Genomic DNA, 144,179 nt, shown 5'->3' with positions numbered 1-144,179 from the left:
GGGCATTGTGTGTGTTTTGGGTGAGGTGGTGGTCGACCGTGTGGGCCCAGAGCGGGGCCTGTGTGGTGCTGATGTAGCCCATTTGGTGGGTGATTTTGTGGAGGGAGAATTTTTTTGTTGTTGTTTCTGTTCTCCCTGGTATCTGGTACTAGCCTCATGTTGGGTAATAGGTAATAATGTTTTGCTAACCCTGCAGGTTCGCTCTTATGGGGGGAGGTGTGACGTACATGGGTACGTGGGTTGGTCATTACCATTATTACTGTATTTATGACACCAGCTGAACATCAGGTTAGTATATGTAAATATGTTATGTTTTGGATGTGATGTGTGTGTGTGCGTGCATGATAGCTAATGCTGTCTCTTTTTCTCTGTCAGGTGCCCGCCCGTCCCTACACTGAAGAGTGATGATTGCCTAATGGATGACAGCTGATGGCAATCACCTCAAGAGGGACGGGTGGACAAATACCTGACAGCACACACACGTCCGGGCGCCTCATGGAGTCATTTGCCAGTGACCATAGAGTTGGAGGTTGCCATTGTTTACCACTGTTTGTGTGGAATGGTTATTATAACACTGTCCACTGTTGTTTGTGTGGAACCGTTATTATAACACTGTCCACTGTTGTGTGGGACTGATTTATTGTGTGTTCATGTTGTTCACACCACTTACCTGGTAGGCATTGTATTTGTGTTGGTGCAGCTACCAGGTGAGTATATATATATATATTGTGGCCTCTTGCCTTTTTTTTGCCACTGTTCGTGTGGAGTTAATATATATATATTAGTGCTGTCAGGCGATTAAAAAAATGTATCTAATTAATTACAGGATTTGTAATTAATTAATCTAATTAATCGCATTTTAATCGCATAACCATTTTATGCCTGATATTCTATATTCTATAATCATATTTCAAATTGCATGTGTCCAGATGGCAGAATTCAGTACTGTATCTACAAAACCTTCTGTTTAATCATCTTCCATCTATTAATTTGCTTAGATTTTTCAGGTCTGGTCAATTTGAGCATGGTGTTATTCACAGTCAAAGATAAAAAAATGTATTGATATTCTCATTTGGTTCATTACAATTGACTCAAAATAAAATTTTCATTCAATCAATCACCGCGCAGATTGATTGATTGAATGAAAATGTTATTAACAGATTGCAGAATGGGTACAATACAGTACGGCTCAATACACACAATTGTTAAGGGGATGCAGACCAGAGAAAGACTTTCATCTTGTTTACTTCAGGGTAGGGGTGGACGGTATGGTCTAAAATTTATATCACGGTATAATTTGAAGCATAGACGGTAACGGTATATATCACGGTATCAGTGTTTCCGTTAGAATAATTTTTTTTGCCTGATAGGCAGGCTATATAAAGAATGACATCCTCAAGGCATGTAGATTTATAATATTTTAACTTAAAACTAGGCTACTTTTGCGTATAAAGTCATTATATTCCAAATAAAATAAGTCCTGAGTCGAGACTCCGTGCTGCTCCCATTGCAAACAGCGAGGCTGGATGCTGGATTTTGCTAGAAGCATATGTAGCTGCAGAGCCGCAGAACCATGGGCGCTTTCAGGAGCCATTGGCAATTCAGCCGTTGGGTGGGGGGGGGGGCGCTGTTGAGCGGGCCTGTGACCAGACCTAAAAGCGCCCATGGTTCTGCGGCTCTGCAGCTACATGCTATTCGCAACTCCACTGCTGCAGCCGTCCTCCCACTGCAGCCGTCGTTATCATAACACTACACACATATCATAATGTTTACAGCAAACTGTAGTTGATCACCAGGTATGTTTTATTAACGTAGAATAATTCATATAAGAAAAACGATAGGTAAGATCTCTTACCTTTCTCCACTGGTTAAAAATGCCAGGAACTGAAATTGAAACTTGCTGTTGCGCCGCGGTGATATTATGTTTATTATGAAATGACAATTGCGTGTTGACACGCCCAGTGCGCCCACTGCGCGAAGCCTCCTAAATAACTTTTTCCAGTTTGCACATATCTATTATCTATGACTAATTCTATCTATTTTTAGGGGCAAATGCGATTGAAATAGTCGCACTGTGGTTACATGACGTCATTGCTCTTTTAGAGCTGCTCAAACGGTTACACGGTATAGTCAAAATCCATACCGTAGAGCAAATTCATACCGTTTATACCGTATACCGTTTATACCGTCCACCCCTACTTCAGGGTCCCCCATTTTCAATTCATAATGAATTGTAAGTAAGGGTGCAACTTGCACCGTGCAATCCATTCTTTGTGGATCTAGCCCACAGTATTTCTGACACTGGGAATACATTCCCTGAGATTCATAGATGTCCCTAGAATCAGATACCAAGAACATGCAAATGGACCATATTAAAAAAAAGTCTGTAAATGTGTATTCTACATTCTTATGGAATGAATGAGATACAAAAAAAATTATAAAAAAAAAAAAAAAAAAAAAAACGTTTTTTTGTAATTAATTTTGAGTTAATTTTCATAACGCGATAATTTGCTGTGTAACTAATTAATCTAATTAATGCGATAAACTGACAGCCCTAATATATATATATATATATATATATATATATATATATATATATATATATATATATATATATATATATATATATATATATATATATATATATATGTATTGGGCCTTCTGCCTATTTTTGCCACACCTAAGTAAGAATATATACTATTTTTGTGGGCCTCAGAGCCACTTGCCACTTCTTAAGTGGAAGTATATATATCTGTATTGTTTGATGGCTGGGTGGTTCCCAGTGCCAACCTAGTTGGCTGGTGTCCTGCAACACTGTTAGTGCTTTGGTGCTCAACTTAATTATAATTATCTTGTGTGTTCTCCCCTTACCCTTCTCCCTGTTTGTTAATTGTTTGTGGGTTGTTTTTTCCCTTTGTTATATATTCATATTACAGGTGGAGGTTTGAATTCCTGCCACAGCTAATAAATATAATTTACCTTTTGAACGCGTGTTTGTGTTGTTTTCCTATCTGCCGGGACCGTGCTTTAAAAGCATCTACTGAGGGGGTTGTTTTTGTTCATGTGCAGCCTGCTTCAGTTTCTATTCTATGTGGTCATTAGACCTTGGTACATGACACAGGTGAATAAACTGAATATAAAATATATAAATTAGTACTCCTGAGTAATACATTAGATGTATGTACAGAGTTTTAATATATATATAGGTATAAATACATGTATAAAGACAAGTATTCAGCTTTCAGAAGAACAATACTAAACTGTTTATTTGAAATATATTCAGCTTGTAGAAGAACAACAACAAAACTCAATTTACTTGGGTGGAATGGAAATGGAAATACACAAAACCTTTAACCCATGGGATATTACTTGAATTCGGTTAGTATAATAAAAAAGACAATGTATTGTCCCATTGTTTCATCCTCATGCTGGCCCTCGAGTGTACACTCCAATCTGAACAGAATAATTCATTCTTTGCAAACGTCTGTCATTTATTTAAATTTTTCAATTTGAGTTTGATAATTACCCACGAGGTAATTCTCACATCTTGTTAGAATGTGTGCTTGTTTTGAAGCTGTCCCCTTTGCCCATCGCAGATGTACAGAATCACAAAATAAATATAGAAACGTGTTGACTTAATGTATAATGCCTACAAATAAATAGCTCTGCCACCGTGATATTCGTTCAATCAGTACATTCTTCTCACAAGGACACAGCTTGGTAAATTAACCCCTACTGTACTTCCATCAGTGTGACAAAGGAGGACACAGACGAGTAATCGCCCGGCGAGAGGAGCTCCACTCGTACATCAGAGACGGAGCAGGCATCTCTCTTCAAACTCGTATGCAAATCAGCTTGCATGACTCCTATAAACGACTGGGAGTGTGCTTCTGTCACGTCTGTTGCCGGAGTGTTTTGGTGAACGTGCCTTTCATTCCAGAGCTTAGAGGCGGAAGGAAGTGTCGTAGTTAAAATGTCTCTAAAGATCGTCTCCTCGTTGCTTGAATCTGTGATTCAACGGGGGGAGAGACGGTGGTTCAGAAGGTTGAGCGGTCATCTGGTAATCGGAAAGTTCCCGGTTAGATTCCGGCTCCTGCCGGCGGCGTGTCCAAGTGTCCTTGAGCGAGTCTCTTAACCCCCTAACTGCTCCCGATGAGCATGTTGGTACCTTGCATGGTTAGCTCCGCCATTGGTGTGTGAATGTGAGTGAATGGGTGAATGTGAGGCATATGTTGTAAAGCTATATCCATTTATATAGATTTAGTCCATTTATCATTTGATGACAATGGCTTCATGAAGAGTCCGGTTGTTACAATCTTGCCTTTAAGACCGATATTGATCCAAAACCCTAATGAGCTCATTATCAATTGTTAATTGAGTTTAAAAAAAGTATACAATAAAATTAAATAAAAAGTGTTAAATCAAATACATAAATATAAATATGTATGTATAGCATTATCTATATATTCCCATTATACTGTATATAAATATATATATATATACATACAATACATAATACATTTCACACAAGTTAAACTTACAGTATCTAAAGGATAGAGAAAAAATACCCACAGAAGCTCAAACCAGTGAAGACCGGGACGTTACAGCGAACAACCTATTCTGCAGGCTGAATGAGAAACGAAGGCAAAGATGGACAGAGACAGTGGAATCTATCGACTTCACACACTCCAGCCTAAAGGCGTGGCAGACCATTGTTAGATTCTGATCAATCGGCCAGTATCACGTCTTCTTGTGTTATCATCTCTCCATCCAATCCCTCTGTGTTGTGTAATTTTAATGATCCTGACGTCTCATATACTGGCTGTACAATCCTTATCTCTCCCCGTTAGTGCAAACCGCCACCATAATGTTTCACCACCTTCGTAAGAATTCGACACCTTGACAACATACCTTTCTTGAAAGAGCGTTGTTTATTGATATAAACAGAAGCCTCAGCCCAGATGTCATCAGATTGTATTTTCATTGCTATCGTCTCTGCTGTTATTCAGTCCAGCTCAGGCCTTGTCTAGCCAGAACCCTTCTCCCGTTAGCCGAAGCTAATGATGATGTGTCATTCACCCCCCCCCCCCCCCCCCCCCCCCCCCACCGGCGAGGGTGAGAGGGATGAGAGTCTCTGATGGTTTCTTCCCTCCTGTGGGATTTGTTTCTTTTGTTCTGCCCTTACCCAGAACCACTGTTCGATTTATATGATCTCCGTCATAGCAACGACGGCCCGCCCCTCTTCTGGTTGTCATGCGACGCGCTGTCATGACAACTGCTAATAACCTTTCACACATTTTAAACGCCGTTTCTACTGTCAAACCCTCTCCCTCGCTCTTCCTGCTGCTGTTATCTCTGATGTGCTAGATCGGAATGTAAACACCCCTGCTCGCTGGCAGTGTGCTGCCTCCGAACCACCGTCTCCTGCTTCCACCACCGTCAGCCTGCACATTTCGACCTCTATGCCCGGCCCCATTTAGATGCTACCATCTCCCCCCAATCTATACATCACATACATTTAAAAACACGCCAAAACACCAGTTTTCTCTCACCATGAACAAGTTGACAGGCAGGTCGACAACCACAGCACAGTGTCCCATCACGGCAAACTCCATCGCATCGCTACTGCTGAGCAACGGCCGCTTCCCCAATGCAGACAAGGACTTCGCCAGAACAACATCGGCAAGAGTCCATGAGCTGCACAGGGCGATGGGATGCGACTCCAACCTATTCCACGATTTCACAGCACAAGAAATCGAGCAGGCCATCAGACGGCTGAAAACCGGTAAGGCACCAGGCTTCGACAACATCCACCCGGAATACATTAAACACCAAGGCAAGAAGGCAACCGACTGGCTGTGCTCCTTCCTCTCCATGTGTTTCCGCTGCATGAGGCTGCCAAAGATCTGGCGCCGAACCAAGGTGATCGCCCTGCCAAAGCAGAATAAGCCTAGCGATGACCCCAAGGGATACCGGCGCATCTCACTACTATGTGTGCCTTTCAAGCTCCTGGAACGCCTCCTCCACTCACGTCTCAACCCAGTGATCGACCCCCAGCTGCCCAAAGAACAAGCTGGCTTTCGAAGTGGTAGGTCTACGGCAGACCAGGTGACCCTCTTGTGCCAAGACATAGAGGACAGCTTCCAGGCAGGTGAGAATACAGGTGCTGTATTCCTGGATCTCACAGCTGCATACGACTGTTACGATTCTGGTTCTTGACTACGGTCGGGAACCACCCACCTTCTCTGTCGTCTGTCACTTGATTGCTGTCACTTGTTTTTCCCTGTCATTTAGTGCTGTCACTTAGGGGTTGGCTTCTGATTGGCTGTCACAGTGGTGTGTGTGGAATGTTGGTATTTGGTGGCTATGTAACATTCCTTTCCTCTGCTTGTCATTCATCAGGTCTTCACTATAGGCGTTCGGAGATAACGCGGCCGGTTCCAGTTCTGGACCACCACTAAGCTCCATTATCTATTCTCTCTTTCCCTTGCCTTGGCATAGTATCCTAGTATTACTCTTTGTGTTCTTTACTATTAAAGTCGAACCTGTTCAAGAGTATACCTTCTCCGTCTCTGTGATTGCCTACAACAATTGGAACTCACCTACCTCCATCCTGACAGAAGACCTGACCATCAGAGTTCCATGGAGGCAATCATGGAGATGCTCCGGGCACAGAAGAGTGCACAGGAGCGCATGGAGGAACACCAACATCTGGTCAGCGCCGATTTGGTTCGGCTGGGCGGGATCGTAAGCGCGTCGCAGGAGACGGCGCAGTCGGCGCTCCTCACAGCCCAGCAGGCACAAGTCGAGGTGGCGGGGCTAAGGACGACGGTGGGAGAGACGGCGGCAGGAGAGGCGGCGTTCAACACCGCGTTCAACACCGAGGAGAGTTGGGGAGCTCTTGGGCACCAGGATCGGAACCAGGAGCCACGGCTACCCGCACCAGGCCGCTACGCGGGAGCACCGGAGGGATGCAGGGAGTTCATCACCCAGTGCTCACTCATGTTCCAGCTACAGCCACGCTCATTTCCCTCTTCCAGAGCACAAGTCACATATATTATCACCCTCCTCACCGGTCAAGCACTCTCCTGGGCTACGGCCGAATTAGAGAGCGGTTCGTCTATCTGCGACTGTGTGGACGACTTCACTGGGGAGTTGAGAAGGGTATTCGACACTTCCCGAGTACTCTTGATCTTCGAGGCCGGTGGGCGGCTTCTCGCCTGCTGGCAGGGCCTCCGCACGGTCTCAGAATACGCCATTGAATTTCGGATTGTGGCTCGGGAGGCAGCTTGGCCGGAAATTCCTTGTGTGGTCCTGTTCCTCAAGGGACTCTCCGCACGGATGAGGGACGAGTTCTCCGTGCGTGAGATCCCTGAGCAGCTGGAAACGCTCATCAACACCGCCATACGGATGGACAACCCACATCGGGAGAGAGAGAGGGAGCGTGAAGATACTACCCAGGTACGTGTCCTTTCTCCTCCCGTTGTTGATATCTTCCCGCATTACACGAGTGGGCCACTGGGTGATGAATCCATGCAGCTTGGGGCACTGTCGCTCTCAGACGACGAGCGGCGGCGCTTCATCGAGGAGCGACGCTGCTTCCGGTGCAGCCGCACCGGTCATCTTTCCGGCAGCTGTCGGGAACAGGCTGGCTCAACTCGGCACCAGTCGGAAAGAGGAGGTGCTCCGCCGGGCCTCGAGAGGGCGCCAGCAGGTGGGCTCACCCCAGCACTACCATCTGACTCACGTACATTTCTGGAGGTGGCGGTTAACTGTGGGGGTAACGTTAGGGTAACGAAGGCTCTCATTGACTCAGGGGCGGCGGGCAATTTCATTCACTTGGTGTTGGTGAGAGAATGGGGAATCCCGGTAGAAGAGTTGGGGGTTCCCATTCCGGTCTACGCCTTGGACGGTCAGCCCCTGGGCAGTGGGAGCGTCACTCAACGCACTGTTCCTATGCACATCTGGGTGGCGGGTGGGGGGTGGGAGTGGGTTAAATGATTTGTTATTGTCTCCCCCTATTCTGTAATGGTGTTGGGTCATCCCTGGTTGTCTTCATGTGTACGGAATATTAATTGGAGCACGGGCAAGCTCTCAACGGAGGTCGACTTGAAGTCGGTCGTCGGCGAGAGTTTGTCCACTCCCTTGTCTCCCTTCCCCTCTTCTCTTTTTTCTCCTTCTTCTCTCTCCAGGGTGGTGGGGAGCGTCGCAGATTCTGTTCCACCCTCTAATCCCGATTTGATAGGGGTTCCTGAGATCTATTGGGACCTGGCGGACGTTTTTAGCAAGACGCGTGCTAAAGCACTACCGCCTCATAGATCATACGACTATCCCATTAATCTCCTACCCGGTACCTCCCCGCCTCGCGGGCGAATGTTCTCTCTCTCACGCCCCGAGACCTTGGCCATGAACACCTACATTGAAGAGGCATTGCTTGCGGGGCACATACGTCCTTCCACATCCCGGCCGGTGCTGGTTTCTTCTTTGTTGATAAAAAAGATGGGGATCAGCGTCCGTGCATTGATTATAGGGGATTGAATGACGTTTCCATCAAGAACCGATATCCTTTACCTCTCATGGACACGGCCTTTGAGTGCTTACAGGGGGCACAGGTCTTTTCTAAACTTGATGTAGAGGCAGAAACCGACTTGGTGGATTTATATATTATTATATTATTATTATAATATATATATTATATTATATATTAGAACTGTTACAAAGGATCAGATTAAACCGCATATATATATTTATTTATTGATATATATTGCATAGTATTTGTATATCGTTTGATATCCCTTGTATATTCCTTGTACATATACACGGAATATCCCTTTAGCATAGACCATAATATTTCATTCTCCTATTGGACAGCGGTCCACAGGCGCCAGAGCCGTGCCTCCAGAGTCAGGTTCAAAGTCACCGTCAAGACATGTCTGTGCATGCCCGGCCTTGCCCAGGGATACGAGACAGAAATGATGTTGGCACTAGTTTGTTCGCCATGCATATAAATATGGCGCAGGTGAATACAGAAGCACTTAGTCAGAAGTCTTAGAGTTACCCAATAAGTTGAAGCCTCACCCACGATACTCCGTGCGGTGAAGTATGGCCTGTTTGGCCCCAAATAGAGCATTGAGACCGCGTGCGAATTAATAACTGAATTGTCAGAGTTTGGCGCTATACCGTCGAGTGCGACATATTTCTATTAAGTCAGTAATAGTCTATTTGTATATAGTGTATCGTGCGGCTAAAGTTCTACAGTGACCAGCATCACCAACGCTTCCTCGTACCAGCTAGAGTGCTTATCCAGGCTGGGCTGCTTTCATGGCGCTTTCACCCGAGGAGACCTAGACGAGAACCGTGTGGACATGTACACTGGATTAATCTACCCGACGACTACATAGCCCTTTGCGGCTGGATTATATTTGTTTTTGGTCCTGTGATTTATGGAGCGGAGAATCGCCGACGCCTACCCGTGTGGGATTTACCCTGAGGAGCCACGTCGAGTCGGCGCCTCAGAGAGCCTGAGGCCGGCTAGCTTTCTTCACTGTGGAGCTACAGTCTACGGAGAACAGCTGTATTCGTCTGTGGATCAAGAGACTATTGCACCGTCTCCTGTACTTGGAGTCTCCTTAGTCATCGTTGACCAGACTCTCTACTACCGACAGATCCTCTACCCCTGCTGGCTTACAACCGGGGGGACCCTTCCAGTATCTCCCGCTATATATTACTAGTGTACCATAGATATAATTCCCTAAGATTCAGGTTGTATAATTACCTCCTGCGTAACCAGAGAATGGACATTCATTATTGATTTGCCTACGCACATTCATTTGCCTTATAAGCGCATCCAAAGTATAATAGAGAAGTATATTATGTACCTTTTGCTGCAATAAATACTTGATTATACCTTTGTGTGGAACCGATTCAATGTGGGAAGTGTTCATCATATTTATATATCATGTACTGTATGGCCAGTAATTAAAGTACATAAAGCGGTAGTGGTTTAATGATACCATACTTATCAATACAGTCAGGGAATTGTACCCCTCAGTTACAAGAACCATGCACTGTTTAGACTGTCTTAACCTTTAGACTGTCTTATTTATGTTTGGACACTAGAGGGCTCACCACCCATTACAGCCCACTCCTATAAATAGCCAAGGTGATCACTGGAATCTTGTGCACCTGCCGAGGTTTTACCTTCAAACGCTGGAACTGACCACGTAGCAATTGACGACTGTTTTGTTTAACCCTTCATTTACTATCATTTACCTTTGGACAACAATAAACCCTGTAAACCGAACCTTTGGACATTCAATTCATTCAACATCACAACTTTGGTACAGCGTGAAAAGGCACATTAGCGGGTGCATCGTGGACGACTGTCAGCACACCCAGGAATGACAGTCGGCCACTACAAAGTTTGAAGGAACCCTCCTGGAGGAAGTACGTGGGGCTACAAAGTTTGAAGTTACCCTCGTGAAAGAAGGACGTTAGTACAAAGTTTGAAGGTCTCCTCCTGAAAGAAGGACGTGAGTACAAAGTTTGAAGTTCTCCTACTGAAAGAAGGACGTGAGTGCAAAGTTTGAAGTTACCCTCACTATAGAAGGACATGTGAGTATAAGGTTGGACAACCTCCCTCACAAAAGGAAACCAGAGGTAAGAAGATTTATGAAATACACCTCTGTTGATGAAGACCTGGATAAAGGAACTGATAGTAGCATGAAGAGCTGAACCAGCCTTCTGTGAAAATAAAATTGTTTGGAAGCCTCTGTTAATGAAGATCTGGATAAAGGATTTCAAAGACAGTGAAGAGCTGTAATGGCCTGCCGTGAAGTGGAATTGTTTGGATGCTGCTGTATTTATGAATGAAACGTGACTCGGGACTTTGCTACATTGTTGCGCTTCCGTGTGAACGCTGTTGAGTATAATAACATCAGACTGACAAATTGATTAATTGTGATGCTGTGGATTATGAAACGTATTGGACGTTGTAATATTTGGAACCATTGCAATTAATGTTGTCAGTCGCACTCGACGTGTGGAAAAACTAGACGGCGTCAGACTAATTGAATTGCGATACTGTGGAATGGATTAGAACGGACTATGTGCCGTATTAGAATTAAGTAGAACCATCGCAATTAATAATGTCTGGACATGTGGAAACTAAATGGTGCAATGGACTGATTTAATTCCGATACAGCAGTGGAATATGCAACGTAGAATAAGTGGAACCATTGCAATTAATGTTACTCTGGACGTGTGGAAACGGGATAACGTTGGCACATAAACCCACTTTGAAGGTTCTGACGTCACACCACGTCGCCATGTGATTGTAACGTTTAAAGCTACAAACGATATTTGTAAAAAGTAAAAAGCAGTCATAGAAGTAGTGTGAGCTCAACAGCCTCATCTATACTTAAAATGACCTTGAAAAACAACAAAGGGATTTGAAGCATGAATTGGAAGCCAGACAAGCAGCAATAAATCATGAATTGGAAAACAGACAAGCAGCATTAAATACCTTACAAGAGGAGCTCGAGATGAAAACTGTCATTGACGCTGCAGATGCAACATTAAGAACACTATCAAGTTGTGAGGAAAAGAAGAAGATGTCTGTTGAAGACAAAAGATTTGTGGAAATTATGTCGAACTCTGCTGTGAAAAGTGATGGACATTACCAACTTGCACATACCAGTTATGCCCTATTAAAGTCTGCAGAGGACAACACAGATGCATTCTCAGCTGAAGCAGTTGACACTGTTCGAAGCAATTTCAATTTCAATGATTGTTTAAAGTCTGTTTCCACAGAAGAAGAAGCAGTGACAGAGGAAGTCGCTGTGTCAGACAGTGATGAAGGAGATGAGGACAGCGATGAAGAAGAGGGCAGCGAGGATGAAGATGAGGATGACTATTCGATCGCGCCTCATATTCCCTCCAAGGAGTGGATTGTTCCTCAGACACTTCCTCAGAATGAACCAGATGACAATGGTGATGATGGTGGTGAGGAGGACGGCGTCGATGACGTCGATGATGAAGAAGAGGACGTCAAAGCGATCGTGCCTCATGTTCCCTCCAAGGAGTGGATTGTTCCTCAGACAGTTCCTCAGAATGAACTAGACGATGATGATGATGATGATGGGGACGGTGAGGAGTACGGCGTCGATGACGTCGATGATGAAGACGAGGAGGAGGACAGTGATAAAGAAGAGGAAGAAGAGGTAGATGAGGTGGACCAGTGGCCAAGCCATACTGCTACAAGCCATAAGACAAGATGTGCTGCCCCTGCTGGTCGAAGCCGGCATGTGCTGCCAACAACCTCTCATACTCAAGCCCCTCAGTCTCACACTGATCTACACCAAACAAGCGGAAGCAGCAACCTAGCATCAGACGATGGAGAAGACAAGGAAGCTGATGATGGGGCAGAGGCAGAGGATGAAGACGGAGGAGAGGAAGGAGAGGAGGGGAACCAAAACGCTGGATGGGCGGAAGCCATGGCTAAGATCCTGGGAAAGAAGACCCCAGAGAGTAAACCCTCCATCCTACTGAAGAACAAACAGCTGGACAAGCTGAAGGAGAAGGAGAAACAGGAGCAGCTGGAGAGAAAGAAACAGGTTGACAAGAAGCGGACCTGGGAGATGATGTGTAGAGACAAACCTGACCTGGTCAGAGACAGAGAGATGGAACGAAATCTACAGAGAATTGCTACCAGGGGGGTGGTGTAGCTGTGAAGACACAAGCTTATCAAGTGAAGCCCATGGAAGCCCATGGTGTTACCGGGGCCGGTGATGGCCAAACACTTTTGAATATGCCAGTTTCCAAGAGGAGAAACTACAAAAGACGACGACGTAAAGGAAACCTGGGGAAGAATGGCTGAGACCTACCGACCGACTTACCGCAGAGAGTTCTGATTTCCCTGATTGAGAGTCACAACCAGTAGACATAGGCTGTATGCCTATCAGAGCTATAGGGCTCTGTTGAACTTTGAATAGACATTGGCTATAAGCCTATCAGAGCTATATGGCTCTGTTTGTTAAAACAAAACAAAAAAACACTTTGAATATTATCATTGAGTTACCTTGACTGTTATTTGAATTACTAATTAATTTGTTCTTACCATGCACAGGGACAACAAGCGAAAACCAGGACCCAGTCAAGCTTCTTCGTGTTTAGAACTATGATTTGAAATAGATTATTATTGAGGACATTGACATTGATTATAGGTTATGTCGGCTTCTTTGCCTCTTTGCTATATATATATTTTTGTAATTGTGATTTGGTGCACAATTAAGGGGCCGGTGTGTAGAGGCAGAAACCGACTTGGTGGATTTATATATTATTATTATTATTATTATTATTATTATTATTATTATTATTATTATTATTATTATTATTATTATTATTATTATTATTATTATTATTATTATTATTATTATTATTATTATTATTATTATATATATATATTATATTATATATTAGAACCAGACTGTCTTAACCTTAAGACTGTCTTATTTATGTTTGGACACTAGAGGGCTCACCACCCATTACAGCCCACTCCTATAAATAGCCAAGGTGATCACTGGAATCTTGTGCACCTGCCGAGGTTTTACCTTCAAACGCTACTGTTTCACTGTTGGAACTGACCACGGAGCAATTGACGACTGTTCTGTTTAACCCTTCATTTACTATCATTTACCTTTGGACAACAATAAACCCTGTAAACCGAACCGGCGGCAACTTTGGACATTCAATTCATTCAACATCACAACTTTGGTACAGCGTGAAAAGGCACATTAGCGGGTGCATCGTGGACGACTGTCAGCACACCCAGGAATGACAGTCGGCCACTACACTTGACTTACGTAATGCATGCAATCTGGTCAGGATTAGAGAAGGAGACGAGTGGAAGACTGCATTTAATACGCCCAATGGTCACTGTTACGACCCCTGTGAGTCTAAGGGTAAAGGGCTGTAACATAACAGTTGGTTGACAGAAAAGATGGACCAGGTTTGTAAACAACAATGATATTTATTGAATAGAGGCAAAGGAAGCACATGTAGCTCAGGGGTGAGCCCAGGCCAAAACAACAAACAAACACCACTATACTCCAAATAAACACAATCTAATCTATGGTAAAAGAGATTACATTACCTAAACTACTCTTACCTAACCAAAACAGGAGAAAACAATGTCCAAAGGAAATGGCAGCTCACCCCATCTGTGCTTCCTGAGAAAGAGAGAAAAACACATTAATTATACAGAAACAAAAGCAGAATATATACAAAAACAAACTATAACTTAACAATGCTCTCTCTGTGGCCATACACACACAAGGAAATTACTACTAAGCACCAAAGGCCAATAAACGAAATGCAATGCTGTCAAAGTTACAGGTTTACCAAAATCACAACAAGCCTAGCCTCATGCCAGAGAGAGAGAGAGACTGAGGTGAGAAGCCATGTTTTAACAGGTGTGGGGTGATCCATGATTGGGTGGTGTGGATTGAGTGTTGGAGTCTGAAGCCATCCACCAATCGGTGCTGTATTGCAATAATGGAAGAATTGACCAATGGTGAAGGGAACAATGGCTGGAGGGAGGAAACAAACAAAATGGAGAACACACACACATGGAGACACACACTGGGGAATATATACATTGGGATGTAACACCCCCATACATAAGACAAAAAACATGCCTACATAAACTACCAACTACATAACAACTACAACAACATGTTTTTTTTTTTTCTTTAACAACGAGATAACATCCCCGAGATAACATGCACTCCAAAACAAAGAGCTATGAAAAAACTAGCAGCAACATAAAACGAGTCCACAGCAACATAGACCGAGTAGACAGAAAAAATAGATCAAGTCGACAGCAATATACAGTAGAACGAGTCGACAGCAAAATAGAACAAGTCGACAGCACGAGAGATCTAACTCCGAGATAGAGCATCCGCCAACACATTCTCAGACCCCTTCTTATGCTTTATGCTGAGGTTATAATGTTGCACTATGAGCGCCCAACGCATGAGGCGCTGATTGTGGTTGTACATCCGCGACAGAAAAACCAATGGGTTGTGGTCGGTGTATACTACCACTGGTAATACGCTCGAACCGACATACACCTCAAAATGTTGCAACGCATACAACATAGCCAAAGTCTCCTTTTCAATAGTGGAATAGTTTAGTTGATGTTTGTTACATTTCCGGGAGAAATAACAAACCGGGTGACTGACACCATCATGATCTTCCTGTAATAACACCCCTCCAGCTCCCACCCCGCTGGCATCCACCTCCAGCTGGAACGGCAGGGAGAAATCTGGAGCAGAGAGAACAGGGGAACTGCATAAGAGAGCTTTAACACTATCAAATGCATTTTGACAATCTGCTGTCCAAATGAATGGTTTGGACGGGCTACACAGGCTAGTGAGAGAAGTGACGACAGAAGAAAAGATAGGTAACAGGACTAGAACCTTATCACCTGGCTGGAAGGATCGAGAAACAGCTTTCTCGTCATAGTGCCGTTTCATAGTTCTCTGAGAAGAAGAGAACGCTTCTTTTGCGAGAGAGCACGCCTGATGCAGTCGCTCTCGAAACTGGCTAACAAAATCTAGCACATTAGTGGGTGTGCTGGCACCCTTTGACATGAACCGTTCTTTAAGAACTTTCAGAGGCCCTCTAACAGTGTGCCCAAAAACGAGCTCAGCAGGACTGAAACCAAGAGACTCCTGTATGGTCTCTCGCGCAGCAAATAGAACAAGGGGGACACCCTCATCCCAATCTTTCTCTGTGTCTAAGCAATATTTACGCAGCATGGACTTTAAGGTCTGATGCCAACGTTCTAGAGCCCCCTGAGTTTCAGGGTGGTAGGCACTGGACACTATATGTCGGATACCCAGGGACTGTAACACTTAAAATAAATAAAATACAGCTTACTCAAAATAGAGCTGCAAGACTTGCATTGCATAGCTCAATTAGAAACAGTGTTGAGAAAATGCACAAGGAACTGTCATGGATGAGAGTCAATGAGAGACTAGTGTGTAGTCTTATTTTGTTTATGAGAAATATTTATACTTTGCATAAACCTGTGTGCCTCTTTTTGCAGCTGGTGCTTATTAGTGATGGTCATGGCTATGGCACTAGACAAGCCTTGAAGGGTCGGTTCGCCCTGCCGAGACCCAGAACTGAAGCCTTAAAGAAAACTGTAATGTACAGGGCAATGTCCTACTGGAATAGACTTCCACAATATTTGGTTTCAATTACCAGTAAGGTGGGATTCAAGAGGAGACTACGAGTGGCTGTAATGCAGAAAGAGGTTGATTTTGGTTGGGTCTAATCTGTGTCTAATGAATGGGTTCTTGTGTTGGGTTATGTGTTGTTTTGGAATGTGTTTGTCTAGTGGTTATGAGTATTAGAGTATGAGTGTATGGAATGTTGTGCTGTTTTTGAGCACATTTTAGTTTGCTCTGAGATGTCTTTGTTGTTTTATTGATATTTGTTGTTTTATTGATATTTGTTATTGTTGTCTTTGTTGTCTTTGTTGTTTTATTGATATTTGTTGTTTTATTGATATTTGTTTTTGTTCTATATTAGAAAATTTGGCATACATATTTGGTTGTATGTCTGATTTTAATTGGTTTAATGTTCTATAATAGTTTGTATATTTTATTGGTGTTTTATTGATATTTGTTTTGTTTTTATGTTGTTTATTGATTATTCTTGTTTAATTTTATATGTTTGGATCCAGACCCCAGGAAGAATAGTCGCTGCTGAGGCAGTGACTAATGGGGATCTGAAATAAAGAAATAAAGAAATAAACACTTGCTCAAATAACCTAGACAGGAAGTTGGTGCCTTGGTCCGTTTGTACTACCTTAGGCAGTCCAAACGTGGAGAAGAACTTCGTCAAAGCCTTAATTATTACAGGCGCTGTAATTCTGCGAAGAGGGATAGCCTCAGGGAAACGGGTGGCGGTACACATTATTGTCAACAAAAACTGATTGCCGGCTTTGGTCCTTGGCAACGGACCAACACAGTCAACTATGACATGTTCAAATGGTTCACCGACCGCTGGTATAGGACAGAGGGGAGCAGGTGGAATTACCTGGTTTGGCTTTCCGGTGATCTGACAAGTACTACAGGTACGACAGTACTGTGCTACATCGGACTTCAAACCGGGCCAAAAGAAATGTTGAAGTATTCTGTTGTATGTTTTAGTGACTCCCAAGTGTCCAGACCAAGGGTGGTCATGGGCCAAGAACAGTACATGCTGACGATAAACTGCAGGGACAACAATCTGATAAACAGTGCTCCAGTCTGGTACCTGATCTGGTAGCCCTATCTCCGATTGTGCATGCTCTGCCAGTCTAGTACCATGGGACCTCCAGGTACGCATCAAAACTCCTTCATCCACAAAATAAGAATGCAACTCTCTCCTCTGTTCTGTTTCAAGAGAAGAGAAACATTTTGCAAGAGAAGGGTCAGCCTTCTGGGCAGTAATTAGCATTTCACGAGTAACGGGTAACTTCAAAGCGTCGGAACTAGTTACAGTTGTCTGTGGGGGTACCTTACTATGAGTCGGTGGTTTGTCAGCGGTATCAGAAGTTGGAGCCAGCAACTCCTCCCTGACAAAGGCTGAAGCAAAAACAGAGTCAGACAAATTAATTTCATCACCTCTCTTTTTCAATTGAGCCCGAGTGACAACACTTGCAGAAAAAACTTCAGGGAAGTTCTGTGACAAGTCATCAGGCAGAGAATCTGTGTCTGGGTGATCCAACACTTCCAGCACAGCGTTCACCTGTCCTCCAGCTAAATCATTTCCCATGATAAAGGAAATGCCTTTAACTGGCAAGGAAGGTCTCACCCCTATTTTAAAGAAACCAGTGACCAAATCAGATTGTACATGAATACAGTGTAACGGGGCTGGCACGAAACCCATCTCAATACCTTGAACTAGGACACTAGAACCACAGGAAGATTTCTCAGACAGAGGTAGTACATCAGAGAGGATAAAGGATTGTGAGGCTCCAGTATCTCGTAAGATCTGAACTGTACACTGATCTTTTGGATCCCCTGTCAAGGAAACTAAACCCTTGGAAGTAAATGGCCTGAAACAAGGATCGAGAACATCCTGATCATTGTGCATCTGTTGATCGGAATCAGGTGCCATTTTAATCAGACCAACCCCTTTGGGTTGTCTAAAGTTCTGAGAGGACGGTTGCTGCTTACGTTTCAACGTTAAACAGTCAGAAATAACATGACCAGATTTATGACAGTAGTAACATGTCCGCTCCTCTTTTGAGCGTGGAGGTGACATTTTTGGTCGGGGGTGTGTGAATTCTGAATGGTTGGGGACAGAAGGTCTCTGAGAGAAATCATGGGGGAGAAACGAGTCACGCCTATCTACAAACACAGTTTTATGGGTTAGCGCAAACTCATCAGCTAATACAGCAGCTTGCTGCAGAGTGGACACTTTCTGCTCACTCAGGTAAATTACAATACGCTCTGGCAAACGATTCTTAAACTCTTCTAATAGAATGAGTTCTCTGAGAGAGTTAAGATCTGAGGCCTTGCTTGCTGCACACCATTTATCAAAGAGAGTTCCCTTCTCTCTAGCAAACTCTACAAAGGTCTGGTTGACAGCTCTCTTGTGACTGCGAAACCTCTGCCTATAAGCTTCGGGCACAAGCTCATATGCACGAAGGATGGCAGCCTTCACAGTATCATACAATAGACTATCTTCTAGGGAAAGTGTTGAACAAACCTCTTGGGCTTTACCAGTCAATTTGCATTGAAGCAACAAAGGCCAGACCTCTCTTGGCCAGCGCAATGAAGCAGCAATACGCTCAAACACATTAAAATAAGTATCAACTTCGGTCTCTCGGAACGGAGGCACCAAAGCAATGTGTTTACTTATATCAAAAGTGTGTGATGAATAAGCTGTGGAGGAGGACATACCCGGGCCTTGTGGAGGAGTCGGTGTAGCAGAGTTGGATGCACTCCTTTGGTCTCCCAGCTCCAACTCCCGCAGTCTGAGCTCTTTTTCCACCTCAAGCTCCAACCTACGGATGTTAATAGCCCTTTCATTTTCCGCCTCAAGCTCCATTTTACGAAGCCGATACTCCGCCTCACGTGCTTGTGCCTTCTCCTGAGCCTCCATCTGGAGACGGGCTATTCTAACCTTGACCTGGGCCCCTTCTCGAGACCCAGTTGACACAGGAGAGGTCAAGTGAAAATGTGGCAATGTGACGTTCACACCTGCCTTTTCAGCACCATGGGCTTGCTCCTCAGAAGGCGGTGCTTCTGTAAGTTCACCAGGAGGACTTGCATGTTCATCAGAGACCGCAGGTAAAACAAGCGTCCCCTGCTCCAACAGCTTATCTACCACAAGACACCTGATATCCTGCTTAAGATGCTTTTGTTGAACCGAGAGTTGAAAATGTGTGGCAATCTCCACTAAGTCTGCCTTGCGGCAGCTATCTAGCGCTTCCCAAGTAGGATTGCTCAAGAATTTCCCCAGATCAAAAGTACTAACTGCCATTATCTTTTTCTTACACAAATGCCATTTTTACACAAATTAATTAATAACTATACAAGTGTAAACAAACACAGTTCACCAAATCCATCAACCAACAATTGAACACGGGTTACAAAATCCAGGCAGAGCCCCCATTTATGTTACGACCCCTGTGAGTCTAAGGGTAAAGGGCTGTAACATAACAGTTGGTTGACAGAAAAGATGGACCAGGTTTGTAAACAACAATGATATTTATTGAATAGAGGCAAAGGAAGCACATGTAGCTCAGGGGTGAGCCCAGGCCAAAACAACAAACAAACACCACTATACTCCAAATAAACACAATCGAATCTATGGTAAAAGAGATTACATTACCTAAACTACTCTTACCTAACCAAAACAGGAGAAAACAATGTCCAAAGGAATTGGCAGCTCACCCCATCTGTGCTTCCTGAGAAAGAGAGAAAAACACATTAATTATACAGAAACAAAAGCAGAATATATACAAAAACAAACTATAACTTAACAATGCTCTCTCTGTGGCCATACACACACAAGGAAATTACTACTAAGCACCAAAGGCCAATAAACGAAATGCAATGCTGTCAAAGTTACAGGTTTACCAAAATCACAACAAGCCTAGCCTCATGCCAGAGAGAGAGAGAGAGACTGAAGTGAGAAGCCATGTTTTAACAGGTGTGGGGTGATCCATGATTGGGTGGTGTGGATTGAGTGTTGGAGTCTGAAGCCATCCACCAATCGGTGCTGTATTGCAATAATGGAAGAATTGACCAATGGTGAAGGGAACAATGGCTGGAGGGAGGAAACAAACAAAATGGAGAACACACACACATGGAGACACACACTGGGGAATATATACATTGGGATGTAACAGTCACTATGAGTATTTGGTCATGCCCTTTAGTTTGGCTAATGCTCTGGCAGTCTTCCATGCCCTGGTTAACGATGTGCTGCGAGACTTGATTGGGGTGATGGTGTATGTTTACCTAGATGATATCCAAATTTTTTCTCGCGATATGGTGCAACACCAACTGCATGTTCGGGAGGTGCTAGACCGTCTCCTCAAGCATCAACTATTCGTTAAGGCCGAGAAGTGTGTGTTTCAGACTTATACCGTTTCCTTCCTGGGCTTTGTGTTGACGAAGGGTGATCTACGCATGGATTCGGCCAAGGTGAGTGCAGTCTTGGACTGGCCACGGCCGTCGTCGCTCAAGTGGTTACAAAATGTTTTGGGCTTTGCACATTTTTATTTATTTATTTATTCGCAACTTTAGCGCCTTAGCCAATCCGTTAACAGCTCTCACTAAGGCATCTCTCCCTGGCTTTGAATGGTCGCCTAGGGCAGAGTCGGCCTTCTGCAATCTCAAACGTCGGTTTACATCCGCTCCTGTATTGATCCGCCACCATGCGCAGGTTCCGTTCATTGTGGAGGTGGATGCCTCTGACATCGCGGTGGGGGGGGGGGTGCTCTCTCAGAGGTGCTTAAAGGATGGGAAAGTGCACCCGTGTGCTTTTTTTTCTTTTCTCGCCGTCTGTCACCAGCCGAGCGCAACTACGACGTGGGTAATCGGGAGTTGTTGGCTATCAAATTGGCACTGGAGGAATGGAGACATTGGTTGGAGGGTGCGGCACATCCTTTCATTGTTTGGACAGATCATAAGAACTTGGCTTACATCCAAGGGGCTAAACGCCTTAACGCTCGCCAGGCCAGGTGGGCGTTATTCTTCACACGATTTCGATTTACCATCTCCTATAGGCCCGGGTCCAAGAATATCAAACCCGACGCGTTATCGCGCCAGTTTGATCTTCCTGGCCGGGAGGAGCAGCCCCATCCCATTATTCCACCGGCCTTGATTTTGGCACCCGTGTCTTGGGGCATAGATAAGGTGGTAAGGTCGGCGCTGACACGGGAGCCCGACCCTGGCGGGGGCCCTCCGGGGCGGTCGTATGTGCCCAAGGCGGCATGCTCATGTTTGCTGCAGTGGGCACATGCCTCATCCCTCACCAGCCACCCTGGGGCCACCAGGACCCTGGAATTTATCCGTAGGAGGTTCTGGTGGCCGACAGTGGAGGGGGATACGCGTTCCTTTGTGGCGGCCTGCCCGATGTGCGCGCGCAGTAAGACCTCTCGTCATGCACCGGCAGGTCTCCTCCGGCCACTTCCTATTCCTAAACGGCCCTAGTCGCACATATCCCTGGACTTTATTTCTGGCCTTCCCCTTTTGGACGGGTTCACCGCCATTTTGGTGGTGGTGGACCGGTTCTCGAAGGCGGCTCACTTTGTTCCTCTCCCCAAGCTTCCATCGGCCCGAGAGACTGCTGATCTGGTGATACAGCATGTCTTTCGGGTCCACGGGCTTCCGGTGGATATCGTGTCGGACCGGGGTCCTCAGTTCGCTTCCAGGTTCTGGAAGGTGTTTGCCGCCGGTCTTGGCGCCTCCGTCAGCCTTTCGTCTGGGTTTCATCCGCAGTCGAACGGGCAGACGGAGCACGTCAACCAGGACCTGGAGGGGGTCTTGAGATGTTACGTTGCCGGTTGCCCGGCAACGTGGAGTAGGAGGTTGGCATGGGCTGAGTACGCGCATAATACCCTCCTCTCCTCCTCTACCGGTATGTCTCCCTTTCAGTGTCAGTATGGTTTTCAACCTCCTTTGTTTCCCGAGAAGGAGCAGGAGGCGGAGGTGCCCTCGGCCCAGGCACATGTGGCTCGCTGCCACAGGACGTGGAAGCGGGTCCGGGCGGCGCTGCAGAAGGTTTCGGTTAGTACCCAGTGGCAGGCTAACCGCAAGCGTCGTCCGGCTCCGGTTTACCGTCCTGGGAAGCTGGTTTGTCTTTCCACCCGGGATCTCGCTCTCCGGGTGGAATCCAGGAAGCTGGCTCCTCGCTTTATAGGGCCCTTTAAAGTGGTACGTCGGGTGAATCCTGTGGCTTACAGGCTACGGCTTTCAAGCTCTATGTGGGTTCATCCGACGTTTCATGTGTCCCTGTTGAAGCCGTTCCTCTCATCGCCATTGGCCCCGCCACTGCCTACGGTTCCTCCGCCTTGGTTTATGGGTAGTCAGCCCATTTACACGGTGCAGAGGATACTGGGTTGTAGGCGGAGGGGTAGGGGGTTTCAGTTATTGGTGGATTGGAAGGGGTACGGGATAGAAGAGCGTTCTTGGGTGCCTCAAAGGGATATTTTAGATCCCAGCCTGATCGTTGATTTCCAGCGGCTGAATCCCGAGGCCCCCAGGTGAACGTCTGGTGCCGTTCGTCGGGGGAGGGTACTGTTACGATTCTGGTTCTTGACTACGGTCGGGAACCACCCACCTTCTCTGTCGCCTGTCACTTGATTGCTGTCACTTGTTTTTCCCTGTCATTTAGTGCTGTCATTTAGGGGTTGGCTTCTGATTGGCTGTCACAGGGGTGTGTGTGGAATGTTGGTATTTGGTGGCTATCTAACATTCCTTTCCTCTGCTTGTCATTCGTCAGGTCTTCACTATAGGCGTTCGGAGATAACGCGGCCGGTTCCATTTCTGGACCACCACTAAGCTCCATTATCTATTCTCTCTTTCCCTTGCCTTGGCATAGTATTCTAGTATTACTCTTTGTGTTCTTTACTATTAAAGTCGAACCTGTTCAAGAGTATACCTTCTCCGTCTCTGTGATTGCCTACAACAATTGGAACACACCTACATCCATCCTGACATACGACACTGTATGGCTGTGTGGTCTCCACATGAAGCTTCTGAAAACCATCCCAGACAAGCAACTCAATCAAAGCAGTATGGCTATGCAGACGATCTGGCCATCCTACTCAGCAAGCCAACTTGGGAAGCAGCCGAAGAGGGCCTCACTGAAGATATGAACATCCTGTCTTCATATCTGAGGAACTGGCGTCTCAAGCTCAGCATGGGAAAGACAATGTCTACAATGTTCCACCTCAACAACAGGGAAGCGACCCGTGAGATGAGCGTCATGGTGGATAATGTCCGGCTACAATACCAACATACCCCCACATACCTCGGTGTGAAGCTTGACAGAACACTGTCATTCAAACAACACCTGGAAGGTGCCAGGGGAAAAAACAACCGCCCGTGCCGCGCTGATATGACGACTAGCCGGCACCACATGGGGAGCCTCAACAAAGACACTGCGCATCTCCTCACTGACCCTGGTGTTCTCTGCCGTCGAGTACTGCGCCCCGGGCTGGTGCCGTAGCACCCACGTGAAGAAGCTGGATGTTGTTCTCAACAGCGTCCTGCGGACAGTCTCTGGTTGCCTACAAGCCACACCGGTAAACCAACTGCCCGTACTCGCTGGTATTGCCCCGGCTACCATCAGACGAGAAGCAGCCACACTGGCCCTTTCCCGCAAGTCACAGATCAGTGCATCCCACCTCCTTCACAATACCACCACAGAGACACCACAACATGTGCGCCTAAAGTCACGGCGCCCCTTTTCCATGCAAGCCTACAGGCTACACCATCTGACACTTCCAAGGCCTCCTGGGTCAGGACGAGATGGAGGGACCAGTGGAGGTCAGCAGAACCATCCAGGCTGCACCTCTACATCAATGACCCTCTGGACGTCCCTGGTCAGGACTTGCCCCGGAAGCAGTGGACAACCCTCAACCACCTAAGGACCGGCGTCGGACGCTACGGCGTCTCAATGAAGAGGTGGGGCCTCAAGGACAGTGCCTCATGCGAGTGTGGAGCCCCTGCACAGACTGTGGAACATATAATCACCAGTTGCCCCAAACACCGGCCACCGTATGGAGAACGCGGTCTGATGGAACTGGACGATGAAACGTTGGCCTGGCTTGCCTCAACGGAGCTGCAGGTCTAAAGACACATGCCAGAAGAAGAAGAAGAAGAAGAAGAAGAAGAAGAAGAAGAAGAAGAAGAAGAAGAAGAAGAAGAAGAAGAGGAAGAAGAAGAAGAAGAAGAAGAAGAAGAAGAAGAAGAAGAAGAAGAAGAAGAAGAAGAAGAAGAAGAAGAAGAAGAAGAAGAAGAAGAAGAAATATAAATACTGTATATGCACAGGTTTTAGTGGTGGTTGTAGTAGCTACTGCCACCGCTGGAAACCATGGGAGTCACTCACCTTGTTATAACTATATAAATATTATAGCTATGGATGCAATACTATGGCCCATTTGACATCGAGTATCTATCGTTCAAGATGTGAAAAAGGAAAAAAAATTCCATCCATACATTCCCGTTTTATACCGTGGTGAATATAAGTATGGTTTTAGAGTGGTTTAGGGTAATTCCTGGGAGGCTAGTAATAGGCTGCGACGCATATTATACTTAATCCATTGGAATTCCGTCCCTATACACGCTACAATAAAAAATGTAAATGCATATGATCAGTATCTTATGTCCCATCATGAATGCATGAAAGGGGGGGGGGTCGTTTCTGATGAATTGATTGTCAATAACGGCATTCGTTAGTACAACAGCATACGCTGATCAGGGCAATGGCTATGAAAACAAAGTACAATCACGCTGAAATTGACACTAGATTGCTCTTACCTGTGGCCAAAAATAATATTCCAATTATTTGATTGCCACCTGCTAGATCATATGTCCATTTGGGCCAGGACATAACCCACCACAGGATAATGAATAGGGGGTCCCGAAAACTATTCAATGCGATCGGGTAAAGCCATCGGTCCAGGCTACTCGAAAAGTCCACCCGGATGACATTCATCGACACACAGCCACATTAGGGGTGGGGGAAACATCTATACGTAGTATGATCGCGATACTTTACGTGACGATACTGTATCGATACAGGGACGCCAAGTATCGATATTTAATTATTCATAAAAAAAGTAATTTTTTTTGTATACTTTTTTTTGTATAAGGAAGTTGCATTGTTAATTTCAATACCTGTAATAGTACAGTAGTCCACACACACACACACACATGTGCATTCAGTTAAGTTGGAATATGTAATATGTAATATGTAATATGTAATACAAACAGTTCAGTTTGTCAGGTACATGCAACACAGATTCAATCAATCAATCAGATTTATTTATATAGCACATTTCAATTGACGCGTGTCAACCAAAGTGCTGTACAGAGGGTAGGTACACATAGATACATAAAGACAAGAATCACACTCCGTTTTATGGGAGGGCACACAGGCAAACACATAGGAAAACAGGGCATGAGTCAGTGAACGGGAAAGGCTAGTAGGTAGAAGTGGGTTTTGAGCCTCGATTTGAAGGCATCTATCGAGGGGGCGAGCCTAATGGAGGTGGGGATGCTGTTCCACAGTTCAGGGGCTGCGATAGCAAAGGCACGGCCCCCCCTGAGCTTGAGGTTAGACCTCCGGACTGTCAGGAGCCTCTGATCGGCTGACCTGAGGGACCTGGTGTTGGAATAGGGGGATAGGAGGTCTGAGATGTAGGAGGGGGGGTGACCATTAAGGGCTTTAAAAACAAATAGGAGAACCTTAAAATCTATCCTGTAGCGTACTGGGAGCCAATGAAGGGAGGCAAGGACAGGGGTGATGTGGTCTCTCTTGAGGGTTCCGGTCAACAGTCTGGCAGCAGCGTTTTGTACCAGTTGTAAGCAGGACAGGGAAGACTGGTTAATGCCTATATAGAGGGAGTTGCAGTAGTCTAATCTTGATGAAACGAAGGCGTGGATGACTCTCTGCAGGTCTGCAGGGGAGAGAAGGGCTTTGAGTTTGGCAATGGTGCGTAGTTGGAAAAAACATGCCTTTACCACTGAGTTCACTTGTCTGTCAAATTTAAATTGTGGATAAAAAATGACACCTAGGTTCTTGACATAGGGCTTGACCAGGGAGGACAGGTTGCCAAGGCTGTTGGTAAGGGTGGTGACAGCGTCTGGGGGACCGAAGAGGATTATTTCGCATTTGTTTTGATTTAGTTGTAGAATGTTTTGTGTCATCCAACATTTAACATCATCCAGGCAGGATATGAGACTGTTAAGTAGAGACTGGTTGTTAGGTTTCAGGGAAACGTAAAGCTGTGTGTCGTCAGCATAACAGTGAAAATAGATGTTGTGCTTCTGAATGATTGGACCAAGGGGTAGCATGTAAAGGAAGAACAGGATCGGGCCAAGGATGGACCCTTGCGGGACCCCACATGAGAGGGAGGTTGAGGGGGAGGAGCAGTTGGCGATGTTGACAGCAAAGCTTCTATTTGTGAGATAGGAGGAGAACCATGCTAGTGTAGTGTCACTGACACCAACCCCATGTTGGAGACGATCTAATAAAATGGTGTGATCAACAGTGTCGAAAGCTGCACTGAGGTCAAGCAGCATTAAAACAGAGCAGTCACGGTTGTCAGCAGCGAGGAGTAGGTCATTTGACACTTTAAGGAGGGCTGATTCTGTGCTATGGCCAGTCCTGAACCCTGACTGAAATGTCTCCAGGATGCTGTTCTGGTGCAGGTAGGGAGACAATTGGCACAGAACAACCTTTTTGAGTATTTTTGACAGAAAAGGAAGCTTGGAAATGGGCCTGTAATTACTGTGCAGGGTGGGGTCAAGGTTTGTTTTTTTCAATAGGGGCTGGACTACTGTGATTACAGTGTTTACATCTGTCTGCTTGAGAAAATACCATGTTCTGCAATCAAAATGATTGAAGTGAGATGAACAGACTGAACTTTATTTTATTAGATAAAACATGTTGACAAAGTTTTACTTTGCAGTTAAAAAAAGGTAATAAATTGCAATATATTGCAATATTAATATCGCAATACTCAGCATATCGCAATATATTTATTATCGCAATACTATCGTATCGTGACTCAAGTATCGTGATAGTATCGTATCGTGAGGCCTCTGGTGATTCCCACCCCTAAGCCACATACACAGAGTCTCAAAGGGAGTGCAACATCGGCCGCATACCACCAGGCAACGGTAATGGACTTTTGCGATCTCAGACTCATTCCCTATGGTAACACAGCCTTCCTGGATGATTTATGAATGGAAATAGTGAATAAAAGAAATAACGATCAAATAACGAGTATACTCGTTGTTGGCGTCCAACGTTTGGCGGCCAATAACAAGTATACTCGTCGTTGGCGGGGAATGAGTTAAGAGTCATAATACACACTGCGCTAGAGTTTGGCAGGGTTTAGTAGGCATTTCTAACAGTTCTCAAGTTCTGCTGCCCGTTATCATCCAATAGTGCCCAAAAGTCTTACCCTGAACGTTGTACACATAAATAAATAAAGAGAATAATCATGATTGTACGAAAGTACAAGCCTCTCTCGTATCCAATCATCCTTTTTCAGGTTTTCTCAAGGCTCCACTGTTCAGCCTCTATGTATTCTCCCCTTATCACCCTGCCAGAGAGATACAGTATACTGTAGGTCCTTTACAGTGTGATGGAGTTCATTGTCTCAGCTAAAAGCAACACAGAGAGACAGCGACTGAGAGTGCAGTTTGAACGAGTTTCCGTGTTTTACAGTGCAGCCGTGCCTTGTGTCCCGGGGCAGAAGTAGACTGTGCGTTCGAGATAATGAAGTGTTGGAAGCTGGATTCCTCGTGTCATTCGCAGATTTCCTGTGGGAAATCTCAAAGTGAAGGTGGTAAGCCTTAAATCTGACTTAAAATACCGTCTCTGTGTCTCACATAAATCCATGGATGTTGGGAAAAGGGGTTCATGGGAATTTCATACATCTACCCACAGGCGAACCTCAACAGGAGGTACATATTTTAAACTGTACACTGTGCAACTATACTCGATGATCGGTTTGTATGGTGTCCGTGTAATTATACAGACAAAAGCAAGAGCAGAAAATGAATGAATCAGTTATCGCCAGTTATGATTCATATTCCTCTTGTACTGGAGACACATTCTTTTTCTGACCATAAAGATCAGGGCCCTCATTTATCAATGGTGCGTACGCACAGATATGTGCCTAACCCGTGCGTACAATCATTTCTAAGCAAAGTGTGGGACTTATCAATTTGAACATGTGCTTGACTTTGTGCGTATATCTACGCACAGCTCAGACCATGCGTACCTGGCGCCCAGCAGTAGAATATGAATACTGCACGCACCATGAGATGAACTTTTATGCATTAGTTTACTTTCAACACTGACGTGTTCATATGATCCGTAATTCATTATACAGTAGTTCATTGTAAAATAGCGACAGTAGTGTAATTATTGTCAAACCCTATAAATAGCATTTGGAATAGGTGGTTCTTTCCGAATTAATGCAGCATGGTTTATATATAGCGTTATCGGAATATGGGGTGCACTGACTGCGCTCCGCATAACTCAACTCGTTATTATTTTCCGCATAGATTGCAGAAATACGGGAACGTTTTGATTATATTTAAAAGGCTTTGACATTGTAAAACGGAATAAGTGGAATTTCGAAGCTGTAAGCAGAATACAAGTCATATGAACACCCACGATATAGTGTTCTTCCCCCTTCCTACTGTATAAGAAATTTAGCCATTGAGAATAGGCTATTATGGCCAAACAAGGGCCTATAGCCTATAAATAATAAAATGTTTTCATAAGCGTAAAGATACAAGGACAACAGTTATATTAACGGTCAAGTTAGTTTACTGTATGCAGGCTTCGCAGGGCTCCGTGTGACGTGTCTGTGCCATGCTGCGTTATGCGCAAATTACTGTTGCATAATGTAGTATATGCTGTTATATATAATTTATATAGGCTACCTACCGACATCAAAATAGATTGTATGCCTCTACAAATCATATTAAACCATGCAGGTAGAAAATTGACAAAAAGAACTTTAATCCCTGGGTATTAATAGAACGAAACGAAAAAAGGCAGTCATATTCCAGCATGGTTATTAATGACACCAATGGCAAACAGTGGTTCTGTATCGTATACGCTCTCGCTCGGCATCGCTCTCTGCACTATCTCGCATATGTGCACGCGCACTGAATAAAGACCACAAATGTACCTTTAATCCCAATATTCGTCTGACCACACCCCTATCAGCTTACCCATATAAGCAGGGGTGGGGCCACCCACTCGCCTCCTTCTCGCTTTCACCACAAGGAAGAAGTGCCTCGGTAGATCCCCACACTTGACACCATGATGGAAAGGATTAGGAGCAGCTTTGGGAAACAAGGATACGTTGACATCATATCTTTATTTTCTCTCTCACTATTTTCGAGAAAATACGGCGATATTGTCTTCGTACTGGAGTGTCTGGAAGATGATGATCATTCTAAAAACCCTCCACCGGTTTTCGTATTGGGAGCACGCCGCTGCATGCTTCTCAACTGCAGTTCCTTGCTGTGTTTGTTGGGGTGAAACCTGTCAGGCCACAGCTGAACTGTCGGACACGCCGCTGTTGTGAGAAGCGGTGGGTTTCAGGTTGGGTGAGTACTGTTGCTGGCGGGCTTCACTTGTCTGTTAGTGCTATGGGGGCTACTTGACAATGTTTATGGAAACCGGCCCCAGGCTAGGGTCCTTTGTTCAGCCACCTAGGCGACAGAAGGCCTTGGTCTGAAGACCATTGTAGTTTTAACTAGTGGGCCGCGACCATTAACACTGGTGATCCCTGTGTGTTCTGGACGAGTGGATTCTCTCTGTCCCGTGTTAAGCCCCTTCTTTCATATCCAAATGAGAGTATTCCTTCACGAGGAGATATGTGCATGGATGTGCGATAGCGGCAGATCCATGTTCAAGTCAGCTACACAGGCCAGTTTGGTATTGTGCTGTTTCCGTCGGGTGTTGGTAAAATCACCGTTGTAAAGCAGTGTTGACATCTTGTTTCTTTTTTCTCTTAAAAAGTGAGGAGAGGTTCAGAACGGCGGCCTGTCTGGGTGAGTGTTATGTCATTGTATACATGTTCAGGTGATAGCTGCTTAGCTTACGGTTAGCCAGTCAGCTGTTAGCTGCTGCGTTAGCCTGCTGGGATCGCTGCATGGCCTACTTAGGTGGGCCTACTGTTAGACAGTCAGCTGTTAGCTGCGGCGCTAGCATGTCGTGATCACTAGGTAACGTTAGCTTGCTGCTGTAGGCCAAGGCCTGGCGCGGGGTAGCTTTAGCTCCTCGCGCGCCGCCGGGAGCGCTTCTGGTCGCGTGCGCCGTTAGCTCGGCGTCTCGCGAGCAGGGGCAGTAGCGCCCGAACGGTTGGAGTGGCCGTTAGCTTAATGCTACTCTGTTGAACGTGCTTTGATTTTAACATGTTTTACACTCTTGACTACGACGTCATCCTTGACAGGGGATGTTCGTCGACCCTGCCCTGAGCCTGGACGGGGATTGCGTCAACAAAGAGGACTGTAGCGACTGGTTGGAGCGACGACGCTGCCCAGTTCGAGCAACACAGGATCGGCTGTGTTGTCTACGGGGTCTCGAGTCTGCACTTCGCTGATCTACGTTCCGGGTAGGACAAGGTTTGACCAGACCTTATAACACGTCTTCTGGTTTTACTTTTCTAAATGTTTTGTGAATAACGATGTTTTTCCCAAAACGTGTGTTGCTGCAATGCATTTAGGATACGACGCGAGTTATGTGTGAGCTGTTTTTGTCACTGGCAGTTAGCTTCTCCATGCAAATCGGGTTGTTGTTACAGATGTGAAAATGATCTGGTTGTTGTGTGAGAAACATCATGGTGTTTATATGTACCGTGTACTCACAACTAAGGTAACTAACCTATGAAGCTATGCTTAGTGACAAGTGAGTAAAAGAATGTTCTTTTCTCAGCCTGTGATGACAATGAACAGTGTGTTCACACATTAACAGGTTTCCTGTTTTAACTGGCCGTATTGAGGGTAAAATAAGAGGATTGTGTTTCCCCCCGGTTCCCTGGGGACTTCTTCATCCTCCTATCAGACATGTTGTGCACTAATTGTGTCTTTTGTGTGGTAGGGATGCGATGTAACCCTTAGCTTGATTGCTGAGGTTGTGCTAAAACTGCTGGAGAAACTTTATTTTCCTAAACGAAAAGATTGTTTGGTCGCTGTCGTGTGTGCTTAGCAAGGCCTGTGGCCGATACTAATCGAGAATTATATATTCTCTCATTATGAAAAACGGCGTTCCTCTGTAGTGTGTTTTTGCCATTTTTTGTAGGTGATGATGGGTTGTGTGTGTCATGTGACCTACAACTGGGTTGGACTGGCCACAGAAGCACATGTGTATGTTGGACCGGGGCTCTTAGAGCCCTCTCTATTCTGTGTTTTTTCCTTAGTAAAAATCAGATAGCAGGTTAGCTCATGCGCTGTGTGGAGCTGTCAAACGCTTCATGGAGCTGACTATGACTGTGTCATATTCTCTTTTTGTCATTACATCGTATCATGGGTGTGGGGTCGTAAAGGGGTGAACTGGTAACCTTTCCTCTCCTCCTTGTTTCTGTCGGTCAGGGGTACACCCCCTGTCCTTCAAGGTTCCCGTCACGTGGCGGTTCGGCACATTACGGGGGGGGGGGGGGGGGGGGGAGTTTCCTGGTCCCACGGCCTGGTATATTGGGCGTGTGCACCGCAGGAATTCCCCCGCCATAGAGTACGTCACCGTGCGCGTCTCTGTTGGTAGGACTTCCGTGTGCTGTTCAGGTCCATGTGATGGATCTGTTTCAGGGGGGTGGTCAGGGCTCCTCCTCACCAGGCGCCTATTCGGGCCTTCTGTGAGTTCGGACTCCTTCTTCCATGTGAGGGAGCCTCCATCAGAGTACAGAGCCTTCCTCCTCAGATTGTCAAAGTGAGTGGACCCTCTGGAAGGTGTCCTATTCTATTGTATATGTATTCGATTCAATTCGATTATTGAGTGTGTATGGGTTCAGTGCCTCTTCCCCGGAGAGCCCTAAAACCAATTTTTTACATGGCACAAGGTGCAATATATTCTTTTCAATCTGTACAGCTCGCGTGGGAAGTCTCTCTGGGGATCCCCGTCTCCTTCCTATGGGAGGGTGGTGGGATGTAAAAATGTGAAAAAATTTTACCCCCGGCTGTGTAGACTGGGATACATACTGTTGGTGCTTCCTTCTTTTCTATTCAAAAAGTGTTGGAGTTAGGAAGTGTCACACCCCTCTTGTCGTTCCCCTGGGCGCCTTGGGGATTCGATGACAGGTCTAAATAGCCTGTTCATTGATGGGGGTGTGTCCCGACGCACGTATAGTGCTAGCTCGCTGTAAACAGGCGACTGACTGGCGCGCCTTGGTTGCTTGTGGTTAAAACAGCGTTTTTATGAAGCAACTGAGATGGGGGTTTTTCCTCTTCCGACGACCGAATCCCACGACCTGGGATGGTTTTCGACGGATTCTCGTTCATGTCTGGGGGATGATGACGGAATGGATCTGAACATATGTAGAGGGGTCTCACGCCCTTGGGGTGGGCCACCAGGCGCGGTTCGCCCGAACGTCTGGGTGGCGCCTTCTTTTCATGTTAAGATCGACACGCATATCTGCCCTTTCTCCTGGAGTAGGCATGTCGGCGTGGTTAGGGCACGGGACTGGTTCTGGTCACGCTGGTCCGGATCAGTTGAACCCGTTGTCCGCCGGGGATGCAGATCTGCTGTTCTGGTACCCTGAGGGACTTGGGCTTTTTTCAGGGGGAAAAATGCCAGGTCGGTCCGGGTGTCACAGGGTTAAGCGCTATGGAGACCCTGGTTGGGTACGTTTTTACTCAGCACTGTCGTAATGGCTTACGGCCATGCCATTCTGTACACGCTCGATCTCGTCGGATCTCGGCCGCTACACAGGTTGGTCCTGGTTAGTACTTGGTTGGGAGACTGCCTGGGAATACCAAGTACGGTGTGCTTAGGGGCTGGTTCTCCATTCTTTTTCGAAGTAATGTTTTGTCGACCCGTAGGCCTGGGTTAACCCTTTTTTGGAAACTGAAACACTTGTACTGCGGTATAGCCGGTGTATACCCGCAGGTGTGTTTGAGTTTTTTCTTGAGGGGTTATAGGAACAACCACCGCATTGGGTAACACCAAGGTGGTTGATTCCCTGGTGTGTTGGTGCAGTGTCAACTCCCGGGTTCACCGGTTGAGGGTGCCCCTGCACGTTCATGACGTCTGCCAATCGTGTCAGCCTTCTCTGCCTCGACCCCTCTGGGTGGGGGTTTTTAAATGGAGGCTTGGTCGTGCAACACCGCCAGCTTACGCTCCTTCCGCCGGGGCGGCTGTGTTCAGCTGTCCCCTCTGGCGCCTGTCTCGTCCGCAGTCTCCAGGCTAGGGTTAATAGCCTGTTTCCTGGTTTTTCCCCGGTGCGCTGCCTGCTTCCGTTGGTTAACCTTTTTTGTGTGCTTACGGCCATGCTGACTGCCTGTTGCAGGGTCAGTGTGCCAGGCGGTGTACTATTGGGGGGACGGGGCCCGCTCGGCTGAGGGGCCTTTGTCCGAATACGCTGGCGATGTGGGGGGCGGGGCACTACGTGCCCACCTGGTGGGGTCTTGATGCTGGCATCATGGACTTCTCCGGGCCCCCATTCCAGGGAGTCCAGTCCTTTTGGTGGGTCTGGGTCTTCCTTCGCGCTCCGCTGCTACGGCCTTGCCACGGGGTTGGGTTTGCCCTTGACCCCGTGATTCTGGGGGCAGTAACGAGGTTGTTCCTCCGTTCGTTCCCGGGTGGCATGCGGGTTGTGCGTGTGTGTAGTCGTGGGGTCAAGCCACGGTCTGCTCACCCTGTGCGTTGAGTTGCTTGAGTGCCTCTTCGCACGGTCGGGTCCGTCGCCCTCCCGTGAAGCCCCTAATAGGGGGGGTGCCCTCCATTAGGGTGGGTCGGGGGGGCTCGGCCCTCCCTGTTCTGATGGTTGTGGGGGGCTGTCAGCGGGGTGTATTTGTCGGCCGTTGGCTCTCGCTCGGCCTCCCTTGTGCAGAGAGCGATGCCGAGCGAGAGCGTATACGATACAGAACGTTAGGTTATGACTATAACCAAGTTCTGTTAGTATAGCGACGCTCGGCATCCGACGCCGCTGCAGCCTTTGACCTCGCCTTGTGGCGAAAGCTTGGGAAGGAGGCGAGTGGGTGGCCCCACCCCTGCTTATATGGGTAAGCTGATAGGGGTGTGGTCAGACGAATATTGGGATTAAAGGTACATTTGTGGTCTTTATTCAGTGCGCGTGCACATATGCGAGATAGTGCAGAGAGCGATGCCGAGCGTCGCTATACTAACAGAACTTGGTTATAGTCATAACCTAACGTTAACGGTCTTTATTAGTGTTTGCGCTGCCCAGGCAGCAATGGTCTTTAGGAAGTTAATAGATATCATATCCGACATCACCGTGTACATGTCTGTCAGCCTGTCACGTATTTCTCCCATAACATGCATTCGCTCCGCTTAGTCCATTTTTCCACATTTCATGGGGGTGTTTCATTACCGTATATGGATAATTACGGGCGGTTCTATATGCAAATACTTAAAATCGTGCACGAGTGCGGAGCATAGAACAAGTGGCATTTATCAACACGGAGTACTTGCAGGTGTGCGTAGGACCTGTGTACGCACGTGTGATAAATCCAGATTTGTCTGTGCGTACACACATTCTAAATGCTTTCTACGCATTGTTGATAAATGAGGGCCCAGAAATGTAGAAGAAGATTACTTTATTGTCAATGTACGCAAGACAATTTTAATGTGTCGTTTTGCATATCCCCTCCTAGTTACACATACACAAAGTCCTCATATCCCTCCTAGTTAGTGTTACATATACACACAGTCCTCAAATCCCTCCTAGTTACGCATACACACAGTCCTCATATCCCTCCTAGTTACATATATAGTATTAGGGGTGGATGGTTCTGTCTCTAAAAACCTGATGTATATAATACCCTGCGTTGTGATTTGTCCGTCTGTTAAACCCCTAATACTTATAAAGACCGACACAGTCTTGTAGGAACGGCGGCAAGACTGGAAGCACCCAATGAAGAGAAGAGAATGGATTTAATGTAAAAATCCGCTTTTATTGTCAAAGTCCAAAAGTGAACAACAGCTGAATCTGGTTCAAAATGAAAAATAGGAGTATGTGCAATGATATTTGATGGACGCAAACTCTATGCCGTTTGTTGCCAAACATCATACTAATCGAACACAGTTAGAAAAGGAATGGTCTTCTGGTCCTTCGATGGCTGTGGTTTCTTCCTGAGGAACAAAGAAATTCTCAAGCAGCTGCGCCGTCCGTTTTCCGGTGGTGGGTTCAAAAAAGCGTCTATTCGAAAAGCGTGTGTGTGTGTAAAGCGTGTGTCCTCCTGCTGTTGTTGCCGGCTATTTTAAACCTTAAATCCCGCCCCTGTGTGAACGACGACCCGATTCGTCAGGGGGCGGAGCTCTACTTCCTGATTGGCTAAGGCGCATAGCGGCCATTTTGAGTGGTCACACCAGCACCAAATATGGAGTTTTATCTGAATCTAGAGGTAGGCCTGTGTATTTTTAAGCACAAACGTACTGTTCTGTTTTCACGTGTTTAAAGTATACAGTATTTCATTTTACTGACTAATAGATTAAAGATTAATTATGACAAGACTTAAACAATGACTGTAAGTCTTTTCCTGGTATCTTTAGGTGTTTAGAAACTGTATTTAGCCCTATTTGTTGTTTTTAACAAGAACAAAGGAATCTATCTTTCTATATTTCAAGTAAAAGGTTATTTTACTATTCTCCAAGTATTTTAAGTCTACTTGCCACGTTTTTCTTTAATCCAAACTAGGTTTTGTTATCTAACTTATCCTTTAATGGGTCTAAAAACGGCCTATGTTGTCTTAAACTGACTGGAATTAAAAGGCCTATATTTTACCGTTATTTTCCTGTATAGTTCAAATGTCTAATACCATTATAACTACGTTTTAAACCAAAACTAGTTTCCTGGCTTTTGGCCAGGCTGGGAGGGGCCATTTCAGCCACCAGTCGCTTTTTGAAGCAACGGAGCAGATGGTCCCCTTGGAATGTGTCAACTATAGTTGGGGGAAGTAATCACGCTAATGCTTAAGAGTCCGTGACAGCCCCATTGTTCAGCCAGCCAAAGGTCTCCTGTAAATTTCTATAGCTTGACTGTAACAGAGAGCGTGGGAAGATAGTTACTCAATAGCCTACTGTTTTTTATTGTTTACCTGGCAAGTCAAGCCAGCCTGAATGCGGTAATCCTTTTGTCTCAGGAAAGCCAGACTGACTGACTATATTTAAATACAGTGCCTTATGGTGACCTGTTATTTTCAGAGGACCCGAGGCCCACAGCAGTATTTCACTAACAAATGTAACTACTATTTGGGGGAAATACAGAACACTATATTTTAAGAACAACATGAGTCTATCTAAGGTGTTGTGCACTGGCCTTACAGTTATCAGCTTCGTCCAGTAGCTTGTTGACCTGTCTGGGGAAATGCAGATTTCCCTACCCATTTCTTACAGTAGTTTTACAGTTTGAGCCGGGAAATATACTACAGATTCCCCGGTTGGGGATTTATACATCCCCATATACCTGTTATTAATTTCTCAATCAAACTGGTCGTACACCGTACAGATACCATAACTTTCTAACCTTTAGCAAAACTACCTAAAAAACCAAAAAACTTAAAGAATTTCTAAAACACAGTTAATTTCTGTACAGTACCAGATCCATTCATCACCCTCGTTATTCACTTTCACACACAGTTATCAGTTATTAAAAGTTGACATCCAGTCTAGGTCCGTTTCTCTATACAAAGAGAACATTGTCCCATTTATCAGCTTTTTTGTTTATTTTACTATAATTGTGTAATATCCAAATGTCTATTTTGTGTGTCTGACTCTGAAATAAAAAGATTATTGCACCGCACAAAAAGATTAAACATTTCTAAGAAAAGAGGGAGCGTAAAAATCTAAAAATATATACAATTCTGCTCCCTCCGTGGATCGCCGAAATCCCAATTAGCATTAGCTTTCATCCTGCCAGTTATCCCTCATCAACCTCCTGAGGTTTCTTGATAACTCTTTGTGGTCGAGGACATCCTTCTGGACTTGTGTTAATCACTGCTCCTTCCGGTTGTGGGCAGTCTTGGTACTGCTCCAGTCTTCACAGAAGGAAAATATGTTTCCCTCTGTCCTGTTATTGCTATTTGGATTTGTTATGTACAACAGACAACTTGATTGGAATATCACATTTTCGCTCAGATACATGTCTACTGTTCTGTATTGACAATACATTTTTCTCCAAATTAGTTATCTATATATTTCATGGCTCCTTATCGTTAATATTCAAAAAATTCACATGGCTCTCCTTACTTTGTGCTGTACTCTATTACTAGACCAATGTCTCAAGTTCAACACAGTAGTATACCCCACCACCTTATGAGTGTGGAATATCATTTTCACAATCATACCTCCGTTTCTGGACAGCTTCCTCGGGGCTCGGACAGCCAGTACTGACGAGACCCCTCCTCCAGCAGACCCTACACGCACGGCAACAAACCACAGTCGCCTTTAAACACACATCCCTCACACGCTCCGTCAGCCTCTAACAAGCCGTCAGAGTCCCCCACAAGCCAATTATCAATTACACATGTCCACACCTTACACAAAAGCTATTTGGCCAATGTCGACCAAAATCTACAGAGCTTATCTATGTACAGAGAATCATGCTTTTCCAACACGTACCACCAATCGCGACACAACCTCCCAGATCCTAAATCTGGATTCTCAATGGGCGGAGAACAAAATCATGAACCAGCTCTAGTCCATTCACCCCGTTCTCAGTCCATTATTTAGACATATCCTACCAGTCCCGCTGTGTCGCCACCCTCCTCCTATCCTGACCGGTGAGAGATCACTCCCAGCCCGTCAGGTTCCTAAGAAAAAAATAGAGAAAAGAAACAAAAACCAAAGAAAAACATGCCAAAACAAACAAATGAAAACAATAACCAAAAATTGTGCGTGTCGTTTTTCAACCACCGCTTTGAAACAAAATCAAAATTTCCAGCCTGAGGCAGAAATTGCTGGTAAAAAACTAGGAAAGAAAATTAAAAAGTAATATACTCCTATACCTATTATTCATGATTGTTAATGTCCGTCTATCAATATCCTCTTCTTAATTTCTTAATCATGCAGTCCACCCTTTGACCAATCTGATTATTGCTCAAGCATGGATAATTACTACTGATCACTATCTGAAGTAGTGTCACATCATTTCTCTGTCTAATATTAAATGTCTAATATTAACTGTTTAACCACCAGTTTTTGTTAGTACGATTAGCTCATGCAACTGTCAGTTACGCCATCTTCCACTTCTCCAAGTTAGTCACACATCCATTTTAGTAACTTGCACACCTAATCTAATCCTCTAACCTATCTATATATCTTCTGTTCTATTTTTATTCTAATCAGTAGTATTTTTTATTCAATTTATTTTTATTTTTAATACCTATCCATATTTGTCTATTCTGTCGATGGCCTCTGCAGACATGACCTTTGAAAATGACCTTTCAGTCCACAGGTGCAGCAAACCTGTCCTGGTTCCCTCGGGTGTGGGGCCCTGTGGGCCCCCCGCCTGTAATCGGATGGCCCTGGGTTCGTCGGCCCCAGAGTCTGTCCTTGCTCTCTGCCATTACCTCCATGGCTCTTTCCTCAGTCCATCTGTTGGCCCGCCCCCCTTGAGCCTGTTCCGGGGAGAAAGCCACATACCTGTTCCTTTCAGCCGCCGTCCTTTGAGCCTGGAGTGGGGAGGGGCCTGGAAACTCACCCCGCCCGCGGCTTTCATCACCCTGTTGTGGCCCAGTTCCCTGTCCGGGCAACGGAGCACAGGGCATTCCTTGATCACGGCGGCCTAGTTCTGACGCCCGAAGCATGATATCACAAACTGTACCACTCAGCAGTTCATTCTTTCTAGCCAGTTCTTGCTCCAGTCTCTGCGTCTCGTGTGCGGCTTAACCAATCGCCCGCTGTGTCTTCATCAGGTCTCGATGAACCGCCTCATGTCTTCCGAACGCTTCTATAAACGCTCTCTGTCGTTCTTGAGAGAGGCAGGTCTGCGTCTCTTCCTCCATCCTGGCGCTGGCGGTTTGACTTCCCGTCTCTGGGCCCCGCCTCTCATCTTGGCTCTGGTGTTGGGGGGGTTCTGGACAGGGGGAGCTTATGGGCTGTGGACACTGTTCTTGATACCGACCCTGGTTTTGCCCGTAGCCGCCTCTTCATCTGTTATTCCATCGAGGACCACTTCCTATGGCTTGAGGACGATACCCTTCTCCTCGGGGTTGATATTCCTGGTCACAGTGCCTAGACATATGTCCGGAATTCCCGCACGTCCCACTCTGGTGCCAGGGAAGATCTGGGCATGGGGAACTTGAGGGCTGAGACAATTTCTCATGTTTATGTCCATACCTGTTGTCGGTCCCACGTATTGGCCACTCCTTCTGTGGCCCCAACCCCCGTCCAGCCTCGGTTCCGGCCGCAAGGCCAGGGTGGCCCACCTGGGACTGCCGTAATGATGCAGCCTTCCTCTGTCTTTTTCTCTGTCCTTTCGTCAAATAGTAATTATCTGAAATGGTTAGTCCAGTGTGGATCGGCCCTGTCGACTCTTGCTCGACGGACACTGGTTGGAGTAAAACAGTCTCTGTTTGTCCCCCCTCAATGACCCCCTGTGTTGGAGTCAAAGCCATTATTTCAAGTCCCTCTATCATACTGGTCACATGAGAGAAGTCCATCCCATCCCAATCAATCAGATTATCATCACTGGTAAAGTCTATCTGGGAAATGTCTGCAGAGGTTCCCGGCTTTCTCCCACCATCGGCCTGACTATTGTTGGCCATTTCTATATTGCTTCTATTTTTTATACTACAGGTTATTGAAATAGACTGATTGTCAACTCTCGTTTTTGTTTTTACTTCTATTTTCTTCTATCAAAGTTGGTGAATTTGCTTCTATATTTAACATTCACACACTCCCGCACTCATATTATTACCGTTTGGAAAAACAAGTTTATCTGTGTTTTAAACTATTTTTACAAACTTGAGTTAAAATTCACTCACACTTTCAGATTTTACTGGTGCAGACAGGAATTGATAAGATGCTTATTATACTTATACCCAGACTTTAACAGTAAATTTTTCCCCAGTTGGAGTTTGGAATCGTCAGAACTGCCTCTGTCTGCCCCCGAGCAACTGTGGAGAAAGAAAGAAAAAACACTTAAATTCCAGTGATATTCGCTTTTCATTTAATTATTTATCTTAAAGGACGACTCTACTTTTTTTGGAAATTAGCTTATTTAACATCTTCCCTGGAGTTAGACAAGAAGATGCATACCTTTTTTGTCTCTGTGCGTGCATTTTAGCTTTGGGAATAGACGCTCCGTTAGCATAGCTTAGCTTCATCACTGGAAGTGGGGGAGGACAGTAGCCTTACAGTGCCTTACAGTGTATTGCAAGGTCTGACATTGACCAAACTTGATATGCATGACCTTGGTGGGCTCTAGGTCAACTCCTGAAAAGGGGGTCAATGTCAGACTTTGCAATCAAAGTTAGGGGGCTAATAACCCTTGCCATAATTTCAGTGCGCCCCCTAACTTTTGATTGCAAGGTCTGACATTGACCCCCTTTTCAGGAGTTGACCTAGAGCCCACCAAGGTCATGCATATCAAGTTTGGTCAATGTCAGACCTTGCAATACACTGTAAGGCACTGTAAGGCTACTGTCCTCCCCCACTTCCAGTGATGAAGCTAAGCTATGCTAACGGAGCGTCTATTCCCAAAGCTAAAATGCACGCACAGAGACAAAAAAGGTATGCATCTTCTTGTCTAACTCCAGGGAAGATGTTAAATAAGCTAATTTCCAAAAAAAGTGGAGTCGTCCTTTAAGCATGGAAATGTTGCGCATCTCTATACTAATATCACTTTAGAGAGAGTTAGTGCAATTTATTTGAATCATAACGACACAGCCATAGCTGCGTTTTGTCCTTTGTCCAATCTGGAAAACTGGATCTTTCAATCATTTTGTCGTGTATCCTCTCACACGACTCTGAGGAACACCCATTGTACATCAACCTCTCCCGTTCTTTGGTACGTTGATGGTCCTTTCCTTTGAACAATCAGAGTTAGTTTTACAGCCTATCATTTCTAAACATCTGTGCTGGATATGGTAATTTAGTTGATTAAAATGTCTTCTTCGCCTTAATGTATTTATAATTATTTTCTCTTAAAATATTCAAAATTTCACTGACAGCTTAATGCCTATGCGTAGATGTAATTTTAACATTATCTTCTATGTGTTGCTGTATTTATTTCTATCTGAGAAAGCCTAATATGTATTCCTATCTTACATCATATTTTACATCACAGTATTCACATAATTTACTCATAATTAATACACCATTCCCCCTTTTTAACACCTAATATCAGGTGTTAACTCAACCCGCCATCATCTCACGAGGAAAAAAACAAATTTTCAGTGACTCATATCACAGAATCCCCGTGCTTGGTGTAGCATCCCACACCTGTCTTATAAATCACAGGCGCAGACACTATCCCCATTGAAATCCCCACAGACAAATGATATCCCACCGGTCTGCCATCCGCAGCCCAAGACATCCCCTCCCACTTTGCAACCTGAAAGAGAATCCCCGGGCCCCCCACAAGGATATTCAAAATTCACACAACCTCCATCTACCGCTGCCCCTAAACCGGCCAGCGTCCATACAGCATCTCAGATTTACATCAACAACAAACACCTCTACCGCAAGCCCCACACATAATATGACACAAAGCCTAATGCCGTACCCAAACGCCCCCCTCGACCCCTTGACACCTCAGAGGGGGAGTCGGGAGCCGGTACCCCGTTCAAACGGAAAAAAAATTACACCTTTTTTGCCGAAACCTGAACCAGAACCAGAACCAACCTACCATGGAAAAACTGCATATACCTACATACAACCGTGGCAGGCAAGAATCCTACCACTGAACCACCAACGCACACAGCCCCAGGCACGTCCCCTATGTCATACCCCTTGCACACCCCGGCCTTACCATCCTCTAACCCAGAATGCCCACCACGCGGATCGCAGAAAGGCAGCCGGGGCGTACTCCTGATATGCCGCCATCTACGGGACGCCCACCCCTGCTCGGCCCCCGTCACAACCTACGAGCGCCATGCCGACCAAAGCGTAGCGCCACTGGTTCAACACGACCGGCCGCCACCCAGGGACCACATCATATGGTCCATACGCAGCTTTGTCAACCCGAACCCGCGTTGCCCCGGGTCAGCAGCGCTTCACTTCTCCGTTAAGTCAAGGGACCAGAAGGTGGCTGGAGACCTGGAGAGAGCCAGAGAGTACGGCCCCACCGCCCTCTGCCACGACATCATCGCCCTGACGCTGTCCATTACCACTGTCATTGCATCTGTCCTCCCCGCCATTACCATTCTGCGGGCGTTAACTAAACCAACACTGCTGAGTTCCCATCACAACTACGTGATGCACACTTCTACTGGCGAAGCTTATAATGGGAAGAGAGAGGGAGAGAGGGAAAGAGAAGGAGAGGGAGAGAAAGAGAACGCGTACTACTGTACCTCATCCCACTTCCTAATACACACCTGTGCGCTCCCACCCTTTACGCAACACCCATCAACCTCACCCTGTCTGCCCCATTCCCCGAATCAACATTCACCAGCACCCAAAACCGGCCATAACTGCGTAGAATTGACACAGTTCCAAGCCTAAAGCTTCCTCCATTAACATTAAATTGAAAACATAACCATATCAAGCCTCAACAAAAGATCCTCCACTCCAGCCACCGTACGAAATCAAAAATAGCCCCATGGAGAAGAGAAGTGAGGCAGCCTAGCACACAATATTAACATACAATATCCGGATAGAATGGGCAAAATATCCCAGTGTGTGTCATAAGCGCATGTTACACAACAAATTCAGTTGATGAACTGTAACCCATTCCCCAAATGTCTGGAAACGAGATCAACCGTCTGGGAGTATGTAAGAGGAAGGGAGGAGGAAGGGGGGAGAGAGAGAGGAGAAGGGAGGGAGGGAAGGAGAGGCAGGAAGGAGGGGGAAAAGGAGAGAGGAAGGGAGAGATAGATATTATGTCTATATATTACCTTATTGGCCGAAATTACTTATCAATGCAATATAGTTATTGTCTTATAAGAGGCTAGACCCTTTAACAATTGACCTCATATGTGAAGAATGTAATCTAAACCAGGACGGGAGCCTAAGACATGGCTCTACCGCCCCCTAGTGCACTTTTAACCACATACCATTTATGCTGATCACGACCTTCCGCTCTCACACACATTCCACACACAACATAGTACCCATGCGTGGGCCCTCTGTACGGGCCATCAATTAGCCTAACCATAACTACATTGCCAAGCAACATTGAAAGTGCACACTTCCACTGCAATTCACACGACGCATTAATTCCATTGATATTCCAGTCACACAACAACATCCCCCATTCACAATATTAGCATTGAACAGTCCCAGCAGCATGTAGCATGTAGCTAGGTAGCCTTAGCCACCGTTTAGCCAATGTCATAGCGTCCGCCATCTAATAACAGTAGTCGCAGTAGCCTATGTTAGCTCCCAGCACCGCTCGTTAGTTTGCAGCTTAGCTTAGCTCCTTAGCCTGCCCAGCTTAACATACGTTCCGAGCATAAAAACGGCAGTTTTATTCCATTCCCCGAGCACCTATAGCAGACCACGACGGCAGCGTTACAATGACGTCACCCATTAACTGGACTTTAATACAACGTAAGCGCTATTTTTACAGATTAAAAAATATAAAAAACATTTCATACTCGAATCGCTTCCGGGTCATCACTCGCTAGTTTGAACTCCTGTCTTTGCTTAGAACGACTTCCGGTTCAAAGTCTTTGTTGTCCTCCGTTTTCGAAAGACTAGCTTGACCTTTAGCTAGTCGATAGCTCGGGCGTTAGCCTCAGTGTTATCCTAGCTTTAACTTTAGCATTACCACACAATGTTACCTTTTTCAATAGTTTCTCCGCGCTCATTTTCACCGCGATAAGCGCGTCTGTATTAGAATACATGCAATGAACATTTACATTGTAAATAGTATAATGAAACAATTTGTTGCTAAGAGCCTATTGTACCCGATTGCCGCAACGTAACGTATTGAAATGAGACGCCCAAGCTAAACACGTTCCATGGATCTCCGCCGGTCCTTGCCTTCTGAAATTAACCTTCTCGTGGTCAACAGGCAAATCCCGCATCCCCCTAACCAACCCTTAACAACGGATCGATTATGGCTAGAAAAGCTTATACCCCCAGAGAAAATCCCCTAATATCCGGCTAAACTGGGTGATATTTTCAAAAGCTGTACGCGTTCAGCCTCGGAAGGGCCCCCTCTACGCTCATTTCACCTACTACGTTATTATCCCGCGACCCGTGACGAACACCACCATATCGGCGCCTTCATTACACATCCATCTGATTCCGCGACCTGCACAGTTGTGAACCGGAGCCTGAAAATACCATTTGCGTCGTTGCCGACGTTCTATACCTTCCGCTCCCTGCCGTTTGAGATACGGTAGTAAGCGGAGGTCTGGCGTTTACCCAGCAATCGCACACTCTCATAATTCACCCACTGTATAGATCACGAAAAAAATAACCCAACACACCATACACCCCTGAAAAAAACACGGCCTGTGTGTAATCCAGTGTGCATTCTACCGAGCTTCCTAAACGCAAGACGAATTTGGCCACGATCAAGAGCCATTCGTCAAACGCAGCCCTGTTTCATTAATTTTCGAGTGGCATCCTAGACGTCCCCGTTTTTAAATTGAATCATGCCAATATGATCTGTGAATCGTCGCGCATTCCTGCTACCCCAATCATCCTCCCCTCCCAGACGAATTCCTTCGTCTCGGCGAGATTCTTATGAGGTCATCGCAGGGTTCCCCCACAACCCCTCAGTTCGAACTGAACGCCCCACATTTTCACTCATCACGGCCCGTATCCACTCACCTTTACGCAGATTTCAGGACGCTGTCGTGATGATCTCGATCTCCCATGCGCCGATTTCCCACGAGCCGATTTGCTCATTTAGCCGAGAGAGAAAAAAAAATTCTTGTTGCGCTTCAGGGTAGGGTCAACGGCACCAATTATAGTATTAGGGGTGGATGGTTCTGTCTCTAAAAACCTGATGTATATAATACCCTGCGTTGTGATTTGTCCGTCTGTTAAACCCCTAATACTTATAAAGACCGACACGGTCTTGTAGGAACGGCGGCAAGAGTGGAAGCACCCAATGAAGAGAAGAGAATGGATTTAATGTAAAAATCCGCTTTTATTGTCAAAGTCCAAAAGTGAACAACAGCTGAATCTGGTTCAAAATGAAAAATAGGAGTATGTGCAATGATATTTGACGGACGCAAACTCTATGTCGCCAAACATCAGACTAATCGAACACAGTTAGAAAAGGAATGGTCTTCTGGTCCTTCGATGGCTGTGGTTTCTTCCTGAGGAACAAAGAAATTCTCAAGCAGCTGCGCCGTCCGTTTTCCGGTGGTGGGTTCAAAAAAGCGTCTATTCGAAAAGCGTGTGTGTGTAAAGCGTGTGTCCTCCTGCTGTCGTTGCCGGCTATTTTAAACCTTAAATCCCGCCCCTGTGTGAACGACGACCCGATTCGTCAGGGGGCGGAGCTCTACTTCCTGATTGGCTAAGGCGCATAGCGGCCATTTTGAGTGGTCACACCAGCACCAAATATGGAGTTTTATCTGAATCTAGAGGTAGGCCTGTCTATTTTTAAGCACAAACGTACTGTTCTGTTTTCACGTGTTTAAAGTATACAGTATTTCATTTTACTGACTAATAGATTAAAGATTAATTATGACAAGACTTAAACAATGACTGTAAGTCTTTTCCTGGTATCTTTAGGTGTTTAGAAACTGTATTTAGCCCTATTTGTTGTTTTTAACAAGAACAAAGGAATCTATATTTCTATATTTCAAGTAAAAGGTTATTTTACTATTCTCCAAGTATTTTAAGTCTACTTGCCACGTTTTTATTTAATCCAAACTAGGTTTTGTTATCTAACTTATCCTTTAATGGGTCTAAAAACGGCCTATGTTGTCTTAAACTGACTGGAATTAAAAGGTCTATATTTTACCGTTATTTTCCTGTATAGTTCAAATGTCTAATACCATTATAACTACGTTTTAAACCAAAACTAGTTTCCTGGCTTTTGGCCAGGCTGGGAGGGGCCATTTCAGCCACCAGTCGCTCTTTGAAGCAACGGAGCAGATGGTCCCCTTGGAATGTGTCAACTATAGTTGGGGGAAGTAATCACGCTAATGCTTAAGAGTCTGTGACAGCCCCATTGTTCAGCCAGCCAAAGGTCTCCTGTAAATTTATATAGCTTGACTGTAACAGAGAGCGGGGGAAGATAGTTACTCAATAGCCTACTGTTTTTTATTGTTTACCTAGCAAGTCAAGCCAGCCTGAAGGCAGTAATCCTTTTGTCTCAGGAAAGCCAGACTGACTGACTATATTTAAATACAGTGCCTTATTATACAATACCTGTTATTTTCAGAGGACCCAAGGCCCACAGCAGTATTTCACTAACAAATGTAACTACTATTTGGGGGAAATACAGAACACTATATTTTAAGAACAACATGAGTCTATCTAAGGTGTTGTGCACTGGCCTTACAGTTATCAGCTTCGTCCAGTAGCTTGTTGACCTGTCTGGGGAAATGCAGATTTCCCTACCCATTTCTTACAGTAGTTTTACAGTTTGAGCCGGGAAATATACTACACATATACACACAGTCGTCATATCCCTAGTTACACATACACACAGTCCCCCACAGATAATGCATTTCATCAGAGAGGTCAGAGTGCAGGGTCACCCGCAGTGCAGTTTTGGGTTCAGTGCCTTGCTCAAGAGCACTTAAGCAGGATAGTGGGCAACATATACATAATACCAGTCATCCTTCAGTCACCCTTCAGTCACCAGCTCACAGCTGGAATACACCCTCCTGTAACCTTTGGGTTACTGGGTGGCCTCTCCTGCCTCCCTCTGAGGCTGTGGAGGTTATTGCATGACTACTAGTGAGGCAGTGCTTCACTAGTAATATACAGAAATAGTAATATACAGAAAGAAGAAAAAAAGAAAAAAGAAATTATTATTAATATATATATATATATATTTTTTTAATTATTATTTTTAATAATTTTTTTATTTATTATAATTTTTCCTATGTGAAAAAAAATGCCAGTGAATAATTTTCTTCTTCAAAAATGTCCAAGTGACAGCTCTGAGCTCTCTGATCTGGCCTGATCCCATAACTGCAGTAATGGCCAGATGTCAATCACTCAGTGCTAAAATAGGTGCACAGGTTGGGCTTAAGAATATAATTATCCAATCAAAATAGGGTATTTGAGTTTTAAAAAGGCGGGTAGTGAGGCTAAACCTCACTCATACATTTGAATGGGGCTTGAATGATTGACAGTTCTGACAGTTTTTTTTACACCAATCAGAGAACACCATTTCCTATTTCCTGCTTTGAGAGGGCTTGGAGGCATCTATTCTTATCCTAAACCATGTTTGCTTCCGTGTTCGCGTTTTGCGCTCTGATTGGCGACTGACGTACGCTAGTTTCTCCCCCCGGTATGAGCGTAGAAATAATGCGTGGACACTTTGAAATGGGTATCACAGTAGTAAGTCCTACTGTAGAACATGACATATTAGCATGACATCTGAATGCGTGGACACTTTGAAATGGGTATCACAGTAGTAAGTCCTACTGTAGAACATGACATATTAGCATGACATCTGATTTATTAATGCCAATACTAAAGATTAGGGAACAAGTGTAAATTATGGATTAGTCACTCAGTTTTACCATCAGACTTAGCTCACCTTGTTTGTCTGCTACCTGTTGATGTTATGGTCACAAGTTCAAATCACTCTTGGTTAAATTTTTTTTTTGTACTTTTAATTAATTTATCCACTCTGGTGTATGTATATATATGTATAGTGGTCTCATTTTGAAATCGCTACGCTGCCTATGGACACGACAGTGGCAGCCAGCTTCGGAGGTGATTGCATTGCACCATGGTGATCCACTCAACAGGTAGGGATTTCAAAATGAGATTCGATTAAAATGTATTGTCATTATACAGCACAATACATACATATACATACACACCATCCAACCAGAGTGGATAAATTAATTAAACGTAAAAAAAAAAAAACTTGAACCAAGAGTGATTTGAACTTGTGACCATAGGATACACAAGCAGCAGATGAATGAGGTGAGCTAAGTCAGATGTTAAAATGAGTGACTAATCCATCATTTACACTTGTGCCAATTTTGTTTGTCCATAATCTTTAGTATTGGCATTAATAAATCAGATGTCATGCTAATATGTCATGTTCTACAGTAGGGCTTACTACTGTGATACCCATTTCAAAGTGTCCACACATTCAGATGTCATGCTAATATGTCATGTTCTACAGTAGGACTTACTACTGTGATACCCATTTCAAAGTGTCCACGCATCATTTCTATGCTCATACCGGGGGGGCAAAACTAGCGTACGTCAGTGGCCAATCAGAGCGCAAAACGCGAACGCGGAAGCAAACATGGGTTAGGATAAGAATAGATGCGGCTTGGAGAGCCCAGTCAGTAATAATATAATGATCCCCCAACTCTCCCATGTAAAGACATTCCCCTCCCCTTTCCCCCCAATCCTGTGTCCCCCCCCCCCACCCATTTGACCTATCAAATGGGACCACCTCCCCCCCCTTTTAACTATATAAGGCTCCTCCCAAGAACAATCCAGGTCTCGTTACCTGGGTCATTTCAGCTGATCACCTGGGGCGAGAGCCTCAGCCATTCTCTCTCTAAATACTATGTGTATGTTTCTATCTGTTTGGTTAATAAACCTTTGTTATTAACTGAACCTCGGTTGACTGAGAACCTTCTTCTTCAGAATATCCCACAAGGCACCGGGCAGTAGCACTGTAGGCTAAATGAAACTTTGCACCAAAGGACCGAAGTATAAATCAGCAACATGGAGAGGACTTATGCATCTGGATCAGAAAAAAAGTTGTGGATGAAAAAGTAAGTACAGTGTTTGTAAAAAACTTGTATGCTAACAGTAGCTAGCCAATTTGTTAGCTACCTTTAGCTTAGCTTATATTACATCACAATGATGATCACCAAGCTAACTTACTGTACACAGTAGGGCTGGGCAATTAATCAAAACAAAATTCATAGACCTATGCAATCTCATTTCTAAGTTATGACGATTTTTCTTTTATAAATAAAAAAAAGGTTATACATTTTTTTAAACTTTTTAGATGATTTTATCTGGGTTGAACATGATTTGTGGAACTCCCTCTGGTGTTGTGGTCATGGTATTCACTGATCTTTGGGAAGTATTTCGACATGCACATGGGTATCTTAGTGGTGTAGTGTATCTTGTAGACCAGGCCCATTGCAAGTTGCTGTACTCTGTCGTCTACTCTAAGCCATCCTAGGTTGTCAAAGTGGGCAGGGGTGAGGTGGGTTTTAGGAGTAAGGTCAAGCAGTAGTCTGACCAGTTTGTTTTGTGATGTTTGTAATCTTGTTTTTAGTGCCTTTGAGGTGCTTTGGTACCATGCGGTGCAAGCATAGTCATGTTTGCAGTACAGGTAGTGAAAACAACACAAGCAGTGTAAACAAATAGGTCAATATAATTTACTATCTAACTAACTGAAATATATATTCACAGTATTCACAGTGTCACATAAGGTGCAGTATGCATAAGGTAGTGTTATAATTTACTATCTAACTAACTGAAATATACATTATTCATTATTCACAGTATCACAGTATCCACATAAGGTGCAGTATGCATAAGGTAGTGTTATTGTCCTACTTGGGTTCCTATTAGTTCTAGGTCGATGTCTGGCAGCAGTCCCTGCCCACTGTTGTGGAGCCTTATGGCCGCTGGTATGAAGGACTGTCCGAGGCGGTTAGTTGAGTGTCGGGGGGCTATGAGTCTGTGGCTTCCTTGTCACATTCACCTAATATGTTTTGATCTGGTCAGGTGCGCTGTCACCTAATATGTTTTGATCTGGTCAGGTGCGCTGTCACCTAATATGTTTTGATCTGGTCAGGTGCGCTGTCACCTAATATGTTTTGATCTGGTCAGGTGCGCTGTCACCTAATATGTTTTGATCTGTGTCTGGTTAGGTGTGCCGTCACCCGTCACCTAATATGCTTTCATCTGTCTGGTCAGGTGTGCCGTCACCAAATATATAATTTTTTGCATCTGTGTCTGGTCAGGTGCGCCATCACCGAATATGTAATTGTTTGCATCTGTGTCTGGTCAGGTGCGCCGTCACCTAATGTTAATATGTTTTCATCTGTGTCCACTGACCACTGACACACACAGTGGGGGATGCTTTAAAAATATAATTTAATATATAATATAATATAATAATTTCTGCTTCTCCAAAAGATTTGGTCAGCAGCCGCCACTGCTCTGAGGTGTACGGTATCCATGCATGTTATTAGTGTGAACAGGATTTCTGTGTGTTTGTCACATGATCATAACTGAAGATACAGGTACATCTTACTCCAGTGTTTGTGGAGAATAATCCAACGTTATTCCTACAGAGACGTTTTTTGCATGGATATTTTACCGTCTAGTCCCATCTAGGGGGCATTAGCGGCAAGAGCTGGAATGTGTATCTACTGTGGACAGTTGAACTGCTTCCGGGTCAGCGTGATATGTTGCTATTACGTTTAAGGTTTAAGTGGTTTTGCGTCTTAGTCTGCATGTGGACGTTTTGTATTTGTCTAAGATTTATATGTTTTCTGTTTAGTTTTCCGAGGCATATTGAGTATTTTGTAATAAGACCAGCGAGCGAATCACTTCCGGTGGCGCATGCGTCAGAGGTGGACTGTCGGCTTCTTGTTAAATGAAACTCACAGTCAAAAGGCTGTGACGATAAGAGCACTGTGGGCGATCTAACTGGCTAACGGTATTGTGGTAACATTGACTCTGGATTTCATAATCCATATGTCTATAATTAGACAAACCATATGCAATACACTGGGGTGCTCTAAGGAACTGTTTTGAACCCAGATGAAACCCCAGCAGTTGTTGAAACTGTATTTAGATAAGCCATTCTCAACCCCCACTCAAGCAAATGCGGTCAACCGCTAGAAACAAAGGAACTCGAAAGTCACACCCCACAGATGGAACAGTCACTCACCCTACTAACAGAGATCAGAGACAGCTGACTAGCAGAGATCAGCACAAACTGGCTAAGGAAAATATAATTACATTATATTAGATTAGAATGAAAAACAATATTGGAATAATAACAAGATCATAGTAACCTATCTGAGGTATTAGAGCAAAGAAGATTTGAATATCATTTAGGAATGTCAAACTGGTTAAGTAATAAAGCTATTTCACTCTGGTTGTAAAGCTTGCTAGAATCTAAAACCAAGGAACTATTAATTCAGTATACTTTATATAGGAAATCTGGTATTAAAATATGGACAACTCCACATTGGGTAAATGCTGAATATATATGTAACTTATTACATTAACCATACAAATATAGAAACGGTTTTAGAGTTAAGACTCTGTGCTCTTCAAGAAACCACAGCACACACCCCGAGGAGAGACAGGGGGGCGGGACGCCCCCCAGAAGATCATCTAATTGGGACCCAAGGAACAGAGAAAACTCCATATATAGAATCAAGAAATCTAATTGGACCAAACGTGTTATTAGAATGTGCTAGGATTGGTGGGAAATCAGAGTATTTAAGACAGAACACAGTGTTAATTCAGGAGGCTAGCCAGACGCACCCACCCACCCCAGGGGGTCTGCTGGTCTCCACCGCTGCCACAGACTGTACTGCTATTTGCCGCTACGTGAGTAAACTGTATATGGAATAATCACTGTTTGTGATAAATAGAGTAAAAATGCCTATTTTAGACCAGGTTTAATCATGTGGTGGCAAAGAGTAAGATAGTCTATTCCATTGATAAACATGACTACTTTTATGTGCAAACTGTCTTGATGTGAAGAGCCACCGTGAATGGGCTATATGATTATGTAAACCTCATCAATCCTTTTGTACAATCATGTCTTATGAAAAATGATGAATAATCCCTGTATGTAACTGATGCATTTTCACCTTTTGGCCTCTCGGCAATAAATACATGAGTTTGAATTCGAACTCTGTGGTCTGGACTGCACGTTTATTCCTTGCTGGCTATATTGGAAGTCAGATGAGGAGACCAAATTCTATCACTTATGCTCTTTCCCTCCTTCCAGATAACAACCTCATTGTACTGTGATTAATCTAATGTATTGATTTAAGAATATACCACAGTATGTTTTGTATATTGTATACGCTGATTACATGTTTCTAATTATTATTTGTGTATGCATAGTACATTTTACTAATTATTGCCATTTGTTTCTGTTTACAATCCAGGTAAATAATCTAACTACCTACTTATTGGCTATTGGAGTGCTTAAGTGTGTGGATACTAAATCCAAATAAATACATAAAAGCTAAAGTCGAAATTGTTTCCAAAGGGGAGATTTAATTATCACATAAAGAGTGTGACAGATTGGATATTTGGACAGTTTGCTTTGCCAACATAATCAAACATTGACTATAAATATTTAGGTGCTGTCTACTGTTATTCCTTGTATTAAAACACCAGTCTCAGTCAGTTTGGGACATGTCTCCAGCCCTGTGTTTAGCATTTTGGTGGTGGGACCCTTTTGTTTCTATCTGGATTATAGATGATTTAGAAACCCATGATTTATTGTCAGCCCATATTGTTTTGTAATCTACTATCTCTTGTCTTGTAGCTCTCTGAGCTCTGAGTTAGGAAACACTGAGACCTCTGAGTTGGCATCCAACCAGAGTGCAAATGTAACAGTAAATTGCAATAGTAATCTACAATGTACAGGTGATTAAACTGGGTATAACATATTTAAATCAGTACTACTGTGTTTTGCAGCAGTCTTCGCCGGTCTAACACTGTCAAGACTTTTGGTTTATTTAATATAACGGAACGTAGACCAAATGCGTCCACATTTTTATAGGATTCTAGCACATTTTCATAACAATAGCGAATATTACCATTTTCATTGAGGTTTCTTACAAATTAACGATGCTTTGTGTTGTCCTTTATATGCCGATTATCATTAAAATCTTAAATTGTACCATATGTCCCCATTTAGACAACATATGTAACGCTGCAGCACACTTTTGTTAAGATAATTAGTTTACCATTCACGGTCGCTACACCGAGGCCGCAGTAATAGTTTACCGCTGTTCAGATCACGTCACAAAGAATAGACACATCCCAGTGACCTGTGACCTGTCCTAACGCTCATGGGAAATGTATTCATGTAGTTTTCAACATTTTCACATTTTAATTTTAAACCAATGCTGCCATCTACTGACAACAGAAAGTGTTGTCTACTCGTCACCTTGAGAGCCACTTCCGTATACAGCGTCGCCCGAAACCCATTCTAGAGATTCCCACTTTTTGCTGGGAATGGGGCGTGGCCGTATTTGGTCCCAGACAATAAGAGTGGCTGCGATTGGTCACCGTGACGTTAAGGATCAGATCCATAAAGGGGTCTAAATAATTTAACAGGTGTTTGTGCTTGTGAGCATGCACAGTTGGCGCAGCTGCCTTTTTAAATGGTGTTGATGTCATTCTAGCGAGAACTCTGAATCGCCCGTTGGTAAGTGGACTTGATTGATTGATTGAAGGATTGGCTATGTCACCTATAAACACAATGTAATGTATCACGTTGGCTGCTGGCTGCTAATGCAGCCTGCGGATAATATTTGCATGTGCACAGGGTTGTTGGTGATGTTGGCTAAATGAATGAATGTTGTGCTTAAATGTTTGCCGCTAGCTTGTGGCTAAGTGTTGAAGTGCCACAGACAACGAGTGACACTTTTAATAATGACATCCTGTTCTCTCTGTCACTTGTATGATATAAAGGTTTAAGCATATGTTTATTGAATATATCTGTTTTAAATCTAGGCATATGTTACTGTATGTGTCTATATGTGATATGTATTCATATATATATATATATATATATATATATATATATATATATATATATATATATATATATATATATATATATATATATGTGTATATGTATATATATGCATATACGCTTTGCACATGTATCTAGGTCTGGGCTGGTATGCACAGTCGGAATACAAGAGACAGAGGCCTCTGTGCTATGGAGCAGGAATGTGCAGGGAGGTGATCACAGAGCGTTTGACCTTGACAGTGGGTAAGGAGACAGAGAAAGCCGGGACCCGTAGCAGATGGAATTCTAGGTGCTTTCCCAGTTCATCTTTACTGAAAGTGTTATACGTTGATTGGCTAGTAGAATGACATCGCTGTGACATCACTGTTTTTTGACCAATAGCAAAGAGGTCTTGATATGATATATAAGTGACTGCTCCAGCTTCGAGAGCTCAGATTTTCAGCTTGTCAGATTTTTCACTTTTTGACTTCAGACACCAGGCGTATAGGCTATGCTATACTAGAGAAGAGATGTTGTTTTGTTTTATAATTCTTTTAACTGAGTTGGACATTTCCAATGAGGTCTCTTCTGTAACTTGCTTTTTTTCTAATTAAAAATACTTTTTTATAAATATCTATTGAGTTCGTGGACTGCTTTCTACCGCAATGGGCCACGACGCTGGCCGCGCCCTGCTTTCATCTGAGGTGACTATGTTCCGGTAGCATGAAATACAGATTGAATCAATTACTGGTTAATGCTTTTCAGCTAAAGATATATAAAGGATATATATATATATATATATACATATGGCAATGTTTGTTGTTTGCGGGTTCCGGTATCTCTGTGTTAGACGGGCTCTGTCAAGTTTGTGGGAAATTGATGATCTAGTCACTGCAGGACCGGATGATCGGTACCACGGACGGATGGGCCTGTCGAGTTGATAAGGGGTACTGGGGCATGCAAATAATGATTAATTGTTAGTACGGTAATATTACACTATTGGCAGTAGTAAAACTTATTAAACGGTGAAGTAATATCACCAGACTTTCAAATGAGCAGTATTACAGGCCTTTCCTCACAAATGAGGATAGTGGTGGTGATGACGGTGACATAATATCATCAGGCTTTCAGAGAAGCAGCATTACAGGCATTTCGTAAAATGATGATAATAATGATGGTAATGATAATAATAATATTATTGTTATTATAGGCAATAAGAGTTCTCCCAGACATACATTCGGTTTATTACAAACAAAGAAGAGGTTAACAACTCTTCTATGCTTACATGTCATATCAACTGGATATAACTAAACTAGTGACTATGAAGTAAGCTTGACAGAAATAGTAATTGACCCGAGAACTTAGCAAGTTTAGCACCTCGCTGGGGGATATCGGGCGGCCAAAGGTTATATCTCAAGTAAGTGATTCTGAGATAGATAGAGACATCCCATCGGCATTCAACACTAGGCTAGCGTACTTTGCCAATGGTGCACGGCTGAGCTAGTGTCTGTGGCTTTGCCGCATGATATTTGTTCGTAGCCGCAGTTTGCGAAGACGCTCTCTGATTGGCTAGCCCGCGTACAGCGAAGAGCCTCTCTCATTGGTTTAGCTCCGAAGGGCTCTTCCGCCTTGTACATATATATTCTCTGCTTCGAAGTGGTTATGCTTTGGCCCTCTTTCGAAGTGGGTTATGCTTAGAGTTTATCTTTAGAGCAGGGCGATGGACCACCAGCCCTGATTCCAAACTCTAAGCATAACCCACTTCGAAAGAGGGCCAAAGCATAACCACTTCGAAGCAGAGAATATATATGTACAAGGCGGATATTTCTATCCCAGAGCCCTTCGGAGCTAAACCAATCAGAGAGGGTCTTCGCTGTACGCGGGCTAGCCAATCAGAGAGCGTCTTCGCAAACTGCGGCTACGAAACAAAATCACGCGGCTTTGCCGGTCCGTGGTCCGTCACAGTGAGATTCATGTGGCGGAACTTTGGTGTGTGTGTGCTCCGATTGAATGAGAACTACTGTCTTGTCCCGTTGCATGGGTTTTCATCGTGTTTGAGACGACGCGGTTTGAATGGCTTGTGTGAAAGCAGAGGAGGATTTAAACATTGCCAGGCATTCTGGTAAATGTAGTTATTGTAGTTTTCCCTCTTTCACCCACTGTTAAAGGGGACATGACATGCAGGTTTGATTAATATGTATGAAATGTATAGTGTACACAGTATGTTCAATGGTAGTATTGATAGTATGTTAATATATATATATATATATATATATATATATATATATATATATATATATATATATATATATATATATATATATATATATATATATATATATATATATATATATATATATATATATATACAATATAACTATTAATGTTATATTAAATTAATTTGTATGCTACTGTGCATTTTGTTCTGTTTCACAGGTTTTTGACCTATGGTCAGCTTTAACTACAACCTATGGACAGTTAAGCTATGGTCAGTTGTATTGTGGGAAAACATCTCAACTGGTCTGTTTAAAATAAACAAACTAATGACCAACCATAGAGTCATCCATTGTGTGGTGCCTGTCAGACCCTTTCGGAGGGATTCAAATAATTTTTTTTTTAAAGATCAGAACAAACACAATCTATTTCCTCAGCAAGTTCTGTATCACTTCCAGTGGCGTCGCGTGGGTAAAATAACAGGGGAAGCCAAAAAAAATTATTAAAAAAAAATTATTAAATATTTTTATTCATATTTTTTTTTTATTTTTATTTTTTAAGTCAAGCAGTCACCATGTACACTACAGTATGGCTCGGCGGCCAGTCAAACTTTCTTAACAGATTGCAGAATGGGTACAATACAGTACGGCTCAATACACACAATTGTATAAGGGGATGCAGACCAGAGAAAGACGTTTGTCTTGTTTACATCAGGGTCCCCCATTTTCAATTCATAGTGACATTTATGACATACAAGCAGGGGCGGACCTTCCTACAGGCGATATAGGCGGTCGCCTAGAGCGCCACCCAGAGGGGGGCGCCAAAAAAAAAAAAAAAAAAAAAAATTTTTTTTTTTTTTTCTCTGTGCCGTTTTGGCGCCCCCTCTATATCGGCAACCATTATTTTTACATAAAAGAAATTCTAACATAAGGGAAGATGAGCCAAAAATCTAAAACGGTCGGTCGGTCTGAGCCTCAGCTTTAGGTGTTCACAGTCAGAACATGCTAGAGCGCTGTGCATTGATGGGTATCGGTCAAGTGTTTATAGAATTGAGTGTTGAGGAAAGAAAGACTAACGTTAGAGAACTATGAAGAGGCAAAAGCCATAAAAAAAAAAAAAAAAATTACAATCTCGCCTAGGGCGCCAAATGTGCTAGGTCCGCCCCTGCATACAAGACATCATGACATCAAATATACAGTACTGTTACCCATAGATCCTGACAGAGTATATACATATGATGGGGAGGGGACTGTACATTAGGAGGGGGTGGGTGGGTGGGAGAGAAATATACATACGGCCGAGAGAGAATATGACTGTCTATTAGACAAACGTGACAAGACAAACGTATTTCTCTGGTCTGCATCCCCTTAACAATTGTGTGTATTGAGCCGTACTGTATTGTACCCATTCTGCAATCTGTTAAATAAAGTTTTCATTCATTCATTCATTCATTCATTCACGTGTCTGTTGCGCGGCGCGCCCAGCCATCAGAGCGCTCCTACTGTAAAATGCGGAAGCAGCCATTTCAGCCTCAGTTTTACTCGTTTATAAAAATGATTTAAAATGTTTATTAGCAACGCCGAGCTTTCAAACCCCGCCGCATCTGTGTGTGAAACCCTAATGGAAGGCTGGGTACCTTTGACATTTATATCCGATATATTTTGGACCCACCGCTAGCTTTTAAGCAGTGCTTGATGGTGCACATTAACCTGACTACTACGGAGGAATAAGTGACTGCGTATCCCAGCCCCTGGCTTGCATTGCAGTCATGAAAGGGTCTACAAGCTTGCCTGATAACGTTAGTTAGTCAGTCAGGCTGCTCAGTGCTTACCTGGTCAATAATGTGGTCCTCCTCTTGCCAGATAGATTTGTTAAATCATAATATCCACAGTGGTGTGCTCTGCTGGTCCTCAGTAAATGTCCCGCCGGCGAAAATAAGTTGCTATTAAAGTGCTAAATGTTAGATACACTAATAGAGGATTCGAACGTGCCCGCTCTGTTAATAACATTTTCAATCAATCCCGCGAGGGGATGATGTTCAGACATGTTTGTAGTAGACTACTAGACTGAGTGACGCCAGACAGTTTTATACTACTAATGGGATGTCACGTTAGGTAGTCAGGTGGAAACGTGAACTTCTGACCTGCCCCGCCTCCAGGGGGGAAAATATGCTGAGTGTTTTCCTCCCAGCTCCGTTTTAAACTTTTAGGGTGTGGCAGTCAGCTCGAATCTGATTGGCTAGGATCGGATTTGGACTCTATAATGCTGGAAGCCTGGAGAAAGAGACCCTACCCACTGCCTCTCTCCTATACTAGCTGCAGTGAGCACAGTGAGTCTGACAGTGTGTTAGAGGGAGTGAGAAGGAGAAGAGGGAGACATTTAAAAAAAATATATATATATATAACACAGATGCACAGATGAAAAAGAATGTAAACTATATTAATTTTTATTTTTTTTCATATTTCATATTTCATATTTGATATGAATTTATAGGGAGGCATGGCTTCCGTTGGCTTCCATAAGGATTCGCCACTCATCACTTCCAATATGCTCCACGCCGCTGACTTTATTTATTGTAAGACAACGCTGTGACATCTGATAGGCTCACAGACTGACCTAAAACACATCGCCTCCACATACTGGGGAGATCCGTCTTCACACTCCCCACCGTTTAGTCTTGACAAGTCAATTAATATGTTAGTAAGAACCATTCTCAGCTGTGGAAACAGTATTAACATTTTAACACACTGCCCGTAGGGCATGTTCTGACAAAGTGATGACTGCATTAGAAAACCTTTAAAAAATAAAACAATATAGTAAGTAGAGGCGGTCCAGAGGTAGCCCCGGTCTCTCTCCTCTGGCCTGCTGAACGCACGCTTTGTAAAAGATTAGATTTGATTTCATTAGATTAGATTAAAATGTATTGTCATCATACAGCACAAGTACAGAACAACAGAAACAAGTTTGCCATCCATCCAGAGTGCAAATGTAAGAGTTGTAATATATAATGTACATTCAATTGGATATAAAATTTATAAATTAATAATATCTACAGGTATGTAAAAAGGATTATATGTAGGTATGTACAGACAGATGTGGATATACAGCATTATTGTACATGATATCATGCAGAGTTGTATGGATTATATGCAGGTGTATAAGTAGTAGGTATGTAGAAGTATTATGCAGGTATATTCAGACAGAAATGGATAAATCTGATATTCATATACATATATATGTATGTATGGATATAAAAGACACCTCACACTGGGGACTCTCCTGCGACGTGAAGGCAATGAAACAGCTCTATAATGGAACGACTCATCCAAAACACCCCTGCTGTTCGCACACGCGCACACGTACATACATACAAACACACACGACGCACACACACACACACATACAAAGACGGTGGATTTTCCTGAGGTATGGCCTCATATGTTTCAAGCAAATTGACTTCCATTATCACATAAAAAACATGACGGCGAGGAGGGATTGCTGGCGGGCCTCGGGGGCTGATGCGCGCATAAATAAGTGAAACGATTAAGTGCTCTGTTATTTAATAGGTACAGTCAGAAATAATGTAGCCATTTTCCAAAAAAGCCGACCGCTGCTCACTCATTTTCTTTATAATTATCCAATTTTGTAAATCAGCGGGTGGTTCCAACGGGGAGAGACGTAGCGACGGCGCGTATGATTCTGCGATCGGCGTCAGGGGTGGGATGTAAAAAAAAAAAAATAAAGCAATTGCGGTCTCAGTGTGCACCTGTCATTAGTCAAGTGCATTGCTTTTTCTTTTCTTTTTCGTGTCTCTCGCCAGTGATCCAGACACTTTCATTAACGGGCCCTGATATAGTCACCATCTAAGAGTCATCATCTGCGCCCCCCTGGTCACAGACATTGAAGGAGGAACATGGAGGAATCATATTGTCTTGCATGGCGTCCCTCTAATCAATGTGATGGCTGGATCCTGTTGGTTGTTAATGAGCAGGTGATGACAGCAAGAGAGACACGAGGGGGGGTGAAAGAGAGAGAGAGAGAGAGAGAGAGAGAGAGGGGTGGCAACAAGGAGACCAGCAGACGACTCTGTGGAGAGAGAAGACATACTGTATGAAGAAAGATGAAGCGTGGACGGCGGTAGACAGGAAGAAATGTAGTCAAGTCAAGTCCACGCTTGGTAGTTTCTTTTTAAACTGGTCGAGACACAGCTGAGAGTGACTGCGGTACAGCCCCAGGCTACACACGCAGTCACGAAAGGGGCTACTGGTCAGCAGACCTTAGGGCTCTGGATGGGGTGTGGTGGAAGAACTGTAGAAGGAAGAATGAATGATTACGTCTCAAAGGGACTTCATTCTGCTTTCTGCACTCTTCCTGCATTCTTTTGTTTTTATGTAACCGATCACTGGTCGAGTTCATTGAGAGCAAATTCTCATTTTGAAAATAAATAAAATTAAATAAATTGACAACATTTAAACAAAATGATACATTGGGCAAAACAGGAAAGTAGAAACATGCATACATTAAAGACAGCTACAAAGACACGAAACAAAGAGAAGTTAAAGACATGAAACAAAGAGAAGTTAAAGACATGAAACAAAGATACGTTAAAGACATGAAACAAAGAGAAGAACCTGTTAAGCCTTAAAGTCCCCCTACTGGGGGACCCTGCTTTTCTTTATCATAAATCGATCAATAGAGACCGTATTGGATCCCCAATTATCATATCATGGGGTAACATTGGAAAGCCACCCTCATTGGCTACAACCCTGTCCAAACATTTTTGAGATCGCCAAATGATTGACGGAGCTAGAGTCCCTGGAGGTCGGGGGTGGTACGCCTCACATATCGGCATGTAACTCGAGAACCGCTGAACGGATTCTGTCACCTGAAAGGGCAATTGACAGGCAACAAATAGGGCTTTAATTCTATCCATATAGTATCGAAAGAAATACACACCTGAGCCGCTAGAGGTCAGCAAAGTGGCGCGTCCTCATGAGGGCCCACATGTGGGCCCTTGGATGTTAACACTTTGGTTGCCTAAGGTTAAATTAATGATATACCATAGATTGCCAGCGCTATTTGTCTATGGAGAAAGTCCCCTTCTTTGCAGGGCTATAACTTTTTAAATTCTATTGCTACATTGCCATTATTAGGGCCCATTCAAAGTCCTATATGTATTGTTCATTGTGTAGCAACGTTAAACTTTTTCATTCACATATTCATAGTAAAGTATGGTCTAATGCAGGGGTTCCCAAACTTTTCAGGCCAGGGCCCAGAAAATAGGGCGTCAAAGAGCCGCGGCCCAATGCACATCGTCAGGGTTTTTTTTTTTTTTTTTTTGCCAGGTGACGATTTTTTAAGCCAAATATCACTTCAATCCTATTAAGTTAGTTCAAGTTAGTTATTCATTTATATGTGCTATTTATGAGAGGGCTAACTTGTTGCAAAATAATAATGATAATAATAATAGCCTCATTAAAATACTATTGTTGCTTCGGTTGTTTTCAGCGTTTTATGTGCATAATCTGTTATTTAGTTTGAAATGTTCGTTGAAATAAGTAGATTTTTCGTTTTTGTTTATTTATTAAGTTAATATAAAACCATATAGTCACATTTTAGAATACAACTAGAAACACTGTCCTGGCCTGCTTCTAAGTTCAGTGGCCTGACAAAAAAAATAAAAAATAAAAAATAAAAAAAAATAAAAAATAAAAAAAATATTTATTTTTATTTTTTTTAAATCATCTCACGGCCCACCCGTGGCTGCTCGCGGCCCACCTTTGGGTCGCGACCCCGACTTTGGGAACCACTGGTCTAATGTATAAGTATGTTTTCATCTCTTTCTGCAGCTTTCTCCAGAACGTGATATATAGCCCCAAATGCATTATATTGATGATGAAATACAGTTTGATGGCAATCGGGGCGATATAAAAAATTCCAACTAGACGTACTTCTAGAAGTTACTACACGTCATCTGATGTTGACCGGATGGGCGAGGGGGCGTTTATAATTCCGTGGGCAGCGTTATACCAATCATCTAATGTGGGTCAAATGTTCATCATAGCAGTTAGTGTCGAACACGGTAATATTACACGCTAAAACTCACCCCAGTCTCCGCGGGCCGTTGGGCGATCAGCGTGGGGTAGACAGTTTTCCATTATGGGATGTTGAAATAGTCGGTCCATTTCCAGGTTGTATAATAATATATACGTCCAAATCATGTTGTTTTTTCGAGTTATTTGCAGCGATCGATGTTCACTGTGTGAAGACGGAGTCTCTCTAACATTAGCGAGTGCCCGGACCCCATATGGAGTGAGTCCTACCGGGTTAAAGGTTGACATCCGGTTTCGATCTGCCGATCGGCCACCAGATGGCGGTCTTGAACCGCTAGAGGATTGAGAGGAGATCACACTTGTGTCTCAGGCCAGCGGAGGGACATTATGGATCAGATCGCAGATTTTTGAAATATTGATATAAAGACGACGTAAAGCGTCCCCCGGCAACTTTAGCATCGCCAGCAAAGACGTCTAAAGACGCCCCCTGGCAGTCAAAGTGTTAAGAGGTTAATGTTTTTATTTATTTTATTTTTTTGCCAAGAGTAAAGACCATAACCCTATCAAAACAGCAGTCAAAGTGTATATGTTTTGTACAATTTACCGAAAATAAGAATTTATCGGAAAAATGCTAATTATATCTCTTTTATCGTAAAACCGTGAGGAAATGACTAAATCCAGATGTAACCCTGTCATTGGAAAGAGGAGCCTTTTCCCTATCCATGGATGTATGATTTGGCCATAATAAAGTCAAGGTCAAGTTCAAGGTCAAATATGAATTTATAATTAAAATCGATTATCATTTATTACTGTATCTACAAATCCTTCTGTTTAATCATCTTCCCTTTATTAATTTGCTTAGATTTCTTGTACACACAATCTCAATAAGGTGGTGAATGAGCTCAGTGAGCTCATCTGCTTACCCCGCAGATTTAACATGGTGTTATTGGTGCAAAAATAAATCATTATTTATATTCTCCTTTTCTTTATTACAATTTACCCAAGCCTAGTAACAGACACAATATTTCTGACACTGGGAATACATTCCCCCAGGTCCCTAGATGTTCCTAGATAGCAAGAACATGCAAATTGACCTTGTAGAAGTGGAGCAATCTTCCATTTACTTAGGCATGTACATTTAGGTGAAATTTCTGAAAAAAGTCTACAGATTAACAGGTTAAAGACATGAAACAAAGACGTTTCGATACGAGATGTATTTCACGTCATAAATAGATCAATGCAGTCCGTATTAAGTAATGTTGCGTTTCTTTTTCAAATGTTGCCAAGAGTAAAGACCATCAAAACAGCTAGATAAGTAAAGATTAAATATAAGATAAGACAAGACAAGTTAAGGTAAGATAAGATAACATATTCCTTTATTGATCCCCTTGGGGAAATTCGGGCATCATATAGCAGCATGGGGATATAAATATGACCCGGGTCTGGCGCCCAATGTGTTAATTTTCTCTCTCTCTCTCTCTCTCTCTCTCTCTCTCTCTCTCTCTCTCTCTCTCTCTCTCTCTCTCTCTCTCTCTCTCTCTCTCTCTCTCTCTCTCTCTCTCTCTCTCTCTCTCTCTCTCTCTCTCTCTGTCTCTCTCTCTCTCTCTCTCTCTCTCTCTCTCTCTCTCTCTCTCTCTCTCTCTCTCTCTCTCAACATTGTATGCTGGGTCCAGCTGTACTAGGCAAGTCTAGTCTTGCTTTCACTTGCTGTAGAAGTGAAACACTCCAGTCACAGCTGTACACTTGGATGTGAATTATCATGTGCACCGTTATGGTTTATAAAATGCAATATTAAATGGTTAAAGTAAAAGGTATACACAAGGTGCAGTATACACAAGGTACCCAAACTGGCATGATATATGTTGTTGTCTGTGCCGATTATGGTGGTTAAGAGTCAGACACACTTAGTTGTCAGACATTCCTAATAATTCTCGAGTTCTGCAGCCGTTAGTTCTCCAGCTGCTGGCAACGGTCCCTGCCCACGGTTGTGGAGTCTGATGGCCGCCAGCACAAAGGACTAGCCGAGGGCGTTAGTGGAGCATCGCGGGTGAGCGGGGGGGTTTGAGTCTGTGGCTGAACGTGCTCCTAATCTTGGCTAGCATCTCATAGAGGGGGTGGGAGGGGTTCTTCAAGATAGTGGCCAGCTTCCTTCTCATCCTAGATGGAATTAATTACATGAAAATGATGCAGTGACAACAATTGGAGAGGGGAGACGATTGTTTTTTCCTTTTCTCAAGAGAGGGCAAACAAATATTTGATTTATATGCTGATTTGTACAGTATAATTAGGACTACGCCCTTGTCTTGTAATTTAAACGAGGAGATGTGTTTACACTCTGTATCTTTTCAATCTGCTCCCTCACAGAGTCAAGTGTTCCTGAGTGGAAGCCGGAGCGCCGGCTCTGAGGACTCAAATGCACCGCGACCCCACAACCCTGTGGCCTCCATGGAGATGGAGGATCAATGTCTCTACCTTGAGATGCAGGTGCGGATCCAGGGTTGCGGGGGCGGGTCAGTGTCTGGGGGTTTCAGAGAACACAGATAACATGGTGTTTACAACTCGCAGAGCGTGGCACCTCTACGGGACCTGTCTCTGTGATTTGTACCCGCAGTTTGATTGTTTGTTTTCGCTAAAAGCAGAGGTCGGTATGAAATTCATTTTTTTGTACAGAATGCGTGTGCCCTTAAGATGTGTAAACCTTAAACGCAAAACAATCATGGAAGGAGTTTAGAGGGAGTTACACGTATATGTCTTCAGTTGTTTGTTTGATGGTTGTCTGGATAAAATAGATTATTTTACTTTTATCAAGAGTATACGTTGAGACTGATGATTTCTTCACATCTGACTTAATATCATAATCCATATGGTATTTGTACCTTCTCCATAATTACTTTTATATTAAATATGAATCATATATGTATTTTTAATAAAGGTTTGAATACACCCTGTATGTAACTCACATTAGAGATCTTCCTCCCTTACATTACAGAGGATTACAGATTACAGAGGAATGTTCTCACGTGTTAAGAGACCATAGGCCTTAATGTGAACCTGCCAAGGCCTTAGTATGAACTGGTTGTATAAATAAGTGTCTGTGTGCCACCATTATATTATCATGTACATCCTAGTATCAGTATATCCTTGGGGTGTTTACATCTGGCTTACTTTGGCATATCATAAGAAAGATGTACCTGATGTACTGTAATACTGACCAATGTATGTATGTATGTATGTATGTATGTATGTATGTATGTATGTATGTATGTATGTATGTATGTATGTATGTATGTATGTATGTATGTATGTATGTATGTATGTATGTATGTATGTATGTATGTATGTATGTATGTATGTATGTATGTATGTATGTGGCAGATATCATCCCCCGTCCCATGGCTACGTGAAGGATGGGAGATACTACTGCCACGGGAGGAGGGGAATCAATTAGGCAGCTGATTAGGACTGATAGAACACACCTGTGCTGTGCACCACGAGATCACCCACACCCCACATACACCAGACACACATAACATAAAACACTAGGACAGATAAGTATTGTTGAGTGGAGGTGAGGTAGGAGCAAAGTACAGAGAGAGAGAGAGATTGATATATGGAATTTTGCGAGGTGAGAGGTTGTTGAGAGGAGAGGTGAAGGCGAGAATGTGTTCATTGTGTACTGGACCCTAGACTGGCTGAGAAACCCCCTTGTGTTCTGACCCTGGACCGGAAGACAAACTCTGAACACCACCAGGCTTGTCACAGTATGTACTTACCAACACCCATGTTCCTTTGTCTGACCTTGAAATATGACAATTTTCTTATGCTACACATTTCTTATGCTTCATACTTGTATGGGTCCATATCTGTAATAAACAAAATCATATTGAACTTAGAAGTTGTCTGCTGGTCTTTAAAATATAAAATATAATTTAAGTTATTCTCTGGAAAAGCATTATTACAGTCAATGTTCCCTCTAACGTGCGCCCATGCGCACATGGCCAAACGCTTCCGCGCACATCTGAAATCTGTCGTGCACAGATTCTCTCTCAGTGCGCGCTTACTTGCGTCTTCGCTCTCTCTCGAAAAGCAGTGCACGCTTACTTGCGTTGCGCATAATGAAAGTCTTTATCTCTCTCTCTCTCTCCCTCTCTCTCGAAATGCAGTGTGCCTTACTTGCGTCGCGTGTATGGGAGAGACAGTCTCTCTGTCTCAAGTTTGACTACACTATAAAAACTGGATATTTGGATAGAGTGTGTGTGTGCGCATGCGCGTGTGTGTGTGTGTGTGTGCGTGTGATTTTTGGCTGGTGAAAATGCTGAGTGGCTAGCAGTGTTGGGCAAGTTACTTTTAAAAAGTAACTAGTTACTTCTTCCAAAAAATAACTAAATGTCTTACTCAGTTACAAATTATAAAAGTAACTAGTTACTTCAGAAAGTAACTATTGTGTTACTTTCAAGTAATTTTTTTTACATAAACAACATACACAAATCTAAACTATTTTAATGTTGCTGTGGGACAAAGTGAGACTAGCCTCCAATCAAATGCCATGTATGTAGATATTATAATTACTATGTTTATATAGTGGATCATACAAATACAAAAATCTAAACTATTTTAATGTTGCTGTGGGACAAAGTGAGACTAGCCTCCAATCAAATGCCATGTATGTAGATATTATAATTACTATGTTTATATAGTGGATCATACAAATACAAACACAATAGATGTTTTGGAACTTTTGATATGCATTGCCCCTCAACAGGCCACAACTGGGCAACATTAAATTATGCTTGTTAAGCACTATACCAAAAATAAATAACAAATATATACTGATTGATTGAACATTTTAATTAACAGATTGCAGAATGGGTACAGTACAGCTCAATACACACAATTGTTAAGGGGATGCAGATCAGAGAAAGACTTTCGACTTGTTTACATCAGGGTCCCCCATTTTCAATTCATGACATTTATGACATACACAACATACAGATATAAGAATCTAATCTAATCATCTAAACAAATCTAATCATGACATTTAAGACATGCATGACATACATGATGATACATATATATATATCTGAGCACCTGAAGACTGTGCTATTAAACCAGGAAGTGCAGCACTATGTCAGCAGAGTAGAGCCTCCAATACTGCAGTCCCCTGCGCTGCAACACAACTAACACAAGAGTGAACAAAAAACGCTCATGGACCCGTCTGTCGTTGACTGCTCGCTTGTGTTGTTTGTTGGATTAGTTTTGGATTATTTGGGCTCGCCAAACAAACTATCAAAACTTACACGGACCTGTGGTCTGTCGTTGACTGAGTCGCTTGTGTTGTCGCTGTGTGTCAGACTCTAGTGGCTTTCGAACACACGCCCACCTGCACCTCTGATTGGCTTACCATGACATTTTACTCAACCTCAGCCAATCGCGCACTGCCCACTAACCAAGGAAAAAAAGTATTGCTTCTCGGCGCAGAGATCTGTCTGATGAAAAAAACAGCTTCAATCATAGTAACGCGCCGCATTTTTTTGCAGTAACGGTAATGGCGTTATTAAGATTGGAAGAGTAATCCGTTAGATTACTCGTTACTGAAAAACCTAACGCCGTTATTTATAACGCCGTTATTCCCATCACTGGTGGCTAGTGACTTTGGAAAACCACTAGCCACAGTGGCTGGTGAGCTAAAAAGTTATTGGCAAGCCCTGGGTACAAACACTGAAGAACTGAGAAGGACAGACGGGAAAAATAAGGTAACATATTAGTTCCTGATCAGATATGCGCGTTTTATACTGTCTGTCACTCATTAGGAATTATCATCTGAATCATTAAGAGCTTGTTTTTATCAGTTGTAGAAATGCTAATATTAACATAATTTAGTTTATGTTTAGTTTCTACTATAAAGTGCTCGTTGTCTTGTCAATGAAACATAATATGAAACGGTAGCCAAAGTAACAAAAAGAGGTTTAATTATAATTACCATAGTTTTAAAGGTGAAAGGATAACATCAAAATAAGAGCAAACAATTGACAGGACTGTACAGACAGGATCAGCCACCACACACAGGGGAGAACAGAACACATATGCACAAGGGAATGACGAGAACAGAAACACCTGGGCTGATTACAAATGGATACACCTGGGAGGGAAACAACAAAGAACTACAAGACCAAGACAGGAGAATACAACCAGACATTACACATCACACTGGGGAACACCTGATCAGGGTACAAAAAACACACCCACACGTAACAGTCATGTTTGTATTTCCCAGACCAAGACAGTTTCAAGACTACAGTATTTAAATTTGTTTTGTATTATCTTTTTCCCCCTTCTTTTTCCGTTTTTCTCCCATCCCAATGTTAGTCGTTATGCCAATTCCCACTCCCCTTCCTGGTCGTTGCGCACTCTACTCCCTACCGTCGGTCTGGGAGGGCGGAGACTATCACATGCTTCCGCCGACACATGTGTAGCCAGCCCATCGCTTCTTTTCACCTGGCAGCGCGGACTCTCACCGGGAGAGTGTAACGTGTGGAAGGTCACACTACCTCTCCCAGATCCTTCCCTTGCTGTGCAGGCGCCCCGACCGAACTGTAGGAGTCGCTGTTTACAACGACCAGGACCCACCCACGCCGGCTTCCCACCCGCTAACACTGCCAATTGTGTTAGTATGGACGGTCGGCCAAGCCGGAGGAACCACAGCCGGATTCGATCCCACTGGCTCTGTGGTGGTAGACAGATGCTTAGTCCGCTGCGCTACCCGGCCGCACCCTAAGACTACAGAATTAACAGTAACACAAACATGTGTGTTTTGAACTTGGCAAAAATCTGATGTTAGAATATTAATTACTAATTACTCTATTCTATTCTACTCTGTTTCCCAGAAGAAGCGGACCAGACCAGAGAAGAAGTGGCTTCTGCTGACTTTCGATAATTTTTTTATTTATTTTTTGATGAGCAGATAGTAAACAAGTGACTCTTTTCTGATGTGCAGTGTGCACACAGACTAACGGAAAGGACTAAGAGCCTAAGACCATCCCGCGCATGTGCATAAATGTTCCCTCGCGTGCGCACAGAATAAAGACAATGCCTAATTGCCTCTAGGAATGGGATGTAACACATTTCATTCACACGTTTTGTGTGAATGTATCTGAGGACGTATTTGAACACACCTAACGACCTGAGCTATTGTTATGCAAAGTAGCCAAGTGGGTACTTGGCGAGTTGGCGCATCAGTGGAGTGCAGCACATTCTTGTGTGCACGCGCGTGCACATCCGTGCATGTGCGTACGCGCGCTCCTGCTCACAGACCTGGTTGAACGTGTGCAACCCCGTCCCATGACCAACACACCACTGGCAGTGTTCTGATGTGCAGTGTTTTGATGTGCAGTGTTCTGATGTGCAGGTGTTCTGATGTGCAGGTGTTCTGATGTGCAGGTGTTCTGATGTGCAGTGTTCTTATGTGCAGTGTGCACACAGACTAACAGAAAGGACTAAGTAAGAGCTATAAGACCAGACCAGAGGAGTCTGGAAACAAGTGACTTTTTTCTGATGTGTATCTGACTAACAGAGAAAGGAGGAATGAAGCGGAGGGGAAGGTGAGAGGTTTAGAGAGAGGGAGAAAGGGAGGGAGAGAGAGGAAGACAGAGGGAGAGAGATGGAGAGAGAGAGGGGGGAGAGAAGAGAGAGGGAGGGAGTACTTTGCTCTGTATCGTCAATCAATGGTCAAATACATATTTGATTAAGGAATATAATATGCCTTTTTGTATTATTTCTGTGTATCAGCTAAATGTATAGATTTTTATGTTAGACATTGAGGGAAATTAAGATTCTCAGATTTTTTACAAACCGCCGCTTATCAACTAACAGGTTAATCGGCAGGTGACGTATGTTGCTCAGTGTTTGCTCAGACAGAATTTTTTTTTTAGGGAACATTGATTACAGTACACAAATATATTAGGTATACTGTATACATTTGGAGATCAGGCTGTTTTTCTTTCTGATTACAGTAGCGTACAGGAGCAGTGCCTGCACCACAGAGCATACCGCCTATGAACGGATATTAATACGGGCGATGCTAAATTATCCTGGGAGATTAAATGTCTCCTCTCCTCTGAAGGATATATCTGAGGAACTTAAGCATTATTACATATCTTTATCATGTTGTCGACAGCAACAGCCACTGTCTCTGCTTTTATTTTTTTCGGGCGCTGAGTTATGACCTCATCATCCCGTTTGTACAAAAGGGAGAAGTTAAATGAGTCAGTAATGAATCCAGGGCACTTCCCCCCTCCCCCCCTCACTTAAATCCTGGCCCTCTTTTAAAGACCTGTCAGGCGGGGATGTGGGTTCTCAAACAAGGCCATCCGAAGGGGTCCTGGAGGCCTGTACGTTAATGCCAAGCAAGCAGTGCAAAAATGCTTCCGCATTCGTCACCGCACGCTAGTGCGGTAAAGCGCCCTTCTTTTCAGACAAATGCTACCGTGCGTGCACCGGCGGCGGCGTGCTCGCTCAGGTGCGTGCGTGCGCCGGCGTGCTCGCGCGAGGTGCCCGCGCATGCGCATGAGATCCCGCCTTGAGCGGAGCTCAATATATATAAGTCACCGCCCCTTATTCATTATCTACCAATAGCTCAATTGGCAAGGACACATGGCTGTGGATCCTATGGCTTGTTTGCTGGCGAGTTCGAATCCCATCGAAAATATTTTTTAACGTGATTTTTTTTTAACGTGTATTATTTCGCCGGTTAAGGTTATTTCGCCGGTTAAGGTTAGGCATGGTTAAGGTTAAGGTTAAGGTTAGGCATTGTTTCGGAGTTGGTTAAGGTTAGAACGGTTAAGTTTAGGCGCTGTTAAGGAGCTGGTTAAGGTTAGAGTTTGTCAAAGAGAATGGCAATATAATTTCTATGGTTAAGGTTAGGCATGGTTTCGGAGTTGGTTAAGGTTAGAACGGTTAAGTTTAGGCGTTGTTAAGGAGCTGGTTAAGGTTAGAGTTTGTCAAAGAGAATGGCAATAGACAGCCTATTTCCGCGCGACCTGGGCGCTGGGCGGCGGAAAATGAAAGGCGCATTACTGCATGCCACTACGATACATTTTTGCACTGCTTGCTTGGCATAAAGCTACACGCGTCCTGGAGCAAAGGTGGAGGAGAGGTGTGATGGAGGAGGGAGGGTATTGTTGGGGTGGGGGGGGGGGTTAAGATCGCAATTCATCAAATTAACAAATTCACTGTCTGAGAGGAAGGGGGAATAAATTACGTGGCGCACAAATGGGTTTTTTCATGTGACGGGGCATGAGGAAGAGGAGGAAGGTAAGGTGGAAGACCTCTAAAGGTAAGGAGGAAGTCCTCTAAAGAGATGAGGAAGACCTCTAAAGGTAAGGAAGAAGTCCTCCTTCTGACAGTGAGGCGGGACGTCGGTGTGAACATGTAATTAATGACATTCTTACATCTAATTAAAAGCTCTTAGCTTTCCCCGCGCAAGGTTGCAGCAGCTGGCGGAGATGAGGCCCGCACCGCGAGATGAGAGACATAAATTTCACCAACGGTATCGCCGTGCAGCACCTGCCTCTGCCCACACCTGTCACCGCTGGAATCATACCTCATTCTGTCATGGAATTAACATCCTCTCGGGCTAAGGAGGAGGGAGGGAGGGAGGGACGAGGGAGGGAGGGGGTTGTTCTCGTCTCTGAATACAGAGACACCTGCCTCCTGCACTACAAACAGCACTCTGACGATCTGAGAGATTTCCCCTGGGATCCGCATGAGAGTATTGCGTTGTAACTATAGCTTAATATCATGTCAAGATCTCCTGAGGATGTTACAGCTTGTCAAGTCACTTTGCCGGGGGAACCTATACGCAACAGGACCGGGTAGAAGGGGGGGGCGGCAGGGGGGGGGGGGGCAGACAGAGAGGGGAAAAAGGAGGCGGAGGAGAGAGGAATCCTGGGAAGGGAGATCAGGCGGAGTCGTACAAGAGGGAAATAAAAAGGCTATCAAGTGTTTTGAGAAGACAATGGGACTCAGTGTGAGTTTTGCATTTAGCATGAAATTTGAATGTCAGCTCAATGGCGTGTTTTTTCTCTTTTATTCTAGATGAGTGTCTTTAACCAGGTCAGACTAGGGATCTGAGGCAGTGGTCCAGAGGGATGTGTAGAGATGTTGTTGTATCTCAATTCACTTATCCCCCCCTACACCCACCCCCCTTATACACACACTCTCACACACAACCGTTATCTCTCTCCCTCCACGCACTTAACCTCACCTCCTTCTCGACCTCCACTGAACGGAGCGCTAATTCCTGTTTCTAGCTTTTCCTTCCTTGTCCCTCTCTCTCTTCCTTTCTATCTTCCTCTTCCGTTCTGTTTTCATGTATTTCGACTTTCATTACCGTGTCCCTCTCTCTCCCTCTTTCACCCCGGCACCTCATTTACTCTCACTTAAAGGCAACAAGAGATTCCCGTTCCCCGGAGATAGTCTGTGATAATTGCCGGTGTCATGTTGACGGCGTGGCGTCCAGGCTTGTCGCTGTGGATGAGGCGGTAGAGCCAACGATTGTGTCTAGATCTGTTATTCATACCGCTGGTCAACTGCAATGATCCACGACAGACTATAGCTATTAGGGTTAATAAACATAATGTTTAATTAAGGGTGTTTTGGTGGAGGGTGGGGGGTTAAACACACACTGCTGCTTTAATCAGAATATTGACTGTGAGGTACCTGCCTACTAGAACCCACCCCTAGGGTTAAGTAACAGAATTGCTTCTGACTTCTGAGTGTAAACCTGTCACCCGCTTTACACGGTGTTACAAAACACAAGGCTGTAATCAAGCTTGATTAAAACAAAAGAAAACAGCTTAGAAGTAGTGCTTTAATCATTATCTAATAATATACAAAACACATTTACTGCTACATCAAAACTAATACCAAAACAGTAATGGCATTGAAACAAACTGATTATTAGCTAGCAGCTACCAAACACTGTTGTGTACAGAACACCAAGTAATAACTATTCAGGGACAGTCCTTCCAGCATGAATATATGTCCTACATACATACATACATACATACATACATACATACATACATACATACATACATACATACATACATACATACATACATACATACATACATACATACATACATACATACATACATACATACATACATACATACATACATACATACATACATACATACTTATACATACATACATACATACATACATACATACATACATACATACATACATACATACATACATACATACATACATACATACATACATACATACATACATACATACATACATACATACATACATACATACATACATACATACTGTATATACTGTACATACATATATCTATAATTTATATCCACATCTAGCATATATCTGGGTTGTCTTATTTACCATTTATATGCATAATATTGTCTCATCTTTGAGTGGCTGTCAAGCTCATATTTATGCATATGATACTATTGTCTATTGTATTGCTGACTCTATACAATTAACCATTAAAAACCTAAAACTATTATATAATGCTCTCCAAAATGCACTAATTCGTCTTAAGCTTGTACCCAATGCAAACAAAACAAAATTCATCATGTTCTCTAGGGCTAGAGATATTGGTCCTCATTCTCGAACGGACATACGTAAAAGTTACGGAGGAATTTCTTCGTAACTGGATGTACATACTCAGGGCCGCCTGGGAGAAATGCGAGGCCCTGTGAGAGATTTAAACGCGAGGCCCCCCCCCCCCCCTAAAAGGTAAAAAAAATTAAATACATTTTTTTTTCATACAGTCAACATATTCTTAAATAATAGCGCTGCCCGAGGCTGGGCATGATACAGTCAACATATAGCAAGAGCGAGAGAGAGCTCCCGTTCTACAGTCAATATACAGTGTTATCGCTGCACAGACCCGGCAATGCCCCTGACCCTCCACCAGAGCAAGGCCAGAGAGAGAGAGAGAGAGAGAGAGAGAGAGAGACACATTGGAAAGAAACAACCCAAAACCAGAGCAAATTGAAATGCTATTTGGCCCTAAACAGAGTGTACACAGTGGCAGAATACCTGAGCACTGTGACTGAAGATCCTTGACTAGGTACAGACTCAGCGAGCACAGCCTAGCCATCGAGAAAGGCCGCCATAGGCAGACTGTGTGTGTTAGAAAGAGAGAGAGAGAGAGAGAGCATGTGTGTTTGTGTGTTAGAGAGAGAGAGCATGTCTGTGTGTGTGTGTGTTAGAGAGAGAGCATGTATGAGAGAGATAAGCAAAGATGAGCCCCTAAAGGATATTCAACTTTTAATGGAAGAACAAAACAGAAGGAAAAGATAACTTCACAAAGGCAACATGAATATACATAGATCCAAAAGGACAAAGATCAACACTTAAATCCAAAGAGAAGAGGGTCTATACCAGAGAAAACAAAGTAGCAAGGAGCCAATGGCCGACATCAGCTAAATAGGATAACTGCAAATAGAGTAGCCAGGTACTGACACCAGGCCACACACAGCTTTGGCCAACACTACTCAAGCTACACAAACGACCAAGACAATTCACACACAGCACATGTCGTATCTCCAAATGTTGTGAAGTAACATATGTTTTGCCTGGAAAAAAACATCGTTATTAACAAAACATTCGGGAGGGGAAGGAAGGAAGAGTGGGGTAATGTCCAATGGACATCTTACCTGCACCAAGGAACGCAGGGCGAAAGGCCGCAACACAGGTCTCCACGTTGACGAAAGGCCTCTCGCTGGCGGGACAAAAAGAAGCTATGGCCGGGGCCTTGTCATGGTGCAGGCCCGACTACATCTTCTGTCAAAGATGATGTCGTAGTCAGAGTGCCAGGGCCTGCTATTCTCACGGCTAATGTCAATGGTCGTAGCACAAGCTAACAGCTAACTCTAGGCTAACTGATAGCATCAAGCTAACGTTCCCAGCCAAGCGAAAACGAGCAGCTAACGTCGTAGCTAAACAGCTAACTGGCTAACAGTTAGCTCAACCCGGCTATCGCTAACCACTGGCTAACGCAGAAGCAAGCTATGCGGCTACCACTGAGAAACTGTACAACGTGAGAAAAGCAATACAGGCCAACACTTCAGACAGCCGCTGTGTTTTCCTCTTCTCATCCGAAGGGAGAAGGGAAAAAGAAGGCAATACACGTCCCACTACAGAGTGGTGTTTACCATAGCGGTGCCGGCAACAAGTACCTCGCGGACTATAGCCGACTTGAGCATGGAGATATTCTCATAATGAAACACCAAGCTCACCTCCCTCGCACCAGGTGCTGACACCAGGCCACACACCGTTAGCTACTACAACAGCTAGCTGGCCCGTTTGGCTCCCGAGAGAGAGAGAGAGATATATACACGGCGGGAATAGAATAGAGTGCATTAAAAACTCACCAAACGTCCAAGAGGATGGAGACAACCGCGTGGAGTTGACGAAGTTCATCTGCCGAATGACCGTCCTCTTCATCTTGGCATAACAATGCTGCACACGCTCTCTCTAGGTTAGCTAACGCTAGTTAGCCTTTAGCTAAGCTAGCTACTAGCTGACATCATCATGGCTATCCCGACTGAACCACACGTTAGCACTCAATATTATAACGTAGCTAAAGCTAACTAGCTGTCCCTGCCTTTAGCCGGGATGGCTAGCCTGACTGAACTGTCTAACATGCAACAACTTTCATCTTCAGTCCATCTGCCTAATGACCGTCCTCTTTGTTTTGGCTGGCATAACTAAGCATAACCTCCAAAGCTGCACGCACGAAATAGTCAAACGCAGCTGACGCACGCTGGCGTACACATGATGTAACCCCTCCCTCCCTCTGGGGCTGCAGAGCCCCAGAGCTCCAATAGTGAGTATGTCTGCTGCAGAGCCGCAGAGCCAGGAACATTCTACAAACGTGTCTAATGTGAAATATATAAGCATATAAGCAAAACTAGATTTTAGGTCTGTGATGAAAAAGGGCCTCGCGGGAAGGGGGGCCTCGCAAAAAAAGAAAAAAAAATATATATATATATTTTTTTTTATTTTTTTTTTGTGCGAGGCCCCCCTTCCCGCGAGGCCCTGTGCGACAGCACTGCTCGCACACCCCCTGAGGCGGCCCTGTACATACTTATTTGGCATTCTCCAACGGCTTCGTATTTTAAATTCGTTGTAGCATTTATGTAGGATTTACGAACTTGAAAAGGCAGTCATAAGTCAGACAGTGCGCGCATGTTTTCAACAACTTTCATTGGGGATTGTCGATACTGTGGAATTGAATAATAATGTTAATTATTATAATACTCCTCCTGTATGGCCAAAAGAAAATGGAGAATGGACGTCCTTGTACCAACCTGGATGAGCAGAAGTACACACAAGCATCTACTGTACCACAGATTCATCAGCTGCAAATCTACCCCCAACAGAAGATGCCTTCCAGCAACATGTGTTGAGAGCCTTGTACCAAACAGCAGTGTGGTGTCACAGCCATCTGGCCAAGCCTCTTCTCTGGAACCCAGTTGGTAGAGAGTGGAGGCTCAGAGAAGATGGGACCATTGAACCTGTGATGTTCCAGAAAGCACTGGCACCTAAGTATGTTTGAGACATCACCCACCTGTACTGTAAAGATGGAAACTGCAATGATGTCAGCAAATGTCTTTCAGTGGGCTTGACTTTCACTGAGTTTTGCTCTTACTCTTTCCCTGACTGCCCAAATATGATCCATTTTGTCACTGATGATAATGTGGATGAGTGACGGTGATGTGTTGCTAGAATCAAGAATCAAGAGGTTTATTTGTCACATACATACCAGGGCATACAGTGAAATGTGGGTGGTCATGCCTGCATCAATTGTGCAATAATACAATAATAAAATAGACATAAAAAAATAACAGGTAAGACATAAGATGTGCATGATAAAAATACACATGCTAAATTCCTGAGAAGGCACTGGTTCCTATGTACACTACGATACAATATACAATTTTAACTCCGTCATTATGTATTACTTACTATATCTAAACTATACTATACAAGAACCACATCTGTTCTTTCCTTTTGTGTCCTGCAGGGGTGGTAGTGCAATACCCGTAGTACGCTCTGCTGAGCGCACCACTCTCTGGAGGGCCTTCCTGTACTGTGCTGTTTCCAAACCAGGCAGTGATGTTTCCAGTCAGAATGCTCTCTACAGCCCCGGAATAGAAGGAGTAGAGTATCTTCCCCGATACTCTGAACTTCCTTAACTGTCTCAGGTGATAGAGGCGCTATTTCGCCTTTTTCACCACAGAATCTGTGTGTTGACCATGTCAGGTCCTCTGTGATGTGGACTCCCAGGTACTTGAAACTGCTCACCCTGTCCACAATAGCCCCATTTATCCGCAGTGACGTGTGTGTTCCCTGCTGTATGCTCCTAAAATCCATGATCAGCTCTTTGGTTTTACCAATGTTCAGGAGTAGGCTGTTATCCCGGCACCAGCGTGCCAGTTCATCAACCTCCTCCCGACAGGCCTTCTCGTCATTGTTAGAGATCAGCCCCACCACCACGTGTCATCCGCAAACTTCACTATGGAGTTAGAGCTGAACCTGGCCACACAGTCATGTGTGTGCAGTGAATACAGCAGGGGGCTCAGAACGCAGTAGATTGAAATAAAGGTGTTATATTTCAATTTCAACCTGATTCAATTGGATTTTTGTTTCCATATGAAGTATCATAAAATGTATCATTTAAAATGTATAATTTATTAAATGTATCATAAATATATTAACATTATAGACCAGAACATTACCTCAAGTGACTTTACTTTGCCATAACATTGAATTTGTCAACATGCTTCTCACCACTGATAATGGGCTTTGGACTGAAGACTTCATTATGTCAATGTTTAATTTTCTTTCATTTAGGATACCTCATACATTTACTGATGTAACTCCCTGACCATGCATGCTATATTTACACATCTGGTATTGCTGGATTCAGCATAACGACACCTTTCCGAAAAAGCCCTCATATGTGTTTCTATGGCAATCCATGGCAGAGCTACTACAAAGTAAATGAGAACATTCTGCATAGATATTAATTTCTTACATTTCCGCTTATTTTTTATATGTTTATATGTCTCAACTCCAATACGACCAGGCTATATTTAGGTTATTTTTTCCTTTGGGGGTGTATAACAATATCTATCAATTTAACAAATTTAGCAGTAACATATCTTTATACAAGAATCCATTTCATATATCTGGGAGACCTTAGAGATGAGGAAAAACATGCTTGTGTTTTGTTCTACCTCCGGTATGGGGTATCTCAAAAACGAAAGCCCTTTTTGACAGTTTGTCACAGCACTACAGTATGTGTTTTGAACTGCTGCCATCAGGAAAGTGCTTTAGACAGCCTGCCTGTAAAACAAACAGAAGGAAGTTTGGTTTTGTTGCAGAGGCCATTCGACTGGTGAATGGCCACAGTACAAGGAATGGTCAGTTCACTAAGACTAGTGCACCCTTTGACCCCTTGATTTAATATTTTTTTTTACAAAAGTACAATTTTTTTGTACTGACCGAATTTAGTTAATAGAATTGACAGATCAACAATATAAGGATCCTGTTCTAACAGTGTCATGTCTCTTGTGCTTTAATAGTGTCATGTATGTCTCTTGTCCCCTGTTCTGTCTTGGATGTGTATAAGTGCAGCTGTTTGCCGTATTCATGCCTTAAATTGCCCCTTGCGGGACTAATAAAGTTGTTTTAATTGAATTTAATTGAATTGAATTGAACACTGCAAACTAAATAAATAATAACTAAACCGATCACCGTGGATATAGATACTGTATAGTAGGGGTGTAACGGTACAAGCCACGGTTCGGTACGTATCTCGGTTTTGGGGTCATGGTTCGGTACAAGTTCGGTACAACAGGAAAAAATATATTTTGAATGATTATTATATATTTATAATAATTAGCCTATTATTATTAAATATAATGTTTTTTTATTAAGTTATACTTAGTTCCACCTAGGCTTGCTGCGGTAGTCAGTCAGTGATAACGGTGTCATTCTTGTGTTCAGGAATCCACTTTTTTTATTAAAGCAACACTGGCGGGTACGTCATACGACCGCCAGACACTTATGGACCTAAACCCCGGGCTCAAAGAGGAGTTTGGAGACACTTTATGCCTAGAATGGCCAACAGAGATCAGACGGGAGAACGGCAACAAAGAAAAGAACAAAGGAAACGGCAAGAAGAGGCACAGAGGGAGACGAGGAGGTATCTGAGATTAAAAAGAGCTGCTTACCGCCCAGCAATTCCATCCATCTTTCTGGCGAATGCACGTTCGTTGGAGGGTAGGATGGATGACTTGAGGGCGAGGGTCAGCTTCCAACGGGAGATGAGAGACATCAACATCATGTGTTTCACGGAAACATGGCTCAAGTCAGCGACTCCGGACAACAGCGTCTCTCCCTCGGACGCCTTCACCGTATTACGTGCGGACCGCACGGCAGCCTCTGGAAAGAGCGTCGGCGGTGGGGTCTGCCTCCTCACAAACAATGTCTGGGTTAATCCCAAAGAGGTACATGTTCTCTCGAGCTCGTGCTCCCCAGACATGGAACATCTTTCAATCCTGTCCCCGGGAGTTTACCGCAGTCATCATGTGAGGATTGGCCCATTCCCGCCACACGCTTCAATGTACTGTGAGGAGGATTGGCTCATTGCCACCACACGCTTCTAGGTCAAGTACCAATTGCCGTCACGCACCTGTCGGTTGTTTGTAATCAGCGCCCAGAGCCCTTCATATACTCGGGTCTTTCTGTCAATCGTTGTTGGGTCGTTTTGGATTACCACTGCTACTGCCTGTTCCCCCCGTTGTTGTGCCTCGTCTGTTTTTCTTCAGGACGTCCATGGAAGTCACTGCTGTTGTGTATCTCTATCATCCGTTGGAGCTGTGCCTCGTTGCCCGCTTTGCGCATTTGCGCTTTGGTGAGTTTTTGGAACGAACCTTTTGGATTCTCTGTTTTTCTGTGTGTTTGGATAACACTGAAGATTTGCTGTTTTTGTATTGTACTGGACTCAGCTAAACTTGTGTGTTGGTAACACTGAAGATTAAGTCACGTGGGATTGTACTGGGCTCAGCTAAGCTTGTGTGTTGGTAACACTGAAGATTAAGTCACGTGTGTTTATACTGGACTCAGCTAAGGAGGACTGGACTGCCTCTGTATTCCATTGGCTTGTTTATTGACCACTCTCTCTCTCTCCGTTCCTCCCTGAGTTGGATCCTGGAGTAGCTGCAGAGCCGCAGATGCAGTGGCGCTACACCGCTTCACCATCTCAATACCGGGACGATCTGCAGAGCCGCAGACAACTCTGCCAAGAACATTCTCCCCTTTGTTGTTATCTCGCTCATTCCTGTTTCAGAAATAAATACGCCCTAGTCTTTGGCTAACTCTGAACTACCTGTCTGTGCCGTGCTGTTGGGGTCGGTTTCAAACCATAACACATCATGACCGCCGTATATATCCCTCCACAGGCGAATACTGGCAAAGCGCTGGGGGAACTACATGACCACCTCAATAAACACCAGATCAAACACCCAGACGCGGCGACGATCGTGGCTGGCGATTTCAACCAGGCGAATCTGAAGAAAGTGATGCCGTCCTTTTTTCAGCACATCGCCTGCTCCAAAGAGGGAGGAACACGCTAGACCACTGTTATACCCCGTTCAGAGCCGGCTACAAGGCGGTAGCGGCTCCGCCATTGACGGGGTCTACAAGCTCGAGCGATCACGACTCCATCTTGTTATTCCCTGCCTACAAACAAAGATCACGTGATGCCGTCGTGTCACGTGAGACAAAAAAATGGACTGACGAATCAGAGGCCACGCTCCAGGACGTGCTCGCAGACACGGATTGGAATATGTTCCAAGGTAGCGCCAGTGACGTCAGCGAGCTCGCAGACACCGTGGTGAGCTGTATAACAACAATAGCTGATAGTATTGTCCCCACGAAAAAGGTGCAGGTTTTCCCAAACCAGAAACCGTGGGTGGACAGTACTATTAGAGCAGCTCTGAACTCTCGCACCACTGCTTACAACCTGGGCAGAGAGTCAGGAAACATGGAGGAGTATAAGGCTTCAGTCTATATACTCTACGCAAGGCTGTTAAACTTGCTAAGAGGACATATGCTGATAAACTGGAGACACAAATGGCACAAAACGACACAAGAGGCTTATGGCGGGGACTGAAGACAATAACTGACTACAAAGTCAGCGCCCCCTCAATGGGGAGCGACGACGCCTCTCTCGCGGACAAGATCAACTCTTTCTACGCTCAGTTTGGTGTAGACAGTGGCGCTGCTAGCTCTCCGGCTAGTGACGTCACTGGCGCGCCGGCTGTTGTGGAGGGGGCAACCGCGGGGGGGCGGGGACGCTCTCTCGTTGTCGGAACACAGTGTGAGAAGAGCATTTATGCAGGTGAACAACAGGAAAGCGGCAGGCCCAGATGGTATAACAGGACGCATACTTAAGTCCTGTGCCAACCAGCTAGCCCCGGTGTTCACCGCCATATTTAATCAATCCCTGGCAGAGTCAGTGGTCCCTGCCTGCTTCAAGATGTCTACCATCATCCCTGTACCGAAGAAACCCTCCCCAACATGTCTCAATGACTACAGACCGGTGGCACTCACCTCTGTGGTCATGAAATGTTTCGAGAGGCTGGTCAAGGACCACATTTGTGCCTCCCTCCCCAGTGATATGGACCCTATGTAATTTGCATACAGGACAAACAGGTCCACTGACGATGCGGTCTCCCAGGTACTGCACAGCACCCTCTCTCACCTTGACCGTCAGAAGGGGGGCTATGTGAGACTGTTGTTCATTGACTACAGCTCAGCGTTCAACACCATAGTCCCCACCAGACTGGTGGACAAGCTGATCGAGCTGGGTCTGAGCTCCGCCCTGAGGGCCTGGGTACTGGACTTTCTGAGTGAAAGACCCCAGGCGGTCAGGGTGGGGGGTCAGACCTCCAACACCATCACCCTGAGCATCGGGTCCCCCCAGGGCTGTGTTCTGAGCCCCCTGCTGTACTCACTCTACACACACGATTGTGTGGCCAAGTTCAGCTCCAACTCCATAGTGAAGTTTGCAGACGACACAGTGGTGGTGGGGCTGATCTCGGACAACGACGAGAAGGCCTACCGGGAGGAGGTTGAGGTACTGGAACGCTGGTGCCAGGACAACAGCCTGCTCCTGAACATTGGTAAAACCAAGGAGCTGATCGTGGATTATAGGAGAGGACAGCAGGAGACACACACACCACTGATGATAAACGGGGCTACCGTGGACAGGGTGAGCAGCTTTAAGTACCTTGGGGTCCACATCTCAGAGGATCTGACATGGTCAACACACATAGACACAGTCGTAAAAAAGGCGAAGCAGCGCCTCTACCACCTGAGACAGTTAAGGAAGTTCAGAGTATCGGGGAAGATACTCCAGTCCTTCTACTCCGGAGCTGTAGAGAGCATCTTGACTGGAAACATCACTGCCTGGTATGGAAACAGCACGGCACAGGACAAGAAGGCCCTACAGAGAGTGGTGCGCTCAGCCGAGCGTACCACAGGTATTGCACTACCTCCCCTGCAGGTTCTATACAACAAGAGGTGCAAATCCAGAGCCTGCAGAATAATGAATGACCCCCACCACCCCAATAACAGCCTGTTCCAGCTGCTGAGGTCAGGCAGACGCCTGCGAACCCCAGTTACTAGGACAGAGAGGCCTTGAACAATGAACACTGAGTGCCACAGAACACTGATCTATCCACACACAAGCACACATGAGCACACACACGACACGCACGCTGTGCATGCTCACACACTAGCAGCCACTTTAACACTTTAACATGAGCAGACACACACTCATGCCGCACACGCCCACACTTATGGCCAAAAAGGAAAGGTCACTTTAAATTAGTATAACAACAGTAACAGTGTATTGCACTACCTAAGCTACCTAACTCTGCTGCGAGGGTCCTCACGCGCACCAAACCCTGGCAGCACATCACCCCCACCCTGCAAAACTCCACTGGCTCCCCATCAACTACCGAATCCCCTACAAGCTCCTCCTCCTCACCTACAAATCCCTGCACGGGTTGGCCCCTTCCTACCTGACCAACCTACTCCACCCCTACACTCAGCACGAGGCCTCCGATCCTCCAACTCCGACCTCCTCACCATCCCCCGCACCAGGCGTTCCACACTGGGAGACCGAGCTTTCGCTGCAGCTGCCCCCAGACTGTGGAACTCCCTCTCCCCCCTCATCCGAGGCTCTGACACCATCAACCTCTTCAAAACCAAGCTAAAAACCCACCTGTTCACACTTGCCTTCACGCAACACGGCCCCGCTCCCAAGTAGCCCACCCCTGACTTTTTTTTAAGCCACAGATTCCGTTGTTTTGTTTTGTTTTGTTTTGTTGTTTGTTTGTTTGTTAATTTCAACCACTTCATCCAATTGGACAGAACTTGCCTCCTTTTTAATTTTTTTATCTCTTATTTTATTTGTTTTTTCTTGTTGTTACTATACACAGATCTTTTATGTATTTTATTATATTTTTTTTCAATTTTATTTCTTATTTTTATTTTTTTTCCATCCTTTCCTTGTACAGTGTCATTGAGTCTGAGAAAGGCGCTTCTCTCTTAAAATTCAATCTATTATTATTATTATTATTATTATTATTATTACCTAGCATATCCTATATGCCCTGTAAATAACTATGTACAGATACCGAGATGTCCCACCATGCTACCTGTTACCTGTTACCTGTTTATTGCACAATGTTGTTTTTTATTGGATTCTATTACATGTTGTACCACTGTATTGCACATCGTTGCGGGCAAGACCACCCGCATTTCATTGTATACTTGTATGCCGTGACAAATAAAACTCTTGACTTGACTTGACTTGACTTGATTGCGTAGTGCCCCCTCCCCCCACTGGTCTATACTTTCACTTCTAGAGTAGATTTTACTTCACTGAAGCAGAGACATTGTTACACAACAATGGCAGAGGATTTATCAATATTTTGGATTTAAACACTGCAGCTCGACTAGAGAGGAGCTCAGAGGACCAGTCCAGATCAGAAAAAGTATGTTTGCGTTTTTTTTTTTTTTTAATCAACTGTGAAGGGAAAGTAGCACGGAACACGTTGGGTTGTGTGTGTGTGTGTCTTTCCATTGGTTAACATTATTAGGCGAACAAGAAAACTATGAACATTTTCAGCCTTGTGTAATGACCCTGCTGTGTTACAAACATACCGTAATCATTCATTCATGGTTTAGTTTCAGGCACTGTAGTAAGGGGAGGAGGGAGGAAACAGCCCAGTGCAGAGTGCACAGTTGTCGGCTTGTCATCCTGCCTTTACAAGCTTCAACGTTTTATTCATCATCTAAATGTGGCAATACAAGCTTGATATTCAACGTTAAATGAATGACCTTATGTGTTAAGACTGTTAGTAAGCCAGTGTAAAGTAAAGATATTGAGCATACATTTGTCAAATGTGCAACCCTAGTTTCACCTAGTGGTATGAGACGTATTCTTCGTATGGCTGGATGTACCGCACTGTGACGCCCGTACCATAAATTTGTGGGACGAATACACGTACCGTTACACCCCTACTGTATAGTCACTGGAATTTACTGTATTCATATTCCATGTACTGTCTTCTTCTCTCTTCATATTATTTATTGTTGGTTTGATTTATTGCTAGAACTAAATAAATGCGTGGAGAAACAGCCTTAGTGAGGCAGCCTCAGCGCACAAGCACACACACACTCGTGTACTGTATACGTGCAAAATTAATAGTTCCAGCAAAGTAGGCTTCTATTATTATCTAGTATTAGAATGGACCTCTGGACCTTAGCATACTCGCTCCAATGATTGTCTAACACTTCAAACACCCAGATTTTACACTGAACTCACGGAATCTGCTATTACCTTCTGTACCACTGTCACTCTTGTCTTACAATGTACATTGAAACGCAATACTTTAGCATTCTTTGGACCATTTCACCCCTGTCTGCAGTTGTTTTAATAGTTTTATTGATTGACTTTCTTGTTGTCATTTATTGTGTGATGTATTTATCGATATTATTTGAAATGAAAGTTGAACCATCAATCATTTTCCAGATTAAATAAAGGTTGAATGATTGAATGTATCTATCATGTCTATATCTACATCCACATCTATTTTACATTAGGGGTTCATACTGTTAGATGTTTCTGTCCTCAGCCAATCTCATCTCATCATCTCCTTCGTGACTCTCTCTGTTCTGCGTTGTGTTTGTATCAACCCCTGTTAGTATATCCGTTAGTCATAAGAAATGACACTGCAACGCGATCTCTTTCCTCAGATCCTCATGTTTATTTTCATAAACATAACCTCCTACCCGATGTAACCCATTCTGTATTGTCATTGTTCAGTCTTAATTCTCTTCAATCCAATGGTTCTCTCGCTCTTGTCGTAGCCAACCACCATTTCCTGTTAGCCGAAACTAATGCTGATGTGTCACTATTTCCCCTCCCCTACCCAGCGAGGGTGGGGAGGGATGAAAGTCTCTGATCCACGTTTGCTCGCATCTGCTTCGTGTCTAGATCTAATTTACCCCGGAAGGAACTTACATCATAACGTCTTCTCCCTAGCAACGGGGGCCCACCCCCTTTCCTCATTACTATGTGACGTGCTGCCATGGCAACTGATTTTCACCTTTAGCATGGTTCTATTGATGTCAAACTCTCCATAGTTCTCTCTGACCAATCCTGCCTGCTCTCAGTCCTTATCAGTGTTTATGTTTACAAGCTGCCAAACGACCTCGGAGCCACACACCCTGCTTGCTACCGTGGAGACACAGAACTGGCTGCCGGCTACTTTTAAGATCTATAGATCCGTCTGAGTAAATGCTGTCACCCACCGATATATATATATATATATATATATATATATATATATATATATATATATATATATATATATATATATACATTATATACACATTGAAAAACATAGAACTTTTAAAATAAGTGTTAAATATTTCTATATTCTGACAGCCATCACTGATATAGTGTCTGGTCAGTATTAGGCTCCCAGTCCCTCCACTCTCCAGTAAACAGAAAATAAATTGTCTGGTACCCCTTCCCACTTTATCCAATCAGGAGAGAGAACCCTAGATATTTTTTTTACTTATCAAGAAATCTTGCCAAGGAAAATTTGTTTACTGTACTGGCATATTATTTGACTTGTTTCAATCACATATAGCTTAAAACTAGTTTTTATTTCTTGTTTTTGTCTGACCATTCTTGCAGTGTGGAGTTCACTCTATTATATATAACAAAGAAATAATAGCATCTGTAATCGGCTGGCTTTAACCATGCACGTTAAATCCAAAGTTCTGAGCCCCATAACCCCAATCATTGGATAGAGTTTGTTGACGATTATTTTGTGGCTGTGTGTGCAGAGCATAGGATTAAATAGAAGGTGCCAGAGTTGGACCACAAGATGAAGATGAGGACGCTTGCCCTTTCCTGATTAAACATTGCAAGCAGGGAGGCGCTTTGACAGGAAACAAGAGCAGCCTTCATCAAATCCACTGAAAGAAACTCTGGTCTCTTAGAAACACATGGATCTATCATATCTACATCTATCATATGTATATCTATCATATTTATATTTCTGAATATCATATCTCTACATCTATCATAATACATATATATACATCTATATCTATCATATGTATATATATATCATATATACATATATCATATCTATATCTACATCCACATATATCATATATACATCTATCATGTTTATATCTATCATATCTACATCTATATCTACATCCACATCTATCATATTTACATCTATATCTATTGTATTTATATCTACATCTATATCTATCATTTCATAGATATATATCATCTATCATCTATCATCCCGCATTTCGACAAATAAAACTCTTGACTATCATCTATATAGTTGATATGTTATTATATCATATTAATATCGATATCTATCAATATCTATCATTGGTGTATCTACATCCATATTTATAACATCTACATCAATATATATATATATATCATATCCATATATCTATCATATGTATATCTACATATATCTAATATATATCTACATCTATCATATACTATATCATATTTATATCTATATAATATATATAGATTTATTTTTTTTGGACTTCACTCAAGTGTATTATTGATGCTCTCATTGATACTATGTTTGTTTCTGAAGTGTGTGTGTGTGTGTGTGTGTGTGTGTGTGTGTGTGTGTGTGTGTGTGTGTGTGTGTGTGTGTGTGTGTGTGTGTGTGTGTGTGTGTGTGTGTGTGTGTGTGTGTGTGTGTGTGTGTGTGTGTGTGTGTGTGTGTGTGTGTGTGTGTGTGTGTGTGTGTGTGTGTGTGTGTGTGTGTGTGTGTGTGTGTGTGTGCGTGCGTGGTGGGGGGGGGGGGGGATTACTCAGCCCTTGTGTGGGTGAATGTAACAAGTTCCTAACGTTTTCTTTCCCCTATTATTGCATGCACACTTTATTCATTGTTTTAAATTATTATTTTCTTTTAAGTTATTTTGTGCATTACTCTGTTTTGAATTTGATGCAACTTTGCAATGCATGAGGGTCATCCTTTTGTGTTAAATGGCTGCATAAAGCAAGCATTTGTTGACTATGATATCTATCATATTTATATATTATGTATATGTATATCTACATCTATAACTATCATGCATATCTACATCTACGACTATATATATATATATATATATATATATATATATATATATATATATATATATATATTATATTCACATCCACTTATATGTGAATGAATGAATAGTTTATTTATGTCTTTGTTTACAACAAATCAAAAACACACTTGTGTGGACTTACAAAAAGAAAAAAATCACAAATGTACATATTCAAAGTAAGCTCAAACAAAATCCAAACTCAATGACCGAAAAATGGAATAGGCTGAAGCACATGCTTATTTTTGCCTATCCTTTACAATATGTAGGCTACATCTACAAATATCATATCTATATCTACATCCACATACAGATACATACTATATCTATCTATCTATATCTGTATCATATCTATGGGAAAACATGCAGCTAAATAAAGAAAGGAAAGAAAAAATGAAACGGAGAGGGATCGACCAAGGAGAAAGTTTTGCTGAAACATACCCTCTATTTCAAACCATGAGGCATGTTTTTGCAGTTGGAAATTTATAGAAATTGATTGGGCAGTAAAACAGCGTGTGGTTCCTGATAGCATGATGGATTGTCACCGTGGTCACCTCCATCACCTACGCTGTCCTGCTAAGACACACTTGATCACTGTCAGAAGAGCCAAAGATGGTCAGCGTTTGCTGTATGGGCAAGGGACTTACCCTCTATCTCTTTCTACCCTCTCGCTCTCTCTCTTTGTCACAAACACACACACTGCCATACAACTAAGGAAGCATGGTCTGCCACAGGAGCTGTTGAGCCGGTTCTACACAGCAGTCATCAAATCCGTCCTGTGTACTTCCATCACACTCTGGTTCGGAGACGCCAAAGAAAAAGGACAGGAACAGACTTCAGCAAAGGATAAAAACTAGGGATGCACCGAATTGGAAATTCTTGGCCGAAACCGAATACCGAAAATAGGAAACAGTTGGCCGAAAACCGAAAGGGCGAATATGATTAATATAAATATAAATATTTATTTAAAAAAAGAATTGCTACCTGATGGCAAAACTTAACTAATATTAATAATCACTATTATGGCTCCATAAAACCACTTTTGAAGACATACATTAATTAGCGCTGTTAGCTATCTTAACGTTAGTTAGGGTTTTTAACCGCGATGGGCATATAGTAATGGCAAGGATATAAAGCATGTTAAAGATGCATTTATTGGACGCGTTGCTTGCGGAATTTACATAGAAACAGCGTGACTCCCAAGAGGAGTTATCACAGGCTGTAGAACGCAGGACTGAAGAGCTGCCAAGCTGCTTCTTAACTGTAAAGTGTGGGTAGTGCTCAGCCCCTCCCAGCAGCTGGAGCATTATGTGACTGAGAGTCCTGGCTCTAGGCAGGATCACGAATAGTGGTCTAAGAGAAGTTAATTCTATTTTTAACGTGATTCATTGCGTAATAGTTAGATTACACGTTGCACATGTTATGACTGTAGCCGCGTTTTGATTACGTCATCACAACAACACGTTAGGTTACGAACGTAACCCTGTTCTTTGACATTCTGTGATGTTTTTTCTGTGCTAAAAAAAGCCGAAAGCCGAAAGGGCATTTTTTAACAATTTTCGGCCGAGATGTTTCGGTGGCTGAATATTCGGTGCATCCCTAATAAAAACAGCAGAAAAAATCATCAATGTCCTCTCGCCCTCCAGGATGTGTCCTGTCTGTGTCTATGCCAAATACAACGCAGTTAGGTTTCATTCATTCATTCATTTCTCCCCCACTACTCCCAAAAGTAACACTAAATAGATAAAGTACAACAACGCCAGACTCAAGAAACTGTGTTCCCTTTGGCGCAATACACACAATTGTTAAGGGGATGCAGACCAGAGAAAGACGTTTGTCTTGTTTACATCAGGGTCCCCCATTTTCAATTCATATCGACATTTATGACATACACAACATACATGACAGCTTTGGCTGTTTGTACGATGAAACAAAGAACTTCTAAGATATACATTCACTTGGATTTCAGTGATATTCAGCGGTTATGTCAGTGTTCTTAAAAGCTTGTAGTTGTGCATGTCATAAAAAAACAAACTCGCATCATTTGGGTATTTCTGAATGTTTTGGCATATGAGTCTATATACTGTAGGATGCATTTTTGTGTAATTGTTTGATCATAATACAGGACTAAGGAACATGGTATTTTTTTATTTCAAATTATATATATAGGACTATGTATAAAGAAACCATTTCTTCTTTCAGAAAGGCTGATATAAAGCTAATGTTTTGTGTAATTGTTATACTCATTGAGGACCATTACATTTGTAGTATTAATCGTAGAATCATATCATATCAGTACCTTCAATAAAGAGTAGATCTGACTATTTTACTGAATTAACAATTACTGTGAATATCTCCAAACCACGCTCACAAACATTGAGTAACAATACCTTGGATGATGTAACTGATATGGATATTAGTTGCGCTACTGGATAAAAAGACGCTGGTACCCTTGACAGTTAAAAAAAAAAAAATCACTTTATTCATTCCAGATGTAGCTTATTTTTCCAATCATATTGTACTGAAAAAAGATTAGCAGCATGTTTTCTTGCGGTGAATTCCTGCCTGAACATTCAAGACATGCTGTATTGCGTGGGGCTTTTAGAGAGGAAGATCCGTAGGACGCCACAACGTCGATTCCTGAACGCAACCTCTTTGATAGAGGAGAGATTACACCCATGCAGCCTCGAGTGTCGTGTGCAGTGTAAACAAACATTGTTTATGAGAACACATCCAATGGGAACACAGTTTCTTGAGTCTGGCGTTGTTGTACTTTATCTATTTAGTGTTACTTTTGGGAGTAGTGGGGGAGAAATGAATGAATGAAAATTGTTAAGGGGATGCAGACCAGAGAAAGACTTTCGTCTTGTTTACATCAGGGTCCCCCATTTTCAATTCATATCGACATTTATGACATACACACCATACATGACATTAGGGATTAATAAGAACGAGTCGCCTCGGAAGAAGACGGCCGCTGCTGCCTCGCTGGCTCTTCCGCTTCACAGCGCGGCAGCGGGCGATAAGGGGGGTGTGCTAGCCGCGGTCACGTGGGCTTAGTGGCCAATCAGAGGAACCCGGAAACCGAACTGCGTTGTATTTGGCATAGACGCGTCCTGTCTGTCTCTTCAAGAACCAGGAAACCCTCCAGGACATGTCCTCTCTGTCTCTTCAAGAACCAGGAAACCCTCCAGGACATCCTCTCTGTCTCTTCAAGAACAGGAAACCCTCCAGGATGTCTCCTCTCTGTCTCTTCAAGAACAGGGAGAATCATTACACACTTGACGCCGCTGTGGGTGGCCACCTGTCCGCGTTATTTCTAAACCTAGCCGCATTTCTGGCAAGACGCTCTCTGATTGGCCGACGCCTGTTTCTACACTGGTTAAGCCTAGGCACTCTTTCGAAGTTGGTTAAGGTTAGAGTTTGTCTAGAGCGTGATGGCAAGTTCTTTCGACGGTTAAGCTTAGGCACTCTTTCGAAGTTGGTTATGGTTAGAGTTTGTCTTAGAGCATGGCGATAGAACGCCAGGTAGTTTGCAGGCTGTTTGACGTGGAAATGGGCAAAGACACAGCTCGTCACACGATTGGGCAAACGCGTCAGTGGCCAATCAGAGAGCGTCAGTCAGTGCCAATCAGAGAGCGTCAGCCAGAAATGCGGCTATAGGTTTAGAAATAACGCCACCTGTCCTACCAGCTTCCTGTCCTACCAGCTTCCTGTCCTACCAGCTTCCTATCCTAGCAGCTTCCTGTTCTAGCAGCTTCCTGTCCTAGCAGCTTCCTGTTTTACCAGCTTCCTGTCCTACCAGCTTCCTGTCCTAGCAGCTTCCTGTTCTACCAGCTTCCTGTCCTAGCAGCGTCCTGTCCTAGCAGCTTCCTGTCCTAGCAGCTTCCTGTTCTAGCAGCGTCCTGTCCTAGCAGCTTCCTGTCCTAGCAGATTCCAGTCCTACCATCTCTCTGTTCTACCAGCTCACTGTCCTACCTGGCTAAACCCCTGTATTCATACTTTCTTTCTAGTTTTAACTCTTGCTTTACTTACTATAATCACACTCATTGTTATCCAGTCCTGGATTATTTTAGTTGAGCAACCAGGAAGCCAAAGAGAGATCTATTATAACTTTGTTGTGGGTATTTATTCCTCCATACCTAGGGTAATCCAGAATACTGCTTTGTGAGCGGCTCAACACGTCACACGCAAACAGAGGAGGCGGACAAATTTGATTCTACTCACAGAGCAGTATTGATTCTGCTCACAAAGCCAAAGCGAAAATCTATATTTACAGATGAACTGCGGAGAAAATTCCCAATTTACCGCCCGGTCGAGACAAATAGGAGGCGGAGTGCAATGAGTGCAAAGCTTGACCATAATTATGTTTTGTGTCTAATAAAGGTGCCGGAGATCTCAAAGCTCACATGGACAGAGAAAAACATACAAAATAAAGCTGTGCGAGGCAAGAGTTAAATGGAAAAGTTGACCGAATTGATTGAAGTATGCAGCTATACAGAGAGAGAAAGAAAATTATTGAAAACTATTTTAAAGCCTCAAAATTATGTTTTGGTGTGATTTATGTTGAGATAAGATGCTTAATATGATACAATCATTATAAGGATTATGTGTGTAATAAATCCGTTTTGTAATTTACATTGAAAATATTTTAAAGCTGGATTTTTCAGAGGTATTATTTATCTAACATTAATTCCATTTATTTTTTTTGTCCAGTAAGACTTGAAAAGAGCATTTATTTTGTTATAGGTTGATTTCTAAGTTATTTTTGTACCATTGAGATGTGTCAGAGAGATTACTTTAGGCATAAGAAAGCATGTTGAGTCACTTTGGTTATAGAGATATATAATGTTGTTATATAAAAATAATATAAATAATAATTTTCTATCCATACAGAGGAGGCATACTTTAAATATATTACAATTATAAGGCATATTTAAGTAAACTTCGAGTATCATTTAAGTATGTTGCGGTCCTCTTTTTTGGAAATCACAATATGGTCACCCTATCCATACCAATACACAATTATGGCGAGTGGCTAGGGTAATGATATCCATAACATCAGCAGGGCTTCTCGAAGATAAGGAGCATGTTCAGCTATGCAATCATCCCCCCCTGACACACGACAAATTGCCTTGCCGGCCAGTCCTTCGTGCCAGTAGCCAACAGGCTCCACAACCATAGGCAGTTATGAAGTGGCGATGCAAATCACTAAACACTACCAAGGCTAGTTATGACGTGGCGATGCCAATCACTAAACACTACCAAGGCTAGTTATGAAGTGGCGATGCTAATCACTAAAACACTACCAGGGCTAGTTATAAAGTGGCGATGGTAATCACTAAACACTACCAGGGCTATTATGAAGTAGTGATGCTAATCCAGACCCGGCGCCATGGGCGGGCATTAGGGGGCCGGGCCCGCCCACAGAGTCAGCTGCCACCCTGGTAAAAATAAAATAAAAAAATATTATTTTAAATTTTTTTTTGGTCAATCAAAGTCAACTATCCAAATCCTTAGTCGGGGACAGCCCTAGTGGGCACTGATGTCAACAACAACAGTACTGAAGCTAGCACGGCACTCTGTGAGAATTAGTTTTCTAGCCTCAAGAACGTCTTTACAGAACATCGCCTTAGTATGCTTCATCGACGCAAGGCCAATTTAATTCAGTTGGCATTTGAGAAGGACTTAACAAAAAAGTTCAGGAATGAGTGGAGGGACAGTGTTTTAAGAAGATCCCCGAATGCCGCTTGCCGCTCTACTAATGATGGTGAGTAGCCTGTGGAGGAATTTTGTTTGCTTTTTTATGCACCTTATTTTTGTCAGTTCAGTTCAGTTTTCAGTGAATTCAGAAGTGTTGAATAAATGGACACTTTTCAAAGATATAGAATAGAATAGAAATGTATTATCCTGAGGGAAATTTGACACTGCAAATCACTCAACATTAAACATTTAGACAGAACAAGTCACGAATAAGAATAACAAAACAAATGGCCTAAGAATAGAATAAAATGAAATAGAATAAAAATAGAATAAAAGATACAGTAAATAAATGAAGTAAAAATATACTGAAGTCTACAGTAGGTGTAATATTGCACAGTGCTGTTTAAAAAATAAGAGTCCAGGAAGATGGTAACTGTCACTCTGTGCTCAGTGATGCAGTGAGGCACAGTGATGCATTGTATAGTCTGAAGGCTGTCGGAATGAATGACTTCCTGTGCCGTTCAGTGCTGCATTTAGGTAGTGTGAGCCTATAACATGCTCCTCCTGTCAGCCAAGTCTGTGTATAGTGGGTGGGAGAGGTTTTCCCTGATGGCCTGGAGCTTAGCAAGGCTCCTCCTCTCCGCCACCCTCGCTAGAGTCCAGCTCCACCCCAACCACGCTACTGCCTATCTGCTGTTTAGTTCAGCACCGTGGGCAGCGCCAAGCAAGCCACAGCACCGCTGTCCCAGCTGAAACGTATAAAAGGGAACCTGTGTTGAAAAACCATTGTGCCCCCCCGAGAACATTTTATGCCCCCCCACTAATTTGTTTCTGCAGCCTGGTCTGTGCTAATCACTAAACACAATCAGGGCTAGTTATTATTAAGTAAAGTGATGATGCTAATCACTAAACATGGAAAAGCTTTTGCTGAGGGTGAATTTGTTAAAGACTGTGTACTAAAGATGGTGGTGTAGCGACCATGCTAAACGCTTATTAAACATCAAAGCTAAACGTACAACTCTGTTTACTCACTAGCCAATGGGAACTGTTTTGCAGAACGGAAAGTAACAAACACAATTGTCCGTGTGGACCCCTTATCCCCAACACATTTCCGTGGGTGAATTATGTTGATCCACCACAGTGGATAACATTTGATCTGAAAAGAAGCAGGAGTTTGTAAATGTTTGCCTTGCTCGCAACATTATGGCACAGAGAATCAATGTCCTCAGACACCAAGAGAGAAGTGAGTAGCAGGGAGGCAGATGCAGATTTCCCCCTCTAGCCTGCGATGAAAGCACTGATGTATCCAATAGAGCTCAGCTGCAAATTATTTGCCTTGCACTGAATGTTGGTGTAGTTATCTTCCTTCCAGGATGGCTGTCTGTAACCATTGGTAACCACTTTCACAAGAAAATGGCTAATTGCTGTGCAGTGGTAGAGTAGGTAAAACACTGGAAAAGCACAATATTGTAAACTACTAACGAGTCAGTCGCAGTCAACCAGCATTCACTAACATGTCTGACTCTTTAATAATAATAATAATAATAATAATAATAATAATAATAATAATAATAATAATAATAATAATAATAATAATAATAATAATAATAATAATAATAATAATAATAATAATAATAATAATAATAATAATAATAATAATAATAATAATAATAATAATAATAATAATAATAATAATAATAATAATAATAATAATAATAATAATAATAATAAAAACAATAATAATAATAATAATAATAATAATAATAATAATAATAATAATAATAATAATAATAATAATAATAATAATAATAATAATAATAATAATAATAATAATAATAATAATAATAATAATAATAATGATAATGATAATGATAATGATAATGATAATGATAATAATAATAATAATAATAATAATAATAATAATAATAATAATAATAATAATAATAATAATAATAATAATAATAATAACACAATCTTCAATTCCCTTTCGTCTGTCACAGACAGGCTTTAAATATCTGGGCATAAAGATCACCCACACCTTAAACTCTATATATTTTATTTTTGAAGCTAACTTCCCCCCATTAATCACTAACATGAAAGCTGACTTTCAACGTTGGAGCAGCCTGCCCCTCTCACTCTCCGGTAAAGTACAATGTGTTAAAATGAATATCCTGCCCAAATTCCTGTATGTCTTTCAATGTCTCCCTCTATTTCTACCCAAATCCTTTTTTCTCACAATAGACCAAGCAATATCTGCCTTTATCTGGGGGGGAAAGATCCCTAGAATAGGCAAAGCCATCCTACAAGGACCTAGGAGGTCAGGTGGACTTGCGCTCCCTAATTTCATGCACTACTACTGGTCTGTCAACATCCATAAAATTATTCTTTGGTTGAAAACCCCAGAAACTGACTGGTGTAGCTTAGAAGCGCAATCGTGCCGTTCATCCTCCCTGGCAGCTCTGGGCCCTGTTTCATGTACGTGGTTCAACTAAGTCGATCAACATGTCCATTATCCAGCTTCAGTTAACCCGATGTTCAAAGCCGGGATTTTCCTGTTTCACAAAGGAGGATTCAGTCTCGTTAACTCAAGCCAGACTTGAGAGTCAGGCTCAAGTCAGGCTAGATGCGCGCTCCCGTTTTAGGTGGAAAGCCAGCACGTATCGATGGCAGAGACCCTGATTCTCAACGGCATTGATTGATTAATTGATTTAAGACTTTATTGACAGATTGCAATAGGCTCAATCGCCTCGCCGACAAGTTAAATGCGTTATCTATAGGCTAATTCTAAGTCCCTCATTACCTCAATCAATCAGATTATATTTCTTTAAACTTGCCTGCTGGATTGAATAATCAAATGAGATCTTGCTAGCGAAAATAACTAGTTAACTGTTATACAGAATTACGAGACGGCTTTCTTGCCCATTGATTGATGTATAGTCAATGTTTAACTTATCTCCAATGTGGTCCAACGGGTTGTTCTTTTGACTTCCACACGGACGACCCGGGTTCAAGACCGGGGTCCTTCTTTTTGCAATATAGGAATAATTCAATTTGGTGCACGTTGAGAGCTATATAAAGAATGACATCCTCAATGCATGTAGATTTATAATATTTTAACTTAAAACCAGGCTACTTTGGCGTATAATCATTAATATTATATTCAAAAAAATCATATTGGAAACACCGGGATTTGAACCTCGGTCGCTGGAATGGCAGGCATGAGCACTACCGCTGGGCCACTGGGCCAGATGGGATAAATTCATTGTTTATACATTAATGAACGAGAGACCCGTGTTTAGAATATCCTTTGTTTTGAATGAAGTTTATCTCTTTATCCTCAACGGCTCATTCAATTTCTCAAATCCGTCAAACAGCGCATCTCATCAGACATCTTAATCCCAGTTACAATTAAAATAACCACATCATGTGTACATCGCACGAGCGAGCGCCACCGTCGCCACGGTATATATAACGTGCATTATTTAGGACAAAGTGAATTTAATATCAGCATTTTGGGTCTATTTTACATTTCAAAAGCCCCCTCTGGAAGAATGGAGCACAAAAACGTAATTCAGAATGGTATAATGCAGATCGTAGACTGTGGGAATAGTTTCAGGAAACGGGCTGTCACTTCTTTGCGGGGGCGTGGCGATAGTTCAGGCTAACTTGAACTTGAACTCTGCTTTCGACCAGGCTCAAACTTTTGGATATGTTGTCATGGTGATTTGGAAAATCCACGTACATGAAATCGGAAAGTCAGGCTAACCCAGTTATCCAGCTAAAGTTATCCGGCTAACTCAGTTATCCAGGTACAAGAAACAGGGCCCTGGTCTACTCTTCTTTCCCTCTCTCTCCTTCCCGGCACTCCTCAAACCCTGTTGTTCTGTCCACTCTAAAGATTTGGATACAGTTTCGTCGTCACTTCAAACTCTGTGCAGCATCAGTCTTGGGGCCTATTAGTAATAACCACCTGTTTGTTCCCTCCACTCTGGACTCGTCTTTTACACGCTGGAACAGACTCGGAATAAATAGTTTCAAGGATCTATATGACGGTGACACTTTCTCTAGTTTTAGCTCCTTGTGTCTCCAATTTGGTCTTCCACGCTCCGATTTATTTCGTTATCTTCAAATACGTCATTTTGTACGTTCACAATTTGACTCATTTCCTAGCCCCCCTCAACGATCAAATTGGGAGAGACTCTTGGGTCTATCACCAAACCAAAAAGGGCTTATATCTGAAATTTATCAAAATACTATGGGCTTGATCAAAGACAAAAGCGCTAAGACGAGATCCAGGTGGGAGGAAGAGCTGGGGGTGGAACTGACAGAGGGGTGGTGGGGGGGAGCACTGGATAGGGTGAATTCCTCCTCCACTTGTGCCAGACTCAGCCTAATACAACTAAAGGTGGTACACAGAGTACACTACAGCAAAGCAAGACTAGCTGAAATCTACCCAGACTCCAATCCCAATTGTGACCGCTGTAATAGCCCACAAGCTGATCTCTCTCATATGTTTTGGTCCTGCCCGGGTCTTAGACCATTATGGTCCTCGATATTTAATGTGCTCTCGATAGTACTATACCACAATACAGCCCTGTCCACAGTTGGCCATTTTCGGCGTACCAGCTGAACCTCTCCCTATTAAGCCAAACGATACTGACATGTTGGCTTTTGCCACACTCTTGGCCAGACGGAGAATACTCCTAGCCTGGAAACTGTCTACACCTCCCCCCTTCTCCGCCTGGCTAAAAGATATGGTATCGTTTCTAAAACTAGAGAAGATTAAGTATGCACTTAGAGGAGTTAACGAAAAATTCTTTAAAAAGTGGCAGCCGTTCATTTCCTACTTTAACAGCCTATCTGTTCTCCCTCCTGACTGAGTGTCTTCCTTCTTTGAGTGATCCTCCCATCTAACCAGGCCCAACAGTACTATGTAATACCACCAGATAACTATGTAGATACTCTATAATTGATTAATGTACCATATCTGACTCAGACTATTTTCCTTTTGTTTACTATTATTATTATTTTTTTATTATATTATTATTATTATTATAATTTTTTTGTTATTATTTTTGTATTTTGTATTTAATTTAATTTAATTGTATCATTGTAAGTAGCAATTGTTATTACTGTCTGTAATCTAACCTTTTCTCTGGTTGTATGTTATGTACGTAACCCTACCTGTTGATCCATGGGGTGGGTTTGGGGGTGGGATGGGTGGGGTAGATTATACAAAAAAAGGGGAAAAAAAAGGGTGAATGAATAATTCTGACTTTGTAATTGTACAAACTTGCTTCACCAATAAAAACGTTTGCTAAAAAAAAAAAATATATATATAATAATAATAATAATAATAATAATAATAATAATAATAATAATAATAATAATAATAATAATAATAATAATAATAATAATAATAATAATAATAATAATAATAATAATAATAATAATAATAATAATAATAATAATAATAATAATAATAATAATAATAATAATAATAATAATAATAATAATAATAATAATAATAATAATAATAAATTCAATTTGTACCGCACTTTCTATTTGTGAACATCTCAAAGTGCTACAGGAGATAAAGATAAAAAGTGAAATGAATAAAAACTATTAAAATGAATAAAACATGGGAGAACATACAAATTAAAAATTTAAAAATTATAATAATAATACAAATGAATAGAAGTAAAACATTTAAGTAAAAGAATAATTCAGGCAAATGCCTTGTTAAAAATAAATGTTTTTAGGCCCTTTTTAAAAACCTCAACGGACTGTGGTGCTCTCAGATGGTCGGGGAGGGCATTCCACAGTCGAGGAGCAGCTGAGCAAAAGGCCCGGTCACCCATGGTGCAGAGGTGTGTCCTGTGTATGGGTTGGAGTGTGTTTGAGTGTCCAGAGCGGAGGGAGCAAGTGGAGGTCGGGGGAGCGATGAGCTCTTTTAGATAGGAGGGGGCGTTGCTGTGGATGCACTGATGGGTGAGGAGGGAGACCTTGTATTCAACCCTGGAGGAGACAGGGAGCCAGTGTAGGGAATGGAGTATGGGTGTGATGTGATCATATTTCCGCACTCTCATCAGGATCCTAGCAGCACAGTTCTGGATGTGTTGGAGCTAGGGATGCCCCGATCGATTGGCCACCGATCGTTATCGGCCGATAATCAGTATAAATATGCGATCGTGATCGGTGATAATGCTTTATTTTCGCCGATCGTCAAAACCGATCTCACTCGCTGTGGCGTCTGCTTCTCCCTCCAGCCCCTCCCGCACGCATGTAAACACGGGTCTAGTCTAGTGGGATGGGAGGATGGCGTCTCCCTGAGCTAACGTTAGCTGCTACCGTTACAAAATGACCCAGTCAACTATTCACTTTTAGTTTAACCCTTGTGTACCCCTGGTCCCTTTTTAAATATTTTGAGTGTGTGTGTGAGCACAGCGGTGTCTGTGTTTATTATTATTTCATGAAATTGGGTAAATATCTTAATTTTACATATATGTTCATTGTGTGAAAAGCTTATAATATGAAACACTCTAAAACAATAGTTATAGTGTTTAGTACCTTCTTTACCCCTGGTCCCTTTTTCTACTCCCATCCACTTCCATGTTAATAAAACCGCTATAAAACCGCCATAAAACCGCGAGTCTAATTTTTTTTTTTTTTTTATATCTAATCTCTAATTTTCACATCATATATCGATAAATAAACAGAATAATTACACCAGGCATTCAAAATACATACAATACATACCTTTTAGTAATAGATTAGTACTAACCGGTGCTTACTAACGCTTACTAACGGCTATTTCTGACCGCTATTTCTGACCGAAATAGTCAACCTTTCTTTTTTATAATGGCAGATTCTTATTCACAGGAATTTTGTCCCGTTTTGATATGCTGTAAAGTAGTGGAAAAAAATAATAGATATATGGTGAATATGGCGGTTTATCAGTTTTTTTTCAATAAAAACTGACGTGGTATCAAACAAACACTAATTTAAGTGGTTAAAATTTGAAAATATGTGTAATTTTTTACAGATATCTTGAGAATAGGCTATGAATGTTAAACATGGGTAAAAAAAAAATTTAAAATAGTAAACAGTTAAAATTATATGGCTTTAAACATGATGTATCATTTCATCTCTTAAGCCCAGTGAGCTCCAGCATTGCTAGGCATGCACAAGGTACATGATGAGGCATTGTCTAACCGAACGGTATCTAGCCGGCCAGCTACCGATAGCTCCTGATATCAACAAATGCTCCAGCAATAGTCTAGTAGAGACGTGTATGATACTCTGTTAGCTCACGTTAGCGCAAGTTAGTTCACTGTTCAAAACGAAATGTCCCATTGAACTAAATAATTCACTGAGGCGCTGTATCAACGTTATATATCCGGCTAGCAGTAGCTACAGATAGCTCCTGATATCAATGTCTTATAACACTGATTCAACGCGTATTCGAGCTGAGGGCTTGCTGAGCACATTAACGTTATACCAATAGGGTCCAGCTGCAGTGCAGGAGAATCCTGGCCGTAGCTTGAGGCTACTTGAGTCATAGGTCCAGCTGCAGCTCTGGAGAATCCTGGCCGTAGCTGGAGGCTACTAGAGTACACACAGACAGTGGAGCTTGTTAATTATATAATATATATATTTTATAAAAAAATTTAAATAAAAAATTATATAAAATAATGTTTACTTTTTTTAATCAAAAACGATCGGTATCGGATCGGTATCGGCCGATATGGCTCACGACGATCGGTGATCGGTTTCGGTGGCAAAAAACGTGATCGGGGCATCCCTAGTTGGAGCTTCTGGATGCTCTTGCTAGGGATCCAGATGAGCAGTGCGTTGCAGTAGTCAAGCCTTGAGGAGACAAAGGGGTGAATGAGCTTTTCCGCATCTGGCAGGGTGAGTGTGGGACGGAGTCTGGCTATGTTTCTAAGGTGAAAGAATTAGGTTTTGCACAGGTGCTTAATGTGGGAGTCAAATGTCAGGTGGGGGTACATTTTTATGCCCAGGTTCGTTAATACAGGTGAGAGGCGGAGGTTCTGGCTGGAAAAGGTGATGCTGGTTATTGGGGATGATTTGGTTTGGTGTGGGGTGCCGATTAAAATGGCTTCTGTTTTGGTGCTGGTTAGTTGTAGGAAATTGTGACTCATCCACACCTTTATCTCCTCAAGGCAGGTGGTCAGTGTGGATGAAGGTGATGATGGTGGTGACGGTAGGGGGGCAGGGGGAAGTGGGGCAGTCCTGAGGTAGAGTTGGGTGTCATAAGCGTATCCCATGCCGGCTGATGGCACGACCAAGGGGGAGCATATATAGAGTGAAGAGGGTGGGGCCGAGGACGGAACCTTGGGGGACACCGCAGGTGACAGGCTGTGTCCTGGAATTTGCGCCCCCCCCCCCCCCCCCCCCAGGAGACGCGCTCAGTTCTGTCTGTGAGGTAGGAGGTGAACCACTGTAGTGCAGAGTCGGAGAGTCCTATGGAGGAGTGAAGACGGTCCAAGAGGATGGTGTGGTCAACCGTGTCGAATGCTGCTGACTAGTCCAGGAGGATGAGGAGGGAGTGGGAACCACCGTCAGCAGCCATCAGAAGGTCATTAGTGACCCTGACCAGCGCTGTTTCCGTGCTGTGGGCTGAGCGGAACCCGACTGAAATTTCTCATATAATATTTAGCTCAGTTGGTTAGTGCGACCGCCTGTGGTTTCTATGGTCCTAGGTTCAAATCCACTCAGTGGGATCTCCCTGCCCTCTGAATCTGTATCCAGGTTCATGTAGCAATGGGGGTGGGATCTCAGTGCCTTAACACTTTCAGCGCCACGCTATATCCTCATCTCTGCCGCTAGAAGGCCAGCTTAAAATAATCATTTACGCTGTGTTTCACGATGTTTGCAGAGCTGTGTGTGTGTTCTGCATTATAGCTATGGAGACAATGGTGTGACTCATTTGACAGACTCTACTTGTAGTCCAACATGGAAAAAATTGTTTGTTTCTACACACTGTAGTAACAATAATGCAGGACTTAAACATTTCTGCATGATCAGGTCTTTACCACCGTAATGGTTTCTCCAGGCATTCATCTCTTGTGCTCTATGTGCTTTCTTTATCATGTATTTCGATGTTTGATATGAATCTATTTTACACAAATGCCAAAATCAAATCAATGCAGCCAGCACAAAATGTTGTGTGTGTCAACATACTGTACTTGGCCAATACATCGGATTCTGATTCAGACTTGCCAATCTTAGGCTTTAGCAGATAACATTTGGATACATTTTGTGGAATAGGTGAGATTTCAGACTGATCCCCCCCCCCCCCCCCCCCCCTTGGTTGTAAAGTTGAAACTTTTGTGGTTCCGATTTCATTCAGACATCTTGAGGTGAGAGGTCAATTGACTCAGTACTGATTGTTTTCCAATCAAAATGTGGAGCAAATTATCATCCATTTCCTGGTAAGGTAAGGGTTGATATCTATGGATTCCTCAAGGTCTACAGGTTCAGGTGGTACCTTCATTCACGCTTTAGCATTGAGCTTGCAACAGCCTCTGAGAGACAGTAATGTTGGTTGCATCGCCTGTGTTACAGCTACAGGTAGGTTCCTCAACATACCTAGAGGTTCTGATGATATCTGTATATTCAGTGTAGCAGAAACTTTGAGACCACGAGTAGGGTGTTCTCTTTTCTTTCCCCTCAAATTCTTTCAGACGGTTTACTAGGCTTAAACTTTGGTCCGAAATGTCTCCCCTTTCCCGGTAAGCAAGTACCAGTACCTCTAGTACAAGCTAGCCGGTACCTCTAGATTCCTCAGAAAATATCTATCTTCATTGTAGCATTACATCTGAGACCACTAGAGCCTTTTGGCCCGGGCAGCCAGCGCCCTTGGCAACAGCCTATGCCTAGGGACAGCCCTGCTTTAGAGGGATAGTTCTGTTTTGTGGAACCCTTGTGGGCCGTATTTCCTATTTACCAATGATGTCCTTGATAGGTAGGGAATTTTCTCAGCACAATCAAAGCTCTTCCTCATACTAGATCCGGATAGTTTGCCACAATCCAACACAAAGTTGAGTGGGTCGAGCTCCTGTCTGTACAAGCTGACTTACAGAAGACACAATTAAATTGACTCCACAATGAAACACAAAGTAGATTACATTGCGCCTCAGTCAGCTTGAGTCGTTGTGATTCATTTTAGTCAGCTTGAGTCGTTGTGATTAATCTCAGTCAGCTTGAGTCTTTTGTTTTTTTACCCCATGTCTGATATGGGAAACTATGGAAAAATGTATTTCATTCCAACCATGACAGGCAACATCATCATCGCATTTCACTTCCCTTACTTCTCTTTTTTAGGACAATGTCAGTCTTTGGCAAAAGTAACAATCAATCAATCAAACATTATTTGTATAGCACATTTCATACAGTAAGTGCAACTCAATGTGCTTCACAGAAGAGAATAGCAGAAACCTGTAGAAGTAAGTAGTCGCTTTAGGTGGAATTTCCCTTTTATTTCCCCCCCCCCCCCCCCCCCCCCCCCCCTCCTGTTAGCTCTTCCAGCCTCCTGTCTCCTGAGAGCGGACCGGGACAGCTGCTGGGTCCCCGAGAGACAAGCGCTGACAGGACCCGTTTACTCATGTTTCATTCACCAGGAACATCTGTCCAAATATCCCTTTAGAGATCCACTGTGTCTGGTTCACCTCTAGCACGGTACGCAATGACATTGCCTGCACTTCATATGCATCATGCATAGTAAGAGCAGTAAATAACTTTTGGCGTAATTCAATTTGTGAAATGTAAAATTTTTTAAAGCATTTTGTCCCATTTCTCATATTTGATATGATTAAAGGTGCTATAGATACTTGTTTTTATGTAGAGTAATAATAATAGTAAAATATGAATAATTGATTCATGAATGTATCATGTAAAAGTTGTTGACGGGTCCAAAATGAATGTTGTGTGCATACATCCCCTCCCTACGTCCCATTCCCCCCACATGGAATGCACCTGATTGGATAAATTACATGCTGGTGCCCTAGTGCAACATCTAGTACCTTTTTATATTATTGAGGGGTCTCCTTTTCTAAAGGTGCATTCCACGTGGGGAAATGGGAAGTAAGAAGGGGATACATGCACACCAGGGGCGGATTTAGGATTGTAGGAGACCCGGGGCTTAGCCCAGACAGGTGCCTGCGTTAGCGGGCACAGCATTTTTTTACTTCGACACCACAACCTTTAACTTATACCACCACCTTAAAGCAGACAAAAGGCACTAGAGAACACTTAAATTCACACCCTTTAATTAATTAAGCAAACAATAATAATAATTAATAATACTAATAATAATACACTGTATTTGTATAGCACCTTTCATACAAGAATTGCAGCTCAAAGTGCTTCACAGCAGTAAAAAAAGACAGGCATAAAATGAGCACAACATTGGCAGATCAAGAGCAATGCATAAAGTGCAGACATAAAGCATAAAATAGATAGCAGAAAAATAGACAAAGTCAAGGTAAGACATAGAACATTAAATCACATCGTTTTTCATATTAGGATCTAAGATCTAGCGTTAACTCGCCGAACATTGAGCGCCAGGACCCCCCGAAAACCAGAGTATAGTCGGGTTTTCATCGTTGTTTCTTTCATTCGATATTTCCATTCATAAAAACATGCCGGCAGCCTGTGTTATCACTGGGGATGGGTCTGAGATCTCAAAAGTCCAATACCGCCGCCTAACGCGTTGCGGCCGCTATTGCACTCCATTTGAAACTATGTGGCTTGGTGTCTGGGCCGAGCTGCGGCCTGCGGGCGGGATCTAACTACTCGGTCAAGCCAAACGCTTATAACGCATGCATCGACGAGGGTCGGGTTCATGTTCAATGCTGGATTACGTTGGCACCTTGATCGACATCAGTACTTGGAATGGCGATCAGATCATTGGAATATTCTTTTCGGGACAGATCCTGGTCAAGGTAAGGACTATATGGTATCAATATTGCGTTGATCCAAAAATGCCTTCATGCTGATCGGGGTGTGTGTGTGTGGCGTGTTCCGTTGGTTGCGATCAAAGCACGGAGGGCACCCCCCCCCCTCCTTCATGCATCCATGATGAAACATAATACCGATAATCTAAATTGGATTTGAGAACAGTAGCTAGTCCAGGAAAGAAATGATAACAAGTTTACTAGAATACACGCTGCCGGCCATGACGGAGCATTTTGGAAATGACACCAGACCGCCCTGAAACTACACTCATATTTACGACGGTATAAAACGGAAATGTATGGATGGAAAAATCAGTTTTTTGCATCTTGACCGGAAGAAACTCAATGACAATCGACCATATTATTAGATCCATAGCTATAATATATAATATAGCTTTAGGCCTGCAAACACAGCCACGTATCCCCATGTTAAAAGGCGCTGGCCTTTCAACAGTAACAGTAAACAGCACCATGCCGCCATCTGGCGCTGAAAGTGTTAATAGGCAACTTTGATTACAGTTTGATTATCACTGATACAAAGTAAAATAGCGCAGTGCAATAAAATAGTTAGTAAAATAGAATAAAATAATGCAATAGTGCATTGCAATAAAATAGTTATCATCGTATTTTTTCGGGGAGGTCGGTAAGGAGTAGTCGAGTCGGCTTGAGATAAAGGCATGGATCTGGTTTTCAGCTTCCTTTTGATTTATAAATGGCCGTAAGGTGGAAGAATTATGTTTTTGTCAACTTGTTGATTGTGATTTAAAGCTTAGGTCTGAGTCTACCATAACAAATACAGTTAGCAGCTGGATAGACTACAGACGGAAATTAGCTTCTGCTAAATCTGGTGCAAACATATTTTCATGTAACAATGATTAATTGTCCAAAAGAAAAAAATACTTTTTTATTTATTCTTTTTGTAGATTCTGGGCTTTTCAGAAAACATTCGTGGCTTGAGCTCAAGTAGCCACCCCCTAGCCCTGCCCCTGATGCACACAACATTCATTTTGGACCAGCAATTTCTTTATGATGAATTAATCAATTAATAAAAAAGGAAAATGAATCACTAAGTAACGCATTACTGCTCAACACTGGTGTGCAGTATTCTGTCTGAAGGCCATGTAGGTTTAATTACCTGCATATTTACAATAAACAGCTTAATGTTTACTGTCAAGGAGTGATTAATTAATTAATTAATTAATTAATACATTTTACACAGTAGCTTATATTTTATTCATGAAAGTCAAGGAGAGGATAAAGATGGAGAGGTGGAATGTCATGAGACACACAGACATCAAGGATGAGTTTAGCATCTGAATGGGTGCTTTTTAGAATTCAGTAGTTTCAGTTTTCAGCCTGTTTGGCAGCAGCACTTTTGGCACTATAGACCCTTCTACACTGAGTAAACAACGATGATTGGTATGCACAGATGTTTTGACATCGTAAATGGTAAATGGACTGTATTTACATAGAGCTTTCATCCAAAGCTAAATTTAACCGGGAACCTTTGGATTACCAGAAACACACTCTACCTCCGGAGCCACTATCGGACTATATTGATCTATTTATGCCGTGAAATTAATCTCAACTCGGTACCAGGCCGATCTGGCTTAAGGGGTTAAAGAAGCAAAGAAGAGGACCGTCCAACAGATTAACTAGGTAGGCGATCCTGGCTGTCTCGTTAGTGAAACGAGTAGGCTGTGTGTTGAACGCTAGCAAGCAAGCATTGGGTCAAAAACTGACGGCAGGTGTTAGGTTCAGAATACTTCGCCGGAGGTGGGATGTGAGGTTCGAGAACCTGGGTGGCGAAAGGTACAGGCTGGGCTGGTGGGTTACACGGATGGAGAAACGAGGGGAGTAGGAGCGGTAATGAAAGATTTTGTGGTAGTGGCAAGGGGAAAATAACTGTGAGTTAATCTCATACTATATGCATAGATTCTGACAGTTATTTTTGCCTGGCATACATAGTCTTTAGCCCCTCTGCCAACTGGGAAAGCGTCTGCTCGTGCTGGCCCAGACGGGCGCCTTGGCTCTGGAGAGTCTGTCTGATATCTATGTCTGCTGGGTTCATTTCCATGGCCAGATCGTACTGTCATGGCTAGATGTACTGAACCCAAAATGCAGAAGACAGACAATGCAGGCAGGTCTAGGTATAACCCAAATAACGGGGGAGTTTATTATAAGCAAGTCATCGATGAAGGGGGCTCTCATAAAGTCTCATGAAAATGTCCTATTCTACCGCTTGGTGTGCACGGTCGGAGCTGTGCGTAGATGTACAGTATGCACAATCTCAAGCACACGTTCATATTTGATAAATCCCACACTTTGCTTAGAAATGATCATGGCCGGCTCTGACCAATTGGCTGCCCTAGGCAGGATTTTATCTGGCGCCCCCTTGCATCACAGCTTATTCACTACCAATAATATGCACTCAGACTTTTGTTTTCACATTTTTCTTTTATTGAAAATAACCCACAAAATCAAACAGTTAACATCATAACAGTGAACAAGTGACATTATTATAATACATATTTTACAATATATTATCTTAATATTAACCAGTAGCCTACTGCCATAAATAAAGTAAGGTTAAATATAATTACAATGAACTTAAATAAAGTAAAATAAAGAAAAAAATAATTGCACACAAACACAAAAGGCACACAAGCACAAGGCTTCGACTTGTAACATACTTAGAAGCCCCCTCATCAAGCTTACTTTACAGTATACTTTCCTAACCTTTCTTGCAGCAAAGTCATCTATGACGTCATCATAAGACAACTGTTTTGAGACCACATGATTTATGCTTATGATGGAAAGTCCACTGAGTTGTTCTTGCACCATAGTAGATCTCAGGTCAGTTTTGGTGAGCTTGAGCTTAGAGAAGCTTCTTTCAGCAGCAGCCACTGTAACAGGAAGACCCACAGAGATTCTAAGAGCAACCCACATGTTGGGGTCAATTTCTGTCAGCTTCTTCTCATGCAGAAAGGTCAAGAGTTCCATTAATGGAAATTGTATTAAACATTGTCATTACAATGAAATGTAGATTTACATTTACAGAGTCAAATAAAGCAGTAAACTGCAGTCCAATACTAATATAGCATAATGGGACATGTATTTGGCATTCACATTAACTAATTCAGAACCACGCCCATATGACCAAATTAGGTCTAGATTGCCACCGCTTTAATCAATGGGAGGACGGGGATATTTGCGAACGCTTAAACTATATCTTAAATTATGGCTATGGGTCTAATACACCCGTCGCTTATCAATGACTTGCTTGCAGTCAACATGTACAAAATGGATTGTTTTTTCATAAGTACATTTCCGTTTTATACCGTTTTGAATACGAGTATAGTTTTGGAGATTTCTAGTAATTCCAGAGAAAGACACGATAATAGCCCTTTAGTGGAATACACAAAACACGTTGTAATTTTTCGGCTGATTTATTAATCGTTTTCAAATAAACGCTAGATTATCGATAGTATATGTGTCCTCATGTACGAAGAGAAGCGGGGTCTGAAAAATCGCTTCGTACTTTGGTCAGCGCGAACCTCACACACACACATGCGCTCCGATGACGGAGAAAGCAACATCTGATTACCCCAAGATTCGTAACATAAAGGCCTTACCTCACATCTGATGTCATGCAAAAAGTTTAATCCAATTCCTGATCGCCATTCCAAATATCGATTGCGTCCATTGATAGATAGATAGGTTTATTGTCACAGCTTTTTAGAATGTATATACATTCCCAAAACATGAGATTCTTGTTTTCCTAGGCTCCTCAACCGTAGTAGATGATGATGGCGCGACCCCGGTCAGTCGCCTCTGGTTTAGCTCCGCGACGATTGTGCAAATTTTTAGTTATTATGTTTGTTTTTTCTACTTTTTTTATTAAAACATCACTGGCGGGTACGTCATACGACCGCCAGACACTTATGGACCTAAACTCCGGACTCAAAGAGGAGTTTGGAGACACTTTATGCCTAGAATGGCCAACAGAGATCAAGCGGGAGAACGGCAACAAAGGAAATGGCAGGAAGAGGCACAGAGGGAGACGAGGAGGTATGAGACTGAGGTTAAAAAGATCTGCTTACCGCCCAGCAATTCCATCCATCTTTCTGGCGAATGCACGTTCGTTGGAGGGAAGGATGGACGACTTGAGAGCGAGGGTCCGCTTCCAACGGGAGATGAGAGACGTTAACATCATGTGTTTCACGGAAACATGGCTCAAGCCAGCGTCTCCGGACAACAGCGTCTCTCCTTCGGACGCCTTCACCGTCCTACGTGCGGACCGCACAGCAGCCTCTGAAAAGAGCGTTGGCGGTGGGGTCTGCCTCCTCACGAACAATGTCTGGGTTAATCCCAAAGAGGTACATGTTCTCTCGAGCTCATGCTCCCCAGACATGGAACATCTTTCAATCCTGTGCCGCCCGTTCCACCTCCCCTGTGAGTTTATCGCGGTCATCATGACCGCCGTATATATCCCTCCACAGGCGAATACTAGCAAAGCGCTGGTGGAACTACATGACCACCTCAATAAACACCAGATCAAACACCCAGACGCGGCGACGATCGTGGCTGGTGATTTCAACCAGGCGAATCTGAAGAAAGTGATGCCATCCTTTTTCCAGCACATCGCCTGCTCCACAAGAGGGAGGAACACGCTAGACCACTGTTACACACCGTTCAGAGCCGGCTACAAGGCGGTAGCGGCTCCGCCATTGACGGGGTCTACAAGCTCGAGCGATGACGACTACATCTTGTTATTCCCTGCCTACAAACAAAGATCACGTGACACCGTCATGTCACGTGAGACAAAAAAATTGTCTGACGAATCAGAGGCCACGCTCCAGGACGTGCTCGCAGACACGTATTGGAATATGTTTCAATGAAGCGCCAGTGACGTCACCGAGCTCGCAGACACCGTGGTGAGCTATATAACAACAATAGCTGATAGTATTGTCCCCACGAAAAAGGTGCAGGTTTTCCCAAACCAGAAACCGTGGGTGGACAGTACTATTAGAGCAGCTCTGAACTCTCGCACCACTGCACAGCACCCTCTCTCACCTTGACCGTCAGAAGGGGGGCTATGTGAGACTGTTGTTCATTGACTACAGCTCAGCGTTCAACACCATAGTCCCCACCAGACTGGTGGAAAAGCTGATCAAGCTGGGTCTGAGCTCCGCCCTGAGGGCCTGGGTACTGGACTTTCTGAGTGAAAGACCCCAGGCGGTCAGGGTGGGGGGTCAGACCTCCAACACCATCACCCTGAGCATCGGGTCCCCCCAGGGCTGTGTTCTGAGCCCCCTGCTGTACTCACTCTACACACACGATTGTGTGGCCAAGTTCAGCTCCAACTCCATAGTGAAGTTTGCAGACGACACAGTGGTGGTGGGGCTGATCTCGGACAACGACGAGAAGGCCTACCGGGAGGAGGTTGAGGTACTGGAACGCTTGTGCCAGGACAACAGCCTGCTCCTGAACATTGGTAAAACCAAGGAGCTGATCGTGGATTATAGGAGAGGACAGCAGGAGACACACACACCACTGATGATAAACGGGGCTACCGTGGACAGGGTGAGCAGCTTTAAGTACCTGGGGGTCCACATCTCAGAGGATCTGACATGGTCAACACACATAGACACAGTCGTAAAAAAGGCGAAGCAGCGCCTCTACCAAGGATACTCCAGTCCTTCTACTCCGGAGCTGTAGAGAGCATCTTGACTGGAAACATCACTGCCTGGTATGGAAATAGCACGGCACAGGACAAGAAGGCCCTACAGAGAGTGGTGCGCTCAGCCGAGCGTACCACGGGTATTGCACTACCTCCCCTGCAGGTTATATACAACAAGAGGTGCAAATCCAGAGCCTGCAGAATAATGAAAGACCCCCACCACCCCAATAGCAGACTGTTCCAGCTGCTGAGGTCAGGCAGACGCCTGCGAACCCCAGCTACTAGGACAGAGAGGCTTAGGCTCAGCTTCTTCCCCCAGGCCATCAGAGCCTTGAACAATGAACACTGAGTGCCACAGAACACTGATCTATCCACACACAAGCACACATGAGCACACACACGACACGCACGCTGTGCACGCTCACACACTAGCAGCCACTTTAACACTTTAACATGAGCAGACACACACTCATGCCGCACACGCCCTCACTTATGGCCAAAAAGGAAAGGTCACTTTAAATTAGTATAACAACAGCAACAGTGTATTGCACTACCAAAGCTACCTAGCATGTCCTATATGCCCTGTAAATAACTATGTACAGATACCGAGATGTCCCACCATGTTACCTGTTGCCTGTTTATTGCACAATGTTGTTTTCTATTGGATTCTATTATATGTTGTACCACTGTATTGTACATTGTTGCGGGCAAGACCACCCGCATTTCATTGTATACTTGTATGCCGTGACAAATAGAACTCTTGACTTGACTTGACTTGTAGTGTGCACATACTTTAAATAAATAATATACATTATATACATAAAATACATTATATAAAGTAATATTGTATAGTATAGGAATATTTTAAGTATATTTAATATACTTAAAATAATCCTATACTATACAATATTACTTTAACAAGACATTTTGTAGGTGACCATGATGGTTCAAAGTATCTCAGTCAGTAGCCTGTTGGCCCGGTGGAAGTAGCTGTTCAAAGTTCTTTTGGAGGTGGATCTGAGACTCCGGTACCGTCTGCCAGACGGCATGAGCTCGAACAGTTTATGGTTGGGGTGGCTGGGGTCTTTCAGAATCCTGTGTGCCTTGCTGACGCACCGCTCGGTGAAGATACTGACTATGGTGGGTAGCTTGCTTCCACAGATCTTCTCGGCCGTTCGCACTACTCTTTCCAGTGCTCTGCGGTCGCTTTGGTTGGCATTAACAAACCATGCGGTGGTGCATCCTGTCAGTACGTTCTCCGTGGTGCCTCTGTAGAAGGCCCTGAGGATCTGTGGCCCCATGCCAAATTGTTTAAGTTGCCTGAGGTGGTAGAGGCGTTGTTGGGCCTTCTTCACCACATGGCCAGTGTGCTCTCCCCAGTCCAGCTTCTCGGTGATGTGGACCCAGAGGAATTTGAAGCTGGCGACCCTTTCCACTGCGACCCCGTTGATGTGGATGGGGTCGTGTCCCTCTCCTTCCCACCTGTAGTCGATGATCAGCTCCTTGGTCTTGTCGACGTTGAGAGTGAGGTTGTTTTCCTGGCACCACTTTTCCAGGTTTACAACCTCACTCCTGTAGGCTGTCTCATCGCCGTTGGTGATCAAACGTTATAGTCCAAAACACAATGATCCACGATGCTCCCAGTCCCCCAGTCAATGCAATAGTATCCAGCTGCATGCCCGAGAAGTAAAACCTGGACCGGACTTATTTTTTTGATGCACAGTCCCAGCCAATCCAATCCAATGATGTGCAATACCATCTGGGAGACGATAGGCAGCGGTATTTGCCCTTTGCGAGCTCAGACCCATTCCCAATGATAACGTCAGGCTGGATGGATGAAAAATGAATGGATATCGCTAATAAAAGAAATAACGATTAAAACCCGACTATAGTCGTGATTGGCACTCAAGCGATGGCGAGTTAACCCGACTATACTCGTGGTTGGCACTGAATGGGTTAATGATATGCACTTTAAAACACTGATGTAACTAACTATATAAACTCACTTTAGAGACTATGAACGGTAACACAACAAACCAAAGGCTTACTACAACAATTCATTATAAAGGAGATGAAAAGGAATAGCATTTTTTGATTACAGGGTAAACAGATGTCAATAAAAATGTAGCCTATGGTATGACACAGGACTAACACCTGCTGACTTTCCCTAATGATGACTGGTACTAGTTTTCTTATTTTTATTAGTTGTTATGTAGCCTATGTGATGCCCACTAGAAGTGGTATCACGTTAATATCATTAGATTATGTGTCAAAACGTTGTGAACATACTTGTACAGGATTACCTCCATCAGAAATAAGGTAGAACAGTCATGTCATACTTAATGGACAACATTAATATAATTTGGTCAATAGGTGGCAGTATAGGACTTGTGTTCAGTAACTTCGCCTTCTAGGGAACGGTACTTTGCTACCTACAGGTGCACGAGGCGAGCTGATTCTCACAACTGAGAGGATTCAGAACCAGTAACACCATGTCCGCGCCTCCTTTTGTCCATGACTAACTACAACCTGTTTTATAGGTGAGTAATACATTACAAAACACACATAAAGGTTAACAATGATACATGCAATGTCGAGAGCCCAATGAGGTGATGTCTGAGTCAAGTTTAAGAAGTTTAAGACGACGAGTAAAGTGGTTTAGAAGTTGACCGTCAATTGATGATGCCGTGTCTTGTGGTACATTAACCCATTTTCTGCCACGCTTATATCCATCGCTGTTTGATCTCTGCCAGTACTGTAAGTCTATGGAGATGTTCACCTTCTTTGCAGGGCTATAACTTTTTAAATTGTATTGCTAAATTGACATTACTATGGCCCATTCAACATCGATTACCTATCGTTCAGGATGTAGGAACGTTTTACTTTTTCATTCACACATTCATACGAAAATACCGTCTAGAGTATAAATATGTTTTTATCGTTTTCTGCAGTATTTCCCAGAATGTGAGCTATAGGCACAAATGCATATATATAGATCATCAAATGCAGTTTGATACCGATCGACGCTATATTAAAAATGTCAACTGTACATGGTCCTAAGGGTTATGACTGATAATGCGCAGGTGAACGGAGGGGGGGGGGGGTCGTTTATAATTCCGTGATAGTCGTTAGATGCTTCATGTAGTATGGGTGATATATTGATCAGAGCACTTTGTATCGAAAATGATAAACAAAAACGCTGAAACTCACGTCAGTCTCCTCGTACCGTTGGGCGATGAGAGTGGAGCAAACAGATCCCAGTTATGTGGTGGGGATCTAGGCAATCCATTTCCGGTTTGTATATTACTAATACACGCCCAAATCATGTAGATTTTTTTTGTATCCACTTTTTCTCCCATTTTCTATTTTTCTCCCATCCCAATTTTCGTATCATCCAATTCAACCCCCCCTGTCTTTGAACGCTGTTTCATGCATCCCACAAGCCAGCTGCAATGTGGACTAAGTCATACTGTACATAGCACGAGTCCCCTCCGATACTCGAGGTAACAGCAGTCGCATCTTTCCACCTGCGCGGCTCGATCTTTCAGCGTCAGGGGTCTGGGCTTTGGAGGGGCCCCGCCCCCGTCGCTTCCTGATTCTACTGCGCAGGCGCACCAACCGACCTGTAGGAGTCGCTGTCCACAATGCCCGATCCCCACCCATCAGTTTCCCTCCCCCTAATACTGCCAATGTGTATTAGTGCGGACGACCAGCTAAACTGAAAGCAATGTGGAGCGCTGGGCTCGAACAGGGAGGCGAACCTGTTCGAGCCCAGTCTCCAGTATTCGTGGTGAGCGCCTTGCCCACTGCACCACGTAAATCATGTAGATTATTGAGTTATGGCAAAGATCCATATCCACGGTGTGTGTATTGAGTCCCGCGACGATAAACGAGTGGCCGGACGGAATTAGGGGACGGACCGAGCTGCAACGGGTATTTCCGGTTTGGCAACTCGCCGATCAGCCACCAGGTGGCAGTATTGAAGCGTTGCAGAGTTGTGCTGAGTCCCGCAGCATCTGACAAGGCTCCGTGAGTGAAATATGAATACCATGGCGAAAATATGAAATTATGATCAGAATCACGTCGTACGCAGTTATTGGCGGAATTCGCATGAACTTTTTTTTTTGTATTTTTTTTTTTTTCATTATTTTTTTAAACAAACGTATAAACAAACATGACAACACACGATAAGATATACAAGCATTATTAACAGTGCACATCCAATAAAATGACCATTTAGTTAAATGTCTTATACAGGATATACCCCTAATACCTGCTATCTAATACCCTACACACATATGCTCTAATCGTACCCCCCCCTCCCGGACCCCCCATTGGATAATCCATCCATTATCCCTCGCTCCTAACCAGACACTACCATTATATGCTAGCTTTTATTCTCTCCACCACTTCTAACCACATTGTCATTTTGGATTCATTGAGACCCAGAATTCTTGCTGTAGATATTTCTTGATAAATCACATCGAGATATGTAATAATCCAGACCTTTCGGCAATTTTTTTCCGGTTGGAACCATCGTGATGCTGTCAGCTTTTTAGCCACTGTGATACCCGATAAAACCAATCTCTTTAGCTGTGTATGTACTGCACACTCAAAAACATCTTTCAGCAGTAATACAGAGGGGTGTACAGGTATATTCAGAGTTAAGAGATTTGATAATTGCTCGGTCACCTCTTTCCAGAATATCTTAACTGGTGGGCAGTCCCAGTACATGTGCATAAATGTCCCCTTGTCCCCATTTGTACATAAGGATCATTTGGAGTCTTGTTTAAGACCCATTTTTTTCAGTCTTATAGGAGTCAAGTATGTCCTGTGAATATAGTTAAGATTGATTTGTTGATGGTCCGGGTTCCTTGATGTGAATCAAACATTTGCCCAGGCTTCTTGCAAATCAAAATCACTTTCCAGGTCTGGTATATCCCTCCTCCAGACAGAGTCTAGGTGGAGGGTTTCATACGAGGACGTTAGTAATTGATGATAAAAATCTGAAAGAAAACCTCTCGATGTCTCTCTTTCATAGAAGAATTTGTGGTATCTGTGGTGTTCAATTGGTATCTTTAATGGAACATCGTGAGACTTCAAACATAACAATAACTGTGCGTAAAAATAATCTGTGGACTCTGTGAGATATTCATATTTATCATTTATATCATATTCGTATTTCTTCATAACTACAAAAACCCTGTTTGTTAATAACATCACCTAATGAGTGTATGCCTTGCTTTTCCCATATAGGGAATCTTATAGGTCGTTTTCCAATCAAGAGTGCATTGTTATTGAATAAGGGAGTATGATTATGCCATTTATGTAGGTTAGAATATTTTTTCTGTGTTTCACGCCATATCCGGATTGCATGAGTAATTATGGGGCCAAATTTCCGTTCGCATTGCTTAATTGATAATTTAGTGTATGCTATGTCCTTCAGTCTATGTGGGGCTACTATATTTTCTTCTAAATTTCTCCAGGATACTAATGCTTGGGGATCAAACCATGTTGTCAATGGTCTTAAAGTGTACGCCTTAACACTTTGGGTGCCGGGAAACGCCTAAACACGTCATTCCCGGCCATGCTCAAGTTGCCGAAGACGCTTTACAGCGTCTTTGATCTGTTTACATCTTTTTTCGATTTTCCCCGTCTGAACTTCACCGCCGAGCTTTTGGCAGAAAATTTTAACCGGAAACTGCATTTCCTCTCAAATTTCACTAGGTGGCAGTGTCCCCCTATTTTCTAACACTATCACATGAGGGTGAATATTGTACCCCACAATGAATCTGGCATTTAATTGGCCAGATGCAGTGGCCAATGTGACCACAGGTATAAAACGTTTGCGCGACCCCAGAATCGACGAGGTTTTGGAGGAGAGAGAGAGAGAGAGAGATAGATAGAGCGATAGAGAGAGAGAGATTGAGAGAGAGATATTTGAATTGAGATCAGCCTATAGTCTATATTTATAGTGTTATACAGTATAGTGGTAGTATCAGAATAATTGTAAGGTTTCAGCTGTGCTTTAGAAAGTACTTAGTCATGCTAAGTAGTAGTACTATTGTGAGGGATTAGTGTGTAGTCTAGGTAGTCTATTTCAGTAGTAGTAATAGTAGTTTGATCAGTTAGTAGTTCCATTTAGATTATTAGTTCAGTATGAGGAGACGTAGTGTAGGTAAGCGTGGGGACAGGCCGACGGCGGATCGGTTTGTTCAAACGAAGCTGGCGTTTGGACCCGCGGTTGCAGCACCAACGACCGGACCTTTGGTAGCTCTAGCAGCGGCACCAACGACCGGACCTTTGGTAGCTCCAGCAGCGGCACCAACGACCGGACCTTTGGTAGCTCCAGCAGCAGCAGCACCAACGACTTTGGTAGCTCCGATCGGAGAGAGCCGTGAGACCGTTGCTGGGCCCAGCAACGCGTCTCGCCCCGGGACCGGGACCGGCTCACCCCGACGCAGTCCGAGGAAGAGTAAGGCTGCGGTGGTCATAGCTTCTTCATCCGAGTCAGCGGACAGCGATTCGACCGCCCACGAATCTGATGGGAGCGCCGATTGGGAACCACCAGGTAATTACACGGTCTTATATATATGTGTGTGTGTGTGAAACGTGTATTTGATGATTTACCTAACGCTTATTTGAATCATTGTATACTGTGACTATGTAACGTTAGTTCGCCAAACCAACGCCGATATGCATTTATTATATATGTGATTGTGTGTGTGTGTGAAACGTGTATTTGATGATTTACCTAACGCTAATTGATTCATTGGATACTGTGACTATGTAGCGTTAGTTCGCCAAACCAACGCCGATATGCATTTATTATATTCTAGCTCCGGAGTCATCTGACGATGATCTCGGCTTGGGTCGGAGGTGTACTTATGGGTCTGATTCATCGCACGAGTCAGACGTGGGACGCGGTGGTGGTCGACGAGGGGGCAATGGTATGTCATGTTGCAATGTGAATATTGTTTTATGTGCATGTTCAAATCGATATAGTTGATGACCATGTGCTACACGTTAGGTTGCATGGCGTTGCATGGCCTTGTGTGTGTGTGTGTGTGTGTGTGTGTGTGGGTTCACGCCCTTTGATGTGTGTAGCTTTAGGTTGCATGGCCGTGTGTGTGTGTGTGTGGTGGTCGACGAGGGGGCAATGGTATGTCATGTTGCAATGTGAATATTGTTTTATGTGCATGTTCAAATCGATATAGTTGATGACCATGTGCTACACGTTAGGTTGCATGGCGTTGCATGGCCTTGTGTGTGTGTGTGGGTGCACGCCCTTTGATGTGTGTAGCTTTAGGTTGCATGGCCGTGTGTGTGTGTGTGTGTGTGTGTAGGTGCACGCTCTTTGAAGTGTGTAGCTTTAGGTTGCATGGCCTTGTGTGTGTGTGTGTGTGTGATATGCAGGCCTCGCCATAGTTCAAAGGTGTTTGAGAGGGTTTAAGTCTTTGATGTGTTGTGTGTGTGTGTGTGTGTGTGTGTGTGTGTGTGTGTGTTATCAATGCTATTTCATTTAGCATTAGTCCCAATTCCATTGATAGCACACACACACACACAGTGTGTGCTATGCTACACAATCCATGCATATATAGGCCACAATGTACTGCAAGTTCAACGCTGTTGGATAGGGGTCAATCCCTTTGATCTTTGTGTGTGTGTGCGTGTGTGTGTGTGTGTGTGATATGCAGGCCTCGCCATAGTTCAAAGGTGTTTGAGAGGGTTCAAGTCTTTGATGTGGTGTGTGTGTGTGTGTGTGTGTGTGTGTGTGTGTGTGTGTGTGTGTGTAATCAATGCTATTTCATTTAGCATTAGTCCCAATTCCATTGATAGCACACACACACACACACACACACACAGTGTGTGCTATCAATGGAATTGTGATGCATGCTATGCTACACAATCCATGCATATATAGGCCACAATGTACTGCAAGTTCAACGCTGTTGGATAGGGGTCATGCCCTTTGATATTTGTGTGTGTGTGTGTGTGCGTGTGTGTGTGTGTGTGTGTGTGTGCAGCATGGTGGCCTATATATGCATGGATTGTGTAGCATAGCATGTACAGATGAAGCTTTTAGTATTCCTGGGCGCTTTGCCGCGACGTGCGCACGGTTATATCACGTCGTGGAAATGAATTAGGAACCCAGGCTGCTGTTCTATTTTATGCCGCCAGGAGGCGCAAAGTCATTAGACGGACGCTACAACGTCCTACACAGTATATACTGTATAACGATCTGTATATGTTTTGTTGTCTAGAATAAATACCATACCATATGTCTACAGGCGTATATGTGTATATGTGAATAGGCGTTCTAAACCTTTAAATTACAATGACGGCGAATTGCTTAGGAATGCTGAACTATGATCCGCGTTTATGCAGTCAAAGCGGTAATATAATGGATCTATTTTGTCTGGTACCGTGGTTTAGCGGTTTATGGGCATACCTCTCAAGCTGCCGACTGGGGTTTGAATCCCACCCATTCTGATATATATATTTTTTTGTATTATTTATAAAATGAAATTGCCCGCAACGATGTGCATAATACAATAGTAATAATATATAATAAGAATCCAACCAATCCATCCAAAAATCGAATACAATAAACAGTGTAAAGCAAATAATTTATCATATCAATTATCATTTATCAATTTTAGGTTGTATCAAACCAGACGGCTGTGATCGCAACCACTGTCAAGAGTTCAGTTTTATGTTATTATCTACATAATATCTGATGGTGAAACGCTGTGCGTGGGGTACCTGTAATTCGGACACCACTGGATGGAGGAGTATATTTTTGTACCTTTTCCGAAGCCCAAAAGAAAACTCGAGAAATGCAAGCGGTGGATTGTGTTGTTGTAAACAGCTGAACGTGAAGACCATTACCGAGGACACTTATGTTTGCTCAAAGGTAAGGTCAATTCATAAAGACATAATATTTGACAGCATGTAATATAAACGTAGACCAAACTATTAATTTGCTAACGTTTGACTTTAACTGCGAACTAGCTATCGTGTATCCAGCCCAGTTAGCCAACGTTAGCAGCTAGCTAACGTTAGCTGCCAACATAAATATATCTACTCGTCCTCGCTAGTTACAGTAGCTGGTGTTTTTACTGTAGCTAACTTTGGCTTCTCTCTTTTCACCCCAAAGCACTTCAGAGATGGGAAGCCATCTCCCATCTGGGCTCTCGTGTCTGCTCTCACCCAAAAAAGGTAACAATATCGCACATATTTCTGCATCATAATGTTAAGTTCTAGCTCTGTTATCAATACATCCAACTGTGTTATCAGTATGTTCTAACTGTGTATTAGCAGAATACTAATAACAGAATACTACTACATGCACGAAGAATGCTCGATGCACTTCAGATGGCATAGTGCCACTTGAAACCAGTAACAACAGGGACAATGATGTAAACAGTAAATAAGTCAGCTTTGTGTTTTTTCACAGAATGAGGTGTGCTGGAGATGTTACTGCCCTCACAGAGACGACACAGGTCAATCCAACACAGGACATGAGTGACAATGAAAGAGGTATGATTTATGTTTTTGGACTAAAGTGAGCATCATGGAATGTGTGCAACTTTACAATCATGTCATTGATGAACTGAATATCTCTGTGAACTCTCTCAATATATATATCTCAGGAAAGATTTGCCTCTAGGATGGAACCCAGGTAGGTAATTTCATCTTTCCTTGTGACAATATTGTCACCCACTGTAACAGAGAAGCCGTTGGCCTTGCTGAGTTTGTTATTTGATCCAAGAGAGAGAGAGATAACTCGCATGGGGGACCCTGATGTAAACAAGACGAAAGTCTTTCTCTGGTCTGCATCCCCTTAACAATTGTGTGTATTGAGCCGTACTGTATTGTACCCATTCTGCAATCTGTTAATAACGTTTTCATTCATTCATTCAGGAGCAAAGGTCAATGACCAAACACACCCAGACTACATACCATCTGTATTCCCTTCAACATCACAGTCTACACCATCTACGTCAACAAACATCAGTCGCCATGAGCGGCGTGAAAAAAGGAGAGTGATGCAGCCAAGGAGGATGGTGACCAACAGAGAACCAAGGTCGAGTCAAGCTCCTTGACCGCTTCATCTGTGGACAGCAACGACACCAAATGCAAGATGATGACAGGTGTTACCTGGCCAGTGCTTCAGCACTTGTTTTCTTTCTTGCACACAGAGAAGACAAGGAGCACCATAATCTCACCCATAGATCAGCTATTTATCACCCTTGTCAATTACATACAATTATACATACAATTGTTAAGGGGATGCAAACCAGAGAAAGACTTTCGTCTTGTTTACATCAGGATCCCCCTGTTTACATCAGTAATCATCGGTAACATTTTGAATTGATTTCAAGGTCCTCCTCCTTATATACAAAGTATAAACATTGCGATCATCTACTATTGAAGGTTCCGAGCCACAGTCTAAAGAAAATCAGAAATCAGAAAAGAGCCTGTTGGAGGATTTCAACAAGATAAATGCGACAACATTGCAAAATATTTCACTATAATATTTCAAAGTGAAGTAAAAAATATTATAATAATTATTTGATCATGTTAAATAGTGTGACTGACTGACGACTGTGACTGTACTGTAGCAACACTGACACTCACAGCACACAGCAGGCGCAGCAGGCGTCGGTGTCGGGACACGCATGGTCCAGTGACGGACGGCAGTAGTATAGTACACCAACGGAAATATTAAAGTTACACGTTGACCTATAATTCCGCCAAAGGATAATAAAAAAACCCAACTAATGCTATGTTAAATGCTATGTAAACAGCATTGTTTTCAAGGATTAGAGAGACATTTGTGATTGACCTGTGATACAGTCCACATTACAGTTCTACTTTTGTTTTGATGTGAAAAGTGATGCTGCATAAGAGGACTGCATTTAGCACTGACTGAGAAAGTACATATTACAGTTCTACTTTATAAAATGCTAATTGTAAATATGTTTGGCAATGTTAATTAATAGGAGAAGGTCCACATTACAGTTCTACCTTTGTTTTGATGTGAAAAGTGATGCTGCATAAGATGACTGCACTTAGCACTGACTGAGAAAGTACACATTACAGTTCTACTTTTGTTTTGATGTGAAAAGTGATGCTGCATAAGATGACTGCACTTAGCACTGACTGAGAAAGTACACATTACAGTTCTACTTTATAAAATGCTAATTGTAAATATGTTTGTCAATGTTAATAATATGAGAGTCCACATTACAGTTCTACTTTTGTTTTGATGTGAACTTAGCACTGACTGAGAAAGTACATATTACAGTTCTACTTTGTTGGACCAAAGCATTGCATGTAATTAGAATACAGGCAAATAAAAGTAATTTAGTTTAAAGTACAATCTTGGCTGTCTTTTTCTCTCAACGCTTCAATAGGTAGATGACTAAATGTAAATGTAAAATCAAATTTTAACAGATTGCAGAATGGGTACAGTACAGTCCAGCTCAATACATACAATTGTTAAGGGGGTGCAGACCTGAGAAATACTTTTGTCTTGTTTACATCAGGGTCCCCCAACAATTAGCATTTCAATGGTGTGTGTGGGGGTTGCCAATCGAATGTCACACCTACACAGGCTAGTCACTCTACCCCCCTGTTGGGATGGAGTGAGAGACAGACTATTTTCAAGTTTAATGTACATTAGATCTCTTGTTTTCGAGACTATTCTATTGGCTTGCCTTAGAGTAGCCTGTTGTACATAGACTGCAGGGATGGGTGACCTTTCACCCCTATGATCTTCCATGCGGTCTGCATCAGACGGACCAGTTTGGACTTTAATTGTACAGACATGTTACCAAACCAAGCTGTAATACCATATCTGATGAGACTCTCTAATACAGATTGGTAGAAAAGTAACATACATTTTGATGGAAGAAGAAGTAAAAAATTAGAATTATGGTTATGAGATAGAGTCAGAAACAGGAGAAAAGCTAGTATGCAAATTACAGAAATCCCTATACGGTCTAAAGCAGTCAGGCAGAAACTGGAATGCTCTGTTACATGCATATCTCACTGAGAATGGTTTTGAACAAAATCCTGCTGATAACTGCCAATACACAAGGGAAAAACAAAATGAAAAAGTGATTCTAATTGTATTTGTTGATGATTTAATCATTGCTGGTAACAATGAGGAGGTTGTGAAAGGTGTCAAAATTATGCTTGCTGAGAGGTTTAAAATGAAGGATCTGGGAAAATTAAAACATTTTCTAGGGATTGATTGATTGATTGATTGATTGAAAACTTTATTAACAGATTGCAGAATGGGTACAATACAGTACAGCTCAATACACACAATTGTTAAGGGGATGCAGACCAGAGAAAGACTTTCGTCTTGTTTACATCAGGGTCCCCCATTTTCAATTCATCAGGACATATATGACATACATGACATACAGATAGTCAGTACTGCTACATCTATACATTTATGACATACCAGATTTGCAAATACAGTACTGTTTGTGATACAGAAGGAGTCAAGAAAAGGGAGTATATACATTTGACGTAGAAACTGTACATTGGAGGAGGTTGGGTGGGGGTCAAAACCAGCCACTAAGCTACAACTGAAGAAGTTTGCTCAGTATTTGTTTGGCACTTAGTTAGAGTGAAAGAAAAGCATGGATGTGCCAATATGTTTTTTTTGTTGTTGTTGTTTATTTTGTATTGCAGGCCAAAGAGGGAGAATATATATATATATATATATATTTTTGTTTTGTACCACAATAAGCTAAGTTCGAGTGGGGGTGTTAAATATATTATTATTATGTGCGCCCTTGCTCATTTGTGTTCGACAGAGGGCGATGTAGTAAATCCAGTATGTGACGTCACTGACGTCAGAATAACTCGTGTACAAATACCGATATGCCCTACTTTGTTTACTTGTTTATTGCACAATGTCGCTCTATTGGTTGGATTCTTATTATATATTATTACTATTGTATTATGCACATCGTTGCGGGCAATTTCATTTTATAAATAAAAAAATATATATATTTGACACGCTGGGAGTCAAACCCCGGGCGTCGGCTTGAAAGGAATGGGCATAAACCATTACACCACGGTACTAGACAAAATATATCCATTATATATCCCCTACACAAAATATACACATAGTCGTACAGTAGTACCCTTGAATGAGTGCTCCTGCCAGAGTCTTCAGGGTATTCTTGTTTACCAGAGAGGAGATCCGGTACAAGAATCTAGTTCATTGGTTGACTTTTTGTATTACCTTGGATGCCATTTGTCACAGGAAAGACGGCAAGCACAACACCAGCCTCTGCCACAGCGAGTTATGTTATGTAAATGAGAGATTATATTGTTGTTAATGCTGCTATTTATGCAATTTTTATTGGTGTGTTTTGTTATTGTTATTAAACACAACGTTACATACAAAACTGTCTGATTGGACAAGAGATAACAATTATTTGCATCTTTATTGTAACAAATGTATGAACAGTCAGCAATAGATGTCAAATGATTTACAGTAATATCAAGTAACAAGTTGTCAGTCAAGTCAAGAGTTCAGAATTGTATTAAAACACACACACACAAATTACAAGATACAAGGTTACACGTTAACTGGCTTATTTACCACTTTGACCTCCATTATTTGCTATGACTAGTGGCAAAACTTTTGCCAAGCCAGCTATGAGATTGTTACATACATCCACTGTTAGTTTATTGCGCCAGTAAAACCTTATGGCCGCTACTAAAGCATCTTTCGTGAAAGGTTTCGTCCCTCTGCGAATATAATCTTTCATTAGGTGCCACACAATTTCAATGGGGTTCAAATCGGGAGACTCAGCCGGGGTTTTGACCCAATTGATTCCCTCTGCTGCAATGCAAACTCTGGCAGCGCTGTGTTTGGGGTCGTTATCCTGGAAGAAACGATGGCTCTTCCCAAAAGTAGCTCGTATGTACGGACCGGCGGCTGCTTTGATGATCGATTCTTCAAAAAAGACACGGTCCATTATTCCCTCGAAAATAACAAGCGGGCCTGGACCGAGCTTGGAAATCGCGCCCCAAACATGCACTTTTAACGGATGCTTAGGGGCCGGTTTACCTTGACGAAAGCCTTTTTTCGTAAAGCTTTGTCTTGCAAAGTGTTCGAGTGCGACAGTGCTCTCATCTGTAAATATGACGTCATGCCATGTTTCACATGTATCGATCCACTGGTGCGCCTGTAGATGAATGAATGAAAACTTTATTTAACAGATTGCAGAATGGGTACAATACAGTACGGCTCATAGATAGATAGATAGATAGATAGATAGATAGATAGATAGATAGATAGATAGATAGATAGATAGATAGATAGATAGATAGATAGATAGATAGATAGATAGATAGATAGATAGATAGATAGATAGATAGATAGATAGATAGATAGATAGATAGATAGATAGATAGATAGATAGATAGATAGATAGATAGATAGATAGATAGATAGATAGATAGATAGATAGATAGATAGATAGATAGATAGATAGATAGATAGATAGATAGATAGATAGATAGATAGATAGATAGATAGATAGATAGATAGATAGATAGATAGATAGATAGATAGATAGATAGATAGATAGATAGATAGATAGATAGATAGATAGATAGATAGATAGATAGATAGATAGATAGATAGATAGATAGATAGATAGATAGATAGATAGATAGATAGATAGATAGATAGATAGATAGATAGATAGATAGATAGATAGATAGATAGATAGATAGATAGATAGATAGATAGATAGATAGATAGATAGATAGATAGATAGATAGATAGATAGATAGATAGATAGATAGATAGATAGATAGATAGATAGATAGATAGATAGATAGATAGATAGATAGATAGATAGATAGATAGATAGATAGATAGATAGATAGATAGATAGATAGATAGATAGATAGATAGATAGATAGATAGATAGATAGATAGATAGATAGATAGATAGATAGATAGATAGATAGATAGATAGATAGATAGATAGATAGATAGATAGATAGATAGATAGATAGATAGATAGATAGATAGATAGATAGATAGATAGATAGATAGATAGATAGATAGATAGATAGATAGATAGATAGATAGATAGATAGATAGATAGATAGATAGATAGATAGATAGATAGATAGATAGATAGATAGATAGATAGATAGATAGATAGATAGATAGAAGAAAAACAAACCTGTGCGAGTCTTAATTCTTTATTTTTGTCACGGATCATTGGCCAGAACTTAGTTTGACCATATTTCCAGCCGAGGCCCCTACGTGCTCTACGGATAGCAGTCAGGCTGAGATGAATACCCAAATCGTCTTCGATGCACTTCTGGATTTGCCGTGCAACCATGCAATTGCGGGCCTTCGTCAGGTTGTCAATGGCGACCAGGACATTGCTATGGAAAGGGAAGAGAAAGAAAGTGGAAATTAATTAACTGAGAGGGGGGTTAAAATATATATATTGTAAGAGTATATTTATGAGACAGTATATTTATTTTGTACAAGAATGTGAAACTTCCTATCACGTTTGAATAATGCTGTAAAGTTAAGTAAAAATGCATTTCAACTTAATTCCAGCTCAATATGGGTTTTGCAGGTTAATACTCTCTCGTAACGCACAACACAACACAGACCTGCTAATCTGTTAAATAAAGTTTTCATTCATTCATTCATTCTGTACTCACTCAGACAGTTTACGTGGAGCACGGCGTCGTTGTATTTTCAGTTTGTAATGCCATTCAATAGTGCCCGCAGTAACGCAGATTCCTAACGATGCAAGATGTTGCCTAATGCGTCTCGTAGATATGCCCTGGGATCGTAACTGACGCACATCTCGAGAATGTTGTTTGTTGATTTTAGTCATTTTCACACTGACAACTGAACACGGTGATACAACACTTTATATAGAGGCGGGTCCCTCTATAGCCCCACTCTAGCTCCCTCCCATACTTCCAGACGCGTGTTGCTTAATGACAGCGGAAGAGTGCAAGGGCGCTTCCGCATTCTTCGCCGCGCATGCGCATGAGGTCCTCGCTTAGTTCAGACGCCCCATTCAACACGGTCCCAAACTCGAAACTCCGGAAATGTTGTGTCTTACTAATAATAACTAATTCCGCGGTCAATATAAGTCTCTGTAATACTTTCTGAATATGATTTGGGAATGGGCAGGGTTATATGAGGCTCCCCCAGGTGCTCTAAATACATGTTAAGATATTCAAAATCGTCACAGCAGTATAGTTTGTTTATACTTCAGAAGTGACCTTGTTGTGTTGTGTTCCAGGCTGCAATTTTGAATTGAATTGAATTGAATTGAAGAACATTCAAGTGTTTGATTACAAATTTTTTACTTCCTGGGGGGGGTTGGGTATTTGCATCTCGTATTCATTCAGTCTGATTATTTTAAGTGTTCTTTTGTGTTTGTGTACCTGCATGGCTACCCGCATAAGCATAACAATAGCGTATGGAATGCAACCCATTTCATGTCCATCATCATCACCATCATCATCATCACCATCATCATCATCATCATCATTGTTGTTGTTGCCGCGTATAACGGCCATACTTTTCTCTATTTCCTGGGGGGGGGGGGGGGGGAGACACAGTGTTGACTTTACAAAGTAGGAGATAAGCACAGCTTCACTAACTATAGACCAGTGTCATTGCTCTCACAGTTCTCGAAAGTGCTTGAAAAACTGTTTTCGCATAAGTTAGATGGTTTTGTGGAAAAGAATAAACTGCTGAGCGAAAGCTAAGATATTGTGTATGAAATGACAAAGCTAAAGAAATGGTTTGATGTAAATAAGCTATCACTGAATCTGAAAAAAACTAAATTTATGATTTTTGGCAATCGAAAACTAGATGAAAATATAGTACTGACCATAGATGGAGCTGATATAGAGAGAGTTAATGAATTTCGTTTTCTTGGTGTGATGATGGATGATAAATTAACATGGAAATCGCACATAGCACACGTTAAAAAAAAGATGTCCAAGAGTATTTTTGTTTTGAATAAAGTAAAGGATGTGTTTTGACCCCCACCCAACCTCCTCCAATGTACAGTTTCTACGTCAAATGTATATACTCCTTTTTCTTGACTCCTTCTGTATCACAAACAGTACTGTATTTGCAAATCTGGTATGTCATAAATGTATAGATGTAGCAGTACTGTCTATCTGTATGTCATGTATGTCATATATGTTACGATGAATTGAAAATGGGGGACCCTGATGTAAACAAGACGAAAGTCTTTCTCTGGTCTGCATCCCCTTAACAATTGTATGTATTGAGCTGTACTGTACTGTACCCATTCTGCAATCTGTTAATAAAGTTTTCATTCATTCATTCAATAAACAATACACAAATTGAACATAGTTTTATTATTGTATAATCCCGTTGCTGTATCCTGATTGGTTTATCAGCTAGAGGTGTTTCGTTCACACCCCCCCCCCCCCCCCCCCACCAAAGCGATTGTGTCTTTTGATATAAAAGTCATGTGTGAAATCTGTGGACCGGACAGTCGTGAGGAGGACAGAATGGCAACCTTTTACAGCACTAAACAATTGAAGGTATGTTTGTATTGTATCTCTCTCTCTCTCTCTCTCTCTCTCTCTCTCTCTCTCTCTCTCTCTCTCTCTCTCTCTCTCTCGTTTTATAAGCAAATATACTTGCCCAACCACTACTGTATGAGCGCAGCCAGCCAGTGATTTCAACGTGACGCAGCGCTCATACAGTAGTGGTTGGGCAAGTGCTTATAAAACGTAATTGTCTAATAACACCCTATACACAGTAAGGGAACGTCGGGCTCCGGCCCCTACTCACTTCCAGTTACGGGAATACCTTTCTCCAGTTACCGGGAATGCTTTACAGATACCTCTCTCTCGATGTCCCCGACATTTGAATTATTTATTTATGCATAATTTTTCTATTCTAGACATCCATCCCGAGTGTTGATCGACCAGGAATAACTCAAGTAAAGGCACCTCAAAGTCGCAAAAGAACAGGAGGTCCCGTGATCCCCCCCAAAGCAAAACACCGGATGGTCAAAAAGAAAGCCGTAAGTAAACTTTTTTTTTATTGCATTTTCCATTATTCAGACAATCTTTTTACATGGGTCCCCCCCACCTCAAATGTACACCCCCACCCAACCTCCTCCAATGTACAGTTTCTATGTCAAATGTATGTCAGTATTCAAATGTACAGTGTGTCCCCCCTTGTTAATCTAAACAAGACGAAAGTCTTTCTCTGGTCTGCATCCCCTTAACAATTGTATGTATTGAGCCGTACTGTTTTCCACATCACATCATTGTGACACAAATCTTATCTTAACTTTCCCTCCCTTATTGCAGGCCGCTGTTATTGTTATGGACATCATGCCACTCCCAGCTGTAACGACAGAGATGAGAGATGAGGAAACACCAACACCAACTCCAACCATTAATAACATTTGCAATGCGATTGTCTTGACAACGGTGGCTATTGTTATTGATCAAAAAATAAACAAGCATGTTGCCAGGCTGCTTAAACAAGTGGAGGAGACTGAGAAATGCTTGGGGGACCGTCAGGAGGCGAGTGAGAATCGACACAAGACAGAGCTGGCCAGGCTGGAGGCGAGTGTGAAACGCCTGGAGGACTGCCTGGAGGCGAGTGAGAATCGACACAAGACAGAGCTGGCCAGGCTGCTTAAACCCTCAGGCGTTACACCCTCCTCTCCACAACCTGCGGCTCAGCCATTCAATAGGCAGCTTTTGTTTTACACACCAACGAGAGATGAGAATGTACCATGGCGGGCTCTATCACCCTCTCTGTCCAGTCCCTACCCATCCCAAGTGGGCGATGAGAATGTACGACCATGGTTGGCTCTATCACCCTCTCTGTCCCAAACGCCCCAGAATGATGATGATGATAATGATGATGATGAAGATGATGCATGTTTTTCGCCGCAACCGCTTTCTCCTCAAACGTCACCCTTCAGAACGCCTCTGCCAGTACCTGCAGTTCCAGTGGCAAAACCACAGAAAAAAGCACAGCGACAGCGTCCAGCCCTGCCCAACATACAACTGGAAAGTATTTCAGCAGACGACGAGCAAAAGGCGTTCGATCATGCTCATGACGCACAAGGCAAACCACGGCCTGACGACTACGCAGGGCGACTGTTCATGCTGCTAGTGGACTTTGAAACCTACCAAAAGTGGGCTCACAAAGTCAATTGGAATGGCAAACGAGGGAAACATGCTTTACCTAAGAACCTCAGATTGATGTTGATTGCTAAAGTTAAAGAACGCTATAGTGTAGTCCCCTGGGAGAAAGTTCGTGATCGAGTGAATGAACGTTTGCGGAACCCACGATCAGAGGATCCAAGGAAAAGGCTACCATACAGTTTGAGTGAGTTTTGTATCTGAACCAGACGAAAGTCTTTCTCTGGTCTGCATCCCCTTAACAATTGTATGTATTGAGTTGTACTGTACCCATTCTGCAATCTGTTAATAAAGTTTTCAACCAATCAATTCAAAACCATGTATTATTTTGGCCATATAGTGGCGCTGTCAACATTCTAACCGTCATGCAACGCGCTATGTGTCGCTCTGTTTAGCTGGAGGTGTTTCCCCCCGGGAGATATAGGAGGACAGACCGCCGGCCGGGACTGGACGTTAGTTTGTCGTGAAGCGAGCGTATATATAATTAGCAGGTCTGTGTTGTGTGTTACGAGAGAGTATTAACCTGTAAAACCCATATTGAGCTGGAATTAAACCATCATATACGAATACAACCTCTCCTCATTCTTCCTGACATTACTGCATGCCTGATCGCTACGATACGTTCACTACCACCGATTGGACAAGTTGAAATGCATTTTTACTTAACTTTACAGCATTATTCAAACGTGATAGGAAGTTTCACATTCTTGTACATAATAAATATACTGTCTCATAAATATACTCTTACAATATATAAATAAACGTTTCGACCTTACCGGTCTTCCTCAAGCATGAATGAATGAATGAATGAATGAAAACTTTATTTAACAGATTGCAGAATGGGTACAATACAGTACGGCTCAATACATACAATTGTTAAGGGGATGCAGACCTGAGAAAGACGTTTGTCTTGTTTACATCAGGGTCCCCCATTTACAATTCATCATAACATAATGACATGCATGACATACAGATAGACAGTACTGCTACATCTATACATTTATGACATATCAGATTTGCAAATACAGTACTGTTTGTGATACGAAAAGAGTCCAGAAAAGAGAGTATATACATTTGACGTATTATTATTGTATTGTGATATGTTTTGTTTCATGTTGAAAATAAAATAAAAATATTTGATCAAAATATCGATATCGGTGTCAAAAAATCAATATCGTGCATCCCTAATTATTGCTGATGTGATTATGCTTCTTGCCACTGCACAAATGGCCTTCTGTATTTGTATTTGATTTGTATGTTTTTTGTTTAATGCCCTTGTTTTTATGTTGAAACTTGTTGTGTGCCGTGTTGGTCAGGACTCCCTGGAAGAAGATATATTGTATCTCAATGGGACATTCCTGGATAAATAAAGGATATAAAAAAAAAATAGAAAAGAAAATAGCTGACACTTTTATCCAAAGCGACTTACAAGTTTTGTTCGACAAGTCATCAGGAAGGGCTCAACTCTATCAGCTGAGTAACAATGTTGACCAAAGTGTTGAGTGCTACACCCGAGGCCTTCCTACACCTGCAGAGAGAACCTGAGGAGAAAGACAGCCATAGAGACAAGGCAGGATGTAGTTGTTCCTGAGTCGCTCCATTATGGCATGCTCAGGCTTCCAGATGAAGAAGGGATGGAGCTGGAAGTACCCTTCCTGAAAGAGACATCCTTCCTTCCAGGGAACTTCTTCATTATTGCCTGTACAAAGCAAAACATCATGCATATTATAATTAAAATCACGTCACGTCTCAGTCCAGCGAAGAGACCAGAGAAAGACTTTCGTCTTGTTTACATCAGGGTCCCCCATTTTCAATTCATCATAACATGACATACATGACATACAGATACAGTACTGCTACATCTATACATTTATGACATACCAGATTTACAAATACAGTACTGTTTGTGATACAAAAAGAGTCTAAAAAAGAGAGTATATGATAACGTTAGCACACTGGCTCATTGATTTAACTGTAGAGTAGCAAGCCAAGTTACTATGGGGGACCCTGATGTAAACAAGACGAAAGTCTTTCTCTGGTCTGCATCCCCTTAACAATAGTGTATATTGAGCTGTACTGTATTGTACCCATTCTGCAATCTGTTAAATAAAGTTTTCATTCATTCGTTCATTCACTTACCGACGTTGCATCTTCATCTGTGATCCTCGAACCGCACGTTTTGCATACTGCGATTCGTTTTTTGCTTATCACCGCATCGTTTTTATAACGAAACGCAACAATCCTGGGTAGCATTTTACATTTCGCCGTTATGAATGAGTGAACTCAGCTGTAACCTTACTGACTGTGGATCGCTCGTGCTATCGCGCAACGTGATTGGTTGTTTCAAAACAAAGTGGGTCTGGGAAATGATTCTTATTATATATTATTACTATTGTATTATGCACATCGTTGCGGGCAATTTCATTTTATAAATAATAAAAAAAAATATATCCATTATAAATAGAGCCCACCTGGCACCTCCACTGCTAATTCGACAGGTCTTAACGGTTTAATTATTTTATTCAGCAACATTGCGTACACAAACTTATTGTTACCAAGAAGCATTACACTAACGCTTTCTTTTGATGAAATGAATGGACAAGAGAGCCGTACGTCGGCCATCTAATGAAGTTAGATTTGACACGTTTTAATATTATACACTTTGACTGCTGAATTGACACGTTTAACTTATTCATTCTTTAATTCAGCAACATTCATTCATGCAGTCTGTAGACATACTGTAGGACGTTGTAGCATCCTATGAATGAAGTCACCAGCTGTAATGGAATTGAATGGAACTCGAGCTTAGTCCAGCGCGGAGCTCCTCCAATGAATGAACAAAAAGCCGGCGCGTCGGGCAGTTGTCACCAGCTGTATGAGAGCGCCCCCGCTGGTCATTGTTAATGTAACTGACCGCCAAGGGTAAAGATGCCTATCATCTTTACTGTCAGTAAGCTTTGATTTGCGTTGGTCTAGATGATCAATTTCTCTGTATAGGCTCAGAATACTGAGCCCTCTATTTATCTATTTAAGAAAATAATATTTCGGAGCCACTTGTGCACTTTCATTTAGTGTCCACATGGGGGCAGAGCTCGTCTTCCTTTAGTATAAAGTCACAGCTTCCTGTGTGACCAAGGCGGAAGTCACTCAGAGATAACGACGGAGCAGGCAGCGAATATGTATGATAGAAGGACCTTACTCCAGTTAAATTAACTACCCTTGGTAAAGCGGAATAAGGTATGTCGAACACTCAAATGTATTATTATTATTACTGTTGTTGAAGATATGTTGTTGTATATTTATGTGTGTAACCGCCAAACATTTATAAACATATAAAGTGGTGCACTCACGAAGTAGATTCTAATCAAAGGCACCTGCTGCCGGACAAGTAACGTTATTATATATCATTGTTTTTCCCTGAGTGCCTTTGTTATGGAAGACGAGTTCACCTTTTAAATATCTTTGAATGCAATTGTTTGTTTGAACACTTTGGTATAATAATGAACAACATGTGAACAATATTGAAATGTGAAATATATAACTAATTGTATGTTTGTGTTTGACTGTCCTATGCAGTTTTCACGGTGCAAACGGGGTGCAAACGAGGTGCAAACGGGGTGCAAACGGAGCAAATGATGCAACCGTCACTACCTGTACAAACACGGTGCAACGACACAACTACCAAAGAAAAGCTACAGTACTGCTAAGCTGAAATGCAAGAGAAAAAAGAGAAAATAAATAAAAGCATCTGTACGAAACATAACCGCATCTTTATTTCAACACCAAGCCGGGGGGCAGTTACAGTGAAAACTTACCGACCAGTGGTGAGTGAAAACTTACCGACCAGTGGTGAGTGAAAACTTACCGACCAGTGGTGAGTGAAAACTTACCGACCAGTGGTGAGCGAAGACTTACCCGTACTCTGAAGATGATCAACAGTGAGTAAACCCATACTCTGAAGATGATCAACAGTGAGTAAAACCCATACTCTGAAGATGATAAACAGTGAGTAAACCCATACTCTGAAGATGATAAACAGTGAGTAAAAACCCATACTCTGAAGAGGATACATTTATTATGAAACCTCATTCTGAAGTGGATAAATGTGAAATAGACCTTACTCTGAAGAAGATGGATGTATTATGAAGACTTTATTCTGAAGTGGATAAATGTACAATGAAGACCATACTCCAAAGAAAATGCATGTATGTTGAAGACCTCACTCTGAAGAAAATGCATGTACAATGAAGACCATACTCTGTAGAGAACACATGTATGTTGAGGACCCTACTAAAGAAAATACATGTACGAAGAGAAGGAAGAATGAGCCTACTGAGTTAACCTTATGCTGTCTGGTATCCATCCCAGCAAACCCACGGATGTGTGGCAACTCCTGTATATCTAATTAACCTCATGCTCTCTGGTATCCATCCCAGCAAACCCACGGATGTGTGGCAACTCCTGTATATCTAATTAACCCTATGCTGTCTGGTATCCATCCCAGCAATACCACGGATGTGTGGCAACTTCTGTATATCTAATTACCCTCATGCTGTCTGGTATCCATCCCAGCAATACCACGGACGTGTGGCAACTCCTGTATGTTTAATGAATATTATGCTGTCTGATATCCATCCCAGCAAGTGGAACTCTTAAATACCATCTAGTTATTTGATATTTTGAGTGTATGTGATCAAGCACAATGTCGGCCCAAGAAGACGAAGCTGGCAACCTCTTGGAGTTGGAACAGAACAGAACGGGTGCTCGCCAAAGAACTCTAACCGAGAAAGGAAAAGAAAACCGTGAAGTGGAGGATAAGAGGAATGAGAAAGCTTTTAACAAAGCTTATCAGAAGTGGAAGAAGATAGCCAAGGAAGCAAGAGGGAAGCTAAGAACCTTCTGTCCAGCAGAAGAACTTGAAAGACTAAAACAAAACATTCAAGCAAGTTGTGACTTAGTAAGAAGTTTATATGAGTCCATTTTACGTAACCATGCCACGACTCCTGAGATCGCAAATAAAATGGACGCCTGTATTCAGCTGACGACAGACACCCAAGAGCTTGTGTGTAAGCAGCTGGAAACAAAAGAGGAAGATTTTAATGAAAGACTTGAGAAGGAGAGGGTGAGAATAGCTCTGAACAAAGAAGAGTACAGATCTGTAAATGGTCACACAAATACTGAAACAATTCACTCTCAACGTTCCAAGGCATCAAACAGGCGGAGGGAAGCTGAACTCGCGGCTAAAGTGGAAGAGGTAAAGGCCATTCAAGTGATCCAGGCTCAGCAAACCAGTCTCCTCCAACTAGAGGGGGAAGAGGCAGCCATGCTGATGGAAATGGAGAAGGTGAAGGTACAGAGTCGACGTAAGCTGGAGGAGGAGAGGATGAAGTTACAGCAGCTACAAGCAGAGAAGGAAGTCCAGGTAGCAGCAGCCCGAGTGAGGGCATACAGTTCGGGAAGTGATCTAGACAATGAAGAAGAAGAAGTCACTGACCATGAAATAAATACTGCTCACCAAAATCCTGAATATAGTGCTCCGCTACATCCTACAGCATTCCAACGTCAAGCATCTCCCAGCACGACGGCAAACCAAGAGGCCTTCAGTCTAGCCGAAGCAATCACAAGTGCATTAAGCATGAATCGCCTACCTACACCAGAACCAACAATATTCAACGGTGACCCTATGAAATTTGTTGATTGGAAGATGACCTTCATGACCCTGATACACCGAAAGCCTCTCCCAACAAGTGATAAGATGTTTTATCTGAAAATGTACCTTACTGGAGAAGCTCGTAAGTCTGTGGAAGGATTCTTTTACAGAGACTCCGAAGAAGCATATAAAGGTGCCTGGAGAGTGTTGGAAGAGAGGTATGGAAACCCCTTCATTATACAAAGGGCGTTCAGAGACAAGCTAATGAGATGGCCTAAGATAAACACAAACGATCCTCTGGCGCTCCGAGAGTTTGCAGACTTCCTACAGGGATGCACAGAGGCATTTCCACATGTCCGAAGACTGGACATCTTGAACGACTGTGAAGAGAACCACAAACTGCTCAAGAAACTACCTGAGTGGATTGTGCGAAGATGGAGCAGGATCATCGTAGAAGAGCTAGATAAATCTGGAAGCTATCCAAGTCTTGCACACTTTTCAAAGTTTCTGAACAAAGAGGCACGAATAGCTTGTAACCCCATCGCTACCCCACTACTGTTGAACTCCAGAGCCTCAGACGAGAGGTTTTCCAAGAGAGCCAGAGCGTTGAATACAAGCACTCACATAAAGAGCAACATCGTGGAGACACAGTATTCACCCTATAGAGCCAGACCACCTTGCCCAATCTGCAAGAATGAGAATCATGGCATCGCTACATGCACTAACTTCGCATCAAGGTCTATAGAGGATAAGAGAACGTACATCTACCAAAATCACCTCTGCTTTGGATGTCTAAAGAAGGGACACTCCAGCAAGGACTGTAAACGGCGACATACCTGCAACACCTGCAACCGTCATCATCCAACGTGTCTGCACGAAGAGAGGTCACAAGCACCAGAGACAACCCAGAGTGGCACATCTACTGCAAACTACCGGGGCCAAGAAGTCCGCAGAGTCGTGTCTCACACTACAACCCGATGTGCTTCTGCGACCTCAAGCATTGTCCCAGTCCTTGTGTCTTCAGTTCAAGAGCCACAGATAACGGTGCTCACTTACGCACTACTCGACACACAGAGTGATACAACGTTTATCTTAGAGGACCTGCTTAAGGAGTTAAGTGTGGAAAGTCAACCTGTGAAGCTGAGACTCAGTACAATGACTGCTGTAAATACAGTTATAACCAGCAAGAGTGTCAGCGGCCTACAAATCAGAGGACTCCATTCTGCAAACAACATCAGAGTGCCACAAGCCTACACTCGTAGCTTCATCCCAGTAGACAAATCCTACATTCCTACTGGTAAAACAGCGCTACAGTGGCCTCACCTCAAGCATCTTGTAAACAGGTTACCATCACTTCTAGAATGTGAAGTGGGTATGTTAATAGGATGCGATTGTCCCTCAGCGCTAGCTCCACTCGAAGTCATCACAGGCTGTGAAAACGAACCTTTTGCACAGAGGACAGAGCTTGGCTGGAGCATAATAGGCTCATCTAACCCTCATCTGGACCGACAAGGGAGCCAGAGCTTTGTACATAGAGTGTTAGTAAAAGAAATACCAGCCCCGTCTACAACAGATGTCCTTAAAGTACTTGAGTCGGACTTCTCTGAAAGGAACTACGAGGACAAGTACGTGTCTCAAGAAGATGTTCACTTCATACAATCCCTCAGCGAGAACATCAGACAGAAAGAAGATGGACACTACGAGATGCCTCTACCTTTCAAGGGTAGCAGCCCACCATCCCTACCAAACAACAAGAGACTAGCTACAGTCCGCCTCCAGTCTCTAAAGAAGAAGCTAAAGACGGATAAAGAGTATCACGAACGCTATAAGGCTTTCATGAAAGACATCATCGAGAAAGGTGACGCAGAACTTGACCATACCACTTCATATGGAGAGACTGCTTGGTACCTTCCTCATCACGGCATTTACCACCCTCAAAAGCCTGGCAGGCTACGGGTCGTGTTTGACTGCTCAGCTAAATTCTGTGCAGTTTCCCTAAATGACTGTCTATTGACCGGTCCCGACTTAATCAACTCCCTAATAGGAGTTCTATGCCGCTTCAGAAAGGAAGACGTGGCCATAATCTGCGACGTGGAAAGAATGTTCCACCAGTTCTTCGTCCACCCTGACTCTCGAAAATACCTCAAGTTCCTGTGGTGGAGAGAAGGTGATTTGGAAACGGAACCACAGGAATACAGGATGGCAGTTCACCTCTTTGGAGCTGCTTCGTCTCCTGGATGTGCCAATTTTGGCCTAAGGTACATGGCACACCAACATAGAGAAGACTACCCAGCAGCCTCAGCCTTCATTGGGAAGAACTTCTACGTTGATGATGGGTTAGCCAGCGTTTCATCAGTCGAAGAGGCCAAGAAACTGATCATCGAGGCACAAAAATTGTGCAAACGAGGAGGCCTACGCCTCCACAAATTCAACTCTAACCACAAAGACGTCCTCGACTGTGTGAAACCCTCAGAAAGAGCAACAATCACTGACCCTCTCGAACTTAAGCTGGAAGCAACCCCAACTGAGCATGCACTTGGCCTTCAGTGGTCTATAGACAACGACACCTTCAGCTTCAATGTCAACATGAAAGACCAGCCTTCAACCCGTCGAGGAATCCTCTCCATCGTCGCCTCTCTTTATGACCCACTCGGGTTTGTTGCCCCATTCACCCTAAGCGGAAAACGCATACTCCAAGAACTATGCCGCAGAGGCATAAGATGGGACGATCCACTGCCAGATGACTTAAAGCCACGGTGGGAGGAATGGAAGATCGGGCTACATAACTTAAAGGAATTCACAATCCCTAGATGCTATCACCCACATGACTTCGGCAACATCATCAAGACGGAACTGCATCACTTTGCCGATGCCAGCAGCATGGGGTATGGCGCTTGTTCCTACCTCAGGTACAAAAATGACAAAAATACAGTACACTCCAGTCTTGTGATGGCCAAAGCAAGAGTAGCACCCACAAAGGTCTCAAGCATCCCATGACTAGAGCTCTCAGCGGCAGTGGTCGCAACCAAATTAAGTGTGTTGCTGAAAAGAGAACTGCAGATGAAGATTGATGAAGAATTCTTCTGGACAGATTCACAAGTAGTTCTGGACTACATCAATAATGAGGCAAGAAGGTTCCATGTGTTCGTCGCGAACAGAGTCCAACTTATAAGAGAAAACACTGACCCAAGTAAATGGCACTATATCGAAACAGCAGAGAACCCGGCAGATCATGCCTCCAGAGGCCTTCAGGCATCTCACATTCCTTCAACAAACTGGATGTCAGGTCCTACATTTCTCTGGGAGCAAGAAGTACATCCCAAACTGAATCCCTTCGCAGACCTACTCGTAGGCGATCCTGAGGTTAAGGCTGTCCAAGCTTTCACAACCAAAGTTAACAGTTGTACAGACATTCTAAGTCGCCTAAATCAGATCTCTTCATGGTCAAAGATCCTGAAAGTAGTCGCAAGAATCAAGAGGCTGGGATCAGGAAAAGTACACAACACCGAACTGGTGACAGTCGAAGAACGAGAAAGAGCTGCCAAAATAGTGATCAAGCTTGTCCAGCAGCAAGCCTTCTCTCAGGAAATTAAGAGATGCCAGGAAGGAGATGCTCTCCCAAGTTCAAGTGCTCTCCATTCCCTTGATCCAATTCTGCATCAAGAACTTCTCTGTGTGGGTGGAAGATTGAGACGCTCATCCCTCAGTCAAGAAATGAAACATCCCATCATTTTGCCAAAAGACAGCCCTATCACCAAGCTAATTACGGCTCATCACCACGCTCAAGTTTGTCACCAAGGCCGAAGTCAAACCCAAATGGAACTGAGAGCAAATGGATTCTGGGTCATTGGTGGGAGCAAATTAGTAGCCAAGCTGATTCACAACTGTGTACGATGCAGGAAACTCCGACGACCTACTGAAGAGCAGCAAATGGCTGAGCTCCCTAAAGAGCGTGTGGAAGACTCACCGCCTTTCTCATACAGTGGCATGGACTGCTTCGGCCCCTTTCTGATTAAAAAGGCTCGAAAGGAGTACAAAAGGTATGGCCTGATACTAACTTGCCTAGCTTCACGAGCTGTCCACATCGAGATGCTTGAAGACTTATCAACAGACTCATTCATTAACGCCTTGAGATGCTTCATCAGCCTCAGAGGAGCTGTTCGGCAACTTCATTGCGACCACGGTACTAACTTCGTGGGAGCTAGAAACCAGTTTAAAGAAGCACTCAAACAATGTGACGCCAGTTTACTGGAGATCTTTCTAGCAGAGAAACAGTGTGAATTTGTCTTCAACGCTCCATCTGCCAGCCATGCAGGTGGTGTCTGGGAACGTCAAATCAGGACAGTAAGAAATGTGCTGAACGCCACTATCGCTCTGTGTCCAGGCAGACTTGATGACGCCTCTCTTAGAACACTCTTCTATGAAGCTACAGCTATTGTAAACAGCCGACCACTGACAGTAGATGGTATCAACGATCCTATGGCGCTAGAACCCTTAACACCAAACCATCTCGTCATGATGAAGTCTAAAATCGCTCTTCCACCCCCTGGGAGATTTGTTAAAGAGGACATGTATGCAACCAAGAGATGGCGCAGAGTCCAGTACCTAATCGAACAATTCTGGAGCCGCTGGAAGAAGGAGTACCTCCTGAACATTTCTACACGCCAGAAGTGGCACGTACCACGGCGTAACCTCAAGGTGAACGACATAGTCATCCTCAAGGACAGTAACCTGCCAAGAAGCCAGTGGCAACTATGTCGGGTCGTCGAAGCCACTCCAGAGAGCGACGGTCTAGTACGTCGAGTGAAAATACAGACTGGGGAGCGAAAAGATCACTCTACCAGACCTTCAGTCCTCGAGCGACCGATCCAGAAATTGGTACTCCTCCTTGAGAGTAATTAGTATAGAAATGCTTGAAAAATATTATTTTGATGCTATGTGAAATCTAAAAGGAAATCCTGTATGACTAAATTAATTGTTTTTGTGCTTATCCGTCATAGCAGGATTTGGTGGGAGTGTAACTGACCGCCAAGGGTAAAGATGCCTATCATCTTTACTGTCAGTAAGCTTTGATTTGCGTTGGTCTAGATGATCAATTTCTCTGTATAGGCTCAGAATACTGAGCCCTCTATTTATCTATTTAAGAAAATAATATTTCGGAGCCACTTGTGCACTTTCATTTAGTGTCCACATGGGGGCAGAGCTCGTCTTCCTTTAGTATAAAGTCACAGCTTCCTGTGTGACCAAGGCGGAAGTCACTCAGAGATAACGACGGAGCAGGCAGCGAATATGTATGATAGAAGGACCTTACTCCAGTTAAATTAACTACCCTTGGTAAAGCGGAATAAGGTATGTTGAACACTCAAATGTATTATTATTATTACTGTTGTTGAAGATATGTTGTTGTATATTTATGTGTGTAACCGCCAAACATTTATAAACATATAAAGTGGTGCACTCACGAAGTAGATTCTAATCAAAGGCACCTGCTGCCGGACAAGTAACGTTATTATATATCATTGTTTTTCCCTGAGTGCCTTTGTTATGGAAGACGAGTTCACCTTTTAAATATCTTTGAATGCAATTGTTTGTTTGAACACTTTGGTATAATAATGAACAACATGTGAACAATATTGAAATGTGAAATATATAACTAATTGTATGTTTGTGTTTGACTGTCCTATGCAGTTTTCACGGTGCAAACGGGGTGCAAACGAGGTGCAAACGGGGTGCAAACGGAGCAAATGATGCAACCGTCACTACCTGTACAAACACGGTGCAACGACACAACTACCAAAGAAAAGCTACAGTACTGCTAAGCTGAAATGCAAGAGAAAAAAGAGAAAATAAATAAAAGCATCTGTACGAAACATAACCGCATCTTTATTTCAACACCAAGCCGGGGGGCAGTTACAGTTAACATTAACCATGCCAAACGACGTCATAACGGCAGGCAAACAGCTGTTCCAGGACTTTTCCCGGCTGTATCTGTAGCACAATTCCTGCCTCACAGGATCCCCTTCACAGCCCAACCGGGGTTGCTCCAGGACGCCGCGGCACTCAAATCGTACCGGCCTGCGAAATGGATGGATCTGTTCCTGACAGATGCTTTTCTGAATTCCATTGTTGCCCAGTCCAACCTCTACGCTGAGCAGTCCATTGCCCGGCTGGACCCCACGCTAACCAGTAGCAGGGCACTGCTTTGGAAGCCCCTCACATTGAAGGAGCTGAATAAGTTCCTTGGACTCAATGTCCTTAGCAGTGTCCTGCGGAAGCCTCGCGTGGACCAGATGTGGACCACTGACGACATGATGTACACACCGTACTACTCGGAGACCATGCCACGCAACCGGTTTCAATTGATCTGGCGATTCCTCCACTTTGCGGACAATACTTCCCTGGAAGTTAGAGACAAATTGTGCAAAGTACACCTTGTAGTCGACCATGTAAACGCGAGGTGCAAGGAGCTGTACCAGCCTGAACGCGAGCTCGCCATTGACGAGGGGGTGATGGCATGGCGAGGCCGCCTGACCTTCCGGGTCTACAACCCCAACAAGCCCACCCGCTATGGCATCAAGTCTTACTTCCTGTGCGAATCACGCACAGGATATTGCTTTGCATTTAAGCCATATTGTCGGGAAGGCTCGCTCCTGGGGGACACGGTCGTCGGTCTGCTTGGACGTCTGTCTGGGGCCGGATATACATTGTACATGGACAACTTCTACAACTCGGTACGTATGTCCGCCAGGCTCCGACAGTTGAGGACCGACGTCTGTGGTACCCTCAGGAAGCACCGGGGGGAGCCAGCCATCATCAAGAACGTGACCAAACGTGACATCGGTGTGGGGGAGCGCATTGCGGTCAACAACAAGGAGGTCCTGATCGTGGCATGGCGCGATAAGAGAATCGTGAAGACCATCAGCAGCTACCACGAGGACACCATGGAAACGGCGATGGTGTGGAAGAAGCAGAAGAAGGGCAAAGCGCTGAGGGTGGAGATGCTCAAGCCGTCATCAATCATGGAGTACAATAAATTCATGAACGGCGTCGATCAGCTGGATAAAAATATCTCGTACTATCCGGTTACACGTAAGACTGGAAAGTGGACCAAAAAGTTTGTGATGTATCTGATCCAAATATGTATGTTCAACGCTTTTGTCTTGTACAAAAAAAAGCACCCACAAGGGCATTACCACAACCTCTTCCGGTTCACCAGGGCTGTGGCGCGGACCTACACAGATGGTCTGGAGAAGAAGATTCCTGGGGTGACAGCGGAGATGGAGGCGGAGGCGGAGGCAGGGGAGGAGACAGGGGAGGAGGCAGGGGGTGGGGATGAGGAGGAGGCAGGGGCTGAGCAGGTGGGGCGTGGCGACCCTAGGGCCCCACTGGGGGACCCGCAGAG

The sequence above is a fragment of the Notolepis coatsorum genome, assembly GCF_963971535.1.
Source record: "Notolepis coatsorum genome assembly, chromosome: 2".
In the NCBI taxonomy this organism is placed as follows: Eukaryota; Metazoa; Chordata; class Actinopteri; order Aulopiformes; family Paralepididae; genus Notolepis; species Notolepis coatsorum.
Note: the sequence above shows the minus strand (reverse complement) of the source record.